Raw genomic sequence first — 144179 nt, 5'->3', positions numbered from 1 at the left:
TTCCACATGACTGATTGTTAATTTCACAGATTTCGGGTTGTGTGAAAATTTCACTGTGTACAGACTTCTTATATCCGAAAGTACATCAGGCCCATCGAAACTGCCGCATTCTCTGAAATTTCAGAGGTATGCGGGAACCGAGGACTACGTGGACAAACACCGCGAAGTAATGTTGCGCCTCTCAGTGACTGCTTCCGAAAAGGATACGGAACGGAAACCAATGTTCTTGGATGGTAGAAAGAACATGAAAAGATTCTGCCTTCTCTCGCACGTGTGGCTATGAACACAAGTTGGTTTACAGTAACGATGATCGGTTAAATATTTTGGCTTATGTTAATTGAAGTCGATGAAACTCAGAAAATGGAGTAAAATTATGATACAATATTGTTTTAATTTAGTAATCCCTTCCAGCGGTCGCCTAAAAACCCGTGGCCGACCATCGACTCTGGCGAATTTCTTAAATTTTCGATAACAAACGACAAAGAGTTGCCGCATTGCTCGTAAGCGTCGTTAAATGAAGCGTGGTTGATTTTTAACAAAAGTTGCCAGGATCAGGTATTTTAAAACAATGTCTACGATTGCGCAAGACATAGTTTTATGTACAGCACTAATAGAACAATGCTACTAATATATAGTAAGGAGTCAAGCGTATCAATTTGTGTATTCGTTTTTTCATGATAAATTACTTACATACGCAAATAGTGAGTTTTGTAGCATATCATCCATTTTTTTTAATTTTATGAGGACTGGTGTAAATTTATTTTAATATTTAACCACTATTCAGAGAATAAACTTCATCACTGTGTCCCTTTTTCTTGTGACGTTGTCACATACTCGATAAAGTACCGAATGAAAACACCTTTGGAAGAAATATGCATAAAGCAGAACGCGATTTCTAAACGTTTATATGGCAACGCCTCTACATAGCTGTATAGACGGGAATTGTTTTCGTCAACAGCTGTTGGCGCCTTACCTGTTGATAGCTATCAAAAGTGCTACCAGATGTCAGACACTTCGTGAAGTGGACTCTACTCTAGTAGCATTTTAATATTAAGAATAACTCTATTAAACATTCATGCATGATGTGGCATTTTTTCACGCTTCTCAGTGTTCATGTAGTCATAGAGCTTCATTTATGTGTCATACGAACAAACATTTATGTAGGTACATTCACCGACATATGTGGATACTGTCAATGAAAGATTTTGCGAGTAGAGTCGCTATAAAAGAAGTAAAAAACTTAAACGTTATGCATGATGCATAGCGCTTGTTACGTGACAGTACGAGACATGTGTACCAAGTTTCGTTGAAATTGATCCAGCGGTTTAGGAGATGTTGAACATACATAACTACATAGATACTTTTATACGCACATCCGTTTTTATAATATGTGTGGACATGAATAATAGATCAAGGTGTAAGTTAAATAGACTGATTAACCTAAACATTATGACCACTTGCTTAATACATCACTGAATGTGTGTGCCAGATATCCGACAGTTTGTTGGTAGGTGTGTGGAGATATGGGGCATTAGATGTCTAAGCGCAGGTTATGTATTTCCCGTAAGTAACGTGGATCTGATTAGCGTACGGGGGGTTTGCGCCCAGTAGCTACCCAGAGGGTTGGTTCAAATGGCTCTGAGCACTATGGGTCTTAACATCTGTGCACATCAGTCCCCTAGAACTTAGAACTACTTAAACCTAACCAACCTAAGGACATCACACACATCCATGCCCGAGGCAGGATTCGAACCTGCGACCGTAGCAGTCGCGCGGTTCTGGACTGAGCGCCTAGAACCGCGAGACCACCGCGGCCGGCTACCCAGAGGGGTCCCTAAGATTAACATAAGACGAATTTAGCTGCCAAGACATCAATGTGAGTTGACTATAATGCTCCTCAAACCACTGTAACACGCTTTTGGCTCTAAGATATGTACTATTACACTGCTGAAGGATGACTTCTCTAACAGGGAATACATCAAGCATTTAGGTTCAAAAATGGTTCAAATGGCTCTGAGCGCTATGGGACTTAACAGCTGAGGTCATCAGTCCCCTAGAACTTAGAAGTACTTAAACCTAACTAACCTAAGGACGACACACACATCTATGCCCGAGGCAGGAGTCGAACCTGCGACCGTAGCGGACGTGCGGTTCCAGACTGTAGCGCCTAGAACAGATCGGCCACGTCGGCCGGCAAGCATGTAGGGATGCAGGTGGTTCTCAGCTGTCAATATTTCTTCAATTAATTCTAAACAACCCATACAAGCCCAGGAAAGTGTGTTCCATAGCATAATATAGCTAACACCAGCCTGCATCCACGGTACGCTGCATGCTTCGAGCCGTTGTTCGTCATGATGGCGGTTGTAGAGACGACCATCGACCTAGGGTTATATCCATGAGTGAAACCAAGTCTGAATTGCACTAGTAACAACAAAATGGGGAATTGTTAAGACATTGTTAATAACAGAATTGATAAAATATAAAGAAGCAACAGTAATGTATTCAGGCGTGGCGAGAGGAGCCACAGGCCCGGAAGTGTGCTGGCTAGCCGGCGCCAGGATAACGGGCAGCCGTGTTGACAGCAAGCTAGCAACAGTAACTTATTAAAGGGTGACAAGAGGAGCCACAGACCTGGAAGCAGGTTGGCTAGCCGGCGCAAGGCTGAAGGGCAGCCGTGTTGACAGCATGCTAAAAGGGCTAGGAGGGCTCTGTGTACACTTCTGGTAACGGTACGTTGAGAAGGAGTGGGATCAAAGTTAATACGGAAACAACACAAATAGTTAGAGAGAGCATGGGACAACAGGGAGAAAGAGAGATTGCCTTCTGGTGGAGACAGCACTACGCCATGAGAGGCCAATACGGGGCTTCGGATGCAGTGTATGACCATATTTAGAGAAGCATCTCAACTCCTCCACCCAGCCGCTGAAGAACCACTGAAGAATTGCGCACAATAAAAGCCAATAAGGAGACAAGTAGCCCTTAACATTGCGTCTCGGCAATAGCCGGTGGGGTCGAAGGGAAAATTATATAAAAATCGGCAGCAAGACGCTCCGAGAAAAAAGCAGACAGGGTTAGAGAGACAGGGAGTTAGTCGGAGGAGGCAGTCGATGTGCGAGGCCGTCAGGGTGATAATCTGCATGCGTCAGTAGGCAGCAGCTGTGGGACTCTGATTTTAGTGTGGATCGCATTCTAAGAGTAGACAGAGCAACAGTGTCATTACGCCGTCTCTGTATCAGACTTGGCCACTGATAGGACACATCTCTGCCAGAGCTGTAGGGTTCATTCTGTACATTTTCTAATAAACTTCAGATAGCTGAACGTTCTGCAGAGTAGCTTAGTTATCTCCCAGCCTTTTGTTACCTTCACATCATTTATCGTCACTTCTTACTCAGGTCTCATTCTCCCTCTGATTAAGGTCAACCAGCTAAGTTGTGGTTACGAGCCTTGTCGCTCGATCTCAGGCAAAACCCACACTTGGGACGTGACATAAATAAAATCTGTTGGTGCCCGGTGTGGGGAACCACAAAGGCACTTACGCAACTGGGAGGTGGAATCCACTGAAGGCAGCTAGTAGCCATTGCTACAGTGACTGTAGAAACCTGTAGGTAGTTGTGGCGACTCGCAACTTTCAAAGTAAGTAGGTTACCGGCCTCACGTCAATAGAGTCCCAGAAGTCCGAGTGGGTGCGAGGCAGCGTAGGACAGCAGCAGCGCGACGCAGAGCGACGAGGCAGAGGGGTGCCTAAGCAGCCAGCGGGTCGAGAGTTCGAGACAGGGTGCAGGCCTAGTTGCGGCAGACGCGGCAGCAGCCGTAGCAGGGGCTGCCGAGGCGAGCGACGGGGTCGGCACAGCCCAGCAGGGCGGCGGCCGACGCATCGCAGCAGCGCGGCCACAAAGCAGCGCGGAGACACAGACCAGACGGTGTGTAACCTCCCCCTCACTTATCGACCTTAATGACAGTGAAAAATTAAACCGCGTGTATGTAATGGAAGTTTGGGAAAAGCAATCGTCACCGAAGTTAATCTGTCGGTAAAGAGGGAGGAAAGGGTTACATCAAGATGAAAGGAAAAATGCAAATGAAACTGGTGGAAATTAATTTTGAAATAGAGGTAAAGTTAATAAAGAAAGTAAATGTGCGGTCGTCACGTTAACAATTAATTGGCGCTAATTAGATATTTGAGATTTGGGGGAAATTGCGGTCGCCAGTCCTAAGGACAATTACTATTCTCACTGAAAAAGAAAGGTTATTACACATATAATTAGCACTAGAAGCGTGGCAACTGAAGGTTGACACGCGTAGTGTGAAAACTGAAAGTTTGTCAGAAGTAATAAATTTCGCTACACTCTGACTTAATTTAGCAAAAGAATTAATAAAACCGGAAAATCGAAAGTTAATTTAGTGACTAAAGTTAATAGTGAGCTTTCTTTCTGAAGCACATCGAGATTCAGTAAGATACGGTTGGTCTTGGGCTACCTCAACAATCATTTCAAAAGCTACTTAAATCTACGCAATTTAGAAATAAGAGATTTACTTTGAACTTGAATTAAATGATTCTGAACAATTAACAATAGTAAAATTTAGTACGTACCAAGCTGAGCTGCAGTCACAGGTAAGCTAAAATACGGTAACAAAACTCGCACTCTTAATTTGTGCTTGTGTAATCTAAATACTGTAGCCAGCTATGAATACCTTAACTGAACTTTGAAATTAAAGCAGTGAAATCGAATGATGCTGGCGTTTGGATTTCAACGACACTCGGGTTCATTCCGGAAAAGGAAGGGACCCTGCTTGGTAATGCAATTGGGACAATGAGCAACAAAAGTTCATGCTACGTTGCTGTAATTTTGTGATTTGAACAGTTTGAAAAACTGAGGTTTGCCATACAGTTCTAAAACTTTACGTGCTTCCAGTCTTCCTTGTTGGTTGATTGAAGGTTTGAAGCCGTCGATCGAGGAGGTGGCGACAGTCACTCATTGTCGGCCGTCGCTGTTGCAGAAGCTGGATGTTGGCGCGCCCTCTTCTCGACACGGTCACCAGACGAAACGGGCTCTTGATGTGCGCCAGCTAATGCTTCCCGTCCGCGACACCGTGTCAGAAACTATCATAGCAAGTCGAGCGCAATTACATGCTGCCCAACCCCAAAAGCGAGGCAACTCGCGGGAGCTTCACACAACACACCTGCTCCAATGCACCACCCCAGCCAGACTCCCTCTCTGCCCGCGCTCTGCGCGACAGAGTTAACACTACCAAAGATCCTAAACACTTTGGTTCTCCACACGACCTATCGATGTATTCGTTCGATAGCATAGTTTTCCGTAGGCCAGACCCAGCGTATAAATACAAATAATATTCACAAAACAAACCAACGTAAATGCATAAATATATATATACAAACAGTAAAACAATTACAATATATAAAGACACAGAAATGTCATATCTTCAGGTAACAAAATAAGGAAAAAAATTTATAGTGCAATAGATGGAAATAGGAAGATATGCATTTCCGGCGTTACAGGTGCACCGACAGAAGTTGTACACATAAATTTGTTTTAAGTAATTGTAGCTTTAAACTGTCAACAAGGTTAAGTTTGGTAAGATGCCCCAGATTAACGAATCTTTGTCATCCTCCAGTAATGGTAATATATGAGTGAGAGGAGCATTGTGTATTGTTTCGAAAGTGTTCGAGGGGAACAAAAGAGAGCTCAGAGAGTTTATTGAAAATGTGGACGCAACATTTGAGCTAGTAAAGCCGCAGGAACAAGAAACGTTGTTAAAATTTGTGAAAGCAAAAATAACCGGTGAGCCAGTTCGAGACTGCAAGTGCGCGAACGCACGAGCACGAGGCAAGAAGTGAAGAAGAGAATTGTGTGAGTAAGCGTACCGTAGACAATTACGAGTGTAAGATTTTTCAAGCGAGACAGGGACAGGGAGACCCAATTGCGCTGTGGGCAAGCCGAATTGACCATATGTAGAGAGAATTCAGGGAGGCTGTAAACAGGATCAGGGCTATAGACAACTTAAAGGGCGCAATAGAGTTGGGCGATTCGTTAGGAACAGCCTGTCTTATCCAGGGATTAAGCAACGATGGAATCCAAACGACAGTAAGAATCAGAGACGATGAAATTACGCTAGCTGCAACAGTGTAGTTAGCATTGCAAGAGGAGAGCGCGATACTGTCCATGAAAGAGCCGGGAAAGGCCCAGAGGGCAACCTTTAACCGTTGAAGGGAAACAGTGGCGAGCTCTAGAGGTATTAAGGAATTAAAGTGTTTCACGTGCGGTTTGAGAGGTCACATTGCGAGCAAGTGCAGGAAGAATAAGCCAGAGGGTAGAGTACGGGCAATGACGTGTAAAGAGTTCACCAACTTTTGCTATGGGTGCGACAAGCCTGAGCACACCGACGCTAATGTCGGGTGAGGCTAAGGAAAATTCATCCGATAGATGTAAGAGATTTCAAAGGGAACCACAGAGAAAGCGATGGAGGTTTACTGGAATGAAGATGTCCACAATGCAATTTACCAGGTAACTGTGGAGTCCCGTGTACAAGGATAAAAGACGTAGCCTGCTTTAAGTGTAAGACTGTCATGAAGGGCCCTGGCACGCCTGGAGTAAAGGCAGGGTGCCAGTATCTAGTAGAACCGGTAAAGTGGTGTAGGGAAACTGAGACGGCAAGGCCGCACAGACGCGCCTTGTTGCGAGAGGTAAACCCACAGTAGGGTAATAGACTGTGCAACAGAGAACGATGCATAGAGTTCAAAAGATATTTAAAGTTATTGATAGACACAGGGGCAAAGTAATGTTTACTAAAGAGAACAAGTATTCCAGTGAAAAGTGCAATAAGACTTAATGTAGCAGATAGGCTTCGGCCGAGTGTGAAGCCGCGAGTACGATAGGTGCAGTAGGGATACACCTAAGTGTGGAAGTTGCTGGAAATGTCAGGCACAAGTTCCATGTGTACGGATCGGGATTAGACATCCCGTACGACGGTTTAACAGATACAGATGTCTTAACAGAGCGTAAGGTCAAGTTAGACTATGCAGGTAAAGTAATAAGGCTGCAAGGGCGATATATACCATTGACAGTAGAAGGAGAACCGAAGGGATATGAGATCGAATCGGATTCAGGATTAGGCCAGGAATAGGGCCCTGAGACAAAAGAATAATGTTATTGAAGGTGGACGAAAACGTACCAAGGAGAAGCGAAAGAGAAATGATTATTCCAAGACAGGAAATCGCACAGGGGCTGCATGTTCCTGAATCCTTGGTGAATGTGCGAAATGGTAAATGCATATTGAGTGCATTGAACTTGTCAGAGGACAGAATTCACTTAGGAAACGCCAGGTTAATGACGGAAGAGTTAGAAAGACTCGTAAAAGTACGCCAAGTAAAAGGTAGCACGGATGTCGTAGGAAAGATGGAAAATCGTGATAGTGTTCTGTGAAAGCAATTAAGATTGGATCACTTGAATGCTGAAGAGAAAAGCGCTCTGGTGGAGGTTAACGCGGAGTACGGAGATGTTTTTCATCTACCAGGTGACAAATTGTCCTATACTTCCGCAGTAAAGCACAGTATACCAATTGCGACGGAACGTGCGGGGAAGGTAGTAAATGCCAGACCGTATCGGATCCCAGGAGCCCAGAACGAAGTGCTAAAAGAACAAATAGAGGAGATATTAAGAGATGACACAATTGTCGAAAGTAAGAGCGCCTGGAACGCACCGTTACTATTGGTCCAAAAAAGTTTGACCCCAATAGCAAGCAGAAATGGAGAATCGTACTAGACTACAGACAATTAAATGACATCACTGTAGGCGATGCATTTCCACTAGCGAACATCTCCGATATTTTGGACCAGCTACGGCATGCAAAATACTTCTAGACTTTTGAACTTGCAAGCGGATACCATCAGATACTGACGGATGAGAAGTACAGAGAAAAAACTGCATTTCGAACCATCAACATTACGAATATAAGAGAATTCCAGTGGGACTGAAGGGAGCCCCATGATGTTTCCAGAGACCAATGAAAACAGTTTTGGCAAGTCTGCCAGGTGTGAAATGTTTTGTTTATTTAGATGACATAGTATGTTATGGGAAAAACCTGCAGGAACATACCGAAAAGCTCCGGGAAATAATTGATTGGTTGCGAGAGCACAAATTGAAGCTGCAACCAGACAATTGTGAATTCCTGAGGAAGGAAGTAATCTTCCTAGGTCACTGTATTGCTGACAAAGGAATAGCACCGGATATGGCGACGGTGGAGAAAGTAAAGTTCTTTCACAGCCAAGAACAACGAAATAATTAAAAGGGTTTCTCGGATTAATAGGCTATTACCGCAGTTTCATTGCACAATTTAGCAAAATTGCAAACTCACTTCATGAGCTTTTAAAGAAAGGATTAAACTGGGGAGAAAGACAGAACAATGCGTTCGAAGAGCTGAAGGAGAAGGTGATAAATCCTCCACTACTTCAGTACCCAGATTTCACGAAACCGTTTATTGTCACAATGAGTGCGAGTAACGCCGACCTGGGAGTCGTCTTATCGCAAGGAAAGAACGTGGGCGAAGACCTGCCCATTGCATATGCGTCTAGAGCGTTGAACAAGGCAGAACTAAATTATAGCACAACAGAAAAGTAATTGTTGGCCATAGTGTATGTAGCAAAGCAGTTTAGACCATATATATATATATATATATATATATGGACGAAGGTTTACAGTGGTAACAGACCGAAAGCCACTGTCATGAATATTCAGTGTAAAAGATCCGAGTTCGAGACTCCTGAAGTGGAGACTAAAGCTACTAAAGCTAGAAGAGTATGACTATGAGGTAATATAAAAGCCAGGAAATGTAAATAGTAATGCGGATGCGAGAAGCAAAATAAGGCGTGAAGGGAAGGAAGAGATAGATGCGAAACAGAATATGGAGACAGAGAAGATCCCTGTAGCACAAGCAAATGGGGAACAAAATTCCGTTAACGTGCGGCAAGCACAAGTGTCGGCTGAAATAGAACAGGAATCAGCTAGTGTAGAGGAAATTGGTCCGGAGGAGAAGGAGAACATACTGAGAGAGATGCATGATAATCCTTTGGGAGGGCACCAGGGAATGCACAGGACATTAGAAGGAATCAAGGCGTAATTGAAAATTACATTCAGAAATGTCCGTCATGTCAGAAAAATAAAAACATGCGGATGAAAACAAGGATGCCTTTAGAAATTACCGACACTGCAGAGACAGTGTTTGATAAACGCTCAATGGATATAGTAGGTCCGCTAGATGTATCCAGCACAGGCAAAAGGTACGTGTTAACATTTCAGGATGATTTAAGTAAGCCGGCCGCGGTGGTCTAGCGGTTCTAGGCGCTCAGTCCGGAACCGCGCGACTGCTACGGTCGCAGGTTCAAATCCTGCCTCGGGCATGGATGTGTGTAATGTCCTTAGGTTACTTAGGTTTAAGTAGTTCTAAGTTCTAGGGGACTGATGACCACAGATGTTAAGTCCCATAGTGCTCAGAGCCATTTGAACCAAACATTTAAGTAATTTACAATTAGCAGCTCCAATTGGAGGGCAAGATGCCGAGACGGTAGCTAAAACATTCGTGGAAAACATTGCATTACGGTATGGAATTCTATAAGTAATATTAACGGATCAAGGTTCGAATTTTCTGAGTGACGTTTTTAAAAGAGTGTGTAAACTGTTGAAAATTATGCGTGTACGGACTACAGCTTATCACCCAGAATCAAATGGTGTACTAGAAAGGAGTCATAGGACACTTGTAGAGTATCTCAGAAGCTTTGTAACAGGCGATCAAAGTTCTTGGGATAAATGGGCACCGTATGCAATTTTTGTGTTCAGCACTGCACCACACAGCAGCACAGGTTACACACCATTCGAACTACTACATGGGAAAAGGTCAACATACCAGGAGAACTGCAGCAGGAATCACAACAGGTAAGCTACGATTAGGAATCATATGTAAATAGGCTAAGAACGAGAATGCAGGAAACCCACAGAGTGGCTAGAGACTCGATAATGAAGAGTAAGAAAACTAGTAAGGGACAGTATGACATGAAACAGAATCCAAAAGAATTGAAAGTAGGAGATAAAGTGTTACTGCACGACTAGTCGGTGAGACGTGGTAGATCTGGGAAATTAGAATCGCAATGGGAAGGTTCATTTGAAGTATTAAAAGTTGAAGGTCCCAATGTAGTAACTAAAATTAAGAGAAGTAAGGAAACAGAAGTACATGCAAATAGGTTGAATCAGTTCTTTTAATTTCAGGTATGGCACACAAGTGGAAAATTGTCCAACTCCTCACAGTGGTAGCGACATACAACATGACTGCATCAGAGTATGCAACGAACAATTTTCAGGTGACACAGTTTTCGAGTTCTTCAGGATTATATTATGATAACGTAGGACCAGTAGAAATATATATTACCACATGGAGAATTGTTACTTATATGAATCCAGATGCTATAACAGAGAGGTTTCAGAAGGCGGAAAGCTACGGTAAAACAGCGGTACAAAGGTGCCGGGACACCACACAACAACTAAACGTAGGATTAATACAGTGTAGGGTACTAGATCAGAAGGTAATACACCACGTAGAAGAAATTACAGGTCTGCAATAGCTAGTACAACAGCTGACGAAACATGAGACTAGAAGGCAGAGAAGAGTTTTTAACTTCGTTGGGCAGGTGAGTAAGATCTGTTCGGGACATTAGATGAAGCAGATGCAGTATATTACAAGGAAAAAATAAATGCGATGGAAAGAAATTCAGAAGGATTGCTAAGGTTAGCAAAGGAACAAGCGGCAGTAGTAAGTGCCACGTTGGCAGGAGTGAACAAGACAGTGTATACGTTAGAATCAAACGAACATGTTCTAAGGACGGGCATGCAAAGGTTAGAGAGGTTCGTGAAAGAGTATGTGAAAGAAACAGACATGGGTTTCAAACATGTAGCGTCCTTTGCCACAATAACCGAACAAGCATTACAAATTTCGGCAGTGTTTGGCCAAACTGAGGAAGAATATGAACAGATGATACACGCTATTGTAAATGCACAAAAGGAAATACTGCAGCCTCACATCCTAAACCCAGTTCAGATTGTGAAATACTTAAGTTTAACACGTGTCGAGCTAAAAGACGTAACGTTTCCTGTTCCTCTAGCCGAATCCTCATGATACTTACTACTAAGAATAATTGTTTTAGATGTTTTCATTGCTGGTAGTATGTTAGGCTATGTAATCAACATCCCCTTGATAGGTAATAATAATTTTAACTTGTATAGAGTATTTCCACTACCTAAAGGGATCCCGGAAATAAAAGGGAGGTATATATACACAGAGCCAGAAAAGGAATTCTTACTAATAGATGAGTCCAAAAGGCAATATGCGAAAATTTCTGCGGAGCAGCGGAAATGCAAGGAACTTAGTAAGAGTAGACGACTATGTAGACAGTCATTTGCCTTGTTGTCAACATTCGATCACAAAGTGTGTTAAGCCAAGTTGTTCAACTGGTGAGAAAAATTCCGGAAGGTTGTGTGCGACAAATGGTTAAACTGAATCAAAGCATTTGGACACATCTAAACAGTAATGAATGGTTGTACGTAGCGCCAAAAGAGGAAGGCCTAACGGTACTATGTGGGAAAGAACCACCACGGGACCTAATAATGAAAGGGGTGGGTAAAGTAAGCTCCTACAGTGAATGTAAAGGATATGGAACCATTGTGTTCATAAAGACAGACAAATACATAGTAATACCACAAAGAAAGATGTAGTGCCTCATATTAATCTAGAATTTGGTTGTTGCATTGTGAATGAAGAGAAATGTCTCAGTTTTAACATTAGAGCAGGTAGTAACGCAGTTGGACGATTTAAAAATCACAGGAGAAAGACTGGACGATGTCCTGATATTGGCTGAAAGACAGGAGGGGGAATTGATATGTTTTTGATACTTCACATACTATTCTGTACTTACATATATAATTATAGTAACAAATATCCTAATTATAGTAACATGTAGTTGTAAACACTGTAGATGCTGTTAGGAATGTTTTAAAAGCATATGGAAATACTTTGACAATAATGATTGTTGTGGTAAATTGTACATAAGATATATAATTCTGAACCAGTATCCAGAAACGAGTTTAACTAAAAGACAAAGCAATAAAGAGACTGAAGATGTGGTGATTTATGAAATGTGTGGAAACAGCCTAGATCAGGCAATCTTATTCAGAAACCAGCGTTAAATGAAAGCAAATTTTAAAAATGTATATACCAAAGTGTAACTTATGAGATGAACTGTATCAATGTGTTATTACAATTATATTCACGAATGTTTAATGAAACGGTGTTATGAATATGTAATGGGTTTAGGAAATTATGTTCTATCAAGTACTAATGAAAACGTATTATGTCAAAGTGTTAATGTAATAAACAAAAATATAACCTTTAATGTATATAATTAAAAGAAAATAAAAAGGATTCACAATCGACACTACTTTGAAGAGTAACGTCAATTCTGGTGGCAGGGGAGGTGTTATATCCATGAGTGAAACCAAGTCTGAATTGCACTAGTAACAACTAAACGGGGAATTGTAAAGGCGTTGTTAATAATAGAATTATTAAAAAATAAAGAAGCAACAGTAATGTGTTTAGGCGTGGCGAGAGGAAGCGGGTTCGCTAGCCGGCGCCAGGCTGTGTTGACTGCATCCTAAAAGCTGTAAGCCATAATGGCACGAGGAGGGCTTTGTGTACACTTCTTGTATCGGGACCTTGAGAAGGAGTGGAATTGAAGTTAATACGCAAACAGCACTGATAGATAGTTAGAGAGAGAGCGTGGGACGAGAGGGAAAAAAAAAGAGATAGCCTTCTGGTGGGGACAGCACTACGTCATGAGAAGCCAATACAGGGCTTTTGACGCAGTGTATGACCATATTAAGAGAAGCATCTCAACCCCTTCCACCCAGCCGCTGAAGAATCACTAAATAATAATGCACAATAACAGCCAACAAGGAAGCAAGTAACCCTCGACATTACGTCTCGGCAATAGCCGACGGGGTCGAATGGAAAATGATATAAAAACTGCCAGCAAGACGCTCCGAGGAAAAAGTAGACAGAGTTAGAGAGACAGGGAGTTAGTCAGAGGAGGCAGTCGATGTGCGATCGTCAGTAGGCAGCAGCTGTGGGACTCTGATTTTAGTGTGGATCGCATTCTAGGAGTAGATACCTACTCTATCAGACTTGGCCGCTCTTAGGACACATCTCCACCAGAGCTGTAGGGTTCAGTCTGTACAGTTTCTAATAAACTTCAGATTGTTGAACGTTCTGGAGAGTTGCTTAATTATCTCCCAGCCTTTTGTTGCATCCAGATCATTTATCGTCACTTCTCCCTCTAAGGCCAATCAGCTAAGTTGTAGTTACGTTTGAACCGCGCGACTGCTACGGTCGCAGGTTCGAATCTTGCCTCGGGCATGGATGTGTGTGATGTCCTTAGGTTACTTAGGTTTAAGTAGTTCTAAGTTCTAGGGTACTGATGACCTCAGCAGTTATGTCCCATAGTGCTCAGAGCCATTTGAACCATTTTGTAGTTACGAACCATGTCGCTCAATCTCAGGCAAAATTCACGCTTCGGACACGACACTACTGCAGCAAAAATGTGACTCAACCGAGTAACCGACACGTTTCAATTGATCTACAGTCGATTCTCGATGGTTCCATGCCCACTGGGATCGTAACTGATGATGTTGTTGGAACAACATATGTACACGTACGGGTGGTATCGTACGATGAACTGTGTGCTCCGAAACACTAGCGCGTGCATAAGCATTGTGCGCATTACCAAGAGATGCCACAGATCACCATCTATCCGACTTCACAGAGCAGACAAGCCTCCGAGCCCAACGTTCTGTGGAGAGCCGTGGACGTCCAACCGTTTAGTGGGCTGTTAGTAGATTCACTGTGCTTCTACCTCTTTCTGTAGACCCTGAAAACAATGTGTAACACCATAGCTCTAATGCTGTACTCATTTATTTTGATTTTGTTTCATTTAATGTTACACTGCTGTGCTTCTGTAAATGTGTGTGATTGAATCGATAGCATAAAATTGTATACTGCTTTCTTTATACAAACTCTGATGTCATGGTTTGATTCTATGCTGTGTAGCATATCTTTCATTTAAACTCTTTGTCCCATTTGAAGGGAACAAAACTTACTGTATATAATTGTAATTTTGTGTGACTAACTTTTTGTTGAAATGTCAATATGTACAAATGTTCTGTTTTATTTAAAATGTGTTTAGTTGCTGTTATGTAAACTGCTGATCCTCACTTAGGGTTCTTAGTGGGTTTGTATGTAAAAGGTGCAGTGGTTCCCCTCGGGAACGGAACCTTGTAGCGCGCACAAATTGTGGTTGGCCTACGTAGAAAAGGTGGAACTGATAGTCAGTCGGAGACGAGCTACGAGTCAGGGACGAGCTACCAAACTGTGCACTATAATGGTACTTAAAATCCGTCTTGATTGCAATAATAAAAAATAATAAATAAATAATAAAATAATAAAAAATAAAAAATAAAAAATAATAAAAAAATAATAAAAAATTTGCAATCAAGACGGATTTTAAGTACCATTATAAAATCACTGATTGCGGTTATCCCGTAAGACATTATGTCTGTTTTTGCAAAAACTGTGCACTGTCATGTAAATGTTGCATATCGTGCTGGTTCCGAGAGAGGCTTTTCCTCCCGCTTTCCAATGCCTCGGATGGATGGATAAATAGCTGGAACTATTCTGGAAAGGGTATCTGTCGTCGCCACCAAGAAATGACAGAGTCCAGCAATTCTGTCTGCGAATCCACCTACCAACATGCAGTTGCCACCACGTTGCGCAATCACTGTAACGTAATACTATAATGATGTACAGTGAAGGATCAGCTTAATGGATGTGTTATTCTGCTCAAATATAAGGTAATTTATATCTGAATTTATGTACCTACCTTGATTTTTCTCCTTATCATAACACCTCTCAGGCTCCTTTCCGTTTGAACTAAAGTAATTGCCGAGTGTCACTACTGAAAGAACATTTATGACCAATGTTATGCTAATCAATGCCTCTTGAACTTAGTAAAAAGAAAGACAAAGTTAATGTGGCAAGAGAGTGAGTTAAAGTAAATGTAGTTTGCTGAAAATAATTTTCCTATTAAAACTGCTTATTAAAGTGCTGTTGCCAACTGCAAAATTAAAAGTTCTTAAGACTGAGGCTTCTAAAGTTTTGCTTAGCAAATGATCACCTTGATATCTGTAGTAAATTCAAAAAGGTGAGTCAGTTTCTTGAAATTTTGTCAACATTGTGTTTCGCTGTAGTAAAAGTGGAAAACTGCAGTTGTGAAACATTATATACTCATTTTTGTTAAGTATATGTCTCTCTTGTGTATAGGAAGTGCATATTAATAATATAACAAGATCCACAGTTTGTCTATTGTATTAATGCTGAGTATCAAGTAATGGGAAGACCACTAATTATAAAAAAACCATAATTTCTTTAAAGCCTGAAAGTAATAGTGTGTTTTTGTATCTCTTATAATTTTGCAAATAGTTCTGCTGCTCTAACTTAGTTTCAGTCTTACCATAAACATATGTATGTGTCAGAGTTCACTGCACTCACGTGTGATAAAGTATAGGTTGTGTATATCCATTAAAGTTACTAATAACTATTTTCTTGAATGAGGATGTTAATTATACTCTTGCCTAGTTAGGCTGGCGACCGTTTTCTTTATCAGTTAAACAGTGCAGATAGGCAAAATTTTGTTTGTTACTGTTCAAATATTTACGTAATTCTGACTTTCACTTCCGATAAGCCACCTCCGTTAGGAACAACACGGTCAACATAACAAAATTCCTCTCAGAGGGTAACACTGCTCTGTTGCTTTATACCATAATTGCTATAACAAAATAATTCTGTTTTGCAAACTGCCTCCAGCTTCGAGGTTAAGGTATAGCAGTAGCGGACAGGAGTGTTATAAATGGCACGTGAACATTCATCCACCTTCGCCTTTTCTAGATGCCGCTCATATGCTATACGTAATACTAATCAACCCTCTGTCAAAGTCGCTTATCTCGGTGGAGTTCCCCATTTACAGCCTATATCTTCCCTAGGGTGATCCCCCATCCGTGTCTGCTCCAGTTACATACCTCTGTTACCGCCTCACGTGCCCGCGGCGTAACCAGGAGCCTTCCAACGTCGCAGTGGCAGTGGTCACAATGTTTTGGCTTGTCAGTGTATGTATATTAGACATACCAAAACTTCGTATGTACCGGGTTGATTATGAGTTAGCGAAAACTCACTTCGCAGGTACATAAAGGCCTGTATATACTAGCACGTAACTTCCGCCAGAATTTTCTGCAAGTACTTGCTGAGGTATTTGCATCAGAACAAAATCTTGCCCAAGTTTACTTCTACAAGTCGCTTCGTCGAGTTAATTTCGTGAACTAACTGCAAGTACATGCAGAACGGCTTCCACTAGAGTTGCTTCGTTAAATAGGCAACTGGAAGTTTACAGTGTCGTGGTTAAAACCAGAGCAGCCGCCACCGTTGTTACATTATGTTTACTATTGGAGGGAAATCTTTACGAAAAACCCCCTTACGAGAAGGGGAAACGTTTGGACAAAGAAATGGATACCTAATGGTACATATATAAGTTATCAGGGAACACCATTCAATGAAATGAAATCAGAGGCTTTCGCTCAGATTAAAAACATTACAAAATAAGAGAATTCAGGGCTCTCACAGAAAAATTTAAGTGCTCGTTTTTCCCGGGCCCCGTTCGAGAGTGGAACGGTAGAGAGGCACCCTAAAGGTGGTTCATTGAGCCCGCTGCCTTGCACGTTATTGTTAATAGCAGAGTAATAAAGTAGATTTAGATGTGCACTAGATTCGAACCCTTACGTCTATTTTACAATCAAATATCCGAAAACAGTACCCTGAAATCCAGTAGCCTGTATCACCAAGACATGTCCTTTCATTTACTCTTCGATTGTGACAAATATTAGACATTTTTTGTTACAAATGTAATGCATTTCTGCGTATGCTAAGATTAAGAAAATGTACTAAAATTTAAGGGCTTCTGTACTGCCATTATGCTTACCATTCTAGAGAAACAAAGTAATCTATAAATAAATTTCTCGCTTCCTTGGCTGTGGCGGCCATTTATATGTATTTAGGGGCTCAAATGGTACAATTGTTTAGGACCACCTCGTTTCCGACACTGACTTCGTACCGGTATTCAACAGGAAAAACTTCAGTAGGTTTGAAAAAAATGTGCAGGAACTGACTAATTCAGCCACAACTTGTAGCAAGTTGCACGAAACTGCTTCCATTAATTTGTGGAAGCTACTTCTACAAGCTGACCAAACTTGCGGAAGTTGACTTGGTGTGGTGTCTCTATGTCGAACAACTTGCTGATTTAGCTCATGCGAGCTACTTACGGTTGTTAACTTGCTACTGGACACATGTCTCAGTAATAATAATGAGCTGAGAGTGCCGGACGTGGCGGTCATGCAGTGGACCCAGTTAGAATAATTGAAGCAGGTAACATTCCAAAGGCCACTACATTTCTGCTGCAAGTATGCACATGTTCTCTTCTAAATGCAGTTTTAGTTCATAATGGAGCGAATGTAATCACCTTCAACAGTGAGCGTCGTCTTTATTGGAATCATGCACGAGGAGCTAAATTCATCGTGTTTAACTGTAATTAAGTGCCAGTGTATTAGCTACACGCCAAATACCTTCCAATTAATTATTTGCTTTATTATTCACTTCCAGCTCTGAGATTGCAGTAACTAAGATTTTGTCAGTGGTAAATAAAACAGTCTGGGAGCCGTCTGGTACACATCGCGTCATAAGACAAGCTGGAACTAGAATCCGAAGTACTGTGGTACTGTACATAGAAAGTTTTCTATCAGGTCCCATTGTCTGATACACTTCACTTCCCCAGAATTCATACGAAAAATCTTAGTCGTTCATTTTCCATACCTACACCTGATATTCTGTGATCGCCCTATTGCATCCCGATTCTTGATCTAGGTTTTAGCGGCATGTTACCAGTGCTTACTCTTCTTCTTCATCTTCTTCAATTCCATCATAATTTCAATCGTCACGGCACTAGTATTTCACTGGGCAGAAAATATTTTTATCCAAACAAATCTTTCTATCTACAAGAAACCTATGTTGTCATTCGTCATTTCAGTGTACATTTTCTGACAGCGTTAAATTTTCTGCAGTTACTCAACGTTAGTACGTCATCTTGAACCACCATTAAACTTGCTTGTACACTACGCTGAAAAACAAGAAGTGTTGTTTCAAGCTTCCGTAGGGCCCTCATTATTGTTTCTGCAGATCCAGGAAAATAAACTAAAGTCGCATCAATTTTATCAGGTAAAAGCCTTGATAATTTTCAACTTGCGACCAGCACCACGCCAGCCAGTGGAGCAAATCATTATGCTGGATTGCATGCAGCGCAAGTCGCAGTAATATCTGACGCAGCCTATTGCAGTTGACCTTTTCATATGTTCCACCTGTAATACACAATTACCAGATACTCTTGTGTAGAGTCCAATAAATGTTTAATGTTTACTTCCCAGGAAGATCTTACTAATATGACGAGACTTAGCTTTCTGTTAGGTTGGTGGGCAAGTACGTAGCGTTTTTGTTTTGCATGTTAGTATTCTCGTTGCTGTGGGTTTATTTATCGATTGATGTTTCTTGCTTGTAATTCACTGTAGCTACCTGAATTTCCATCTTGTCATTTTGTCATTAGGAGATGGAATCGGAACATTTCCGACATATTCGTCTGTTTGATTTCGATTGAGGTATTGACAGCGGAGTTGGTCGCCAGGAACATTTGCACCGTGTATAGGGATAATTCCAGTGGACAGAGCACGGAAAGAAAATCGTTACCTCGTTTTAAGGAGGAACATTTTCACATTAGTGGCATCTCAAGTTCAGGAAGACCATCGGGATTTCATGAAAATAGTTTAAACGCATTAAAACAAAAATATCCACGTCATTGTACTCGGGAACTGGCAAATGTGATAAACTGTCATCATTGCAGCATCGTGCGACATTTCCATGCAATGGGGCAGGTTCAAAAATCGGATGTGCGGGTACCGCATGCTCTAAGACAAACTCACAAAAATCAGTGGTTGGCCATATGTGCTTCAATGCGTGCTCGTCATCAGCTGCCTCTTGAACACCACCAACATTTCATATCCAATACCGTTACTGGAGACGAGAAATGTTGTGTTTATGCTAATACAAGGAAAATAAAGGAACGATTGATCCCAAACAAAGCAGCTACTCCCCATATAAAGAGCTGCACGCAACCACAAAACATTGTGCTTTGTATGTGGTAGAACAGCGACGGTGTTGTGTTCCACGAACTGCTTCCCAGACGTGTAATCATCACTGCTGCAATTTAATGTAAACAACTGAGACGTCTTGCAGATGCAGTCAAAGAACAAAGACCAGGAAGACCGTGTGAAGTAATACTACTCCACAACGCCCGCCCGCAATCTGCTAGACGGACAAAAAACATCATTCAGGAGTTGGGTAGGGAAGTCATTTCACACCCATCTTTTTCTCCTGCGTTCTCAAATTTTCACCTTTCCCGCTCTATATCGAAAAATACTGAAGGAACTTCGTCCTCGGATGAAAATGCACTCAGAACATGGCCCGACGAGTTCTTCGCCTCAAACCCTCGTGACTTCCACAGTCGCAAAATCTAAAAGCTACCCCAACGTTGGCAGACTTGTAAAAAGTGAAGGAGAATGATGACTAAACTTATGAGAAAACGCTGGGAATGTATGCACCAACCAGTAAGGAAGTTTAGTTTTATTAGCCATTCAACTATGATGTCCTTACAATCGTAGTACAAGCTCGGATTGAAACAGGATATCGGCCGTGTACTTTGAAATGCACTTCTCCAGTGAAACGTCCTCTTAGAAAAACTATGAATTACTGTACTGGTAAACTTCTACGTTATTTGATACAAAGACACACAATATTTTTAGCGCAACGCAATCTTTCGATAATCCCTACAAAAGAATGGCCCTGAATAAGAATAACCTATACCTTTCACGAATCACTTGCCTCACAAAAATCTTTATTACTCGAACTACTGCATTACAGCGAGCTCCAATACTGCCAGATAAATAAAAGATATCAACTACCGAAGGCACTAACTACTGGTAGGCATAGTTAGCAAATGAAAGATTTTGATAGACAACAAACAATATAGTTACCTTAATAGTGTTCAAGAGTCATCATATATATATAGAGTGAGTCACCTAAAATTACCGCTGGATATATTTCGAAATCACATAAAATACTGACGAATCGATTCCACAGACCGAACGTGAGGAGAGGGGCTAGTGTAATTGGTTAATACAAACCATACAAAAATGCACGGAAGTATGTGTTTTAGCACAAACCTACGTTTTTTTTAAATGGAACCCCGTCAGTTTTGTTAGCACATCTTAACATATAAACAAATACGTAATCAGTGTCTTTTGTTGCATTGTAAAATGTTAATTACATCCGGAGATATTGTAACATAAAGTTGACGCTTGAGTACCACTCCTCTGCTGTTCGATCGTGTGTATCGGAGAGCACCGAATTACGTAGGGATCCAAAGGGAAAGGTGATGGACCTTAGGTACAGAAGAGACTGGAACAGCACATTACCTCCACATGCTAACACCTTTTTATTGGTCTTTTTCACTGACGCACATGTACATTACCATGAGTGGTGAGGTACACGTACACACGTGGTTTCCGTTTTCAGTTACGGAGTGGAATAGTGTGTCCCGACATGTCAGGCCAATAGGTGTTCAATGTGGTGGCCATCATTTGCTGCACACAATTGCAATCTCTGGCGTAATGAATGACGTACACGCCGCAGTACATCTGGTGTAATGTCGCCGCAGGCTGCCACAATACGTTGTTTCATATCCTCTGAGGTTGTAGGCACATCACGGTGCACATTCTCCTTTAACGTACCCCACAGAAAGAAGTCCGGAGGTGTAAGATCAGGAGAAAGGGCTGGCCAATTTATGCGTCCTCCACGTCCCATGAAATGCCCGTCGAACATCCTGTCAAGGTCAGCCTAGTGTTAATTGCGGAATGTGCAGGTGCACTATCATGCTGATACGTCGACGCGTTTCCAGTGGTACATTTTCGAGCAACGTTGGCAGATCATTCTGTAGAAACGCGATGTATGTTGCAGCTATTTGGGCCCCTGCATTAAAGTGAGGCCCAAGGAGGTGGTCGCCAATGATTCCGCACCATACATTTACAGTTCACGGTCGCTGTCGCTCTACCTGTCTGAGCCAGCGAGGATTGTCCACGGACCAGTAATGCCTGTTCCGTAGATTCACTGCCCCGTGGTTTGTAAAACCCGCTTCATCGGTAAACAGGTAAAACTGCAACGCATTCTCTGTTAATTCCTATTGACAGAATTGCACTCGATGATTAAAGTCATCACCATGTAATTGCGGATGTAGCGACACATGAAACGGGTGAAAGCGGTGACGATGCAGTATGCGCATGACACTACTTTGACTCAGTCCAGCGGCTCTCGCAATGTCCCGTGTACTCATGTGTGGGTTCATGGCAACAGCAGCTAACACACCAACTGCACCCGCTTCTCCTGTGACGGGCCTGTTACGGACCCGTTTGCGTGCTACGACCATACCTGTTGCATACAGTTGGCGGTAGATGTTTTGCAATGTGCGGAACGTTGGATGCTCTCTGTCTGGGTACCGTTCTGCATACACCCTTCAGGCTTCAGCTGCATTTCGTCGACACTCGCAATAGATGAGTATCATCTCCGCCTTTTCAGAGTTCCAATACACCATGGTCACAGTTCCTACAACACTCCACTATCACAGACGTCTGGTAACACGGTGTACTACAGTTGGTCCGCGTGCGGAGACGAATGCAGAATAACAATAGCAGCAAACGCTACATGCGGACACTGCGACAGCTAGACCAAACCACAACGGTGCGCTACAGCCACACTCGTAAACACGGTCGTCATCGTAAACATGTCCCTGCAGATGCTGCTCGCCGACCGTGGCCCGTGTTTGTTACAACATGCAACTGAACGTCGGAGGTTTCAAGCGTAAACTTCAGGTTACAATATCTCCGGATGTAATTAACATTTTACAATGCAACAAACGGCACTGATTACGTATTTGTTTATATGTTCAGATGTGCTAACAAAACTAATGTGGTTCCATTTAAAAAAACGTAGGTTTGTGTTAAAAAATCATACTTCCGTGCATTCTTGTATGGTTTGTATTTAACAATTACACTAGCCCCTCTCCTCACTCACGTTCGGTCTGTGGAATCGGTTCGTCATTATTTGACGTGGTTTACAAAATATATCCAGCGGTAACGTTAGGTGACTCACCCTATATATATATATATATATATATATATATATATATATATATATATATATATATATCAATTCATGACATCCAGCCTTAGCTTTACAAATTTTCTTTTTCTGGCGGACACACTTTCAGATCGTCCGTTCTCAGAACTCTGGCATCTCTCTCTCCACATCCGCCACTGCTAGCGGCTCACCTCCAACTGCACAACGCTACGCGCTGTTCACATGCAACTGCCCAACACTACAATAGCGAATATTCCAACAATGCCGACCAGCCAAAAATTGCACACAGCACAGTCAGTGATTTTCATACAGAGCGCTACGCGGCGTTACCAACATAAAGACCTAAACAGCCTACTTACACCAGTGTTTGCCTCAAGTGATTTGGAAAAATTACAGGAGACGTAAATCAACTTGGACAACGTAGCTTTGAACCACCGTACTTTCGAATTCAAGTTCAGCGTCTTAGCACTTCGTCATTTCGCTCGGCTTTTAAGAATATTACGGTTTTCGTTAAGAGGCTTAAAAATTCTTATATTTTTACTTACAGGAACATGCCTACCAGCACAGAAGAAGGTGGGTTGGTTTATATCTCCCCAGCAATTCTAATGCTATTTGGAAAGAATATGAGCTCGCATGGATCTGTGCGATGTAAAATGGAACGTGAACTTCTTTAAGGAACACTTTCAGTTTCTGCATAAAGTGATTAAAGTGAAACGTCCCCTTAGAACGATTGTACACGACTGTGCTTAAACTGACACACAATATTTTTAGCGCAACGCAATCTGACTTTCAAAAATCCCTACAAAAGAATGGCCCTGACTAACATTAACCTATACGTTTCACAAATCACTTATCTCACCAAAAATCTTCCTTACTCGAACTACTGCAATTCAGCGAGCGCCACTACTGCCAGCTAAATAAAAGATTCAAACTACGGAAGGCACTAACTACTGATAGGCATAGTTAGCAAATGAAAGATTTTAATAGAGAACAAACAATGTATTTACCTTAATAGTGTTGAAAAAGCATAATATACATAGCAGTTTATAATATCCATTCTGTACTCAAAAATCCGCCATCTCATTTCCCACATCCACCACTGCTGGCGGCTCACCACCAACTGCGCGACGCTATGCGCTGTTCACATCCAGCTGCCGCTGCCCAACACTACAATGGCAGACAACAATGCAAACTAGCCACAGACTGCACACAGCACAGCCAGTGATTTTCATATAGAGCGCTACGTAACGTTGCCAATAAGAAAACATAAACAACCTACTTACATAAAGAAAACATAAACAGCCTACTTACACAGGTAGCCTAAAACTGCTAAACTAAAACCTATCTGCTTATTCAACTTCAAGCACCCACAAGGAGGTACTATCGTAGACGTGATATGTAGACAATGATGATATGTAGACAATGACCATAAGTATACAACAAAAAATAATACTTATTATCCAATCCTAATTCTGCAGACCCCACCTCCCCCTCACCACCTCTCTCAAACCACCCTCCACCGAAGCAAACAGAAAAACCGCGGTATCCAAATTATTATGCTCCGGTATGGTGCAGTGTAAATGGAAGCTAAATCAATTTCGGCACAGGCGCGGCTATTAAACGGACGCGTTACAAGCGGCGGTTAATTCCGGGCGTGCTCGGAGGCCCGTATTGTGCGCGCGAGAAACAGATGGAAGCCGCCGCCGACATTGCCGACAAATTCCAATTTGAAGTCCGTGCAAAGTGACGGCCAGCCAGGCCTAATTTCGTCTGGCCGCTAAATGCATTCCGCGGGCCGGTTTACACGCGACTGCACCCAACCTGCGGCGGTTGTGACCTGTCTGCTGATGACAAGTCCAAATAAAACCCTAAAGAGGGCGCTCTCCAGCTTCGGGCATTGTTCTCCTTTTTAAACGCAGTGAGGCTCTGTTTTCTGTGGGAACAAGCCCTCCGCCGAATATGTGTTTTTACTCTTCACGTACGTGCTCAGCATTCCAACGACGACTATTTTCTTCACGTAAGGCTACTCTCAACGGTTTGAATCGGATCGTCGGGTACACCACAGCTTACAATTATTCCTTTGGTAGCACTTTACATTGCTTTTCGTATGAAATGTTACGTACATTTTCGAACTTGTGGTAAAGATTATTTCTTGACATTACTTTCGTTTTCGGTATACATGAGTGGCTTTTCAATATTATCATTCCAGTAATTACGAAACTATTACCTCACTGACTGTCTACAATCCCTGTCGTTAAGGTTGAGGTTCCGATCTACTAGCTGTGTGTCTGCAAGTTTTAAGTTAATATTGTGTTCTGAATGCAAGTCAGAATTGCGAACAAGCGGCTGTTGCCTGAAATGGTTTCCAAATCGAAATAATTATCTTACCTACCGTGTTGGTCACCAAAACTTAGATATATGACATTTGAAAGGTGTAGACCTGAAGGGCATCCTAAATGGCTCAAATGGCTCTGAGCACTATGGGACTTAACATCTGAGGTCATAAGTCCCCTAGAACTTAGAACTACCTAAACCTAACTAACCTAAGGACATCACACACATCCATGCCCGAGGCAGGATTCGAACCTGCGACCGTAGCAGCCTAGAACCGCTTAGCCACAGCGGTCGGCTGCCATGCGTTATTTGGATAGTTTACGAGTACTGAGCGTATCTACACATCAGTGTGAAGTATTACTCAGTAGTAGTTTGTTATCACGTTTGAAGAGCCTACAGAATATATTCATATCAAACGCATTCCCATGCACAAGAACGTGCAATGTAGTAATGTCTCCAAACACACTTTCAGCGTCAGAACATTCTGTCTATAGTTGTGATTCACTTAAATTCACATTGAGACATTAATGTTGAAGCAGATAATCTTTATGGGATTCAGCAGTTCAGCGGATTCATAGAGCTGGTCACCAAACTGGATGCAGCAAGCCAATTAAAGAGTGCCACAAAAGTTGGAGACAACAACGAAAGAGATAGGAAAGTGGAGTATCAGCAAGTGAGATATCGACGTCGGTGAGTACATGTAAAGACGCAGCGCTAAATGCCAAAAATAAAACGACAGGTCGAATGATTGACTGAGGAAAACAGATTTTATAGGCTGTACAATAAGCAAAATTCCCATCAGTATTTACGCTAGACAACTGGAGACACATGTTACATGGGATTACAAATCTTGTATTGATCGAGACGAGGTCTTAAAAAAGCAAACGGTTGCCGAAAAGCGGCTGTCAGCGAGCTAACACAAGCAGGTGGCAGCGTGGAACTTGACAGCCACTAGTGCATTTCTGATTATGTCGTCACGTCTGGGACCAAAGACATGGGGAGATCCGTGACACTGCCAGCGGAAAGGTAGGGACCCTGCGCCAGTGGCGATCATTGGCGAAGCAGCTTCCTCGAAGTGTTAGCGACTTGTGGGGCTTCTTTACTCATCCCATAGAACAATACGATTTCCTAGTGTCCTTCTCCAAGACTTCAACCGAACTCTCTCCCGGAAAGCGTTCTGCTTCCTCGATCGTTTATTCCTATACTGTTTCTCGTTAGTGGCGCTAAAACTCATGGCTTGCACTAATTCTCCATGGGGCCATTTTGTGCATATGTTGTTGTTGTGGTCTTCAGTCCAGAGACTGGTTTGATGCAGCTCTCCATGCTACTCTATCCTGTGCAAGCTTCTTCATCTCCCAGTACCTACTGCAACCTACATCCTTCTGAATCTGCTTAATGTATTCATCTCTTGGTCTCCCCCTACGATTTTTACCCTCCACGCTGCCCTCCAATACTAAATTGGTGATCCCTTGATGCCTCAGAACATGTCCTACCAACCGATCCCTTCTTCTGGTCAAGTTGTGCCACAAACTTCTCTTCTCCCCAATCCTATTCAATACATCCTCATTAGTTACGTGATCTACCCATCTAATCTTCATCATTCTTCTGTAGCACCACATTTCAAAAGCTTCTATTCTCTTCTTGTCCAAACTATTTACCGTCCATGTTTCACTTCCATACATGGCTACACTCCATACAAATACTTTCAGAAATGACTTCCTGACACTTAAATCTATATTCGATGTTAACAAATTTCTCTTCTTCAGAAACGCTTTCCTTGCCATTGCCAGTCTACATTTTATATCCTCTCTACTTCGACCATCATCAGTTATTTTGCTCCCCAAATAGCAAAACTCCTTTACTACTTTAAGTGTCTCATTTTCTAATCTAATTCCCTCAGCATCACCCGACTTAATTCGACTACATTTCATTATCCTCGTTTTGCTTTTGTTGATATTCATCTTATATCCTCCCTTCAAGACACCATCCATTCCGTTCAACTGCTCTTCCAAGTCCTTTGCTGTCTCTGACAGAATTACAATGTCATCGGCGAACCTCAAAGTTTTTACTTCTTCTCCATGGATTTTAATACCTACTCCAAATTTTTCTTTTGTTTCCTTCACTGCTTGCTCAATATACAGATTGAATAACATCGGGGAGAGGCTACAACCCTGTCTTACTCCCTTCCCAACCACTGCTTCCCTTTCATGTCCCTCGACTCTTATAACTGCCATCTGGTTTCTGTACAAATTGTAAATAGCCTTTCGCTCCCTGTATTTTACCCCTGCCACCTTTAGAATTTGAAAGAGAGTATTCCAGTCAACATTGTCAAAAGCTTTCTCTAAGTCTACAAATGCTAGAAACGTAGGTTTGCCTTTCCATAATCTTTCTTCTAAGATAAGTCGTAAGGTCAGTATTGCCTCACGTGTTCCAGTATTTCTACGCAATCCAAACTGATCTCCCCCGAGGTCTGCTTCTACTAGTTTTTCCATTCGTCTGTAAAGAATTCGTGTTAGTACTTTGGAGCTGTGGCTTATTAAGCTGATTGTTCGGTAATTTTCACATCTGTCAACACCTGCTTTCTTTGGGATTGGAATTATTATATTCTTCTTGAAGTCTGAGGGTATTTCGCCTGTTTCATACATCTTGCTCACCAGATGGTAGAGTTTTGTCAGGACTGGCTCTCCCAAGGCTGTCAGTAGTTCCAATGGAATGTTGTCTACTCCGGGGCCTTGTTTCGACTCAGGTCTTTCAGTGCTCTGTCAAACTCTTCACGCAGTATCGTATCTCCCATTCCATCTTCATCTACATCCTCTTCCATTTCCATAATATTGTCCTCAAGTGCATCGCCCCTGTATAGACCCTCTGTATACTCCCTCCACCTTTCTGCTTTCCCTTCTTTGCTTAGAACTGGGTTTCCATCTCAGCTCTTGATGTTCATACAAGTGGTTCTCTTATCTCCAAAGGTCTCTTTAATTTTCCTGTAGGCAGTATCTATCTTACCCCTAGTGAGATAAGCCTCTACATCCTTACATTTGTCCTCTAGCCATCCCTGCTTAGCCATTTTGCACTTCCTGTCGATCACATTTTTGAGACGTTTGTATTCTTTTTTGCCTGCTTCATTTACTGCATTTTTATATTTTCTCCTTTCATCAATTAAAGTCAATATTTCTTCTGTTACCCAAGGATTTCTACTAGCCCTCGTCTTTTTACCTACTTGATCCTCTGCTGCATTCACTACTTCATCCCTCAAAGCTACCCATTCTTCTTCTACTGTATTTCTTTCCCCCATTCCTGTCAATTGTTCCCTTATGCTCTCCCTGAAACTCTCTACAACCTCTGGTTCTTTCAGTTTATCCAGGTCCCATCTCCTTAAATTCCCACCTTTTTGCAGTTTCTTCAGTTTTAATCTACAGGTCATAACCAATAGATTGTGGTCAGAGTCCACATCTGCCCCTGGAAATGTCTTACAATTTAAAACCTGGTTCCTAAATCTCTGTCTTACCATTATATAATCTATCTGATACCTTTTAGTATCTCCAGGGGTCTTCCATGTATACAACCTTCTATCATGATTCTTAAACCAAGTGTTAGCTATGATTAAGTTGTGCTCTGTGCAAAATTCTACCAGGCGGCTTCCTCTTTCATTTCTTAGCCCCAATCCATATTCACCTACTACGTTTCCTTCTCTCCCTTTTCCTACACTCGAATTCCAGTCACCCATGACTATTAAATTTTCGTCTCCCTTCACTATCTGAATAATTTCTTTTATTTCATCATACATTTCTTCAATTTCTTCGTCATCTGCAGAGCTAGTTGGCATATAAACTTGTACTACTGTAGTAGGTGTGGGCTTCGTATCTATCTTGGCCACAATAATGCGTTCACTATGCTGTTTGTAGTAGCTTACCCGCATTCCTATTTTCCTATTCATTATTAAAGCTACTCCTGCATTACCCCTATTTGACTTTGTGATTATAACCCTGTAGTCACCTGATCAGAAGTCTTGTTCCTCCTGCCACCGAACTTCACTAATTCCCACTATATCTAACTTTAACCTATCCATTTCCCTTTTTAAATTTTCTAACCTACCTGCCCGATTAAGGGATCTGACATTCCACGCTCCGACCCGTAGAACGCCAGTTTTCTTTCTCCTGATAACGACATCCTCTTGAGTAGTCCCCGCCCGGAGATCCGAATGGGGGACTATTTTACCTCCGGAATATTTTACCCAAGAGGACGCCATCATCATTTAATCATACAGTAAAGCTGCATGCATGTGCATATATCAGACAAATCTCCACAGAAGTACGGCGATCGTTATTTCCATCTTCGTCTGACATCTACTTCTGGGCCCGGGAAAGTTCCTTTCATAAAGGCCAAATTCCCATCGACAGGAGTCTTAGGCGTAGTCGTTGCGGCTTGCCATAATCGTTACCCACGGACCTACTTTCAAGGGCTGGGCTTAGGTATGCCAGTTCGTAAGGTTTCCCGGAGCCTCCTACGTTTCTCAGAAACTGCAGCGGTCAACTGAAACGCACACAGGGCCTCCACCTGGAGTCAAACCCCTCACAAATGGGATCCCTCGAACATTATATCGCTTAACTTCTCTGCTTGCCACCATATTTACATATTTCTGTCGCGGGAGCGCAGTGCTGTTACACTGTCCAATACACCATTACGAGGAATATTCATGAATCTTTAACCGTCGCATTGTGGGAAAGCAAGAATACGTGTAGAGCGCCAGGAGTATGATGATTTGTCCCGTGCGCTGCGAGAGTGAAGCTCCCCCCCTCCTACTTACTGAGGCCTGCGTGTGAATATAGGTCAGGTTTGGCGGTTAAGTATTGCGCAATATCAACTAATTAAATTTATTGTTTATTAACCTATATAAAAAGCTATATCATACGCTCAAACGAAAAAGGCTTTTATTTTTAGCCACCGATCGGTCGCGAGATGAAAACCACGGTGAAAATTAGTTGACGCTTTGCGATGATGTGCTGCACGATGTCTCTAGTATGCCCCTTGCTGCGTGACGTCGCATTTTTCAGTTCTGATTGCCCAGTGACGACGTAAAGATGCCTAAAAAATGATGTCTTCACGAAGTGTGACGTGCTTTCTGAGAGGTTTTGCCTGATTTCGTGTAGCCCACTTAAAGTAACAATCATGCGTTTTCTTTTTCAAGATAATCCTCAGCTGTACAGTGCCGGGGCAACAAAGATGCCCCTGCAGAGTTTTCGATGGGAAACCTTTGATCACTCACCTTATAGCGCCGACTTGTCTCCCTCTGATTTTTATCTCTTCGTACACATGAATCGCTGGCTATGAGGACAGAAGTTTGCCACAGGGAACGAGCTGTAGACCACTGTACGGAACTGGCGGAAATAACAGGCGGGCGCTTTCTTGAAATAGTACATTGGTAAGTGGTTATTAGGCTACGACAAAAGTTTGGAGCTTACGGGCTCTCAACGCCGAGGTTATAGGCGATGAAATATGTGTAAGTCGGAAAGGCAACTATATGGAGAAGAACCTGGAAGGAGTACCTTTGTGTTGCAGGCGTCGGAAACAAAACATTATTGAATTTCATTGTGCCTTAAATTTCACGACCAATCGCTAGTTGAAAAAAATGTAGCAGTCTTATATCAAAGTAACCTACCGTTTGAATCTAATACAATGGTATGTGTGAGTTTTTTCACAATCATGAGTGAAATACAAAAACTACAAACCTAAAACTGTTACGGATCATGTACTAATATCAAATAATATCACCCTGAAAACAAATGGTTCAAATGACTGAGCACTATGGGACTTAACTTCGGAGGTCATCAGTCCCCTAGAACTTAGAACTACTTAAACCTAACTAACCTAAGGACATCACACACATCTATGCCCGAGGCAGGATTCGAACCTGCGGCCGTAGCGGTCGTGCGGTTCCAGACTGTAGCGCCTAGAACCGCTCGGCCACCCCAGCCGGCTCCTAAAAACAATTTTTATCTATGCTCTGTACTATCCAACTTATTAAGTAATTTCTATATTTGTAACGCAGAATCGATAAATCGTTACGGATTAACACCCCATTTGACTCATCTGACAGGATGTTAATTCGACAAAAATGTTCGTTATAAAATTTAATAACGCTGCACCAATTTCAATGTTTATGGTGGGGTTGGGTTGTTTGGGGGAAGAGAACAAACTGCGAGCTCATAGGTCTCATCGGATGAGGGAAGGATGGGGAAGGAAGGCGGCCGTGCCCTTTCAAAGGAACCATCCCGGCGTTTACCTGGAGCGATTTAGGGAAATCACGGAAAACCTAAATCAGGATGGACAGACGCGGGATTGAACCGTCGTCCTCCCGAATGCGGGTCCAGTTTATGCTTATAGTATTTTAAGTACAGAGAGTTCTAAATCGGCACTTTCGGAAGTGAAAGTCTAAGGCAGGTCCATTTAAAAGATAGTAGCTTTTGTATCTATAGAGTTACACGACTCTGACGTCATCATATCAGTAAAACATTCTCTGGTAAGACGAAAGTGGGCCTTAACTCAAATTCCTAATTGAGATAGCTATTAAGTACGTCTACGACACGAAGATCTCTTCTTAACCTCTATTAGAGGGCTTGCAGCACTAAAGTTTAGCGTTCCCTACGACGTCCGCATCCACGAACGGTATTCTCAACGTTCTGTGGCCATCAGCGTCGCTGAAGTCTAGTGAGTCTCGGACCTTCCATAAAGTAGAAACTCGACTGTACAGTCTCTTTAAAGCAAGTTACAGCAAAATTGTCGCGTCTCCTGTAGGTCGGACAGGACAGATACTCCAGGTTAGCTGGAATTTGGGAAACTGCTAGCATAGGGGACGACGAAGTGCCTGGGCTCCATCCACGAGTGGTCAGGCAGCGTCCTTCCAAGCCAAGGTCAGAGTTCAGGGACAGGCCAGTATCGGCGAGTAGGTCTATCAACCGAAACCTAAGCCTGACTTACGAAGATACACAAGACCATTACATTGCAAGAACAGAACATTCTACAGCTGAAGGGAGGCCACCACCAGCGAGTTCTCGAACCGACGACGGAACTACAAACAAAAAGATCAAGACGATGTCCACCCACATTTCATTAGAAGAAGTACAACAACAACCGGCCACCAGAGAAAATACAATGTAGTAAAATGGGAAAAATCCCTTCACCATCGTCACTGCTAAGCACAATCCAAAATGAAAGATATCATTGAAGAAAACAGAAACAAATACTTACCGTCATTTGCTACTACAAATCAATTAGAACAGCAACGAAATACGGCAGAAATTATGAAAACCTCCGCCTCTCAGTAGCGGGAAGCACAAATGCCTCAATCATAATCGAGATATCAGAAGATGCAAAGCTGAAAATCACCGAGACTGCCGCTTATCACGATCTCTTTCAGTGAACCCTATTTAAAATAGAATTTAGAACTGAAAAAAATATAGATGGACTGGTAAAACTATTTACCGCGAAGAATCCATAAAATATCATTTCGAATCCCACTCTGATCACCGTAAAGTGCTGGAATTCTTCATAACACATGAAATACCGCTCTTCATACATCAGAGAGCTCCAGAAAAACCACTTAGAGCAAATAAGAGCTAAGGAAATCAATCAATAGTTAGCTGACCTTAGATTAAAAAAGGCCGAAGTTTAACAATATAAAAAAGTAACGAAAAAAACCAAACATGCAAAGGCACAACCTGTGTTTGTAGTCACTCTGCCAAAAGGAAACTCCAACAATGCCATTTATCACAAAAACTCATTACTCGAAAATTCTATACATTAAAGTAACTGTAGATGATTAAGAGGGCAAAGATGGGTTGTCACAATGCCAACGCTGCCAGAAATTCAGTCATACTGCTGTTTTTCTGGACACTGGAAAGGTCTCTGACAAGGTCTGGAGAGAGCCGGCTACCGTCAGACTCAGTGAGATCCCCAGGTCATGCTACATAGGACTCGTGCAGAGGTACCTAACGGTCAGTAAGCTCCTCGCTAGCATAGACGATGAAAGATATGATACCAAACAAGCTGAAGAAAGCATAGAGCAAGTCACGGTCTTTTCACCGACGCTCGTCGCAGTCTACGTGTACGACCCGCCAACTCTACAACACACCTTCGTCGCACACTTAACCGATGCGACGGCTATATTATCATCGAGCAGATGACTCGTCACAGACATAAAACGACTTCAAGATCAACTAGATATTACCGAATAATGGCATTCAAAGAATGAAATCAAGAAAAGAGCCTAAAAAACAAAAGCAATCGCGTTCACGAGGAGGAGGCCAATACTCCACTCGAAACTGACGGTGTTTAATTATGAAGTGGGTTGTGTGGACTACAAAAAATATCTAGGAGTAATACCAGATAGAAAGTAACCATGTAACAGAAAATAAAATTGCCACATACTCGCTGTATCAAGTACATAAAAATAGGGAAGTGAACGTTAGAAACAAATTCTGTCTTTGCAGAGCTATCACACAATACGGAACTGTAACATGGGGAACAGCGAGCAATGCACAAATCCTGGCCCTACCCAAGATCCCACGCAGGACAAGAACCGTAGACCTACTGCTGAACTTAACATTCTAACAGTGAAAGAACAGATCAATTGGCGCATTGAAAAACTGATAGATGAGGTTAACTACCAGAGGCACAGCTAACGTTACCTTGAGAATGTGGGGATAGTGCAGTCAGCGGAGTGGCACATATACAAAGTCCCTCAGTCCATCTCCCCAAATTAGTCAGAGGCGGAGGAGGTCCAAAGGACCAATATATGAGCACACTGTCCTTGTAACGAAACAACAAATAAATAAATAAAACAGGAAAAGCACGCAACATTCAAAGTCCAGCCAACAATGCCGGTAGCCCTTTGGTACAAACAACAGAGGAATGAAAGGGGCGGGGAGATCTTCAGTCTATACCAACTTGTCTGTGTTTTCAGTCTGTGTAAAGAAGCTAGTCTGCGCCAAGTTGTCGCTATAAAGAGAAGAATCGAGTATCTAGAATGGCTGTTTTTTCTTTTAAATTTTTGTAAATTTAGTTTGTGGAAAGAGCGATGCGAATATTAGGTAAAAGATTGGGAAACTGATTGTTTCGAGTAACATTTTGGTAACCGTAATAACGTATCTCACGTTCAATACTGTCTTTTGTGCGCTGCCTACATGACTCATCACGTGCCTAGCGGAGTACCAAATCCTTCCACTTTTCGGATGAGTAAATTTACGTTCGAAATAATAAGCCAATAAATACTCTAGTTAATGGAGAGGCTACTCTGCAATTAACACTTAAGTGCCTGGCAGAGTTTTCTTCGAACCATCATTTCTTTTCCGTTCTACTTTCTAACAGCGCTTGAGAATAATGAACGCTTCAGTCTTTGTGTACGAGCTCTGCTTTATCTTATTTTAATATGGTAATCTTTTTCCCCTGTGTAGGTTGGTGACAGTAAATTATTTTCATATTCAAAGGAGAAATTTGGTGACAGAAATTTTGTGAAATGATCTCGCCGAAGCCAACAACGCCTTTGTTTTGACGATGACTTCCAAAATCGCTTATCATATGCTTGACCCTCTGTCCCCTATTTCGCGATAATACGAAACGAATTGTCTTCTTTAAACTGTCTCGATGTCCTCCGTCAGTCCTATCTGGTACGGATCCCATGCAGCTCAGGAGCACTCCAACAGAGGACGAACAAGAGTGCTGTAGGCAGTCTCTTTAGAAGACCAGTTACATCTGCTAAGCGCTCTGGTAATAAAACGTAGTGTTTGGGTAGCCTTCCCCACATTGTTTATGTGAGGGTTCCGCATTTAAAATGTTCGTAATTGTATTTACTCGAACTGAAAGCCTTTAAAATTGTCTGATTCATCGTGTAACTGAAATTTAACAGATTGCTTTTTGTTGTGGTGCGAATGAGTTCATACTTTTTTATGCTGACAACTGCCACTTTTTGCACCATAGAGATATTGTATATACGTAATTTTGCATTTGGTTTTGATCTTCTGATTACTTTACTACACAGTAAGTGACATCATAATCTGAAAACAGTCTACGAGGGCTACTCAGATTGTCTCTTAAATCGTTTGCGGAGATTAATCACAACAGAGGGCCTGTAGCACTTCCTTGTGGAACGTCGGATATTACATCTGTTTTATTCGATAATTTTCCGTCCACTACTACGTACTGTGAGCTTGCCCTTTCTGACAGGTAATCACGAATCCAGTGGCACAGCTGAAGCGATACTGCATAGGCACGGAAACTGGTTAGCAGTGTGTTGTGAGGAATGGTGTCAAAAGCCATCTGAAAATCCACAAAGGTCGGCCGAAGTGGCCGAGTGGTTCTAGGTGCTACAGTCTGGAACCGCGCGACCGCTACAGTCGCAGGTTCGAATCCTGCCTCGGGATTGGATGTCTGTGATGTCCTTAGGTTAGTTAGGTTTAAGAAGTTGTAAGTTGTAGGGGACTGATGACCTGAGAAGTTAAGTCCGATAGTGCTCAGAGCCATTTGAACCAAAATCTTAAAAAAAAAAATCAATTTCAGAACCCCTGTCGATAGTACTCATTACTTTCTGCAAGTAAAGAGCTAGCTGTGTTTCACACGGACGATGAATTCCAAATCATCGTGGCAATAGATCATTAGCTTCTTGCTTATGTCTTAGATTCCATCTGTGTATCTAGCTCTTGGTTTGCTCGCCTTCTACACTGACTGTTTACTGTTCCTCGAGGTCCCAATATCTTCCAGACAGTTCTTCGTTCCACAAGTTCCAGTTTCTTAAGTACTCCAATTCTTACTGAGTTCAGAGTTTCTGCTGCGTATAGGGCTATTTTGGCGAATCACTCTCTGGTAATACTTCAGTTTTTCATTGATGGAAATATTCTTCTTATTGTAGATGCTGACAACTGTTTTTTCGTTTTTTGTTTATTGGAGCTCCCGTTGCTTCTTTGTTTGTCGGACCAGTTTCTACCAGTCTCTACGAATTTACATATCTTTATTTTCTCATTTTTCCATTTTTCTATTGTCATCTGTCTAGGAGCTGGCTTGCTGCGGGTCATATACTATCTCTCCTCGATAAAAATCTGTAGGCCTGCTTCAATCAATTGGCTCTATAGCTGCGTGGGCAACCACCTCTTCTGAGATTCCAGCAGAATCACAATATCGTCTGCTAATGCCAAACAATCTACCCGTATTCCTTTTTTCTTGTAGTGTAGTCATATTCCACCAACTCCTTTCATATCATGTCGCCATTTCCTGATCACCTATCTAAGGGAGGGTCTATCTCTGACTCAGCTTTTGATCTTGAAGGACTCTGAACGCTTTCCTCTAAATCTTGATCTTGAATGTTGTGCTGCTTAAAGCCTGATTAATCATGATGTTACGATGAATTCTGCCAACAGCAGGTAAAGTTGTTGTTTATTAAGTCGCAAAAGGTTACGCGACCTATAGCGCGTCATCATATGCAACTAACCTGGTAAAAAGCAAACTATAGTGTCACCACATTTTGTGGATAGCAAAATTAATAAAGGAATGTCTAAAACATGTATATCTTTAATCACGTATATCTTGAATTTTCTGTCGAAACTCATCTCCTAAATTAGGAACATTGTTCGTCTGACTACTGAATCTTAGGCTTTCTTGAAACCTACGAATGTAAGCACGAAACCTTTGCTTATTGTTTTTTGATACGCGATTACCAATTTCAGATTTAAGATTTGTTCTGCACATGATCTGCCCTTACTGAAGCCTCCTTGGTACTCAGCAGTTTCTGACTTTAGTGACTTTACCGCTCTGCTCAGCAATGCTTTTAGGAATATCATATAGGCCTCTGGTACTAATCATATTCCTCTGTAGGTCCCAGGTTCCGCCTCATTTCCTTTTTTGTGTGTAGGATGTACAAGTGCCGACGATCACTCTTCTAAAAACTGCTCTTCTTCTCAAATTTTACTTACTGTAGGTGTCAGTTCGATTATCGCATTCCTGTTAGCACACTTCAAAGAGTTATGCACTGGCCCAATCGTCCCCAAGAGCTTGATAGTTCTTACAAGTAGTTATGATGCTCCTCACCTCTACTAGATTTGTTCGTTTCGGTCTTTCTGACTATAGCTCAACGTTTCGTTTGTGAGTTGACGCAGTCTGTAATAAGGAGCAACTCATTTTGATTTTCTAGTCTCCTATTCAGTTTAAATTCTTAAATGTCTTGCTTGTTAACGTATTTATCAGGCACAGTTTCGCGTTTTAGTAACTTTCTAGTGTATATTACCGCCTTCTTTAGTGTGGACGGGGACTATGATTGCTGTGTTGATATTCGAAGTGAGTTGATGACCTTTTGCTCACAGCTCTAGGCGATGGTGGCTTTGGGCACACAGCTTGAGGCAGTTGCCGACGGGCATCTAAGTGGAGGGACAGTCATAGGCATCTAAGAGATATCCAGCTCGACCCAACGGTTACCTGATCGGTACACTATCGTGGCTGCCACGACTACTGTCCGCGCTGAGGTTCACTGCTCATCCGTGGGCGAGTGGGAGGATGACCCACGGTGCGGCAGGCAGCGAAAGCCTAAAGCTCCTGAACCAGATGCAGTCACTTACCATGTTTTGGGGAATCCTCTCGGCCTGCAGAATCTGGGCGGTCACAAAGCGTGGGACTACTGGTAGTTGGGAGCTCCAAAGCCGGCCGCTGTGGCCAAGCCGTTCTAGGCGCTTCAGTCCGGAACATCGCGGCTGCTACAGTCACAAGTTCGAATCCTGCCTCAGGAATTGATGTGTGTGATGTCCTTAGGTTAGTTAGGTTTAAGTAGTTCTAAGTCTAGGGGACTGATGACCTCAGATGTTACGTCCCATAGTGTTTAGAGCCATTTGAACCATTTGGGAGCTCCAATATTAGGCACGTGATGGGGTAATTGGGTCACTTAGGGATATAGCTGCCAATTAATGGAAGAAATGCGGGGTACAGTATGTATGCATACCAGGTGGAATAATTCCAGATTTATAACGGGTACTCATGGATGCAATGAAGAGCACAGGGTGCAGCCAATTTCAGGAGGTGGCTCATTTCGTTGCTAACGATTGTGGCGCTTTGGATCGCAAGAGATTTTCCATGGTTTCAGGCGGTAGCTGAAATGGTAAGTACTTCCAGTCTTGCTAGCGAGATGTAGACAGAGCTCACAATTGTAGCATCGTCGACAAAACTGACGGTATACCTTTGGTGAGGGTCTGAATCAGATCCTCAGGTCGTTCTGTGACAGTGTGTGCTGCAGATTCCTCGACTTGCGATGTTTCGTGGTGGCATTTCGCTTTCCACTTGATAGGTAAGAGGTCCAATGTGTACAGGAAGCAGGTACACATATAGCGGTAGCTGTGTGCAAGGGTCTGGGCAGGTTTTTAAGTTGGAGGATCTCGCGAAATTACAGAAAGGACGTCAAACTAAAAGGGTGTACGGCAAAAGCAGAACGAGGATAGTCTTTTCAACAAGCAGTATTGTAGATGTATATATTGTCGTAGCTGTTTTGGGAAATAACCAAAGCTCTAAGCGCTAATAGAAAGCATTGAATCTAAAATAGTTATAGATACAGAAATCTGGCTAGCCAAGAATTTAAGCCGAAATTTTTGCAAGGGACCTAACGGTGTTCAGAAAGAATAGATTAAATACAGTTGGTGGTGCAGGGCTAATTGCTGTTAGAAGTAGTTTACCTGGGAGTGAAATTTATATACATAGTTTCTGTTAGTGTGGGTAGAGGCTGTACTTAACAACGGGAATAAACTAATAACACGTTTCTTATAAAGACCTCCGGATCCAGGTGGAACAGTTACCCAACAGTTCAAAGAAAACTCAGTTTCTTCCTAGGCGACAGTCTCCACTTCTTCCAAACAGTCTATGTTGACGAAGACCAGGTGTGGCTTAAATTCAGAGAAATATACAAAATATTTTTTAGATTTTCATTGGTTTAACCATATCATCTCAGGTATGTGTTGGTTCCTTGTTTCAGCAATACCACGGTGGAATTTGGGTGATTTCAAGGGATGGTTCACACATTCTTCGCATATTCGAGAAAACTGAAGCGTAACTCCTTATCAGCATGATTATTTTTTTCGTTTTCACAGGTACACCCATATCATTTCAAATAACTGTGACCTAGCGATTACAATATCCTGAAGTCCATGTGGAAGGGAATTCGAATTATAGCTGATCGCTTTTTCATGCTGGTCCTCTAGAACTGTAAGCTTCTTGCTGAATTAGTGTCGTTGTGTGTATTCTGTTAAGCCACAAAACCGGACAGTATGACTTCTACAGGTGAGATTTATATGTGAGGAAATATCACCCACTATAATCTCTAATCATAATCATTATATCATTAGCAAAATATGAGCCTGCAGTGAAGACTCTCACTATCCCTTAGGCAGAGAATAATGTGAAACTGTGCCATACGAAGACCATAAGTACGGCACAGATTTTGAATACTGGATGAGTTGGAAATAAATTCCGTATTATCACACAAATACTCGTAAGTTACACGTAGAGGGTTTTATGTGAGACGATAGGTTGGACGAGTTGTAGGTGAACCATACAGTAGGCTTCGATGAATTTATACGATTTCATAATACTGCTGTGGAAGAAATTGTCTACAAAACACTTCTACAACTTCCAGTGGAATATTGCTCGGCTGTCATTGGGACTCAAATAAGTTTTGAATAAAATTCTAGTCGAGTGAAAAGAAATAAAGGAAGCGCGATTGGCTACAGGTTTAGTGGCCTCACAAAAAACCTGTTATCGAAATGCCGAAAATATCAGCTGACGGCAATTATGATGACGTCAATTCTGTTGTGCATAGGTACCCGGAAAATTAAAAGAACTTACTTTCTGAGCTAAATACATAAATATATTAGGACTTCTCATCACTGTGCTGTAACCCGACAAGAGGAGATTCCTTGAGACAAATTAAATGTACAACAAGAAAATATAGATTCTAAAGTAACTGGTGAGAGCTTGCACCTAAAACCTTAATGAATTAAATACCATTAACCAACGATAAAGTGGAAAGACTTTAGACTGATAACAACAAGATGGAAGTATAAAAGAAATATAGGAGGCTGCTCACTAAAAGCAATGAAAATTGTCCCTTCGTCGCAAGTGCTAATTCTCATAGTTAACGCAGACATCAGCTTTTTAAGTTGATTGGAAGAAGAGTAATCTACGCTACAGATGTGCCTGTCGTGTAAAATGATATCCAGCAGTTTGCACTAGTTATTGTGCTGAAGACAAAGTAGCCAACAAGCTGGTTCAGTTTCCGGCTCAGAAGGCCAGATCTGCCAAACTTTCTGGTAACCATATACACTCCTGGAAATTGAAATAAGAACACCGTGAATTCATTGTCCCAGGAAGGGGAAACTTTATTGACACATTCCTGGGGTCAGATACATCACATGATCACACTGACAGAACCACAGGCACATAGACACAGGCAACAGAGCATGCACAATGTCGGCACTAGTACAGTGTATATCCACCTTTCGCAGCAATGCAGGCTGCTATTCTCCCATGGAGACGATCGTAGAGATGCTGGATGTAGTCCTGTGGAACGGCTTGCCATGCCATTTCCACCTGGCGCCTCAGTTGGACCAGCGTTCGTGCTGGACGTGCAGACCACGTGAGACGACGCTTCATCCAGTCCCAAACATGCTCAATGGGGGACAGATCCGGAGATCTTGCTGGCCAGGGTAGTTGACTTACACCTTCTAGAGCACGTTGGGTGGCACGGGATACATGCGGACGTGCATTGTCCTGTTGGAACAGCAAGTTCCCTTGCCGTTCTAGGAATGGTAGAACGATGGGTTTGATGACGGTTTGGATGTACCGTGCACTATTCAGTGTCCCCTCGACGATCACCAGTGGTGTACGGCCAGTGTTTGAGATCGCTCCCCACACCATGATGCCGGGTGTTGGCCCTGTGTGCCTCGGTCGTATGCAGTCCTGATTGTGGCGCTCACCTGCACGGCGCCAAACACGCATACGACCATCATTGGCACCAAGGCAGAAGCGACTCTCATCGCTGAAGACGACACGTCTCCATTCGTCCCTCCATTCACGCCTGTCGCGACACCACTGGAGGCGGGCTGCACGATGTTGGGGCGTGAGCGGAAGACGGCCTAACGGTGTGCGGGACCGTAGCCCAGCTTCATGGAGACGGTTGCGAATGGTCCTCGCCGATACCCCAGGAGAAACAGTGTCCCTAATTTGCTGGGAAGTGGCGGTGCGGTCCCCTACGGCACTGCGTAGGATCCTACGGTCTTGGCGTGCATCCGTGCGTCGCTGCGGTCCGCTCCCAGGTCGACGGGCACGTGCACCTTCCGCCGACCTCTGGCGACAACATCGATGTACTGTGGAGACCTCACGCCCCACGTGTTGAGCAATTCGGCGGTACGTCCACCCGGCCTCCCGCATGCCCACTATACGCCCTCGCTCAAAGTCCGTCAACTGCACATACGGTTCACGTCCACGCTGTCGCGGCATGCTACCAGTGTTAAAGACTTTTTTTTTCACTTGCCGCCCTGATTTTACGACCCACCACCTAAGTGCTTAAGGTGGGTCTATTTTGACCACTTGGCCGCTACGACCGGTGTGCGGATACTGATGTAGTTGATGAAACTCACACCAGTTCCCGCATCCGGTCGCACCGTTGCCCGTGTCCCGCCACGTGGAGGCGGGTCTGTGCTTTTTTTTTTTTTCTTATTTCTTTCTTTACTTTGGCAGCTTTCCCAAAACCGATTTAACAAAATATTTACAAAATTAAATTTTGAATTAGAAGAAGGAAATACAAGGAATAGTTTAGACTGAAGAGGAGAAAAGACGATAGGAAAGGAAGAGATGATAGTCCCACCACCGTAGGGGACTGAGGATGAGCGCCTTGGGATTTATCTTCAAGCCTCTGATCCTCAGTCCCCTACCTTAGCCTAGGAAGTTCTATTCTATTCTATTTATGGCGTTTGATATCTCTATTTATGTTCTATCTGGTTACTTGTATACAGGTTTAGAGTGCCGTGGTAGCTGATGGCAATTGCGACGGTGCGCCGACACTGTTTATGTCTAATTTTATACATTAATCTATTGTCAGTTTTAGGTCTACTTATGTAAGTCTATTGCATGTCAGTTGTTTTATATTGAGACTTAGTTTAGTTCTTCCACACTATGGTGTCTGTCTGGGTGCTGCATATAGGTTTATTGTCTGTGTGGTCTTCTGTTCCTGTACTCTTTGTGGCATTCGTCAGAAATTTTGTCTGTTAGTGCGTTCAGTATGTCCCAAAGTTCAGGTGTTCTGATCGCATCGTATATGTGTTCCTCTGTCTGTAGGTGTTGTATCCCAGGTGTGTTCCTGTGCTGTCTGTATTTCCCGCAGAATAGGATTTTGTGTTCGGGGGTTCCCATACCTCCACATGTACACGTTGATGTGTCTCTAAGACTCACTCGATTTAAGTGCGTGGGATAAGGTCCGTGGCCAGTCAAGAAATGCACCATGCCGCGGCTAGGATCGGCATGTTTCATTCTTAACCTTTCCGTTATGTTCGGAAAAAATGTATAGACTCTCCGTCCCTTATCACTTGTGTCCCATTCCTGTTGCCATGTGTCGATTTTCCATTTTTTGAGGTCCCGCTTATTGTTCAGCAGGGAACCAGTCAATATGTTGACCTGGTCTAGTCCACCCATCTTTAACCAGTACAGAGCGGCCCGATATTTGATTGTGATATCTATCGGGAAGATTCCTAGCACGACACACAGTGCTTCAACTGATGTAGTGCCGAAGGCTCCCGATAGTCGCAGAAGGACGCTTCTCTGCCCTCGCCTAACCGCTGTTCTGTTTGTGGCGAGGTTGAGTCTGTGCGCCCATGTACTGGCCGCAAAGCTTAGCACTGATTCGAAGAGTGCGCAGTGGTAAGTTCGTGTGACTGACAGAGGAAGTCTGTATTGTCCTGAATTAATCCTTGCCAGTTTATGTAGTAATTTTTCTGCCTTGTCTGTTGTTGTTCTGATGTGTTCATGGAAGTTCAGCTTCTCATCTATGTATACGCCCAAGTAGCGGGTTACCGTCATTCTCTTTATGTTGTTGTTCTGTATTTTAATAGATGGATTGCGTCTGAGTTGCCCTTTGAGCAGTGTGTATGTTGTTTTGTTGCCCGCTATCTTGAGCTTGTTTGTGTTGCACCATTGTGTTATTGTTTGCAGTGTGCCACTCGCCTTCTCCTCTAGCTGGGCTCTTGTGTTTGCTGAGATAACCACCAGTAGGTCATCTGCATAGGCGACAGCACCGTTTGTCCTCATATCCTCCTCCAGCAGTTGCAGGAGAGGTTCAAAAATTATGTCCCAGAAGATGGGTCCACAGATCGATCCCTGCGGACATCCCTTGGTAATTTTCCTTATTACCTTCCGGTTGCCCACGCGCCATTCCACTATTCTGTGTCTGCAGTAGTCTAAAAGACTGTTGTATAGGGCTGCGGGTACTTCCATCTGGCGTAACCTCAGAAACAGTGCTGGCCACCACAGGTTGTCAAATGCTCCTGCGATGTCTATCATGATTGCCAAAGAGTATGTTTTATCTGTGTTTTGTGTAATTTCTAAAGCTCTGTTTATTGCATCATCGATGCTTTTCCCTTTCCGAAATCCAAACTGGTGGGGATTCATTCCACGTAGGGTTCTGTGAGCCTGCAAGCGGTCACACAGTAGCCTCTCTTGGATTTTTGCCATGGTGTTTATGAGGAATATTGGTCTGTAGGATTTCGGATCTGATTGGTCTCTGTCTGATGATTTTCGTATGATGACTGCATTAGAGGTTTTCCAGACTGTCGGTACACGGCCTAGCCTTAAGGCGTCGTTTAGTAGTTCTGTTAAGTATGGGGTGATCTGTGGTGCTAGCCTCTTAAGCACTTCTGCATGGATCCTGTCGGGTCCCGGTGCTTTTTTATTCTTTAGCTCTCTTATCGCTACCGCAACTTCCTCGTGCGCAAAGGGACAGGTGACGGCGTCGGTGTTATACTGTTCATGAAGTTCTTGTCTGGGTGTGATCTGTTCCTGTGTGTCTGAGTCTGTGGCATCTTCCGGGAGGAGTTGTTCAGCAGATATTGTGCTGTGTTTCTCCATCCCACTGTCATTGTGCCGTCATCCTGCCGTAGCGTGCTTAATGCCAATGGGGTCTTTATTTTTTCTGTCAGGATCTTGTATTGTTCCCCCCAAATATTCTGTTGTGTGTGTTTGGTCAGGTAGCTCTCCCAATGTTGTTTCCTGGTCAGAAATAATGTCTTTTTGAAGAGTTCTTTGGCTTCCCTATATGCAGCTAGTCTTAGTAGTTTGTCTCTTTGTATCCATGTCCTCTGGTATAGTTTTCGTTTCCTTGTCATGTCACGTTTGAGTCTGGTTAATTCGTCTGACCATGGTGTTTCCCGTTGTTTGCTGTGTGTGTGCGTAGGTATTGCTGTTTCTTGTGCTGTTTGGATGATTTGTGTCAATTTGTGTGCTCTGTAGTCCACGCTTCCCTGTATGTTGTATATATTCTCATTTTGAACAATTTGTTGTAGTCTGTCCCAATTTGCTCTTTTAAAGTTGAAGTGTGTTGTATTGTGTGTGGTGCGATAATTGTTTGTTGTGAGACTTATTTCTATTATGTTGTGATCACTTGTGGTCAAAGAGTCGTGTATGGTCCATCTTTGCAGTCGTCCTAATGTTCTGTCATTCGCCAGAGTAATATCGATTTTGGTGGCAGATCCGTCTGCACCTCCGTATGTAGGTGTAGGTCCGTCTTCATTTATAATATGTAGTTGTGTCCCCTGTATGACGTCGTTGACTTTCCGTCCTCTGTCGTCCGTTCTGTCCGAGTGCCATAGTGTGGATTTAGCGTTGATATCTGCACATATAATTAGGTTCTTATTTCTAGAATACTCAGCAATGTCTTGTATCATATGTAGGTATGGCTCTATGTTGCCACTGTACTGTGCGTATAGTGATGAGACCACCCATGTGTCTCGACCCTTAGTTATTTCTGCCGTGGCCAGATGACTGTTACATAGCTGCGTAATCTTAGCGATATTTAAAGTTTTGTTGAGGACAACTATGGCAGCCTTGTAGTTTCGTCTGTCTGAGATTGTGACAGAGTCCCAGGGTAGGTTAGTTAAGTTTCCCTGGGTTGTCACATAAGGTTCTTGCAGGCAGAGAATATCCGCCTGCAAGTCCAGAGCTACTCGCGGCAGTTCTGCACTAACGAGTGTGCTTCTATTAGCATTAAGTTGTATTATTTTCATGGGTGTTTCACATGAAGGTAGAATTTGTGTCCTGTTTGCGAGTAGTCAAAGTCAGTTCTGCCATGTGCCCTCACTTGGTCCTTGTACACTTGGTGTGGGTTATATGTTTCCCCCCTCCGACTACACGCTAGTATGACTAATTTTTCTAGCTCTGCTGGGTCTGTAGGTATGATTGCGGTCTTTAAAGTCATTCTGTCAGATTGTTCAGTGGTCGGGAAGCATACATAGCTGCCTAGTGGGTGAAGTAGTCTGGTTAGCAGTCTTTGTGCTGTGATGAAAGTATCCTTATATTCTAGCCTACTTATTCTTAAGTTTAGTTCTACATTGTTGTAGTCAGCATGCCATGGTGTTTGTCCGACTTTTCCCTTCTGCTCTTTTTCTACATATGGGATGATTCAGCTATATTTATCTCGAAGTGCAGATGTCACCGGTGTGGTGTCTTGTTCCGTCTTCAATGGTGGTGAGGCTGATGAGCTGCTACCTGCGGCTCTTCTTCTTTCACCATTACTTTTTCTTATGTTTACACTACCTATTGCACTGTCGTCACCTTTCTTTTTGCTATCACTATCTGTACACTCTTCGTCACTATCGTGATCACCCGTACGTAGGTTTGTGTCAAGGACTACTACCTTTTTCCTCGTCTCGTCTCGTTACATCCGGTCATCTGTTGTGTTTCATTATGTTGTTGAGGTGTTATGCGTTGTTGTGTATGATCTGCAGGGTTCATTATCCCTCCAGATACAAAATTCACTGGTTTTATATATCCTGTACATCTTTTTGTATTATACCTTTTTGGTGTGTTGTCGTTTATTCTTTCTTCGCTGCTAGCTTTGGCATAGTCAGGTGTTGCGTGAGATTTCTGTGTATTGTCCATTTGTTCGTTTTCTGTGTGTTTGTTTAGGTTTACAGACTTGTCTGTGTTCGTGTTTGTTTGTGTGCTATTGTTTTGTATTTGATCGATGTTGCTGTGTGCATTGTATAGCACTTCAAATTCCAGCTCGTCAATTCTCGCCTGCAGTGATTGCTGGTAGCTGACCCAGTATTGCATCTGTTTTTTAAGTTGTTTGGCTATGTTATAATGTATAGCTCCATTAAGTACCATGTCGTCGATGAAGTCCATTGTATTTATGTAACTGTCATGTAATGCGTGCATGCCTTGAAGAGATGGGATATCGTCTGTGTGTGTGGGGTGAGTGGGAAGCAGTCCCATCTGCCTGCGCCAGCTTATAGCTCTTTTGTGGTTTTTATTAATGGTCGATGGTGATTTATAGTTCGTTTTTTGCATTCTTGATTGGGGCAGTGTTGGGCTGCTTTCATTCTCCATAATCGAAGCTCTGTAGCAGTCGATCTTGGAGGAATTTATGTGTTTGACAATCAAGACCTCTTCGTCTGGCACACAATTTGCCTCGGATTCTGCAGGGGATGCAGATGTCTTGTTCTGCTAGTTTGCACTGATTTCTTATGTGGCCCTTCCCTTTGCAATTGGAGAACGTGATTTCGGTGTCTTTACACTGCTTTGTGGTGTGTCCAATATCACAGCACTTGTAGCAGGTGGGGACTTGGGCGAAATTTTTGACAGTTAGAGACTGGAAATCTATATAGACTCTATCCCGTTTTGTCAAAATTTTGTGCAGATTCGGCGTGACTTCAATAACTTGATGATTGTATCCCCGCCCTCTTGGTCCTGTTCGGAATTTGATTTTTGTCTCTTTCAGGAAATCCTCTTTCTCAACTTCCTCACTAAGGTTCAGTTCATAGAGGCTTTCAAGAAAGTCTTTGTCACTGATTGTGTCTGGCACGTGGTGTATGATCACTAGCGGTCGTCTCTTCCGTGGTGGCTCGCACCTGATTGCGTTAATGTTCTTTGCTGACTCGAGCAGTTTTTTACAGTCGTCCTGTGTTGCAGTCTCAACTATGACAGCTGTTGCTGTAGTTTTGACTGCCTTAATTTTTATCTTGTCCTTTTTTGGGTCAAGTTTCTGTGTAAGGGTTTGTCGCACAGTTTTTGGGTCCTTATTTTCTGTCGAGGTGATGAAGAGTGTTGTCGCTTGTTTTGCTTTGGCGTGTTCTATTTTTAGTGTTTCTTTGGATTTCGGTTGGGATTTGGCGATACTGGCGAAAGTTGGTATTGCTGGGAGTATTGTCTCTGGTTTAATTGTTTTTGCGTCATCCAGTTCTTTCTGTAGTTCTTGGTTGTCTCTTTTTAGAGTAAAATTTTCTAGCCTGTTAAAGACTGCGATGGAGCTCCGTATGCCACGGCAAACTGGCTGACACTGACGGCGGCGGTGCACAAATGCTGCGCAGCTAGCGCCATTCGACGGCCAACACCGCGGTTCCTGGTGTGTCCGCTGTGCCGCGCGTGTGATCATTGCTTGTACAGCCCTCTCGCAGTGTCCGGAGCAAGTATGGTGGGTCTGACACACCGGTGTCAATGTGTTCTTTTTTCCATTTCCAGGAGTGTATTTCGCCTTCTGAAACTGACGTCTATGGCGACGATGTGGAGTAGCGCTTAATATGAAACCACTAACTTTACACATCGTAACACTCAAGTCCAATGATCCAAAGCAGTTTTAAATTTCAGCGTGTATACCGCATTTTATTACCCTGTATACACATCTCTCTTACTTTGTTGCAATCAGTTTCCAGTCACCACCGAAAAAGAGGAACTCAAACCATCCCACAAATATGGAATTTCACTCCATATTCTACACAAAGGATGACTTCTCGAGATGCACAGGAACGTCGTCTGGGGACACTAGATACAGTCTGCAGACAGATATACCTATTCTTGTATCATCAACATTTCAGTAGATAATTATCGTAATTTTTTATAAGACCGACATTCTGAAGCAGTATGCAGTCGAAACAGTGAACTGTGGGAGGAGCAGCCGTGGGAGACACTTGCATGCGAATAAAGAAAAGTGTGACTTCCGCTAGCCAAGTCTGGAGGTAGTATAATGTAAGTAACGTTATGATAGGTCTTTCGTTTGGGCACTAATGAAACGTCTAGCGCATTTGGCCACTAACATGCTTTGTTTAAACGAAGCAACTCCATGAATTCAATATTATATGATCATTTTACCTGTGAATTAGTATAACATTATTCCTATTTTTCGTTTATGTGTAACACAGAAATAAACAGCTCCGTCAGTATTTACATGCAGAACGACACAGACCTTCCAGATTACTTCTACCATTTACGTCAGGCATGGGCGAGTTCGATGATCCGAGGGCCTTATTCACGTTCTTTCGTAGGTTCACGAGCCTACACGTCACGTGACGCGGCAGCAGCGCTCTTAACGAATAAAATCGAAACTATAGCCTCCGTCAAATCAACGTTTATCATGTAACGCACCAACACGGATGACATCTCTTTCTCGACATGCATCGCCTCCAAATTATGCCTAAAAGCATCCTTTGCTGAGAGTACATGCAATTTGCGCTCACCCCATCATTCAAATGCTTATACGAGGGCTATCCACAAAGTACATTACGTTTTGGAATTAAAAATAAATAAAGAATTGGATATTTTTTTATTATATACAGATGAAAGCCACACTTAAATACTACTTATCTACATAGTTGCCATTTAAATTAAGGCACTTATCGTAGCGATGGACGAGCTTGGAAATTCCTTCGTCTTAAAATTCGGCCGCCTGCGCCTTCAACCACGTGGTTAATCAGTAACCCGGTAGAAATACGATTTTTGTGGATTTCCTGGAAAGAGGCACTACAATAAACTCTCAAAGGTATTGCCAAACACTGCACAACCTCAGAAGAGCAATACAAAACAAGCGCAGGGGAAAGTTGGGCTCAAAGATCTTGCTGATTCACGACAACGCCCGGGCCCACACGGCAAATGGCACTCGTGAAGTTCTCGAATCTTTTAAGTGGGAGTTGTTTCCTCATCCGCCGTACAGTCCCGACCTGGCACCGAGCGACTTCCACTTATTCCCAGCAGTGAAGAAGTGGTTGGCTATGCAGCGTTTTGATGACGACGCACAGCTTCAAGAAGAGGTAACCACGTGGATGAAGGCGCAGGCGGCCGAATTTTACGACGAAGGAATTTCCAAGCTCGTCCATCGCTACGATAAGTGCCTTAATTTAAATGGCAACTATGTAGAAAAGTAGTATTTCAGTGTGGCTTTCATCTGTATATAACAAAAAAATTTCCAATACTCTGTTTATTTTAAATTCCAAAACGTAAACTTACTTTGTGGATAGCCCTCGTATTTGTTTACACGTCTTGAACATCGTTTCTTTGTTTCGACGTTTTACAATAGCTGTTAACAACTTCAGTCCCAAATGTTGCATCGCCATTCGTAAAAAAATTATATTTAAGGCACTTAAATACGTGTAAATATCTGAATGTGGGATGCCCGGTACTTTCAAATATCATGGAAAAAATCGCCTGTAAAGCAACTGTTTGCAGCTAATTCATTATAAATGACCTTAGTTACAGTTACAGTACAAGAGTTATTTCTTAACTATCTGAGAAACCTGGCCTTGCCTGGGTATTTATTTATTCCAGTCTTCTATTAGTCATTGTGCTCCTCTCCCCCTTCTCTGTCCATTTCGTCTTTGCCCCTCTCTCTATCCACCTCTTCCTCTCCCCTCTATCAATGCACCCCCTCTCTCCTTACTCACCTCTCCTCCATTTTCTCTCTACCCATCCCCTGCGGTCCTCGTCCATCACCTCCATCCCTCCCTCTCTGTGTCCATCTACCTCTGTTCACCTCCTCAACCACCCCCTCCCCCCGCAAACCCACTGTCTATCTCCACCTGCCCCTCTCTCTGTCCATCTCCTCCTCTACCTCTCTCTGTGAGTTTTCTTTGCACCCCTCACCCCATATGCCCCTTCCCCCTCTGTCCATCTCCTCCTCTACCTTATAATTCCATTTCCTCCTCCCTCTCTCTTAGCCGGCCTCCTCCTTCCCCTCTCACCGTCTCCTCCCCCTCCCTGTCTCTATCAATCCCCTCCTCCCTCTCTCCCTGTTTGTCTACTCCCCCTTTCCTTTATGCATCCATCTCTTCCTGTCCCCTCCCTGTACACCTTGTTATCTTCCCTTTCTCTGTACATTACCTTCTCCCACTCTGTCTGTTCATCTCCTCCTTCCCATCCATCTATCCATCAAATTCCCCATCCCTGTCTCTGTCCAGCTCCTCCTCCTCCTGCGCTCATCTCGTTGTCCTCACTCGTTATCTGTCCATCTCCTGATCCTCCCTTGTCTCTCCGCATTATCACACTCACCTAAATAGAACGCTGGTGGTTCTTACGCTACAGTGTTTCTTTCCAGATTGCAACTAATATGTGTACCAGAGGTACAGGATGAGCTTTCACCCAAAAACTTGCTCGCATACGGAAATGTCAAATATATTTCACATATATGAAACATTCTTCACGTATATTTGTACACATATTTCACTAGTATATCTACCGAATTTTATCCTGCAGTTTCATTTTCAGGCTGCTTAATGCTTACGAGTTGTATCTCCGGAACTATGTGATGCACAATGATATAATTTTGCAGGTACATCCAGTGGTATGAGTCCCTACTGTATGAGAAATGTGTTATGAACAGAGTTAGTAAAAAAGTAGTAATAAAATACGACTTCATGCATGATGCGACAGTTCCTCAAGCATCTCAGCGTTTAGACGTCAGATCTCCTGAACTAAGTTTTCTGCAATTACACATTTTTATAGGCACGCTCAGCAGCATATGTGGATAATGTCTGCCAGATATGTTGCGAATGGAGTCAGTAGCAAAGAATTAACAAATTAAAACGCAGTGCATCATGTGGCAGCCTTTTCTCGCATCTCAGTATTTTATGTCATATCTCCTAAACTATGTATCGTAGAATGATATATTGTTGTACGTACATTCAGAGGCAAATGTGGTTACTGTCTGCGAAAAATGTTCCGAACAGAGTTACTAACAACGCAGCAATAAATTTATACGTCTTGCATAGTGAGGTAGTTTCTCAGGAAATCGGTGTTTATGACGTCGTAGCTCCGGAACTAAGTGTCATACAATGATTTAACTCTTGTGGCACATTTTGTGGTGTTTTTGAATACTATTTGTAAAATGTGTCACGAATACAGCAAGTAGTGAAAACTAATTAATTAAAACGTCATGCTTCATGTGGCCGGTTTACTGCATTAACAGCGAAAATATACACTGAACGCATCCGGCCATCCTGATTTAGGTTTTCCGTGATCTCCCTAAATCGCTCCAGGCAAATGCCGGGATGGTTCCTTTGAAAGGGCACGGCCGACTTACTTCCCCGTCCTTCCCTATTCCGATGAGACCGATGATCTCGCTGTTTGGTCTCTTTCCCCAAACAATCCAATCCTATACACTGAAGCGCCAAAGAAACTGGCATAGACATACGTATTCAGATACAGAGGTGTCTAAACTAACAGAATACGGTGCTTCGGTCGGCGACGCCTGTATAAGACAAAAAGTGAATGGCGCAGGTATTAGATCGGTTACTGCTGCTACAATGGCAGGTTATCAGGATTGAAGTGTGTTTGAACATGGTGTTACAGTCGGCTCCCGGACGATGGGACACAGCATCTCTGAGGTAGCGATGAAGTGGGAAATTTCGCGTGCGACCATTTCACGAGTGTAACATGAATATCAGGAATCCGGTAACACATCGAATCTCCGCCATCACAGCGCCCGGAAAAAGATCCTGCAAGAACGGGATCAACGACGATTGAAGACAATCGTTCAGCGTGACAGAAGTGCAACCCTTTTGCAAATTGTTGCATATTTCAACGCTGGGCCATCAGCAAGTGTCAGTGTGCAAACCATTCAACGAAACATCATCGATATGGACTTTAGGAGCCAAAGGTCCACTCGTGTATCCTTGATTACTGCAGGGAACAGAGCCTTACGCCTCGCCTAAGCCCGTCAACACCGACATTGGACTGTTGATTACTGGAAACATGCTGCCTTGCCAGACGAGCCTCGTTTCAAACTGTATCGAGTAGATGGACGTATGGAGACAACCTCATGAATCCATGGATCCTGCATGTCAGCAGGGGACTGTTCAAAATGGTGGAGGCTCTATAATGGTGTGGGGCGTCTGCCGTTGAAATGATATGCAACCATTGATACGTCTAGATACGACTCTGACAGTGAAACGTACGTGAGGATCCTATCTCGTCACCTGCATCCATTCATGTCCATTGTGCATTCAGACGGACTTGGGTATTTTCAGCAGGACAATGCAACACCCCAAAGTTCCAGAATTCCTACACAGTTGTTCCAGGAGCACCCTTATGAGTTTAAACACTTCCGCTAGCCACTAGACTCCCCAGACATGAACATTATTGAACATACCTGGGATGCCTTGCAATGTGGTGTTCAGAAGAGATCTCGACCCCCTCGTACTGTTACGGATTTATGGATAGCCCTGCAAGATTCATGGTGTCATTTGCCCCCAACACTACTTGAGACATTAGTCGAATGCATGCCACGTCGTGTTGCGGCACTTCTGCGTGGTCTCGATGGCCCTAAACGATATTAGGCAGTTTTAACACTTTCTTTGGCTCTTCAGTGTAGTAAGCGACAAACTTTCCGCACACATCATTTCATAAGGGTTTGAAACTATGTGCTAAGTCTGTTACAAGTATCCAAGTGCTCCCATTGGCAAATGCTGCATAACTAAACTATGGGTATCCTCACGTCATGGGCTACAGTGTATTTTCATCCCCACCCCAATCCTTTGATGTGTAGGTGGTTGTTACCTCCACAGTGATTCTATCCAGACAGTAAATGATATGTACCAAGTATGGCAGAAATCGATCCAGTGGCTTCTGAGGGGATGTTGAGCATAGATACATACACACATTTTTTATAATTTCTATTGTTGTTAGAATGAGAAAGGACACAAAACCAAATATGTCAGTGAAATAGGCATTTCCAGTCGAAAATCAAGGAGTACCTTTGCGATTTTGGCTACATGCTGCTCGTTTAAATGTTTGAAACTTCGTGTGTTAATATGCTTAAACAGAATTAGCATGCATTTTTTATATATGTGTCCAAAAGTATGTACTATGAGTGACCGCATAGGTACGTGTTGTTCCTGTAACACTAAGAAAAACAATACGAGCGCTCGCTCTCTCTCCCACGTGTTTCTTCTGCAGACTTGCATGAAACCAATCGCCGGTCGGACCCGACCCACAGGCCGCCAGTTGCCCACCCGTGATATACCTCGTGTGATATTCGGTGTAGATCAGTATTTGTTTGTCCCATGGCATCTGTAAGCGGCAGGCTGCCATACAATAATGAAACACTGTGCCTGTAGTATTCTCAGGGACACACTTCCTATTGATTTGCAAACTGTGGGTATAGGAAAAACTACTTACCGACGGTGGGAGCGAAGTGTAGGTCCGAAACCCCTGTGTGCTGGAGAGCCGTGCTCGAATCGGTGGGGCGTATCGTGGCCGATAAGGAGGCTCAGCCTTTGTCAGTAAACGCGGCAGTGGAGGGCGTGGGAGCGGCGGAGGGGCGGGCGGTGCCGGAGCGGGTAGCCGTCTTGCGGCAGTAAACCGAGCCGGCCGGCCGACTGGCCGCTAACGACGTCTGCAGTTTGGCTTCTCGGGCTGCGGCCGCTCTCCAGATAGCCGGCGTCAGCCCAGAGTCCACAGCCCGCGCCCAGCAGTGGCTGCCCGCCAAGGCGCTCCGCTCAGGATTAAGCCTGCTCTCGGACTTCCACTTCCTGTCTAACGCTACCATTTCGGTGTTCTCCGGCTGTACCACCCACTCGTTGTACAAGACGGTGGTCAATACAATGAACTCCTAGTTGAGAAGAGCGCGATTCAGATCCCCTCCGACCTATCAGCAGGTAAGCTTTCAATGCCGGAATTATCAGCCTAATGAAAAAAAAATAAAATAAAATAAAATACGGGAGTAGTACTGGGGCCGAATTAACTTGTAGGAGAAACCAAACGATTCGTCCCCTTCTGCGGAGAAAATCTTCAGTGGTTGTTACCTCAATGATGTTTTGAGTCATACTCGCTACTAGCTGAAGCAAAATTTCGTTTCTAGGTGATCCCATGCACAGTGATCGCGACATATCTTGACATATATCTGATATTTCTGTTGCCCATGTTGGAAGACTAGTACATATCCTCAGTATCGGACCATAGATACATATGACTTTCATACACTCCTCCATCGGAAGGAACTGTATCAGCATTCCGGTGGTGAAGAAGATACGTATCAGCCTTCCATCGTTGGGCGATATTAATAGTGGACGACAGCAACCGACAAAGGCCTGCTGTCCTCGACTCTTGTAAACACGCGACTTCAGGCTTCGCGCCAAAACGTCATTTTTCTGCAGACTGTGGGCAGCCACATTGTACATCGGACCTTCTACCTTCACAGATACTACAAATCCACTTGCATACGTCCTCTGCGGAAGTGGATAAATGTTGCATTTGTCCAACGTATTCATTCGGCCACTGCACAACACCCGCCATCATCATATCTAAACTTATACTATGTGATCAAAAGTATCCGGACACCTAGCTCAAAATGACTTACATTTTCGTGGCGCCCTCCACCGGTGATGCTGGAATTCAATATGTTGTTTGCCCACCCTTAGCCTTGATGATAGCTTGCAGCATACGTTCAAACAGGTACTCGAAAGGTTTCTTGGGGAATGGCAGCCCATTCTTCACGGAGTGCTGCAATGAGGAGAGGTATCGATGTCGGTCGCTGTGGCCTGGCACGAAGTCGGCGTTCCTATACATCCCAAAGTGTTCTATAGGATTCAGGTCAGGACTCTGTGCAGGCCAGTCAATTACAGGGATGTTATTATCGTGTAACCATTCCGACACAGACCGTGCTTTATGAACGGGTGCTCGATCGTGTTGAAAGATGCAGTTCTCATCCCCGAATTGCTCTTCAACAGTGGGAAGCAAGAAGGTGTTTAAAACATCAATGTAGGCCGGTGCTGTGATAGTGCCACGCAAATCAACAAGGGGTGCAAGCCCCCTTCATGGAAAACACGACCACATCATAACACTACCGCCTCCGAATTTTTATGTTGGCACTACACACGCTGGCAGACGTTGTTCGCCGGGCATTCGCCATATCCACACACATCCATTGGATCGCCACATTGTGTACCATGATGTGTCACTCCACACAACATTTTTCCACTGTTCAATCGTCCAATGTTTTCGCTCCTTACGCCAAGCGAGGCGTCGGTAGGCATTTACCGGCGTGATGTGTGGCTTATGAGCAGCCGCTCGACCAGGAAATCCCAGTTTTCTCACCTCCTGTCTAACTGACATAGTACTTGCAGTGGATTCTGATGCATTGTGGAATTATTTTGTGATGGTCTGGATGGACGTCTGCCTATTACACATTACGACCCACGAGGTCGGCTTATACGCTTGTTCTGTACGTCTCCCTTCACGTTTCCACTTCTCTAGCTCATCAGAAACAGTGGACCTTGGGATATTTAGGAGTGTGGAAATCTCACGTAAAGATGTATGACACAAGTGACACCCAATCACCTGACCACGTTGGATTTCCGTGATTCCTGCGGAGCGCCCCATTCTGCTGTCTCACGATGTCTAATGATTACTGAGGTCGCTGATATAAAGTACCTGGCAGTAGGTGGCAGGACAATGCATCTAATATGAAAAACGTATATTTTTGAGGTGTCCGGGTACTTTCGATCCCGTAGTGTATATCTGTAGTAGTAATAAAACCGTAAAACCATTGTGTTTACCGGTTTGTTTGAACACGCGAATCCCCAAAACTGCTATATTAGTTTTCATGGTGTTTGCACAGGTATCCTGAGTGTAGCTTGGAGCCACGTATAGGCTTTATTCTGTCAAAATCGGCTCTAAAAGAAACATATCGTCATGTAAAATGTTATCTACAACCGTGGTGTCCGAACACGAGACCCTTCAAAACTGGAAGACGAATTTTTATTGAGTTTTTATAGGTAACTTCAGCGTAGCTTGGGGCAACATATGGACTTAACTGCATCAGTGTCGGAACACGGTATAAAATAGCGAAATTTCAAGTTTGAACTAAAATCGTCAGCTCAATTTATTACTTTGAATTACATTGTGATTAGGGAACTGTTGTGTACCGAGGAACCGGGATTTTCTCTACAGATTTCGATTTTCATCTAGAGCTGAATCTGGTGGTCGATAAATGAATCGATTTACAATGTTTTGCGCTCGCCTGATGCTGAGTTTTGCTTAAGCAATCTCGTGTAGCACCCCAATTTCTACCTCGGTCGACCTGAATGTCTTGTCTACTGCTACAAATACATCATCTCCACTCCCCATTAGCCTGTCTTGTATGTATGCTCCCCAATTACCACAAAATTCTCACAGTTCTCAACTTCAGGTTTTAACCTGCTCTATGTACCTAGTATTATATGAGCTTCATCCCCTTCTAGGAGCGCTTCAAACTGCAGCACTCTGTTGAAAATGCTTCTCAGTTAGCTACCAAGACTATGATACTCTCTCTTTTGGGGTATCCTTCGTATCTAACACTAATATTTCCGTGTCTCCGACAACTGTTTTGATCAGGATTGGATAGTGAGAAACCTGATCTATAATTGATTTTAGAGATATAATCTATTAAAAGACCTAACCAGGTGAAAGCTTAGACCATCTTAGACTGGGTGGAAGTAAAATTAATTCGTATGTGTGTATACACAGGAATTGTGTACACTTTTTGAATTTTCTGTATGATATGGTTGGATCGGCACAAGCTATTTTCAAGGGAGGTTAATTTAGCTTTGAGTATTTAAGTTGATTACTTATCTTGAGTTATCAAAGAGGCTATAGAATAAGCAATAGATATAACTGATTAAATAGCTTTCTTTGTAGTTTTGTTCACATATATCGATGATCTCAGGCAATGTGTAAATATCTTCACGATAAAAAATATGTTTCCATACTGAAAGAATTGGAGAAAAGCTTATATGAGTGACTGCTTTAGAGTAACACTGAAGTGACTTCCTTAATCTATTGTAGGACTGAATGATTAAGCGGAGCCGTGTCTTCAAGAAAGATAATGACCATATTCCATGTGGCACTGCCCGAAAGATCAGTCTGCTGTACAGGATGAGTCAGGAGGAAAAATATTTACAGGAGGGGTGACAGTATTAATGGTTCTGACCAAAAAGTCGTATGAACGTATGTCCCATTCTTAATAGTTCCTAGGAAATTAATGAAAACTGCGAAGAAGAGGAAAATTCAGGTTATAGTAAATGAAACATTGTGGTTTAATATTTCGTTTCACTGTGTACTTTTCCTAAGGAAAGATGTTCAAAAGGTCCACCGTCAATTGCAGTGTATTTTGGAGCTCTTTTAGACATATGATCTGATGCTGATCTTAGCACTTTCGCACGGCCCTTTACTTGAGCACACACTTGTAAAATACTAGCCCCACGATGCGTAACTGAAGCGCACATTAGATTGGTCGTTAAAAACAACACTAAATAACCTAATGTCGCTTTGACTGTAGTCGAATGTGAGTGCTGGTGAAAAAGGACACGAGACTGACACTTTTGAATTTCAAAGTGCTATACGTCGGATATGGTTAAGAAAATTATGCATTTGAGGTTTCTTGTTCAGAATCATCAATCCTATCATCCCTCAAAGTAGGTACCTTTACTCCTGTCTCGCACTGCATAGTTATAGTTCATAAAAGACTGCAGTAATATAAATGTGACACCTACCACAAAGGGGTGCAAAGCTACAATGGTATTCCTTAATATTTACATACGAAAAAAGTACTAAATGAATGAGTATGTGTATTGTATTACTACAAATGATTCCAATTTCAATATATGGAAATATTGTTACATGAATCAGATTAATTCATCAGGATTTAGCTCTCCCTCTGGAAACTCCGTTCAAACATTAGGTGCAGAGTAACCCTGACCGAGAGTGTCATGCATTTTCTCGTTCCTCGGAAACGTTCACTTATCGAGGCTTAAAGTTACTTTTCTACAACTTCGTGTCATAGCTGTGGTAATTTTGACGGTTAGTGGCGCAGGCGACAGAATTTTCATACACTGAATCCTCCTTATTGGTAAAAATTTACCATTTCCCTTTAAATCTGTACAATTCACGGTGAGCTTATGTTATGTCATTACCATAAACAAAGCACAAGGCCACACGTTCCTTGTGTGCTTGGACCATAGTGTCAGCTGCTTTTTGCACGTGCAGCTCTATGTGGCTCTGTCCAATGTTACTGAAGCGACCAAGTTTTTCGATTGTGTTCCAAAGTTCTTTGACCTATCAATCTGCCTATATTTTGCCTGATCCTACAAATAATGCCTAGCCAGTAGTTCCAGTCAGCGAACTAGGTGGTGCAGTGGTAAGACACTGACCTGGTGAATATGGCAAAGGCAGTTCAAATTTCCATCCACCCAAGTAGATATAGTCTTACAGTGATTTCTGTAAATCAACTTTGGGGGAGGGGGGAGGGGGTACAGTACGGCCGGCAGAGTATAGTTGTATATGTAATGTCCTTGTCTGTAATGAACCTTGGCCAAAATTACTCGGCAGATAGTTGGTCACTCGTCAACTAAGAAACCTTAACCCAATGGCAAATGACCTTTTTTTGTGGCGTCTACCAGAGCTCTTATCATCACCATACAACGTCGTATAGTACTCGTACGATGGTCCTAAAATGATAAACGTGCGGAAGAAGACATAGAACAAGTTATCTACTCGTTACATGAGTATTTGAAAGTACTGAGGAAACTATGAGACTTGCGGTCTATTTAAATGTACAATGGCTGAAATAAAAAGTCAAACACCAAGAAGGAGATGAGGAAATAAAATGAAACTTCACGGATTGAAGGGATATGTGATGTTATTTCAGTGATTACAAATTAGACGCAAATTTACATATTATGGCACTATGCCCCCACTTATCGTTACAATGTTCCACCATTTCTGGCCTGTATGTACGCACTTATTCTGTTCGGTACGGTACCATAAAACAATTGCATCCTTCCTTGGCAACCTGGCCCAGAAATGGTGTAACTGGTACTTAATGTCCTGGTTATTGACGCTGAGAAGGAGTTGCGTCCGAGCTGATTCCAAACACGTTGTATCGGGGACATTCCGGGGATCTTGATGCCCATGGCACAACCTCTGCATCACTCTGATAGTTCACTGAGACGAGCATTGTCCTATTGAAAAGACACCACGGCACTGTCGCATGAGAAGTAACACATGACGACATAGGATGTTCTATGCAGGCCACTATTACATCCGAACACCCCACAGATCCGTCTACTGCATGATTCAGTCAGGCAGCCGAATGGTGACCCACTATGGCGCCCCTTTAACACTTTGTCAGAAACTGATAAAGCTGTCCCATACGAGTATGCGGCATTTCCGTGTCGTTCACAGTCATCACTCAACACATGACCGTGTTCACGCTTCTTATATATCTTACCAGCCCTGGTAACAACACTAAACACGAACAACATTAATGCACTCTGGTGGTCGTTCCACCTTTCACAGAGAGCTGTAACTCTAATCATTTATGCAACTGCGGATAGTGTGTAAGTTTGCGAAGTAACCTTGATATCCAGCTATGTATTTTGGTTGCTACACTATTTTATCATACTATGTACCAAGTCTTTCTGTTCCTTTTCTGCTGCATATTATTTTTCCTATGACTGGGATCTGTGGAAGATGTAGTAAAATGAGTAGTTAGATTCTTTGTGAGAGCTGTAGCGAATGCTTTCAGTGGAGATAATGTAGTAGGGAGATCATTTCAGCAGTGACAGAGGCCCTGACTTGAAGCTGCAAGATAATCAGTAATGTTAGCTTGAAGATGTGGCAGGAAAGGAACATATGAACAGCTGGCAGAATCAAAGAAGGATCTAGTGAGAATGACGGCAGTTTGTTTATCGGGGAGGGGAGGGGAGAGGAGGGTGAGAATACATAGCAGCTGGTGCAGTGGCTGTGAGGAAGATGAGGTGAAAGTCTGAAAAATTTTTGTAGTAACCAGAAATAGGCTCGAGCTGCCAGACGAGGGTCAGTTCCTAGCAGAAGTAACGAATATTCTGCAGAATTTGGGTGTGAACAGCTCTGAACGTTTGTATTGTCAGGAATAAGAAAGTGCTAATGCAAGGTAGTACCAATTGCAGAGGTGTAACTCCTCATTTATAGTAGGAATTAAGAACAGGAAACCAGTTTTTCAACTGAATGCAGGGATAAAGCAAGTGATACTTGATTCAGGGCTTTTATGTAAGGATTCAACCTATAACGATCAAGCAGTAAAAGCAGACAAGGCGAGGACAGAATATTATATATGTGTTGTCCTGAATCTGATTAGGCGCTGCAGTCCGGAACCGCGCGACTGCTACCGTCGCAGGTTCGAATGCTGCCTCGGGCATGGATGTGTGTGATGTCCTTAGGTTAGTTAGGTTTAACTAGTTCTAAGTTCTAGGGGACTGATGACCTCAGATGTTAAGTCCCATAGTGCTCAGAGCCATTTGAACCATTTGAACCTGAATCTGATGGCCTCCTTAACTGTTGGAACAAAAGTGCATATGATACTGATGTTCTGTCGCTGTTACTGGCTTCGTGTTGGCGTACTGTAAGACGCTCAAATGCGTAGTTAGAAATAGCGCTGATAGGTGCCCATCGGGCATACATTACACTGGTCTGGTGCACAGTGGGAGGAGTATCAGAAGGCAACGTTTCACTAGGCATGGCGTTCAGCTCAGCTGGGCCGGGATGGAACGGTTGATAGTGGGTAGTGTAACACTATTATCGATATTATCTATAGCAGTTGCCGAAATGTGTACACAAATATCGCCACAGAACGGCATTTTGCTTCACAGATAAAACATGAGTCAAAGTGCGGATTGAATGTGGAAGTTTACGGGGAAGATAATTGTGGTGTCACCGCCAGACACCACACTTGCTAGGTGGTAGCTTAAATCGGCCGCGGTCCATTAGTACATGTCGGACCCGCGTGTCGCCGCCATCAGTACTTGCAGACCTAGCGCCACCATATGGCAGGTCTAGAAAGACGGACTAGCACTCGCCCCAGTTGTACGGACGACATTGCTAGCGACTAGACGTACGAGGCCTTCCTCTCATTTGCCGAGAGACAGTTAGAATAGCCTTCAGCTAAGCACATGACTACGACCTAGCAAGGCGCCATTAGCCTTACCTACTTTGAGAGTTATAGTATAAATGTCTCAAGAAGAACGCTGTATTCATCAGAGAATAAAAGTTAAGTATAAAGCAACTACGTACTTTTCTTGCTACCATTCATTGAGCATCCTGTTTCAGACTTCACGATATTCTGGGTGAGATTATAGCGTGCCTATTCGGCCCGTCTAAATAACACTGTGTCGGCACTTCTGTCGACACATAACAATAATGATTACTTAACTGAATAGAGACTCAGTCCAGTACTTCGCAAAGACAGAAAGAATCGGTAGAATCACATGATGCAGAATCAGCGCATGAGGATATAGAAGAGCAGGACAACGAAAAACCATTAAGCATGAGCGACCTATTCAAAGTTTTGTCTACACAGATTAAAGATCAGACTAAAGCACGAATCAGAAGCATTAACAGTTAAACTAAAACACTAGTTTGTGGTCTTGATAACCAACTCAAAATACAAATTAATAATCTTGATAACAAACTCAGAGTACAAGTTATTAGTCTTGAGAACCAACTGAAAACAAGCAAGTCGAATTAGTAGCCTTAATAATGAGCTGAAAACGCATGTATTAAAATCATCAAACAGATCGAAAAAGTAGACGAAAAAGTAGGCGTTTTGGCTACTGTACTCACAGCAGTGAACCTTGAAATAAATACCATAAATACCAATGAGGCCACTATGCAGGGACAGATCAATGACGTCCACGAAGGATTCGATTTAGAAATCGCAAAGATCCAAGAAATAGGTAGAACCCTTAGCAGTAACCAAAGTAGACGAAAAAGTTTTGAGTCTAAAAACAGAAACTGTTGACGAACGTATAAATGAAATCTCACATTTGAGTGAGACAGTGGCTGATTCTGAGAAAGAAATAAGGAAACAGGTAAACATTTGCTAGCAGAAGTGTAACCAAAACACTTCACAAACTCGAGGCAAGATCTGCGACCTTGGATAGAAAATAAGATACAAGTCGAGCTGCGTCAGTGACAGGACACTTCATAACAAACTATTGGAGGGTGAAGAACGCTTTGATACTACCAAAAGACGTACTGGCTGACACCCACTGGATTTTCTGATATATTGCAAAAGAATTTTTTCTGAATATTTGACTGATCACAAAGAGATTAACATAGTTGTCAGTGCATTACCAGGGGATGCTAAACGATTGGGACGAAATTTGAACACTGATCAGATGACGTTTAGCGAATTCAAACAAACGTTTACAGAGGAATACTGATCAGAACAAAAACATGATTGTTTACGTCCAGAATTCATAATGACTGGATTATGTGACAACAGGAGCAGAATCTCTGTCAAAGATATCTGTGAATGCTGGTACCGAAATTTGATGCACTTAAGAAATTAACGATCCGATTCTGAGATTATTTGGGAACCATGGACAATGTGGCCATTGGATTCGAAGAGGTATATAGGAAGCAATCATTAAACGTTTTATCCGTTTCTCGAAAGAGTTAAGGACCAAGACCATTGGAAATTAATCGTGATTATCGGCTTAATAATAACAATAGGGTTAACCACAATGACAAATAACAGAATGACGGTGATAGGCATCACGTTGATTTTGCTCAACGAGGTACGGGCAGAGGTCGAAGTAATTCAATCGTTCGCGGAAGAGGATTTTCACCGCGACATAATCACGGCAGCACCAAGGCAGAAAACTGAAGACCGCGTATTTTGCGGGCCAAACTAACGCAGACAGATTTTCACGACGCAAATGTGGGGAACAATACCGGCGTAGACGTAATAAACCTCTTGCTCGAGACAGCGACTGCGAAGCACCGCAGGTCGCCCGAGCAAAACGACAGATGTGCGCGCATGAGTGAGTCACGGGAGGCAAGCGATGCAGCTGACACGAACTGTTGGACATAGAGATGGGTCGAACTCGTTCATTCCAGTGAACTACTTCATTCATTTCACTCTTTGTCGTGAAGCGTTCAAATGAAGTAGTTCATTCGTGAAGTACGGAATCCTGTCGAAGTTGCCCAGTTCGCCGCTCAGCCGCTGCTACGCTCGCTTCGCCTCGCTCGTACAATGAAGCTTCGTAATACTTCATAATTTTACCAACAGATGGCCGAACTATGCAGTAACGTGCACGCAACGTTTTACGCTCTTACAGCGTCTGAGTTAACTTAGAGCATGGTCGAAGGGGACAAAGGAAACATAAACAGAGAAGCCTGTCACATATAAAGAAGGTATTACATTTAATCTTGCTCGATATTTTCTCATGAAGCGTCCTAAAAGTCTTTATCTGCCAAGTGAAATATTATTTGTTTATTCATGAACTGAAAAATAGGGCTACCAACGAAATGTAGTCCAATTTTATGGTCCTTGTAAAATTTAATCCAAAATAGAATGAGTATGTTTACCACTGTCACAGTCTATATACCTACGTTAAGTAATTATTCAGAAGTTTTCCTGTAGATTTTATTTTTGTTGAGAATAATAACCCTCCAGATTCAAAACGTAAACTGTCACCTGTAGTCATTGGTACGATTTCAGGTAAAATCCCTCTTTCAGTGTTATTAACCAACTTTTTATTTTCATGTTGGCTGTGCGTGCTCACACAGCCAGCCCCTTCGTTTATATCTTTAATATTCATTTGTCTGCAAGCGCTGCCAACGGTAGGCTACCCGTAGACGCGAAGTATAACTGCACAAATAGTCACGAGTAATGTCAGCACTGCACGTAGCAGCTGACGCTGCCTTCCCCTCGCCCCACACCACCCCAAACCCTAATAATCCTATCGTTCCCCACATACACCGCGCGATTCGTCGACAGGCAGCAGAAGGAGGACTGAAGTGAAGGGAGGATGAGTGACGTAGCGCCGATGTAGTGGGAGAGGGAGAGGGGAAGAGTGAGTGAACTAGAAAAAAGTGTGCAGTGTGCTATCTGTGAAGAGTTTGAAGTACCAGTTCATTGAAATTGAGTGGTTAGTTCACACTTCACTGAAGTGAAGCGTTCATTTGAACGACTCATTCACGAGCTCCCCATTACTAGTTGGACAGAGCACCGGCTAGCGAAGTATCATCAGACTGATTAGCTGTTCGTATGGAAGATGTAGTAAAGGCAATAGAACAAAATGAGGGTGTCGCAGTAGAATTCCCCGAAACGTTACCATTACATACCGTCACGGTCACAAAACAAAGATATAAATCCTGTCATAGGAGTAACGCTATTGGTATATCACTAATATAATAACAGTAGCCGGTATTGATATAGTATTGATGAGGCCACGCTTGGTCAAGTCCCTTGGCCAGGTGATCGTTGGCACTGAACTTAAGGCGTTTGTCTGTTGCAGATGTAGCAGCGTTCGTGTGCTGTCTGCCATTGTCATGCTGAAGGAGAAGGAGCTTCATGTGTGGAGAAACTCATCGAATCTGAAACTTGATTACAGCATGCTGTTTCTCACTTACCGACATATATATGTTACGCAACTCCATTCTACACGCTACAATTCTACACGCTACAATTTTAGCAGGCGGCTAAAAATATGTAGACATTATGAATAAAGATGTATAATGTTAGTAATGTTTCTTTCATTTAAAAAGCTTTAACAGTTTTACAAAAGAATTCAGAGGCATTACATTCTAGCACGCCCTTTAACTTATAGAAATTAACAGGGGAAAATGTCGTATATGTATAAACGTCTTTACCTCTCAGATAATTACTGCCAGATAACAAAGCTGAAGGCATGCACAGAAAAGCCTAGTAAACTGCAGGCTATATGAATACTGCATGTGTATTATTTGTCTTTACAGGAAACGCCAAGTGCAAGTTTACTACAGCCTTTTAATAAATTCTACTCACTTGGGATTTGTTCAAATGTGTGTGAAATCTTATGGGACTTAACTGCTAAGGTCATCAGTCCCTAAGTTTACACACTACTTAACCTAAATTATCCTAAGGACAAACACACACACCCATGCCCGAGGGAGGACTCGAACCTCCGCCGGGACCAGACGCACAGTCTATGACTGCAGCGCCTAGACCGCTCGGCTAATCCCACGCGGCAAGGGATTTGTTAAAGACGTTCTTCTTGCTCTGAGGAATAATTAATTCCGAAGAGCTGTCGAGAATTATGCTTAAGCAGTAACGCTAGTTGCCATACAATAACGGATTTTGACACTTTCCTTCGAGTAATGAGAGGAAGAAAGTACTTTACATAAATTTTATCTCTCTTGTAGCCGCCTAGAGTGTGGATTCTTGGGGAAAAATTATAAACATCATCAAAATCCAAATATTTTATTGCGCAACGATTATGACTGTCATACGGTTCGACCGCACGGAGACGTAGCACTCATCACACATGCACCCGTAAAACGCAGAATCTTTTTTAATGTTACTGTGAATCAGACAGCACTGGATACCTTTATCCTTAGAGGGAACAAGTTTAGGGTGCATGAGTGTATGGCGAGGGCCGTTATTTGAAAACCAACTCCGATTAAAATTAGTGATTTATTACAATAACAAACAACCCACATGAAAGGAACATAAAGTGATATCGTACCAAAGGTAACATTGTACAGTCCCTTACTTGCATAACAATCTGCTGAACACTTCTATCACCAAGGCAATTTCACACCTTCCGATTATCAAGTGGTGTAAAGAAATTACCTCAGGTAAAAATAAAAAAAAATAATAATTCATACAGTCACAGTGTGCTTCCTGCCGCCGTTGGATAAGCAGCTGCAGCAGCAAGTCGTATACTCTTAGCTCACTTATTTGTACATAGTTTAATTCTTAATTTCTTTGCGTGTTTTGGGTATTTGCAATGTTTAATTCATAAATTTCGGGCTTATTATAGTGTTTGAGAGTTGTAGCATCGCGTTTTAGTACCTGAATAGTGTAAAATCGCGTAGTCTCCTTCCGCCGCCGAGCAGTGTGTCAGCAGTGCGCAAGTAGCAGCATTACTGCATTTACTAGGCAATTTTGTATTTTAATAATCGTTTAAATTTTGTGTCGAATTGTTTGTGCTCTCTGTAGATTAGTTCAGACGTTCTTTGCACAACAGTTTTTAGCATGGATAGGGACTGCAACTGCTGTGTTCGGATGCAGGCTGAGTTGGCATCCCTTCGCTCCCAGCTTCAGGCAGTGTTGGCTTCGGTCACACAGCTTGAGGCTGTTGCCGATGGGCGTCACTGTGGGGGTCCGGATCGGGGTTTGTCGGAGACGGCCAGCTCGTCCCACGCATCCCACGATCTGACTACGAGTGTGGCTGCCCGGGATACTGCCCGCATTGAGGCTGATCCCTCACCTGTGGTAGAGTGGGAGGTCGTCTCTAGGTGTGGCAGGGGGCGAAAGACCTTCCGGAGGGCTGAACGGAAGGCCTCTCCAGTTTGTCTGACGAACCGGTTTTAGGCTCTGTCTCAGGCTGATACTGATCTTCGGCCAGACATGGCTGTTTGTACTGTTCCAGAGGTTGCCTCTCGGTCTGCAACATCTGGGCGGCCGCAGAGGGTGGGCTTATTGGTAGTTGGGAGCTCCAACGTCAGGCGCGTAATGGGGCCCCTTAGGGACATGCCAGCAAGAGAGGGGAAGAAAACCAATGTGAACTCCGTGTGCATACCGGGGGAAGTCATTCCAGATGTGGAAAGGGTCCTTCCGGATGCCATGAAGGGTACAGGGTGCACCCATCTGCAGGTGGTAGCTCATGTCAGCACCAATGATGTGTGTCGCTATGGATCGGAGGATATCCTCTCTGGCTTCCGGCGGCTATCTGATTTGGTGAAGACTGCCAGTCTCGCTAGCGGGATGAAAGCAGAGCTCAACATCTGCAGCATCGTCGACAGGACTGACTGCGGACCTTTGGTACAGAGCCGTGTGGAGGGTCGGAATCAGAGGCTGAGACGGTTCTGCGACCGTGCGGGCTGCAGATTCCTCGACTTGCGCCATAGGGTGATGGGGTTTCGGGTTAGGCTGGATAGGTCAGGAGTCCACTACACGCAGCAAGCGGCTACACGGGTAGCAGGGGTTGTGTGGCGTGGACTGGGCGGTTTTTTAGGTTACATGGCCTCGGGCAAGTACAGAAAGGGCAGCAGCTCAAAGGGTGCGGGGCAAAGTCAGGACATGCGGGGGCCAAGCAGTAATCGGTATTGCAATTGTAATCTGTCGAAGCTGCATTGGTAAAGCACCGAAACTTCAAGCGCTGATAGAAAGCACCGAAGCTGAAATCGTAATAGGTACAGAAAGCTGGCTGAAGCCAGAGATAAATTGTGCCGAATTTTTCACAAAGGCACAGACGACGTTTAGAAAGGATAGATTGCATGCAACCGGTGGTTGCGTGTTTGTCGCTGTTAGTAGTAGTTTATCCTGTAGTGAAGTAGAAGTGGATAGTTCCTGTGAATTATTATGGGTGGAGGCTACACTCAACAACCGAGCTAGGTTAATAATTGGCTCCTTTTACCGACCTCCCGACTCAGCAGCATTAGTGGCAGAACAACTGAGCGAAAATTTGGAATACATTTCACATAAATTTTTTTTCAGCATGTTATAGTCTTAGGTGGAGATTTCAGTTTACCAGATACAGACTGGGACACTCAGATGTTTAGGACGGGTGATAGGGACAGAGCATCGAGTGACATTATACTGAGTGCACTATCCGAAAATTACTTGGAGCAATTAAACAGAGAACCGACTCGTGGAGATAACATCTGGGACCTAATGATAACAAACAGACCCGAACTTTTCGACTCTGTAAGTGCAGAACAGGGAATCAGTGATCATAAGACCGTTGCAGCATCCCTGAATATAGAAGTTAATAGGAATATCAAAAAGGGAGGAAGGTTTATCTGTTTAGCAAGATAAATAGAAAGCAGATTTCAGACTACCCTACGGATCAAAACGAAAATTTCTGTTCCGGCACTGACAATGTTGAGTGTTTATGGAAAAAGTTCAAGGCAATCGTAAAATGCGTTTTAGACAGGTACGTGCCGAGTAAAACTGTGAGGGACGGGAAAAACCCACCGTGGTTCAACAACAAAGTTAGGAAACTACTGCGAAAGCAAAGAGAGCTTCACTCCAAGTGTAAACGCAGCCAAAACCTCTCAGACGAACAGAAGCTAAACGATGTGAAAGTTAGCGTAAGGAGGGCTATGCGTGAAGCGTTCAGTGAATTCGAAAGTAAAATTCTATGTACCGACTTGACAGAAAATCCTAGGAAGTTCTGGTCTTACGTTAAATCAGTAAGTGGCTCGAAACAGCATATCCAGACACTCCGGGATGATGATGGCATTGGAACAGAGGATGACACGCGTAAAGCTGAAATACTAAACACCTTTTTCCAAAGCTGTTTCACACAGGAAGACCGCACTGCAGTTCCTTCTCTAAATCCTCGCACAAACGAAAAAATGGCTGACATCGAAATAAGTGTCCAAGGAATAGAAAACGAACTGGAATCACTCAACAGAGGAAAGTCCACTGGACCTGACGGGATACCAATTCGATTGCACACAGAGTACGCGAAAGAACTTGCCCTCCTTCTAACAGCCGTGTACCGTAAGTCTATAGAGGAACGGAAGGTTCCAAATGATTGGAAAAGAGCACAGGTAGTCCCAGTCTTCAGGAAGGGTCGTCGAGCAGATGCGCAAAACTATAGACCTATATCTCTGACGTCGATCTGTTGTAGAATCTTAGAACATGTTTTTTGGTTTCGAATCATGTCATTTTTGGAAACCCAGAATCTAATATGTAGGAATCAACATGGATTCCGGAAACAGCGATCGTGTGAGACCCAACTCGCTTTATTTGTTCATGAGACCCAGAAAATATTAGATATAGGCTCCCAAGTAGATGCTATTTTCCTTGACTTCCGGAAGGCGTTCGATACAGTTCCGCACTGTCGCCTGATAAACAAAGTCAGAGGCTATGGAATATCAGACCAGCTGTGTGGCTGGATTAAAGAGTTTTTAGCAAACAGAACGCAGCATGTTGTTATCAATGGAAAGACGTCTACAGACGTTAAAGTTACCTCTGGCGTGCCACAGGGGAGTGTTATGGGACCATTGCTTTTCACAATATATATAAATGACCTAGTGGATAGTGTCGGAAGTTCCTTGCGGCTTTTCGCGGATGATGCTGTAGTATACAGAGAAGTTGCAGCATTAGAAAATTGTAGCGAAATGCAGAAAGATCTGCAGCTAATAGGCACTTGGTGCAGGGAGTGGAAACTGAACCTTAACATAGACTAATGTAATGTATTGCGAATATATAGAAAGAAGGATCCTTTATTCCATGATTATATGATAGCGGAACAAACACTGGTAGCAGTTACTTCGTTATATTATCTGGGAGTATGCGTGCGGAACGATTTGAAGTGGAATGATCATATAAAATTAATTGTTGCTAAGGCGGGTACCAGGTTGAGAATCATTGGGAGAGTCCTTAGAAAATGTAGTCCATCAACAAAGGAGGTGGCTTACAAAACACTCGTTCGACCTATACTTGAGTATTGCTCATCAGTGTGAGATCCGTACCAGATCGGGTTGACGGAGGAGATAGAGAAGATCCAAAGAAGAGCGGCGCGTTTCGTCACAGGGTTATTTGGTAACCGTGATAGCGTTACGGAGATGTTTAACAAACTCAAGTGGCAGACTCTGCAAGAGAGGCGCTCAGCATCGCGGTGTAGCTTGCTCGCCAGGTCTCGAGAGGGTGCGTTTCTGGATGAGGTATCGAATATATTGCTTCCCCCTACTTATACCTCCCGAGGAGATCACGAATGTAAAATTAGAGAGATTCGAGCGCGCACTGAGGCTTTCAGGCAGTCGTTCTTCCCGCGAACCATACGCGACTGGAACAGAAAAGGGAGGTAATGACAGTGGCACGTAAAGTGCCCTCCGCCACACACCGTTGGGTGGCTTGCGGAGTATAAATGTAGATGTAGACGTAGAATAATTCATAATGGCATTTATTAATGTAAAATGATGGTTCATTAAAGATTTGAATCTATCATATATTAATCTTTTCAGATAAATTCCGTTAACATTCAGACCAATTTACTACAGTTGTGTCACTTCTGTGGTTCCAACTTCAATTTATGCATAATGAAATTGTTTTTATGTCTTCATTTCTCGGTCACAATGCACATCTTTTCCTTTTGGAAATTTGAAAAACACTTTTCGCTGCCTTCCGTACCGTATCTCATCCTTGCTTAAATTCCAATAGCTTCAAAGGCTCTTACAACTTCTGTATGTAGTTCAGTTGCAGTCTTACTCGTTCTTCACGCGCGGTTTCGATAAAATGCTTCCTCCTTCATATGGAATCTTCCTGCCAGTAAGGATATATTGTGACCACAGAACATATGAATTACGAGCAGGGATATCCATTTCTATGACTATTTGGTACGGCCAATGATTTTTTGTACGTACACAGCTGTATTCTCTTATCATCAGGTCACCCTTGTCTGCTTCCCCTTTAGTGAGCAATTATGATAGGTGTCTTTTTTTTCTTTTTCATGTTCAACAGAGTCATCTTGGAATTGGGTTGAAAAACAGAACAACACAGTTCCTTATCTATGGAATGTATGAGACAGGAGAGATCTGTTTTGTGAATTCAAATGATGCAAAAGTTTTCCTCCTTCATCGCATTAGACAAAAACTCCTGTCGAATTTCTCTTTTGTTTGCTCTTAGGGTTTTCACTAATATTAAGTTGTGAGCCAACTACTTTTCAGCTAGCGCTATGTAAGTAAAAAGTTATCTATTGTGATTCCCCTTCCAGATTGAAAATATGGTTCAAGCATATCCAACAAACCACGTTGCCCTTAATTTACTTCTGTATAGTTGTGGTGGCCACGCGGTTTAGGCGCTGCAGTCCGGAACCGCGCGACTGCTACGGTCGCAGGTTCGAATCCTGCCTCGGGCATGGATGTGTGTGATGTCCTTAGGTTAGTTAGGTTTAAGTAGTTCTAAGTTCTAGGGGACTGATGACCTCAGATGTTAAGTCCCATAGTGCTCAGAGCCATTTGAACCACTTTAGACTACATACAGATACATTTCAGCATATTCACATATCATTAATTTTATAACATACTTCCCGGGTTTCGATTTTATGTACTCTCAAAATGGACGGATGGGGGCAGAAAATAGCCAGTCTTTCTTCAATAGTTGTTACTCATTAGGGGTGTAATTATTTAGGCAACTGTTGGGACTAGTACACTTATTTAATCGCAGACCTCTTTTGCAAAGGTGCCGGACGTGCCTTGGTATCAAAATTTAAGGAAAACATAGACAAAGTAATTCAAATATACAGATACTTACAGGTTTTGAATGACAAGAATGGGACAGGTCTGCATTGACAAAGACGTCAAAAATCTTTCTTACTGCCTGAAGATCGTTGTCTAATTCTGATGCTGCCAGTTCTTACGTCATCAAACCTCAAACCAGCTGATAATTGTTGAAATCTGGTTATTGCCGTAAGAGCCATGAATAATGGATTTCGACACTCTGGGTGGCTACTCCATAACTTGGAGAGAGTAGTACGATATCTGTAAGCTTTTTCTGTAGGCAGTAGAATAGAAATTGGTGCCAAAACCTCGTGGATTATAATGTTGTGTCATTCTTTAGGTTGTTGGCGAAATTAACTGTATTTATCCAAATATTCTTGACGTTTTTCTTCAATATACCTAAATCAGCACGTTTTCAAGGAAAAGGAGAGAAAACATATTTGCAGTTAAATGTACAGCCTTACTGCTACTTCTTAAAAAAGGCTTTTCTCAAAAACTGTTTTGAACTACCTTTCTCCGTTGACGGAACTTTGTAAAATATCGTAGCAGATCAATTGTAGATATGAACATTAAAAGGGTCCTGTAGCCACCATTCATTAGTCCGGTAGCCCATTTTCGCTAGTATTTCTCTTTCCTTCCTTGTTTCTCTTTTCTCATAGTTATCGTAGTGGTGTGATTGAATGAATGTGGTTGTGTGTCACGTTGCTAGACGTTGGCGTAGTATCTGCAGAACGTCTGCAATAGTCGTACAGATTCAGCAGCAGTTGTACAGAATAGCCAACTCTCGTAGTGGTCAAGTAGGCAAAGAGGTTTGCGCTACTGGTGAGAAATCCACCTGCGTTAGGTTGGTGGCGGAAATGGCATCTTTGGGTTTTCCGGGCCACGCGGAGCATGGAAGAGGCTGTAGAAGAAGCGGGTGGCAGTCTGCCGCCGGTACGGGAAGCGTCCACAGCTGTGCTCCTGTCGAAGAAGGGCGAGTTAGACTGACCGCGTGGCGCGTTGTTACTTGGCGAGGGGAGAGCTGTTAGCTTTTAGTCTCGCTTTTCAGCTCTGAAAGATTGCTTTGCCTTGTCGCAGCAAGGAATCCAAAACTTTGGCAGATTTCCTTTTAGTAAATTTCTATAGCAGACTTGCATCCACCGGAAGAGCGCCACACAAAGGTGTCGATAAGAAGTGAGCACTCGCTTCTGTATGAATGTCTGTTTGCCTTCAGCTATGCCTGTATAAGCTTTCACCTTTCTAAATATTTATAGCTTTGCCTTCTCGTTAATTTTCCTTGCTTTATGTGTCTTTCGTCAGTGGAGAGCCAACCACGTGGTAGAACATTATAGCTGTTGGGCTACCGGCATCACTAACTGTCCGATCTCATGTTCGTCTTAAATAATGTTAACTGTTCATGACTGTGTGATGTGATAGTTGCAATTTGGGCACTAAACCCAGAAATTGTGTCTCCACAAACCACGTGGGCACGCGGGTGTACTGCAAAACGTGTACCGTTTCACGAGTTATTGCGATCAGTTATCAGGCAACAGCAGTTGTATAACTGATTCACACCAATGATTTTAGGTGTAGATTATAGCGGTGAACGTATCGACGCTTTTCTTCAATGTTATCAGGAATTTTGTACATGCCTCACATCCATGTCTTACAAATAAATGATGCTATCCACAATTTTCTCTTGTATCCCGAGGTTACGTTTTTGCACCTAAGCCACTCACCTCGTAGCTTTTCTGTTAGCACATCCAACGCGTTTTCTTACGCACAGGTCCAGTGATTAGTTTCCCTTTATTTTAAAACAAATACCTTAGATTAAGTCTTATTTTCAGGTGTGTTGCTGGGAGCTGATTTTATGCACAGTGTTCTTGCATGTGCTATTTTATTTTAAATGGTTGATTCTCGTGAACAGTGCACGGTAAATACTATTAATTACGTCGCATCCTCTGTGAGCGATATCACGACGTGCGTATTTTTATGAGTTTTTGGTCTGTGATCAAATTGATATATTTTCCGACTCGGCCAAACTTTTGATTAGTTGTATGGTTAGAGTCTGTGGCGACCCTAATCTTCACGCGTTAATTCCACAAGCAATAAGTATTTACATTCACAATAATAACGTAATAACCCGTAGAAACAGGTTAGTTACAACATAGCCAAAGAATTGGTCTTGGTTTTCAGCGACATTTTCAGTCTTCTGTAGTAACTTCAACATTAAGGTTTTCATCTTCGTCACACCACAATTTATACATATCATCGCTTTCATCGCACAGATGACCTGGATTATCAATATTTATCATCTATTGAAACTTATGCAGGCTGTAATTGTTGCCGATGTTTCCGCCCAGAAGTGCAAGCTAAGAATGCCACAGTTCAAAATAGCAACAAGGAACCGTTATAAATTCGTTGTTGTAGTGGTTTTCCTTGATCAACAATGAAATAAAAGAACAATATCACAACAATATATACTGAAGTGTCAAATAAAATGGTACGCCTGCCTAATATCGTGCAAGGCCCCGCGAGCACGCAGAGGTGCCGCATTAATGTCTGAGATAGTGCTGGAGGGAATGGGGGGAATTGACACCATGGATCCGGCAGGGCTGTCCATAAATCTGTAAGAACACGAGGGGGGCGGGGGAGATCTCTTCTGAACAGCACGTTGCACGGCGGCGTCCCAGATACGCACAATTATGTTCATGTGTGGGGAGTCTGGTGGCCAGCGGAAGTGTTTAAACTCAGAAGAGTATTCCAGGAAGCACTCTGTGGCTATTCTGGAGGTTTGGGGTGTCGCATTGTCCTCCTGGAACAGCGTATGTACGTTGGAATGCACAATGGATGTGAATGGATGCAGGTGATCATACAGGATGCTTACGAACGTGTCATCGGTCACAGTCGTATCTAGAATAATCTCGGGTCCCATATCACTCCACCGCACACGCCCCATACAATTACAGAGTCTCCAACAGCCTGAACAGTCCCCTGCTGACATACCCGTACACATCCATCCGCTCGATACAATTTGAAACGAGACTCGTACGATCAGGCAACCTGTTCCCAGTTATCAGCAGTCCAATGTCGGTGTTGACGGGCCCAGATGAGGTGTAAAACTTTGTGTTGTGCAGTCATCAAGTGTACACGTGTGGACATTCGGCTCCGAAAGCCCATATCGATGATGTTTCGTTGAATGGTCCACACACTATACTTATTAACGGCGCACCACTGAAATCTGCAGCAGTCTGCGTAAGGGTTTCACTCCTGTCACGTTGAACGATTATCTTCAGTCGACATTGGTCCCGTTCCAGTGGGATTTTTTATCCGACCGCAGCGATGTCGGAGAGTTGATATTTTACCGGATTCCTGATATTCACGGTACACTCGTGAAATGGTCGTCCGGGAAAGTCCCCACTTTATCGCTACCTCGAAGATGCTGTGTCCCATCGCTCGTTCACCGACTATAACACCACGTTAAAATATACTTAAATCCTGATAACCTGCCATTGTAACAGCAGTCACCGATTTAACAGCTTCGCCAGACACCTGTTGCCTTATATACGCGTTTCCGACCGCAGTGCCGTATTCTGCCTGTTTACATATATCTGTATCTGAATACGCATGCCTATGCCAGTTTCCTCGGCGCTTCGGCGTAGGTGACGTTGTAACTTCTATTGCTTCTGCGTCGAGTAACATAGCCGCTGATTCAGTTCCATTTGCCTCAAATTTCATAACAAATACTAGGAAGTGTGATAACAAGAACACCTTTCAAGAATCATGGAAAATAAATAAAAGTGCGATAATAGTATTTGGATATATAAAGTGAAAAGCGCTGGTTGATTTATACTGACAGATAAACAGACTTTTTAATTGTAGGCACAAGTGAAAGTAGAAATATACGTAAAAATGGTTATTATCGTAATTTTATTAACCCCGATGTTAGCAGAATGGTTAAACAAAATTACGGAGAAAATCAGCGTGAGTGACTTTAGAGACATGGAGGTAAAAATTAGGAGCCCATTCAGAAGACGGATAATCCTGCACTGCCATCAGAACAATCGCACATAACGTAGTAACCAAAAGAGACGCTTCCTTCCCCACCATCACTGAACCACACCGGTAAAGGAGACAGAACTACGATATAACTGAAACCAGTGTAAGAGTCTTACGATTTAAGTTTTTAAATTCTGTAACTACCATCATATTTGAAAAAAGAATCAAGCAAATTGGGGTTCGTTCTTCATTGAATCACTTACTCCAGTCAATATGGAAGATTATGGCCACAATATCTTTCCTTTGTTCACACATGGCGGAAGGATCACAGAAAGGTTCCTGCATCAGAGACTGAAGTACTACTTTAAATCTGTCAACTAAACTCAAGTAAATACATATAGTGGCCACGAGTTGATCGCTCAAAGGGTTAACATTGATCATTCAGATGTAAAGTGTCCTTCTGCACGAGGCTCCTCACTAAAATCATCAATTGGCTTATATCGCAAGAAATTAAATCATATCGATACACAGAATTGAAGGCAACATTGATACCAAATAAATGCAGAAAGATTCTCAGTTAATTAAACACCAGTGTTGGTGGCACATGGTGGGTACTGATACCAAGATATGAAGAAGTCGATTCAGACATCACTTACGAAAGTGAATAAATAAAATGGAGACCCTACCATTCAAAATACTAAACACTCCCATGCATTTAATGAAATTAATGAAACCATTTTCTAACAAAAGGCTAGTATCTGCCCTCACTAACCGAAACAGAAATAATACCAAAGCATATTCCAGTGACTATTCATGCAGACCAGCTCGGTGGCAGAACCCATTTTGTCGTTCATGAATGCTGTCCAATGGCCGTTGCCGCGAGAACCCATTTTCAAGAATATGAAGATTGTATCTGTTCTTTCGGACATGCCTGAAAGAACAGATACCATCGGTGACCGTGTAGGTCTCTTAGAATGAAATGATAATTAAATCAAGACCCTACGCTGTCGACAGGTGTTGATATACATCAACGGGGACAGTTGAAAATATATGCCCCGACCGGCACTCGAACCTGCGATCTTCTACTTACATAGAAGACGCTCTATCCATCTGAGCCACCGAGGGCACAAAGAATAGTGCGACTGCATGTATTCATCCCTAGCACGCTCCCCGTGAGGCCCACATTCTCAACATAAAGTCCACACACACTATATTCGTAGTGCCCCTGCTCATTACACTCATTACTCGCGGCAGACAATCTTACCCAGTCCCGTAAGAGTTCGGGCAATGCGTGTGCATCCAGCACAGAAGAAGAAGGTCAATGACTGGTTAGCCTTAACTATATGAAGATGGTATCTGTTCTATCGGACGATATGGGAATAAATCGGCTCTTTTCTACTCTCTCTCATAGGGATGCCACACCACACAGAAATACCGTAGACGAGGATAGTCACTATTCTAATGTTTTGCAGGTTTTGGTTTGCTGCTCCGCACTACTTATACAGTGTTTTATTGGAAGTGGTAGCACATCTTGCAGTATATAGCTGATCATACACACATACACACACACACACACACACACACACACACAAATGTGTTCTCCATGCATTTTGTGGGAATAACAAGGTTAATCCTTCCCACTGAAGAACATTACAGAGACATGTAACTTATTGTTGATACTGATTTTTAATGTGCATGTACGTGATATAAGTGTCACATTAACCCACGAACATGCAATGAAGGAAGCTCAGTAAAAAGAGCACATACTTCTCGCAAAGCGCTACTGAGAGATAATGCATTTAACGAGGACTACGATTGCATTCTATCACCACCACTGAATATCCAGCGTAGGGATCATGAGAGGGATTAACACACACAGAATATCATTCCTTTCCTTGATCAGAATGTCAGAGTGAAATGAGAAATAATATCAATAATACTGCTGTAATCCACTCTCCCTTGGGGGAATTGCTAGTTTCCTACCGTGCGCCCCCCCTCCTTCATCCCCTTCTGGTGGTGGATAGGGGGATGCTCACCAGATATAAGGTGGACCAAAACTAGTACTAAGGACACGACGGTTCCATGTGTCATTGGTGGTACCCAAACAGCGTCGACACCGAAAAGTATGCTGTAACAATGTGAGATTAGAAAGGTGGGTTGTCAGACTCCCGATGAGTGACTACTGGTTTATGGCATAGAGTAGTATCGACAGTGGGCAGCCTTGCGTTATGGAGCGCCGGATGGTCACTGGTCTCACCACACGGCCATTGACCTGAATCAGCGATTCGACGCTGCCGTACAGGCATCGGATGATGTTGATAAAGGCCGGTGGAAAAGCTACACTCCTGGAAATTGAAATAAGAACACCGTGAATTCATTGTCCCAGGAAGGGGAAACTTTATTGACACATTCCTGGGGTCAGATACATCACATGATCACACTGACAGAACCACAGGCACATAGACACAGGCAACAGAGCATGCACAATGTCGGCACTAGTACAGTGTATATCCACCTTTCGCAGCAATGCAGGCTGCTATTCTCCCATGGAGACGATCGTAGAGATGCTGGATGTAGTCCTGTGGAACGGCTTGCCATGCCATTTCCACCTGGCGCCTCAGTTGGACCAGCGTTCGTGCTGGACGTGCAGACCGCGTGGGACGACGCTTCATCCAGTCCCAAACATGCTCAATGGGGAACAGAATCGGAGATCTTGCTGGCCAGGGTAGTTGACTTACACCTTCTAGAGCACGTTGGGTGGCACGGGATACATGCAAACGTGCATTGTCCTGTTGGAACAGCAAGTTCCCTTGCCGGTCTAGGAATGGTAGAACGATGGGTTCGATGACGGTTTGGATGTACCGTGCACTATTCAGTGTCCCCTCGACGATCACCAGTGGTGTACGGCCAGTGTAGGAGATCGCTCCCCTCACCATGATGCCGGGTGTTGGCCCTGTGTGCCTCGGTCGTATGCAGTCCTGATTGTGGCGCTCACCTGCACGGCGCCAAACACGCATACGACCATCATTGGCACCAAGGCAGAAGCGACTCTCATCGCTGAAGACGACACGTCTCCATTCGTCCCTCCATTCACGCCTGTCGCGACACCACTGGAGGCGGGCTGCACGATGTTGGGGCGTGAGCGGAAGACGGCCTAACGGTGTGCGGGACCGTAGCCCAGCTTCATGGAGACGGTTGCGAATAGTCCTCGCCGATACCCCAGGAGCAACAGTGTCCCTAATTTGCTGGGAAGTGGCGGTGCGGTCCCCTACGGCACTGCGTAGGATCCTACGGTCTTGGCGTGCATCCGTGCGTCGCTGCGGTCCGGTCCCAGGTCGACGGGCACGTGCACCTTCCGCCGACCACTGGCGACAACAGCGATGTACTGTGGAGACCTCACGCCCCACGTGTTGAGCAATTCGGCGGTACGTCCACCAGGCCTCCCGCATGCCCACTATACGCCCTCGCTCAAAGTCCGTCAACTGCACATACGGTTCACGTCCACGCTGTCGCGGCATGCTACCAGTGTTAAAGACTGCGATGGAGCTCCGTATGCCATGGCAAACTGGCTGACACTGACGGCGGCGGTGCACAAATGCTGCGCAGCTAGCGCCATTCGACGGCCAACACCGCGGTTCCTGGTGTGTCCGCTGTGCCGTGCATGTGATCATTGCTTGTACAGCCCTCTCGCAGTGTCCGGAGCAAGTATGGTGGGTCTGACACACCTTTGTCAATGTGTTCTTTTTTCCATTTCCAGGAGTGTATTTGGCTCAGTTTGAGAACAGAATACGATCCCGCACCTTGTCAACTGTGCTGTCAAAATCAATGGCCACCACCGCCACTGACAGTGCAATTCAATCACGACGTTCTCCTGTGGTCGTTTGTATATTAACTGAGGCACCAGAAGTTGTCTGTTCTGGGGATAGAATGCTAGGCATGACCTTGCGGCATCTCGTTGTCTGGAGTCGTGCAAAACTTTTGTAGTCTGCGTTAAGCAGAGTTAGGGGGCGGTAATGTGCTGTCGTCACTCCCGGTGTCGGTTTGCAGGTGGGTGTAATAAGTCCGGTGACAAAGGACGGCGTTACGGCGTTCCTCATCGTCAACGCTTCATGAAACATTGTCATTCACCTTGACGCCATTAGCGCAAGGAAAGCACGATTAAATTCTATCGGCAATCCGTCGACGCCAGGTGACTTATTCAGACCACCTTTTTTCATTGCATCGTGGACTTCGTCACACGTAACCGGCTCCATCAGCTCGTCCGCCTCGTCCCTGGCGATGGTGCGAGTTTCTTGTGGCAACACAAACTCTTCAGCACGGTTGTTGGTGGTCTCCTCCTCGTACTATAAAGGCACTGAAGATATCGGCCTGGCAAGTGACGTGCTGGACGCAACAGGTGTAGATCTCGGAGATGAGTCATTGTCGTCGGTGTTCCTTATCGGAGGTGATATGATGCATGGTGGGATGTTCCTGTTCCGCCGAACCTTGATGTCGGGTCCGCACCATTTTCCCCTGCAGTCTATGGCGTCTCAACGTTTTGTGCCCTAATTCTGTTGTGTTCCTCCTGGGTTTCAGGGGTGGGCGGCCGGGCGTCCAAGCTGCGGAGAACGGCGTAGAAATAGTCGGCATTGTGTCGGCAACAAGCAGCTACTTCATTGCCATACTGAATCAAGTTACTTCGAATGGCAGGTTTGGCACATTTCAGCCACCAAGTCACTCCTGCGCCGGCCGTTGTGGCCGAGTGGTTCTAGACACTTCTGCATGGAACCGCACGACCGCAATGATCGCAGGTTCGAATCCTGCCCCGGGCATGGATGAGTGTGATGTCCTTAGGTTAGTTAGGTTTAAGTAGTTCTAAGTTCTAGTGGACTGCTGACCTCAGATGTTAAGTCCCATAGTGCTCAGAGCCATTTGAACCATCAGACTCTTGCAGTACGTATGTAAGCGACGTTCACAGGTGGCCCGTGTCTCGGTAATGCGTTGAAGACATTCTAGAGCATGAAGATGAGAGGGTGAGAGGTGTTTAGCTTCCACGGTGCACGATTGCGCCAGACCACCTGTTTCAGGAGGAGAATGTTGCAGATGTAGGCGGCGTGGTCCGAAAAGGCCAAGGGCCAGAGTTCTGCACTTTGGACTGCATGTGTAAGTTCCAGAGAGACGTAAATCCTATGAAGGCGTCTTGCGGAATGATTCGTCTGGTAAATACACAGCTCAAAAAATGTTTTCCATCATCCCAGTTCCCAGAACCCATTAAGATGGACTTTGAGATTGGATATTGTATCACAGACACAGTCCCTTTAACTGTTCAGAGATGCCACTAAGCCCGCCCAAAGATGTAAACAACCATGCTGAAGCAGCGCCTATTAAACGGAGGGGTTCTCACAGCCGATCAGTTCAAGTCATTCCATTGCTCGTGCTGTCTGTAGTTCAACCATGCCTAGACGGTTAATACCACAGCTCGATCGCGTTCGCGTTGTTAGTTTGTGCCAGGAAGGGCTCTCAACAAGGGAAGTGCCCAAGCGTCTCGGAGTGAACCAAAGCGATGTTGTTCGGACTTGGAGGAGATGCAGAGAGACACGAACTGTCGATCACATGCCTCGCTCTGGCCGCCCAAGGGTTACTACTGCAGTGGATGGCAGCTACCTACGGGTTATGGCTCGGGGGAACCCTGACAGCAACGGCACCATGTTGAATAATGCTTTTGGTGCAGCCACAGGGCATCGTGTTACGACTGAAACTGTGCGCAATAGGCTGCATGATGCGCTACTTCACTTCCGACGTCCATGGCGAAATTCATCTTTGCAATAACGACACCATGCAGCGTGGTATACATGGGCCCAACAACGTGCCGATCTGACCGCTCAGGATTGTCATCACGTTCTCTTCACCGATGAGTGTCGCATATGCCTCAACTATACAATCGTCGGAGACGTGTTTCGAGGCAACCCGGTCAGGCTGAACGCTTTAGACACACTGTCTAGCGAGTGCAGTAAGGTGGAGGTTCCCTGCTGGCTTTGGGTGGCGTTATGTGTGGCCGACGTACGCCACTGGTGGTCATGGAAGGCGCCATAACGACTGTGCTATACGTGAATGCCATCCACCGACCGATAATGCAACCATATAGGCATCATATTGGCGAAGCATTCGTCTTCATGGACGGCAATTCACGCTCCATTGTGCACATCTTGTGAATGGCTTCCTTCAGGATAACGACATCCCCCGACAAGAGTGGCCAGCATGTTCTCCACATATGAACCCTATCGAACATGCCTGGGATAGATTGAAAAGGGCTGTTTATGCACGACGTGACCCACCAACCACTCTGAGGGAGCTACGCCAAATCGCCATTCAGGAATGGGACAATATGGACCAACAGTGCTTTGATGAATTTGTGGATAGTATGTCACGACGAATACATGCGTGCATCAATGCAAAAGGACGTGGCACTGGGTATTAGAGATACTAGTGTGTACAGCCATCTGGACCACCAACTCTGAAGGTCTCGCTCTACGGTGGTACAACATGCAGTGTGTGGTTTTCATAAGCAGTGATGTTTATTTTGATCTTTATTCCTATTTTTTGTACAGGTTGTGATCTCTCGGAACCGAGGGGATTCAAACCTTTTTTTGATGTGTGTATATCCAGGTGCGTCACGTGCCGAACTTCCTAAGTGTGGCGGAGCATCAGATCACGGACGACAAGGTGCAGTTCTTCACAGGTATTGTAGAGGAATATTTGATCTTTAGGGTGTAAGACACAATTAAAATCACCCCCATGCAAGTAATGGTCACAGCGCCCAAAAAAACAAAGGGGCGATATCTTCTGAATAGAAGTGTGCCCTGTCGTGTCTGCGGATGCAACCTGGCGGAGTGTAAACGTTGCCAATACGCGTCCCCCTGATGGTGATGGCCATGTCTCTGGCGGACGGAAGGTATATGATATCAGCCGCCGGGATGCCACCTCGGGAGTAGATGGCTACACCACGTCCCAGGTGGAGACCAAGACAAGTGTCATATCCCGCGACGATTGGAAGTGTGGCCAAGTGTACTTCCTGTAGCAGTGCGATGTCGGTGTCCTGTGCCCATGTCCTTTCTCAGGAGCTGAATTTTCAAGCGGGAGCTAATGGTGTTAGTGTTGGTCGTTGCTACTCGGTAGGTTTGGAGTCGTGCCCCGCCGAGGAGGGGAACTCCATCAGCGGAGGCTGAAGAGTGGCGACGCAACGGCGAGTCATGCCCTACGCCACCTGATCGAGTTATCGGCAGCATAAGTAGGTCTCCGTCTGTTGTAACTCCGTCCCCAGCGTGTGGTTCGGGCCATCGTCGACGTCGTCACTCCTTGCCATCGAAGGCGCTGTCGTTCTAGTGTTCTTATGTTCTACTTCGTCCGTGGGAGCGCAGGACGTCTCGGCGGCAGTCGCAACGTTGGTGTCCGTTGGGTCAGGTGCATCTGGACAAGCCAGCATAATAGGTGCCGGCACAGCCTGAGCCGGCGTCATGTTGTCATATTTGTGGTCGTACAAGTTCTCCGAGGCCTCGTCGGGCTAGACGGCCTCTCGAGGTGAACTGTCTCGTTCCGAGACCGTACGGCGCCTCATCTTGCTGCTTTTAGGTGAACGTTGTTTGCGTGTTCGTCCCTCTGTGTCGGAAGACGGAAGAGAGTCGCTGCGGTCTGGAAGGAAGGCCGACGCGGGGACGATAAGTGAACGGGCGTCGATATAATCGGCCGGGAGAGGATCGGAAGTCGTAACTGTTGGTAGAGGCGCCGGAGTAGCGTCAGGCTGTGAGATTGACGCGTCTAGCCAGGTGGTATCCTTAGCAGCAGGAAGGGTCACCGGTACATAGTCCGACGGACGGCGGCCGGCTGGAGGACAAGAGAGCGCCGACGCGTAGGTGATGGGTAAAATCGTCGGCGGAGTCGGAGGCGCCACGGTAGCGGCTGGCAGTTGGGTGATTCGTCACTGAAGACACTCAGTCCTGAGGTGGCCTTCTTTGCCGCACCCGGAACAGATCTTGTGTTGGCCGTCGTATATGACGACCGCGCGGCACCCGCTGATTTGCAGGTAAGATGAGTACACCGATACGAACGGGGTACGTTTGGAATTTCGCCCAGCGTTCGGCAGTGCTACCGTGTACAATGCCATAGGGGTGGAAAGCCGCCATAACGTCTTCCGTCGGCAGCTCGAATGGGAGTTCTAAAACTCTTGTGGTGCGCATTCCCATGCCTGCGTGGTCGACAGTGACCGCACCGAGATTTCCATCGGCATAGCAAAAGCGTAGTCCATGCTTGGTGTCACGAAGTATTTTTTCGCATACCGAGTCATTGACGACTTTAACGTATAACGTACTACTTAGTATGGACAAATGGATGCCGCAGTCGCCGGAAGCTAGGATCTTAGCAAAATCGCGTAGGAAGCGTTCCACTTCTGAGGCCTTTGGTCGGGAGTAGTCATTGCAGAAGGTGACTCGTAATGTTGATTTTCGAAGCAGGTTGGCCACGGTTCTAGTACACGTAAGCAACACGTAAGTGGCGGCCACAAAGCTAGTAAGCATGCGCTCCGCAGACGGAAACATCAGCACGTCCGCGCTGCACGACTGCGAAAGCCGGACTGCTCTCCACCACCATGAACTCTAACCACCAGCACCTTCGCAGTGATACATAAGGTACATAACAAAGCTGGGATTTCAGACCGGTTAAAACGTCCTGGATGATTAAGACTGTGTGCAGAACCGAGAATCTAACACGAGGCCTTCGCATTTCGCGGACAAGTACTCTATCGACTCCGCTACCTTAGCACAACTCGTGACTCATCCATATAGCTCTACTTCCGCCAGTACCTCGTCTCCTATCTTCCAATTGCTCGACTGAGAATACTATTTGTACCGTCACTCATCAAATAGTATAAGTCTTAAATAATGAAAAGTCTCTAGTTGATATTTTTTTGATCTTTCAGAGGCATTTGATTGAGTAGATTACCTTACCCCTTTAGAAAACTTAAGTTTTGTAGATCTGATAGCTTTAGGCACAGCTGGTTTGAATCATACTTGACAAACAGAAAGCAAAAGGTCAAACATTGTCAGAAGGGTAGAAAATTTTAGAGACTGGACAGAAATCACAAAGGGAGTAGTACAGGGTTCAATTTTGGGTCCACCCCTATTTATTATATGTATCAATGACATTTCACTTAACATTCAACGAGCGTAATTAGTACTTTTTGCCAATGATACTAGTGTGATAACAAATTACATTAGTGAGAATGCAACAGAAGAACTGGTAATGATATTTTGAAATAATTATTGAGTGGTTCTTAGATAAATAACTCTCCTTAAAGTAAAAATGAAACACACAATATCTTCAAGACTGTACAACAATTAGAGTCATACCAATATTTGATGCATTTGAGAAGGCGTCAGGAAATAGGGTAGAATGCTGCAAAATGTTAGGTGCACGTACGGATGAAAACTTGTACTGGAAGAAGCACATGCTGAGCTTCTTGAATAGCCAAGTTCAGCTACTTCTTATAATTACTACGTTATCGAACATGGAACTGTTAACTCAGGTAACTCATTACTTAGAAAGAAAGTGTACATTGCACAAAAGTGGGTTGTAAAAGTAACATTTGGTATTCACCAACTGTCGACATGAAGGTAAATCTTCAATGTATTAGGCATTTTAACTGCACCTTGACAATACATATATTTACTGATGAAATTCATCATAAATAATCCTCCCCCCACGAACCAAGGACCTTCCCGATGGTGGGGAGGCTTGCGTTCCTCAGCGATACACATAGCCGTACCGTAGGAGCAACCGCAACAGAGGGGTATCTGTTGAGAGGCCAGACAAACGTATGGTTATTGAAGAGGGGCAGCAGCATTCCCAGGAGTTGAAGAGTAACAGTCTGGATGATTGACTGGGAGGCTTGCGTTCCTCAGCGATACACATAGCCGTACCGTAGGAGCAACCGCAACAGATGGGTATCTGTTGAGAGGCCAGACAAACGTATGGTTATTGAAGAGGGGCAGCAGCATTCCCAGGAGTTGAAGAGCAACAGTCTGGATGATTGACTGGGAGGCTTGCGTTTCTCAGCGATACCCATAGCCGTACCGTAGGAGCAACCGCAACAGAGGGGTATCTGTTGAGAGGCCAGACAAACGTATGGTTATTAAAGAGGGGCAGCAGCATTCCCAGGAGTTGAAGAGCAACAGTCTGGATGATTGACTGGGAGGCTTAGGTTCCTTAGCGATACACATAGCCGTACCCAAGGAGCAACCGCTACAGAGGGGTATCGGTTGAGAGACCAGACAAACGTATGGTTATTGAAGAGGAGCAGCAGCCTTCCCAGTAGTTGAAGAGCAACAGTCAGGATGATTGACTGATCTGGCCGTGTAACATTAAGCAAAAAGTCCTTGCTGTGCAGATACTTCAAACGGCTGAAAGCAAGGGGAACTACAGCCGCATTTTTTTCCCAAGGACATACAGCTTTACTGTATGGTTAAATGATGGTGGCGTTCTCTTGGGTAATATATTCCGGAGGTAAAATAGTCCCCCATTCGGATCTCCGGGCGGGGACAACTCAGGAGGACGTCGCTATCGGGACAAACAAAACTGACTTTCTGCGAATCGGAGAGTGGAATGTCAGATCTCTTAATATGGCAGGAAGGTTAGAAAATTTAAAAAGGGAAATGGATAGATTAAAGTTGGATATAGTAGGAATTAGTGAAGTTCTCTGGCAGGAGGAACAAGACTTCTGAATACAGCGTTATGAATACAAAATCAAATAGCGGTAATGCAAGAGTAGGTTTAATTGTGAATAAAAAGAATAGGAATGCGTGGAAGCTACTACGGACAGCATCGTGAGCCCATCAATGAAGCCAACATAGACTCGAGGCGCATGCCTACCACAGTAGTACAACTTTATATTCCAACTATCTCCGCAGATGACGAAGAGATTGCAGAAATGTATGATGAGATAAAAGAAATAATTCAAATAGTGAAGGAAGACGAAAATTTAATAGTCATGGGAGACTGGAATTCGACTGTAGGAAAAGGAAGAGAAGGAAAAGTAGTAGTTTAATATGGAGTGGGGATAAGGAATGAAAGAGAGAGCCACCTGGTAGAATTTAGCACAGAGCATAATTTAACCGTAGTAACACTTGGTTTAAGAATCGTGAAAGAAGGCTGTATACGAGGAAGGGGCCCGGAGACACTGGAAGGTTTCAGATAGATTATATAATGGTAAGACAGAGATTTAGGAACTAGGTTTTAAAATGTAAGACATTTCCAGGGGCAGATGTGGACTCTGACCACAATCTATTGGTTATGAACTGTACATTAAAACTGAAGAAAATGCAAAAAGGCGGGAATTCAAGAAGATGGGACCTGTATAAACTGAGAGAACCTGAGGTTGTAGAGAGTTTAAGAGAGAGCGTTAGTGAACGATTGACAAGAACGGGCGAAAGAAATACGGTAGAAGAATAATGGGCAGCCCTGAGAGATGAAATAGTGAAGGCACCAGAGGATCAAGTAGGTAAAAAGACGAGGGCTAGTATAAATCCTTGGGTAATAGAAGAGATATTGAAACTGATTTGTGAGAGGAGAAAATATAAAAATTCAGTAAATGAAGAAGACAAAGAAGGAATACAAACGTCTCAAAAATGAGACCGACAGGAATTGCAAAGTGGCTAAGCAGGGATGGCTAGAGGATAAATTTAAGGATTTAGGGGCATATAATGCTGGTGGTAAGATAGATACTGCCTACGGGAAAATGAAAGAGACCTTTGGAGAAAAGAGGACTACTTGCTAGAATATAAAGAGCTCAGATGGAAAACCAGTGCTAAAGAAAGAAGGGGTTTCAGGAAGGTGGAAGGAGTATATAGAGGGTCTAGTCAAGGCAATGTTCTTGAGGGCAATATTGTGGAGATGAAAGAGGACGTAGATGAAGGTGAAACGGCAGATATTATACTGCGTGAAGAGTTTGACAGAGCATTGAAAGACCTCAGTCGAAACACGGCCCCGGAAGTAGGCAACATTCCATTAGAACTACTGATAGCATTGGGGGAGCCAACCATGACAAAACTCTATCATCTGATGAGCCAGATGTACGAGACAGGCGAAATACCTACCCTCAGAATTCGATAAGATTGTAATAGTTCCAACCCAAGAAAGCTGGTGTTGTCAGGTGTGAAAATTACCGAACTATCAGTTTAATAAGCCACGGCTGAAAAATACTAACACGAATTCTATACAAACGAATGGAAAAACTGGTAGAAGCCAACCTTGTGGAAGACCAGTTTGGAGTCCGGAGAAATGTAGGAACACGTGAGGCAATACTGATCCTACAACTTAACTTAGAAGATAGATTAAGGAAAGGCAAACCTACGTTTCTGACATTTGTAGACTTAGAGAAAACTTTTGACAATGTTGACTGTAATACCCTCTTTCAAATTCTGAAGCTGGCAGAGGTAAAATACAGGGAGCGAAAGGCTATTTATAATTTGCACAGAAACTAGATGGCAGTTATATGAGTCGAGGGGCATGAAAGGGAAGCTGTGGTTGCGAATGGAGTGAGACAGTGTTGTAGCCTATCTTCGATGTTATTCAATCTTTATATCGGGCAAGCATTAAAGGAACCAAAAGAAAAATTTGAAGTAGGAATTTAAATCCAAGGAGAAGAAATTAAAACTTTGAGGTGTTTTGACGACATTGTAATTCTTTTAGAGACAGCAAAAAACCTGGAAGAGTTGTTAAATGGAATGGACAGTGTCTTAAAAGGAGGATATGAGATAAACAACAACAAAAGCAAAACAAGGATAATGGAATGTAGTCGAATTAAATCAGGTGATGCTGAGGAAATTACATTAGGAAAAGGTACACTTAAAGTAGTAAATGAGTTTTGCTATTTGGGGAGCAAAATAAGTGATGATGGTAGAAGTTGTTGTTGTTGTTGTTGTTGTGGTCTTCAGTCCTGAGACTGGTTTGATGCAGCTCTCCATGCTACTCTATCCTGTGCGAGCTTCTTCATCTCCCAGTACCTACTGCAACCTACATCTTTCTGAATCTGCTTAGTGTATTCATCTCTTGGTCTCCCCCTACGATTTTTACCCTCCACGCTGCCCTCCAGTACTAAATTTATGATTCCTTGATGCCTCAGAACATGTCCTATCAACCGATCCCTTCTTCTGGTTATGTTGTGCCACAAACTTCTCTTCTCCCCAATCCTATTCAATACTTCCTCATTAGTTATGTGATCTACCCATCTGATCTTCAGCATTCTTCTGTAGCACCACATTTCGAAAGCTTCTAATCTCTTCTTGTCCAAACTATTTACCGTCCACGTTTCACTTCCATACATGGCTACACTCCATACAAATACTTTCAGAAATGACTTCCTGACACTTAAATCTATACTCGATGTTAACAAATTTCTCTTCTTCAGAAACGCTTTCCTTGCCATTGCCAGTCTACATTTTATATCCTCTCTACTTCGACCATCATCAGTTATTTTGCTCCCCAAATAGCAAAACTCCTTTACTACTTTAAGTGTCTCATTTCCTAATCTAATACCCTCAACATCACCCGACTTAATTTGACTACATTCCATTAGCCTCGTTTTGCTTTTGTTGATGTTCATCTTATATCCTCCCTTCAAGACACTATCCATTCCGTTCAACTGCTCTTCCAAGTCCTTTGCTGTCTCTGACAGAATTACAATGTCATCGGCGAACCTCAACGTTTTTATTTCTTCTCCATGGATTTTAATACCTACTCCAAATTTTTCTTTTGTTTCCTTTACTGCTTGCTCAATATACAAATTGAATAGCATCGGGGAGAGGCTACAACCCTGTCTTACTCCCTTCCCAATCACTGCTTCTCTTTCATGCCCCTCGACTCTTATAACTGCCATCTGGTTTCTATACAAATTGTAAATAGCCTTTCGCTCTCTGTATTTTACCCCTGCCACCTTTAGAATTTGAAAGAGAGTATTCCAGTCAACATTGTCAAAAGCTTTCTCTAAGTCTACAAATGCTAGGAACGTAGGTTTGCCTTTTCTTAATCTTCCTTCTAAGATAAGTCGTAAGGTCAGTATTGCCTCAGGTGTTCCAGTATTTCTACGGAATCCAAACTGATCTTCCCCGAGGTCGGCTTCTACTAGTTTTTCCATTCGTCTGTAAAGAATTCGTGTTAGTATTTTGCAGCTGTGGCTTATTAAACTGATTGTTCGGTAATTTTCACATCTGTCCACACCTGCTTTCTTTGGGATTGGAATTATTATATTCTTCTTGAAGTCTGAGGGTATTACGCCTGTTTCATACATCATGCTCACCAGATGGTAGAGTTTTGTCAGGACTGGCTCTCCCAAGGTCGTCAGTAGTTCCAATGGAATGTTGTCTACTCCGGGGGCCTTGTTTCGACTCAGGTCTTTCAGTGCTCTGTCAAACTCTTCACGCAGTATCGTATCTCCCATTTCATCTTCATCTACATCCTCTTCCATTTCCATAATATTGTCCTCAAGTGCATCGCCCTTGTATAGACCCTCTATATACTCCTTCCACCTTTCTGCTTTCCCTTCTTTGCTTAGAACTGGGTTTCCATCTGAGCTCTTGATGTTCATACAAGTGGTTCTCTTATCTCCAAAGGTCTCTTTAATTTTCCTGTAGGCAGTATCTATCTTACCCCTAGTGATATAAGCCTCCACAACCTTACATTTGTCCTCTAGCCATGCCTGCTTAGCCATTTTGCACTTCCTGTCGATCTCATTTTTGAGACGTTTGTTTTCCTTTTTGCCGGCTTCATTTACTGCATTTTTATATTTCCTCCTTTCATCAATTAAATTCAATATTTCTTCTGTTACCCAAGGATTTCTACTAGCCCTCTTCTTTTTACCTACTTGATCCTCTGCTGCCTTCACTACTTCATCCCTCAAAGCTACCCATTCTTCTTCTACTGTATTTCTTTCCCCCATTCCTGTCAATTGTTCCCTTATGCTCTCTCTGAAACTCTCTACAACCTCTGGTTCTTTCAGTTTATCCAGGTCCCATCTCCTTAAATTCCCACCTTTTTGCAGTTTCTTCAGTTTTAATCTACAGGTCATAACCAATAAATTGTGGTCAGAGTCCACATCTGCCCCTGGAAATGTCTTACAATTTAAAACCTGGTTCCTAAATCTCTGTCTTACCATTATATAATCTATCTGATACCTTTTAGTATCTCCAGCGTTCTTCCATGTATACAACCTTCTATCATGATTCTTAAACCAAGTGTTAGCAATGATTAAGTTGTGCTCTGTGCAAAATTCTACCAGGCGGCTTCCTCTTTCATTTCTTAGCCCCAATCCATATTCACCTACTACGTTTCCTTCTCTCCCTTTTCCTACACTCGAATTCCAGTCACCCATGACTATTAAATTTTCGTCTCCCTTCACTATCTGAATAATTTCTTTTATTTCATCATACATTTCTTCAATTTCTTCGTCATCTGCAGAGCTAGTTGGCATATAAACTTGTACTACTGTAGTAGGTGTGGGCTTCGTATCTATCTTGGCCACAATAATGCGTTCACTATGCTGTTTGTAGTAGCTTACCCGCATTCCTATTTTCCTATTCATTATTAAACCTACTCCTGCATTACCCCTATTTGACTTTGTGTTTATAACCCTGTAGTCACCTGACCAGAAGTCTTGTTCCTCCTGCCACCGAACTTCACTAATTCCCACTATATCTAACTTTAACCTATCCATTTCCCTTTTTAAATTTTCTAACCTACCTGCCCGATTAAGGGATCTGACATTCCACGCTCCGATTCGTAGAACGCCAGTTTTCTTTCTCCTGATAACGGCATCCTCTTAGTAGTCCCCGCCCGGAGATCCGAATGGGGGACTATTTTACCTCCGGAATATTTTACCCAAGAGGACGCCATCATCATTTAATCATACAGTAAAGCTGCATGCCCTCGGGAAAAATTACGGCCGTAGTTTCCCCTTGCTTTCAGCCGTTCGCAGTACCAGCACAGCAATGCCGTTTTGGTTATTGTTACAAGGCCAGATCAGTCAATCATCCAGACTGTTGCCCTTGCAACTACTGAAAAGGCTGCTGCCCCTCTTCAGGAACCACACGTTTGTCTGGCCTCTCAACAGATACCCCTCCGTTGTGGTTGTACCTACGGTACGGCTATCTGTATCGCTGAGGCACACAAGCCTCCCCACCAACGGCAAGGTCCATGGTTCATGGGGGGGGATGGTAGAAGTAGAGAGGATATTAAGAGGATATTAAGAGAGGATATTAAGAAGTAGAGAGGATATTAATGTAGACTGGCAATGGCAAGGAAAGCGTTTCTGAAGGAGAGAACTTAGTTAACATCGAGTATAGATTTATTAGTGAGGAAGTCTTTTCTGAAAGTATTTGTACGGAGTGTAACCATGTATGGGAGTGAAACGTGGACGATAAATAGTTTATACAGAAAGAGAATAGAAGCTTTCAAAATGTGGTGCTGCAGAAGAATGCTGCAGATTAGATGTGTAGACAAGTAATTAATGAGGAGGTACTGAACAGAATTTTGGAGAAGAGGAATTTGTGGCACAACATGACTAGCAGAAGGTATCGGTTGGTAGGACATGTTCTGAGGCATCAAGGTGTAACAACAACGACTCTGTAATATTGTACATATAAGTAATTTTACCATCTGATTTTTCGATAAACTTGTGTTATTGATGTTCTGATTTCAATTTTTTTTGTTTCGTGCCATTGTGTTATGAAAACTGTAAACAAGTTTCAATGTGAATATTAATGTTTATGTCAAATGTCAAGTAATTTTGTAATAGAATTGAAATGTAACAAATGTTGAAACTGTTGCCACATGTTTAAAATTGTAACTGTGCGTCTGGTCCATACATAGGCAATGTGTTGGGATATGTAGAATGCAAAACCTCGGGTGAATACCCGGTCTGTCAGAGAGCGGTAAAAGGTGGATGGCAGGCGAGCTCGGGAAAATTCGCACGGGCACTGCACGGCACAACGGGCTCAGTAGTAGTAGTTGGAGTTTGGCAGTGGTTTGAGCAACACCTTCTGGAGCGAGGAGGCTCTCGTGGAAGCTTCGCTGAGTCTCGGGTATGTCGTTCCAACGCCCACACAGCATGGAAAAATTCCATAGGCTCTAAATGGAAAAGTATTGCGACGCTAAGAAGAATTAAAGTGCCGATACGTCAAGAGCCATAGCTGTGGTTGTATGTGTGCTCTGTGCCTCGCCATCCTGCCGCCCGCCAACCGCCACATCGATACTAGTAGGTTGAAACTTTTAGTACTGTATTCGTATGGATCAGAGAGTGAACTGTGTTTGTTTTGTGCAATAATAACCTAAATATTACCCGAACTTTTCCATCATTTAATTATCCTCACAACTAACCTAGACAGGGTCCTTTCCAAACGTTGTGCAATCCGAGTGTCCCGAAATGAAAATTAAAAATTGTGTTAATAGTAATTATTTGCAGAACTAGCTATATTACAATAGTTTTTAAAGAAAGGTTTTGCTAATGAATCAGTAAATGAATAACGAAGGTCTAACGGAGTTGAAAGATAACTTTAGTATTGATATAGTAATGAAGTTTATTATTTCGAGACAGATTTAAAGGAATTTAAATGAGCAGTAAATACGATGAAAGAGTAGTAACATATACTGGAAATCTTGAACGCGTAATAAATTCAGTAATCATTTTTTTTTTTTTAAATATAGCGATCATAACAGTTTCGGGATCCCCCCTCATTCATTTGAATTCTGAAGTTTTCTAAATTAGTTTGACCAGCAAAAGTTAAAGTCAATATAAAAGTCAAAATTTATCAGTGTTTTATCTTCATCAAAATTGACATTTTGTGTGTGTGTTATGAAAGTGCAATTTCTAGGGTAACCTGTGCCCGATTTTAACCAGATTAATAGACAGTATAATGTTTTGTAGTATACATTATAGTGTAGTGTTATGTATTCATCCGTATCAGTACAGAACGTGAAACTATCAGTTCAATAGATTTTCTGGTTCTAAAATTCGACTATATTATGCAGTGTTACAACTTGTTGTTTTTCATGAATATATACCAACTTGCATAGGGAAGAAACTCAGTCCGCAGCTCGTGCTCGTGCGGTAGCGTTCTCGCTTCCCACGCCCGGGTTCCAGGGTTCGATTCCCGGCGGGGCCAGGGATTTTCTCTGCCTCGTGTTGACTGGGTGTTGTGTGCCGTCCTTAGGTTAGTTAGGTTTAAGTAGTTCTAGGGGACTGATGACCATAGATATTAAGTCCCATAATGCTCAGAGCCATTTGAACCATTTTTTTTTAAAGAAACTCAGTTAATGCCTAATTAGGCTGGCGGCCGTATTATTATCAAATTGGTAGCATCTTCTAGGTTGCTTTTGATCCATCCTGACGTGTAATTGCATTTCGAACTTACTTGACGGATCATTGTTATTACAGAGTGGATGTAAGTCTGATTTTCCACCATTCAGGTACACGCGGTCGATATCTATACGAAAATCCTTTCTCATAAGGTGAATCCCGCTCACGTACCATAGCACAGGCTCTAACGAATGCTGTGTCAGGGATTACAAAGGGATCACCAATTTAGAACTTATGGGCAGGGCGGAGGGTAAAAATCGTAGAGGGACACTAAGAGATGAATTCACTAAGCAGATTCAGAAGGATATCAATTGCAGTAGGTACTTGGAGGTGAAGAAGCTTCCACAGAATAAAGTAGCATAGAGTGCTGCATCAAACTAGTCTCTCGACTGAAGACCACAACAACAACAACGAAGAGAACAATTGTCTTTATTGCTCATTATTACAGCTATCAGTGGCTCAGAAAGGATTTCAATATGCAGCAGAAAAACAATCAAAAATTTCGATGATCTGCCCAGAAACTTAAAATGTCTATACTGAAAAACTGGTAACCCGTACTAATAAAATAAAAGTGTCTATTTATGTTTACACTAATCATCTACACATATCTTTTATACACTGTAAACTGACTAGTTCCACATTAATTCGATAAAAGAATCGATAAAATGATCTATGGAAGAAGTTAAATGACTAACAAACAAACGTGTTCTTCCAGTTACTGCTACTATATCCCTCTTCGCATTCTAATAACACTGCTACCTTCCACACGAAAAGTGCTCATATACGGTATATTTATTGTCAGTGTAGCACATATCTCACACCCATTCAACGTTTTGAATTAGGAAGTAAAGATCATATAATTATCACAGTACCACCAAGAGTTTCGCCTCCACAAACAATTATTACCTTAATGACCTTGTTCAGTCCATTAGGAAACCCCTGATACCGGGAAATGCTGCCTCGCAACGTACTGTCGCAGCAGTTTTATCCTACCGTGAACATGGCTCTCCTAAGAAGTTCGTGTCACACGTTTCGAAAGCGTCGAACTCGCCCAGCACAATTACGCGTAGACAAAATAGATGCCTTGGTGAGTATCTACGCTATATCCTAATTCCAACACAACTCTGTTATGTCTAGTGTTGCTTTATTACAGAAAACAAATTACTGTTGGCGTTGTTTATCCCTTAACGTATTGACTAGGTAAGACAACGTTATATCTTGCTTTCTGTCTGGTCGAGATGTTGGCATCGAGTGACAGCAGGTCATACATTTTGAGACACAGGGGAATGTCAAACAGTACAACGACTTCGTACTACCACATCAACAATATTGGCGTGGTTAATGTTAGGCTGGCTGTACCATCCACCGGCATATGTCGATCTGACGTTAGAAGGCTGTTTTACTTTGAGGCATCGCTTAACAGCTGAAGATGGTATGATATTACTCGTCAGAGAAATAAAGTCCACATGTTGGTTATTCCACTCTCCATCAACACTACGGTACTTATATTGCAAAATGTGGGACATCGGGGCACTATCTGCGAGACTGAACACTTGGACCACTCATGTACTGATTTTACCACTCAAAAAGTTTCTCCTACAAGGATTTTGTCTCCATGGTCCTTGAAACGGCTTCACGTTGATTTTGTGGCCTTTTTTCGAAAACAATGTGGTTTCAGTGATAGAGTCCTTTTCAAAATTTCTATAGATGAGGCAGATGTATTCTGCAACGACTTGGACCAAAATGAAGGTATTAACAGAAATTCTTTGCAGTCGAAATGCTAAAGACAGGAGTCACAGTCGATTGTCCACATTTCATTTCTGTCATCGCCACAGTTACATGGAGAAGTTTTATCTGCCTTATCTGCCTAGATGTCAGTAATTTCACGTACGGACTACTAGTTTTGGTACATTTTAATTATCATCTCCGGATCATCTACATACAGCTAAAAGTTTGCCACATGTAGTGCAGTAACGTGTAGCCATGAACATACAGAGTACAACTCGCTGGATCAGACGCACCATTCTAGCGACATATGTCAAGTAATAAAAACAGTTCTCGTAACCACTCCCTAAAGTTACTGATAAAATACTGATCCTGCGAGTTGAGTACCTATATGATAGTGACTATGTCCGCAGCTCGTGGTCGTGCGGTAGCGTTCTCGCTTCCCGCGCCCGGGTTCCCGGGTTCGACTCCCGGCGGGATCAAGGATTTTCTCTGCCTCGTGATGACTGGGTGTTGTGTGATGTCCTTAGGTAAGTTAGGTTTAAGTAGTTCTAAGTTCTAGGGGACTGATGACCATAGATGTTAAGTCCCATAGTGCTCAGAGCCATTTGAACCATTTGATCGTGGCTATATGTCAGTATTCTACATAGAGCGGCAGAATATTAAATTTATGTAGATATTTCGAAGGTGGCAATTAAACTTTACCGAAACTAGTAGTCAATGTGTATAATATCTGCGATGTGGACATATAAAATTTCTCTAACAAGAACATTGTATTTTTCATAATAAGAGATCACTCTCCTTGCTGACAATGACGGTAACTATAAGGTTTCCAATATGTGTATGTGACAGCCTCAGGTTACAGGAATGATGTATCGAGTCACAATGTTAAAATTAGATATGCGTATGTATACGAGAGAAAAGTACAAATTCCGTTAGTACACGTAGCCGAGATAGATAAACCGGCTGTTGACAACAGTTACAGGTTAGCTTCCCACCAGTGGAACTGGATTTTTACCTGTACGATATCCTGTGTTGTTTCCCGGTGGCAACGATGTGCAATGTTGACCATACTACAACAGAGCTCTGCCGTTAACACTGAAGATTCTAATGCTAAAGTATTTGGAAGGATACGGAGACTGATTAAGAAACGTTTCAACTTAAGCTACATGGAGCACTAACACTCATCCAGTACGACTCGTTAGCGATTTATATGTTGTATTTGATACTGGAAGTAAGTGTTGTTCTAAGCAGGTATCAGATTTACATGGAGTAAAAATCTGTTTTAGATGCAGTAGCATACAGAAGTTCCGTTTGGAAAATCTAAAGACATCAGGAAATCCTGACGTATTGAGAAACAAAAGGAACAGAAACGTAAAACGTACGTTCACTCAAGTTGTATACAAGTGGGATCTGTGATTTATTTTAATTTTGAAGAGCTGCACACTGCTGGTTGCTTCTGACACCCACAGAAACACTTGAAGGATAGCGACTGTGACATTCGATAAGTGCTGCTCGCGTGTGACAGTTTGAAAAGCGGTGGCAGAACTCATTGTTGCTGCCGAATTCCAACGTTTATCCATTACGCCAGAACGGCTTGTGGTCTGGGACACGGGCCATTCATCAGCTAGATTTACGCAGTGCTCTTGTGGCTACGGAGACTTGATGACAGTAATGGCGCTGTAACGATCAACTTAGGACGCTGTTTAGTTAATGCAGATCAAGGGTAAACAGTGCTATGTACGCGCCCCGTGCGGAGGGCTCTCACCCTCCCCACCAACACAGCTTCTGATATCAGGAATCCACTGCTGAACAGGGATCACTAGCGACGCGGTAATCGTCTAACACAGAAAGAAAATTTCTTTTGAATGATTCCATCGCACCTACAGTTGTCAGTTTTCTTTATTTTCTGTACTAACCCAATATTTCGGTCTTCGGCCATTTTCACTTACCTAAACACATTTATTAACTGTAGGGTCTTCAAACTTCTTCAATCGCATTTATTGCCATAGTGGTCTGTAGAACGTTTTGTATGAATCGGAATCAGTAGACATGTACTTGTGAGTGCAGATACCATTTGTCTGTTTAAACTCTTCCAAATAGCACCACTGGTAAATCTGCACGTCATAAAAGCATTATTAATCGTCATCAACATTCAACAGCCCCAGTTTTTCGAGTGCTGTGTCGGAACCTCGTATCTTGTCTATCGTAAAAAACCTTTCATTGTTCCTCCTCATGCACACAACGTCCACCTTCGTTAATGTTAATTTAGCGTGTACTTGCTCTTCCCATGCGTCGAATCCCAATAACTTCTCTATCTAGAATTATTCAAGCTTTCCTCGTCTGTCCCATTCACTTGAGTCCAGATATTTTCACTTACTCGAGTAGTGCTGTCTTAAGCTCAGTCATCTCCGTCAGTTCAGGTTTGTTTACTGTATCGTGGACCACAAGAAATTCATCTCCGACGCCCGTCATCGCGATGAAGCACTCTTTGTGAGGGTGAATTTTTATTTTTATAAGATGTGTTAGGATTGGTATGAAGCAGCTGTTGTACATAAAATGAGTTTTCTTTTGTTGAAACCTTTGGATCCCACGTAAACTATCTAACACGCTGTTAGAGCGTGGGCTCATCTAAACGATATTTACAAACTTTTTCAAGCCGAGACTGATTCAAGACATTACATTTCTAAGACAGGTTAAATGTTCCACATTTTAGAACTTCAGATTTGGCGGTCGGCCTTCGGTATTTACTGTCATTACTATTGTCTAGGAGTCACTTATTCTGATATTGTTTTTCTGTTATCCACCCATACATTTATCCCACCTCAGCGAGACATCCAGCTCTGTTTGTCTCCTGATGACATTATCATCAAAAGCTAAGGCATTAACCTGTGCATAGGAGTTCCCACATTGTTCCTTACATTCTCTGCAACAGCGATATACAGTGGTCTTCTTAGAGAATTACATATTTTAATAAATAACATAATCTCACGCACAGAAATAGTATCTCCATCCAGAAGTACATGGCTAAATGCATGTGATGTGTACGTGATACCTGTAAGAAACGGCTATAGCAAACACAAGCTGCGAAATAATCGTGAATTGAACAATGACCCGAATACAGATTAAATTTCCTTTAATTTACGTATATGGTCACAAATATTTTCTTATCAGACTACCAGTTTCGGTCTACAATGACCATCTTTAGATCTATTTTATAAAAACATGTCCTAATATACTGGAGCCATCGTGGACATATTTTTATAAAACTGATCTGAAGATTGTCATTAAAGACCCAAACTAGTAGTCTGATGAAAAACAATTGTGACCACTGACGTAAACTGAAGGTAATTTAGACTATGTCAATATTAGCTACGGCATATTTTTGAGGATATTAGTCAATATAAGTATCTGGGAGTAGTGGGTCTCTGGGCATTCTTACTAAAACTGCTGACTCAGCATCCATCAGCACTTTCTTATGGACATGAGCACTTCCTTGTCTTCAAGATCATGATAACATAGCACCTGGTTCTCATGCAGCTGTGTTTTCTATATTTCCCTGACATCATCATCAGCACATATTTAATATCAAGGCCACCACCAACACAAACCTCTGCCCCTTACCCCCCTCCCACTGCCCTATGTGTGCCCATCCCCAGCCCAGAGTGCACTTTGCCCCTCTCCCATTGCCAGCTTCATCCTGCTGTCAGCCAATTTCATGCAGTGCAGTTATCCTACACTATACGGTAGAGAATCTGTGATATGGTGAGCCCTGTCACTGTGATGTCATGAACCTTAAAATGTAAATCATGTAATGCCAACACAAGCGTCATCATTTCCTCACTGTCTGTAAGTAAATCTAGGTGTGATGTGTTCAAGTGCTTCCAATAAGCGAAGAACAGTTTGAGAAGTTTATTTGCTGTAAACTTATTTCAGTGAAATGTACACACAGTTTCGTGCATCAAGTACGGAAAGCCACAATAGTGGAAAAGCATAAGGCTGTAGTCAGTAGTAATATTGTTCAAAGAATAATGAAAGTGCAACAGAAAGCAAGAAACTACATAACCTGATTGAGTCCAACTACACACCAGTCTGCATATGTTGGAATTGTATACCATTTTTAAAAATGTCTATCCTATCTCCCACCATGCAAGAAGCGCCAATAATTGTAGTAAGTATGCATTTATCTGTCACTGTTATTAATATGTTTGTATCAGGTTATACATAGGGCCTTTTGCTATTATTACAATGCTAACTGGACAAAGAAATTGAGGTGTTCACAGCATCAGCAGCAACCTGCAATCAGAAGAAATATTGTAAAAAATTGTAAATTAAAAATTCCTACTAAAAAACATTTAATTTATTTTCGGCCTAATCAGTCACACACACGTGGAGTTTATGAACAGGGTATGTTCACTGATAGACCATTCCTGTGGTGGTGTAACAGTGAATTTAAATGAGCACGGTGGGCTGTGCAAATGTGCTCCCTTGATGCTGAGACACTTATCAGCCACGTAGCATGATATTCAGCACGTTGTGTGCGTCATCACACCAGCTAAAGCTGCTACTACAGCACACAGATCTGCCCAGAATACCTCTGTAAATTTTTCAACCACTCATTTATATATTAGTTTCGCTTTAAATTTAGAGTCAAAGATTATAATAACCTTTCTGAACAGGCAGCAGAGATCACAAATACTGCGTGTGTACCTGTACAACAATGGACAAAAAATTCCCCAGCTTGTGAGAGAACCATCAATGATGAAAACTGTCGAGACATATACCAACACTCACTGTTGTGAGGCAGTGTAAGTAATAATGATGATGGTGGTGAGCAGGTCTGTAGGTGAGAAAAATCAAAAATGTTTAGTTCACAATTCCTTTTCCTTGCATGTGAGGTGATGTCACTCAAGCAACAGCGACATGATGGGAAAATACTGTTGTTCAGTCAAACCCACTGTTTGAACATCAGCGTGTTGTCGGCATGATATCACATCGGGAGTATTACCTGGTGTTAACATTTGAAAACCATCGATTTAGAGACATCAGATTAATAGTATCCATGGAAGATTACTGTTGACAACGAAATATGTCAGTGCCAATTTCAACCTTGTTTCATGGAAATGTATGCTTTCTTTCAGTGATACTGGGTGATAATATCATTTCTGAATAAGACTTCCCTAGAAAAGTTAAAATATTTGACAACAACGTGGGCAGACATCTACAGGACCTGATTTTTAAAACCTTAATGTGTACCAGCTATGGAGTACAACATGAGCTACAGTGTCGACTAAGAAGGCAGCCACATGTCCGCAGTTTCTATGACATGTTGTGTTTAATGTGCTGAAGTTAGCTTGGCAAACCCTTGGACCATCAAAAGAAACAATAGCCTAACCATACGATGAACGTTGTGCATCGATGGACGTTAAAATGCGTGATTCTACTTTGCCATATGTTGGCAAGGACCTACAGTCTTACTTATGAGTTTGTTTGTACACCAAGCTATATGTGAGTGTTTATAAATGAAAATACAAGCTTAAGAGTCATGTATGTGTTATCTGGTTCCCTATAAAACCCCTGGCACCCTAATATAAACTAAAAGATACCACCATTACTGAATGGATGAAAAAACGTCAACATAAGGGTCTTGTGTTAAGCGAATAGTCCTACAATGATGATGCTGGAAACTGGAAGAAGACGAATAGATCATTACGTCTTGATAACATACATGTTTAAATTATGTGACATTCAGAGTGTGTCTTTTTCTAACACTGTTAACATATCCTGATTGCATCCCTGTCGAGAGTGTGTATATTTTTTCCAAAATCTTGTCTAAACCAACATATCAGCTATAGCAGGAGATTTTACACGGCACTGAGGGAGAAATATGCCAGACATGCAGACAAGCAGAGATATTCCCCCACCTGAAAAAGTAAGGTCAAACAGAGTACCCATAATTTATGACATTGCAGGGGAAGATGAGATCTGTAGATATTTCTGCTTCGCCCAACACGCGCAATTCATCATATTTTATTTAAGCAGACACCTTCAAGGATCCTAAAACCTTATTACTGTTTTCACACAGGGCAATCAGAATTTAAAACATATTTACGAAGCACATGTAGGAACCAACATATCATACAATGAATTCATTACCATATGTGGAGATTGCTGGAATAATTCTCAGTGTGGATATCTGTTTGAAGTTGAAACTAGGAAACTGAATGAGGGACCATATAAATGAAACTTTGATGAGATTCTGCATGGAAAGAATGTAGCAAAAAGGTTACTGTACCTGTATACTGTATAATATGGAAAAATTTTCACATGTGTTTTACAGTTGTTCAGAGGGTGTGAAGCATGTTTGTCTGCATATTGACAGAAAACGGAAGCACTCAATAAAAAATTAATGAAACTGGTTAGTCTTACTTAGCCAGTGTTTGGAAATGGTGAAGTGTTGAATACTAGAATACAGCTACGTGAACCATATGCGTATAAGAAAATTTAATGTCAACTCAAAACTAACGGGTATGTGAGGATATGTCAAGGCACCTGACTCCCTTTATTGTCAGTCGTCTCAGAGTAAGTGAGATTTATGCTATCTTAAAAACGGTTTAGTACAGAACAATATGTCGTCAACAGAGTACAAAGTTATTGAAGCATGGAAGATTATTCCATGGACATTACGATTATTAAAATTAGAACAGTTGCCAAGAAATCAGTCGTTCTTGGAACCATTTGAACCAGTAACTGTATGTCGGAAAAGGCTGCCACACACTGTGGAGTGAGACAAAAACCAGAGGAATACAAAGGGGAAAGGGAATAAAAGAAAGTATACGCTATTTCATGTTTTCATTAACTATCACAGTACCGGTAATTAGACAGAATATATGTGTTCAGAAGCTACATATGTTACATAATCACCCAATACATTTCACTTAGAATGAAGTACATTTTGTTGATAAGCAGTCTGAATTAACGTCTGTTTACTAGAGCCAATGTTCATGGAAACTCTGAGCATCAAAAATAATGTACCGGAAAAAGCAAAACCATTGAGTGATATACAATGAGGTGTTAAACGTAATGGGATAACCCATAATACCAGATCAGATCACCTTCTGCCCACTTTAGCGCAAAACCTCGACGTGGCATTGACTCAAAAACTCGTTGGAAGTTCCCTGCAGAACTACTGATCCATCATGCCTCTATAGGCATCCATAATTACGAAAGTTGTAGCGTTGCACGATTTTGTGCATGAACTGACTTCTAGATTATGAACCATGAACGTTCGATGTGACTCATATCTGGCGATCTGGGTGGCCAAACCATTAATTCGAAATGTCCAGAATGTTCTTCAAACCAATCGGAAAATTTATGGCCAGATGACATCTCACACTGTCGGCCATAAAAATTTCATAAAAATTTGGGAACAAGTAGTCCACGAACGGCTGCAAATGGTCTCCAGGTAGCCTAACATAACCATTTCCAGTCGGTGATCGGTTCAGTTGGACCAGAGGACAATTATGGAGCCACCAACAGCTAGCATAGTGCCTTGTTGACAACTCGGGTCCACGGCTCCTTGGCGTCTTCGCCACACTTGAACCTTCCATCAGCTCTTACCAACCGAAATCGTTACTCGTTTGGGCAGGCCATGGCTTTCCACTCGTCTAAGGTCCGACCGATATGGTCACCAGAATAGGAGAGATTTTGCGATTGTCAAAGTCGCCCGTGTTGATCATTTGTTGCCATAGCCGATTAATGCGCAGTTTTGCAGCACCGCACTAACTGATGCCTTTGTCCTACATCGCACATTGTTTTTGGCAGTTAGTCCACGGAGGACTGCTTATCTGTTAACATTGACCACTCTATACAAACACCGCTGCTATCTGTCGATGGCCGTCAGCTACTGTATTGTTCGTGGTGAGAGGTACTGCCTGGAATTTTGGTATTCTCGATACACTCTTGATGGACCATTCATTGATCGTCATTGATGCGGCTGTATCACCTAAATCGGCCCAACTGTCTACTGCCGCCGACTTTGCAGTAGCAGTGTGCGACTGTCGAAGTCTAGGTCACCTGGTCTCATCCTATCTGGCTGCTGTCCCTGAGCTAGCAGCGGCAGAGTGGTACCACTGACGTCTACATCACCTCATCCAGGCCCATATGGCTATCATCTCTGACCCGGCAGTAGCAGGGCAGACCTCTTATCGATTCGGCCGTCGATGTCACCGTCTTCATCATAATGTCGCCTATGGTCTAGCGGTATCTGGAGGAGGATATTAGTAGTCCATTAAATTTCGGGCACACAGCCGCGCAAATAATATTTCCTCCACTGGTATTTCGGCCGCGTATCGTCCGGCCATCCTCAGAGTGAGTCAAAAGACTGACGATAAGATGCCAAGCGCGGCCTTATAAGCTCCACCGCAGCGGTACTGCGCATTCGGGTCACAGATGCTGGTCGGCGCCGCCTGTGGCGAAGGCCTACAGACATTAGATTAACTTACTGATGTATGATCGGCGGAGGTGACACCATAACGACTTCTCTACAGTTTAGTTACCCCAAGAACCGGATTCCATGCTTTGTCCAAATTAAAACCAATATCTCTATTTATTAAATTGTTAGCTAATCTAACCTCTATAGCCTCCTTGAAGACAGATTCCCAAAAGGAAGAGGTGGATGTTAAAATCTTCACATCACTGTAGTTCATGAAATTCCCTGTATCAATACACTGTTCGGCCACAGCTGACTTGTCTGGCAGTGATAAGCGTGTGTATCTTCGAAGCTCCACACATCTCTTATTGAACGGTGCCTGTTGTTTGACCTAAGTACGATTTCTCACATTTTCTGCAGGGAATTGGATACACACCCGCTTTACTAAACTGTAAATCGTTCTCGACAGAGCCGAGTAAAGGTGCAATCTTCGTGGGGGACCGGAGGATCTCCTTAACACAGTGTTTCTCAAGAATACGGCTATGTTCGAGGAAAGAGCACCCACATAGGGCAAAAACGCACTAGATCTGAAGGAATTGCTATCTTCTTTCTCATCACATACCTGCTTTTTAGGTTTTGCGTTGGATGCTCTACGAATTTGTTGTGGAGAAAATCCATTCGATTTAAAAATGCTCTTGAGGGATGTTTGCTCTTCTTGTAAATTTTCTTTATCGGATATAGAGTGTGCCCTATGCACTAAGGTCTTAAGGACACCTATGGTCTGTGAAGGGTGATGGCAGCCACTACCATGAAGATATAGATTTGTGTGTGTTGGTTTCCGATATACGGAATGTACTAATGTGCCATTTGCAAGAAGAGCTCACATACCTACAGAGCATTTTCTCCAAACCAAATTCGTAGAGCATTCAATGCAAAAACTAGAATGCAGGTATGTGATGGGGAAGATTCCTTCGCATCTACTTCGTTTTTGCCTTATGTCGGTGCTCTTTCCTCGAACATAGGCCGTATTCTTGAGGAACACTGCCTTAAGGTGATCTTACACCCCCCCCCCCCCCCCCACGAACTCGGGTCTGGGAAGGACGATTTACAGCTTCGTAAAGCGGGTGTATATCAGATTCCTTGCGGAAATTGTGAGAAGTCGTACTTAAGTAAAACAACACGCATCGTTCATGAGATATGTCTGGCGCATCGAAGATACACACGCTTATTACAGACAGGCAAGTCAGCTGTGATCGAACATTGTATTGATACAGGACATTCCATGGATTACAGTGATGTGAACATTTTAACATCCACCTTTTTTCTTTTGGGAATCTGTCTTCAAGGAAGCTATAGAGATTAAATAAGCTAATAATTTAATAAATAGAGATAATAATTTTAATTTGGAGAAGACATGGAATCCGGTTCTCGGGGTAATTAAAATGCAGAGAAGTCGTCATGGTGTCACCGCCGCCGATTATACATCGATAAGCGAATCCAATGTCTGTAGGCCTTCGCCACAGGCGGCGCAAGTGTAAACGTATTCCTTTGCCGCCGACCAGCATCTGTGACCCGCATGCGCATTACCACCGCGCTTGGCATCTTGTCGACAGTCTTGTGACTGACTCTGAAGATGGCCGGACGATACGCGGCCGAAATATCAGTGGAGGAAATTTTATTTGCGTGGCTGCATGCCTGAAATTTAATGGACTATTCATTACGCAGCGAAATGTTGAAAATGCACAACGAGGATCTTAGTTTTTAACGTCCTGTCGATAATGAGGTCATTAGAGACGGAGCACGAGCTTCGATTAGGGAAGGACTGAGAAGGAAAGCGGCCATGCCCTTTCGAAGAACCCTAGCAGCATTTGACTACCCGATTTATGGAAATTACGGAAAACATAAACCGGGATGGCTGCAAGCTTGTTTGAACAGTCGTCCTCCTGAACTCCCGAAAGAGAAAAATTGGTTCAAATGGCTCTGAGCACTATGGGATTTAACATCGATGGTCATCAGTCCCCTAGAACTTAGAACTACTTAAACCTAACTAACCTAAGGACATCACACAACACCCAGCCATCAGGAGGCAGATAAAATCCCTGACCCCGCCGGGAATCGAACCCGGGAACCCGAAAGAGAGTCCAGTATGATAACCACAGCGCTACCTCGCTTGGTAACAGTAGCTACCCCAAAACCCATGTTGATCACCAATATTACTAAAAGAGGCATCTGCATTAGACTACTCTGTTGTTGCTGGTTCTTTCAGGGATACGATCTTGTAATCCCACCTTGTTAATACCAATGCGGGGTATCAGTATTCCGCTACCTTCGTTCATGCATGCCAAATAATGTTGGAGAGTGAGCTCCCTGAAGTCATCTAAACACAGCATTATCTTCCGATCAGGTGCAAAGATTTCCCTATTGCGAGCCGTCGCAAAACCCCTCCCCCTCCCCCAAAGAAGGCAATGATGATGCTGCAGAGGAACACGTCGTCCAATTTTGGGGGAAGGATGACATGATATCACAAGGCATATAAATTGCAGACTGATATGAAACTTTTTACCTAGAAAATCATACTGAAACGATTTCCTGATATGATGTTAAGGGGGTCTGGTTAGATGCTAAGGTGTGTTCTCCGTTTGGATGTGTACTCGCATGTTTTTGATCAAGTTATGGGGATCCAGTTATGGTCACATCTGGCTTGCGATAGAAGTTGCCTGAAACACGCATATCTTATGCATGCATATGAACTCTACACCATCTGTGGGTATTATGAGTTCGAAGGCTCCTCATTTCCTATCGCAATCTCAGATCTGTATTATGTAGTTAATGTGTACAGTCTGGACGTATGGGAGAACAAGGAATCCAGAAGATGGGAAGCATAAAGCAACAGGAACCCTAAACGTTTCTAGCGTAGGTGGTCAACATTCCTAAACACGCAGATTTACTGCTGTTCTCCAAAAGTGAGAAGCCTCGCTGCCTCAGAATCAATAGCATGTCTCACCCATGTTTCTACCAATTGCTGAAACATCATGGCATGAGGAAGATTCGCCGTAGGTGTAGAAAGACATCAGATTAGACTGCTTTGGTCAGGAACTGGTGCTTGTAGAAATGTCCAGTAAGGACGAGAAGTTCTTAACGTTTAAGAACGCCCGCCACCAGGAACGATGTACCTTTGTTTTATACAATGTCTTTGAGTGCTTCCAAGTGCATGTGGCGCATTTTAAAAGTGATCCCACAGCGTTTAACACACGTTTCAGAGCGCGAGACAAACCGAATGTGGCAGCATAGTGAACTATATGTTCAAATGATTCCAGCCATAATAAATTCGAATCTTATTTCAGGAATAATTTTGCGAGGTGATTGCTCTCTGAGGTAGGAAAACGTGAGTGTGATGTTGATGTTCTTTACAGCGGAAACATTCCAATAACCACCTCGCACGAGAATGATGCTTTGTACATGTAGGCATTTAAATGTCATATTTCTGAGCTGCCACTGAATCGTAAAGTGGAAATTCCATGTAGAGACTACAGTCATCTAATGGGAAAGTTCTGCAGGGCAGCTTACAACGCGTGCAACTTGAAGTACAAATTGTCACGACATATACACGTCTTCTTTCATTATTTGAGCAGGTATGATGCTCACTTTCTGGCTAAGGTCAGGGGTGATGTAATGTTGGAGATTTTTCAGGTCAGTAACATATCATTCTCCAGGCGAATCATGCCAAGAAATGTTCTCGGCTTCCTGAATTCCTTACGAAGCTCTCAGAAACTTCTTGGCACAGTGCATCGGGAGGACATGCATATCACTCCTGCTGCATTTCCCTACGATGCAAAGTCCCATCTTATATCGCAGAAGGAGGTTTTCCCATACGAGTACCTGTATCCGATGGAGAGACACCTAAAAACCACACTGCCACAATATAACCATGTGGACCACCAACCTGAGAAGCACTGTCATAATAATTGCGAAATTTAAGCACACAGTGAATATTTGAGAAAAGTTCAGCTTCTCTGATTTGAAGGAGTTTTGCTAATTTTTACATGGAGAGAGATGTTCACTAGCTCGTGGACGTTTTTGGTATTTTCCCAGTGTTTGCCTGGGCATATACACTCTGGATCCTGCCTTCCATTAGACTGCAGCAGGTCTTTAAGTCGATGAAATGTTAAAAAAGAGATGTATTTACTTCACAATTAAAACAAAACAGCCCTCGGTCACTAATCTTTTACGAATTAACCGGGTTTCAGCACTGCTAGGAGTGTCTTCCTCAGAATTTAAACTAATGAATGGTCTATAACATGGTCAAAGAGTTATGAGTAAAAACGTATGATACAAATTATAAGTACGGAATTATCGTGAAAGACTAGCAGTACTTATATGCTGAGGAAGACACTCCTAGCAGTGTTGAAACCCGGTTAATTCGTTAAAAATTAGTGGCCCAGGGCTGTATTTTATATTTGCATCAGACTGTTGACTGATGTTGATATGTAAATTTTTTTCGAGCACAGGATTTGCTGGGGCTTTGCCAGGGCGTTCACAGATACGCGAAGGGGAATAACTGGCGACTAAGTGAGCATGAGTGCAGACCACCTGAGTTACATCATTTACTTGAATGCAAACTATCTCTACAGGCATGGCACGTAACAGTTTCCTCTGTATGGAGGTTTCCGATGGATGTCCAAAGATGAAATTGTGGTGTCACCGCCAGACACCACACTTGCTAGGTGGTAGCTTTAAATCGGCCGCGGTCCATTAGTACATGTCGGACCCGAGTGTCGCCACAGTCAGTATTTGCAGACCGAGCGCCACCACACGGCAGGTCTAGAAAGACGGACTAGCACTCGCCCCAGTTGTACGACGACTTTCCTAGCGACTACACTGACGAAGCCTTTCTCTCATTTGCCGAGAGACAGTTCGAATAGCCTTCAGCTAAGTCCATGGCTACGGCCTAGCAAGGCGCCATTAACCATATTTAAAGTGTCTCATTTGTATCGTCAGGAGCGATGTACCACAAGGATGAATTAAAGTTAAGTATTAACGCAGCTACGTACTTTTCTTTATAACATTCAATACGTATCCTGTTCCAGAACTCACGCCAGCCGGTGTGTGTGTACGCGTGCATTTCGGTTACCCGTCACTGTGGACTGGCTGTCTTGTCAGTCCACAACAGAAATAATCGCATTGAAGGATGGGATCCAATACGTTGCTGGTAATGCAGGTAGGGGACACGTCCCGGAGGCAAACCTGGAGTGTCCACCGATTTGCATGACGAGCACAGCGACTTGCCACTGTGGGTGGAGCGGCTAGTCCTGCTAAATTGTTCCATACTCAAGGTGATGACAACGGTGAGGAATAAGCACAGATGCATTCTACACTACTTAAACATCCATCTGTGTCTCTGGTTGGGGATGCGACTTCTTAAAATCACCCATTGCATGTCCTTCATTTAGGATCGTTGGTTGAGGGAATGCATTGATGTTAATACCCAACAGAGGGCTCTTGCGACTTGTGATTATGAAAAAGATTTTTATAAATGGAAGAATAATCCAGTTTTTATCAAAACCATGTGGTATGTTAGACGCTGATGCTAAATTACTTTAGTTTACCGTTGGAACAGGCGTTATGGCGCAGAGATTACGTCGCCGGTCCAAATTTTAAGCTGGCCACAATCTTCAATGAACGACTAGTTCCTGTGTAGATGGATAAGGTTTCCGTGGCGTCCATGAAGCCTCTTTACATCAGTATATGTGTTCTGGACCTCTACAGACTTTACAAGTATCGATTTCACAATGAGTTTGCAAAGCCAAATTTCCCTGACGTCAAGTTACTTTATATTGATACAGACAGTTTCATCTACTGAGTGAAAATCTCCTGTATTTATGAAGTAATGAGGTGCAGTGTCCAGAAAGTCAACATCTCTGTATATGCAGCCGATAATCCTTGCAACGTAATGCCTCAGAACAAGACGGTTCTCGGAGTGGGGAAAGAAGAGTAGAATAGTTCACACACTACGGAGTTTGTAAGGCTCAGGTCGGAGATTTACGCACGCCATGTAGATGCAGGTGCCACACAGACATGAGCTAAGGCTGTGTGTGCATTATGGGGCCTCGGAGACTCGCGAAATCGAAGGCAAAAAAGAGTGTCTTTTCAGTGATGATGAATTTCGCCATCCGATGCTACAAGGAATCTTTTGGTCGCCGCTCTATGAAGTGCGTATTGCACTACGACTTATAGTCGGCCTCTCTTGCCATGACGACAAACGCTTCATCAGTGTGGATGGGAATTTTGGCACTATTAAGTTGAGTGGTATTAAGTGAGTGTGCATGCGTGCATGTATGTGTATGTGTGTGAAACGCCCTGCTTAACCCTCACGACAGACAGATAGAATAAATTGTGGAAAGGGACCAAAATAAGGGGCTGTCAGTTACACTCGAACAGCTTTATTATTTGATGAAACACTACAAAAGCTCAAAAAAATTTTCAAACACACACCTTTCATCTTTGGGACTTAAATACCAGTTCAAAGACACTTTAATTTAAAAGCGGCTGAAGGCCAATAATTTCAAACGCAAGCATAAAAGAAATCGTGGGAAGACTTTGGAAACAGGTTGGAGACTATGGGTCAAGCTGCTGGAAAACCATTCTGGAGTGTAATTAGCAGTCTTCGAAAGGGAGGTAAGAGGGAAATGACAAGTATTTTGGACAGGTCAGGAAAACTGCTGGTGAATCCTGTGGATGCCTTGGGCAGATGGAGGGAGTATTTTGAAGAGTTGCTCAATGTAGGTGAAAATGCGATCAGTAATGTTTCAGATTTCGAGGTAGAATGGGATAGGAATGATGATGGAAATAGGATCACATTTGAGGAAGTGGAAAAATGGTCAATAGATTGCAGTGCAATAAAGCGGCTGGGGTGGATGAAATTAAGTCGGAACTCATCAAATACAGTGGAATGACAGGTCTTAAATGACTACACAGGATAATTGAAATGGCCTGGGAGTCGGGACAGGTTCCATCAGACTGGACAAAAGCAGTAATCACACCAATCTTTAAACATGGAAACAGAAAAGATTGTAACAGCTACAGAGGTATCTCTTTATTCAGCGTTGTGGGTAAAATCTTCTCAGGTATTGTTGAAAGGAAAGTGCGAGTATTAGTTGAGGACCAATTGGATGAAAATCAGTGTGGGTTTAGGCCTCTTAGAGGTTGTCAGGACCAGATCTTTAGCTTACGGCAAATAATGGAGAAGTGTTATGAGTGGAACAAGGAATCGTATCTATGCTTTATAGATCTAGAAAAGGCATATGACCGGGTTCCTAGGAGGAAGTTATTGTCTGTTCTACAAGATTATGGAATAGGAGGCAAACTTTTGCAAGCAATTAAAGGTCTTTACATGGATAGTCAGGCAGCAGTTAGAGTTGACGGATTGAGTTCAAGGTTCACAGTAGTTTCAGGGGTAAGACAAGGCTGCAACCTGTCTCCACTATTGTTCATATTATTTATGGATCATATGTTGAAAACAATAGACTGGATGGGTGAGATTAAGATATGTGAACACAAAATAAGCAGTCTTGCATATGCGGATGACTTAGTTGTGATGGCAGATTCGATTGAAAGTTTGCAAAGTAATATTTCAGAGCTGGATCAGAAATGTAAAGACTATGGTATGAAGATTAGCATCTCCAAAACGAAAGTAATGTCAGTGGGAAAGAAATATAAACGGATTGAGTGCCAAATAGGAGGAACAAAGTAAGAACAGGTGGACGGTTTCAAGTACTTAGGATGCATATTCTCACAGGATGGCAGCAGAGTGAAAGAACTGGAAGAGAGGTGTAGCAAAGCTAATGCAGTGAGCGCTCAGCTACTATCTACTCTCTTCTGCAAGAAGGAAATCAGTACCAAGACTAAGTTATCTGTGCACCGTTCAATCTTCCGACCAACTTTATTGTATGGGAGCGAAAGCTGGGTGGATTCAGGTTGCCTTATCAACAAGGTTGAGGTTACGGATATGAAAGTAGCTAGGATGATTGCAGGTACTAGTAGATGGGAACAATGGCAGGAGGGTGTCCACAATGAGGAAATCAAAGAAAACTGGAAATGAACTCTATAGGTGTAGCAGTCAGGGCGAACAGGCTTAGATGGTGGGGTCATGTTACACGCATGGGAGAAGCAAGGTTTCCTAAGAGACTCATGGATTCAGCAGTAGAGGGTAGGAGGAGTCGGGGCAGACCGAGGAGAAGGTACCTGGATTCGGTTAAGAATGATTTTGAAGTAATAGGTTTAACATCAGAAAAGGCACCAATGTTAGCACTGAATAGGGGATCATGGAGGAACTGTATAAGGGGGGCTACGCTCCAGACTGAACGCTGAAAGGCATAATCAGTCTTAAATGATGATGATGATGATGATGATGATGATGATGATGCATAATCAGAAATTTAAAAGGCAAGTCTATCTTAAAACAGTTCTTTAGTTAGGCTAAAGGAAACAAATTAAATTCAAATCGGCTGAAGGCCGAAGACTTCAAAATTCAAATTTTTTTAAATGCCAAAGGGCTTACGTGAAACAGTACTTTAAACTAGGCCAAAGGCCTTAAGAGTAAAACAAATATGATTTAAAACACAAAACCGGCTAGAAGTCATACGAGTACCAACAACAAGAACATATTAAAAAAAGGAGAAGGCAGTCCACACAAGGGTGCCTAGATGTTCGAGGATCGACCTGCAATTCAAACAGAAATGCTCGCTTAGGTGAGACAGGCAGTCGGGCCAACCATTCACGATCCGACGACAACCCAACCTACCGACAGTCAGCGGACCCACCGACAACATAACTTCCACTTCACGCGACCAGTGCACAACAGGAAGTTGCACGGAACAACGTAGAAGATATTGGCGCTCACAACCAATCATACACGGAGCTGTCAAACTACACACCGTGCTAGACAACAACAACACGAAGAGGAAACCAAACTGCCTAAAAATTACTTCAACGGCCAGGGCAGGTAACCGGAACGTTAACGGCCATGAGGCAGAAGATTCCGCTGGTGCACTTCAATTCAAATAACTGAATACAGTGAAACTCCACCGGAGGGTGGCTAGAATTTTGCAACGTGAAAACAATGTTGCTGCTCACGGGATTATCCCAACAGCCGAGAGCGAACTCCAAACGACATAATGTGAACAGTCTTGACCTGCTGGTAGGTGAAATCAAAACTCAACTTTCGTGTTCAGAGTCGGTGAGCCACGAACCTCGTAGCAGTGGCAACAGCGCCACACTCTCCAACACCGCGTAGAGACCGCCAGTGGGCCACAGCCAAACTACGCCCCGCCGATAAATCCTCACTGTTCCACGCCAACCGACCGACTCCTCAGAGGCAGTACGCCGACAACATTCAAAATAACTTGTCAGTCAAATTACACAAACCACACGCAGTTTCACGAACACTTATGTGCTAACGGCAGTGACTACAATAACAGTGACGAATCACGAGTCGGCACACACAGCCAACGCATGAGCGATCGCCGGACAAATACACGTCGTCCGGCAAGACGACCGACCGACGACCAACCAAAGACGTCCCTACTCCTATCATGTGTGTCGGTAACCGTCGGGTGAGTGATGGATGTCCGCACCTTACTGCTGCCGCGCCCCGACTGAACTTGTGCCGCGTGCCAACTCAAACACTGCCAGGTCCGAACTAACTCCTGGCACGTTCCAACTCCTTGCAGACACACGACGACCAGGAAGTAACAAGAGTCCCAAAGATAATACGGAAGTCCTATATCGATAACTGCTGCTGCTGCCGCTCACGGGTAGGCAAGGCAGCAACTCAGTGACACCAGTAACTGAAAATTAACGTAACGAGGCGGCAGTACCGTAAAAACAGGGTGTGAAAAAAGAACGACACGAACATGAGCCACGCACGGCTCGGTGTGTGTGTGTGTGTGTGTGTGTGTGTGTGTGTGTGTGTGTGTGTGTGTCTGTGTCTGTGTGGAATAGATGGATGAAGCGTTTGTCATAGTAGTGTGTATGCGTATGTATGCATTTGTATGACTGAACACTATATTTGCTTGAGAATTATATTTTATTATGTGCATCATGCACACGTTTTTCTCTGCAAACTGCTCGTTCTTGTATACAAAGTGTCCAGAAATGTTGCGAAAATCTTTAAATAGTTGTACAGGGAGTCTTGAGGAACAAATCAAGGATAGTAAACCTTGTCCAGAAAAGTCATCCAACATGGCGGCAGAGCGATGAGGCTATAGGCGCCACGGTTACCGCTAGACCACCCCTTCGGCAGCAAAACTGACGAACCACACAGGCGAAGATGCCATGATGTTAAAGATAAGGAGACGTTGATGTCGATAAGAAAGTGCTGTTACATGTCGAGGAGGCGTTTTAGGACATGATGCCCAGTGGCCCTCTACTCTGAGGCATCTGAAATTACCATAAGTCCTAGAACGTACGATAATACAGAAACTAAACACAAAATTGACATTTCGAGGCGAAATGGCACATTCCAGTATTTCGTAGAAGCAGTGGACACAGATTCAAAGAAAATCGCAGACGATTTCTCTTAAGTTGATTCACATTTTACACTGAGCAAACTTTTTTTTTTTTTTTTTTTGAGATCTGCAGTTAACACTGCAGACTCTAAAAGGTACTTCAGACTGGAAATTAAATAGCCGTGATTTTTATTAGCGGTTTAGAAAAATATTTGTTGGACGATAGCAATGAAATGACTCGTAATCAGTTATTATGAAACATACTGAGGTAATATCTTAATCCTATTTAAAGGCGGAAAACTACATTTCGACAAAATGGATGAGAAAGTTTGTCGCTTTGATTCAAATATTTTGCTCTTCATTTATGAGGCCATGGAAGCTGTTGTTACCGTGTAATTTTATAAGATAATTTTAACCGTTTTTGCAAGTACTGAATATGGTAATTTGATTTAGCGGACGCAGCTCATTTTATTTAGTTGAAATATTGGCAGTTTCATAAAATATTATATTGTAAACTTTACGAACTGAATTTTCTTCTTATCTCTTCCTACATCTAGCAGTGTTGTCTACACTCACATTTTGCAGCTATGCTTGCGTTTGCAACTGATGCTTGGCCTAGTTTCACTTTATTTACAAAACCTCACGTTTCGTGATGTAAAATGCTACTAAAATTGGTACATGTCACACTTTTCATATATTACGTCAGCAAATGTTTAGTGCTGTAAGTCAATGGCAATCTAGGATAGAAACGTGAGTGCCTAACGCTAGAAGAGCTGGAAAATGTGAATGCAGACAACACTTCTGTACGTAGGCCAACATGGTGACCAAAGTAGACTAAAAAAGAAAAATTACACGCAGCTGAGAAGTTTAGATGGGGAACTGTAGGTCTATATTTGAAGGAGAAAAGAGCGAGACCAGCTTTTGACATATATCCATCATGTCTGTAAGTACTCCCACGTCCAAGGCATCTCCCAATCCATCCGATCCACTAACTTACACTGCCGTCATCAGTGGACTTGAATTCATCATCACCGTTTAAGTAGAACTAAAAATACGTCGTCATTCTGACCAAAATGTTGGTAAAACCATCATCATCGGAAATAATTCCGACGCAATATATTTCGGCCGTTTATTTTCAGACTTGTTATGCGCAATTGATGTCCTGATCAATGGTGCTGTAATATACTACACCAAATATGAAATTTCAGCTTCGACAGGAGCCTCTGGTGCCCGCCATTGCCATAAGTGTCCCTAACATAATTATCAAAACTCACGAAGCATCTTAATCTGACTGTAAGGAGACTCACAACATAAACATTCTCCTATTCTTTATCATCGCACTTATTGCACCCATGCAAACCTCTTAAACCTGAACTCACAGTCCTAGCACATCCAAACCATAATCCTGACCATCCAAGCTATTCCATTGTCAACTAACCACAATAGGAGATCAAATCCACTTCCTAACCATAACCCTCCATAACACATCTCTCTCCCACCGTTTCCATATTCAAGCCTTATGTGTCCCGCTGACAGCTCCATTCTTGTCCTTACTTAGACGCATATGCCTGCAATAACAGCCATTTATTTTACAACCGCGTAGGGAATTGTGTTTGTGATTCCTTGTAAACAGAAGTTTCAAAGCTGCAGATCGTTTATACTTCGTATTTATATACGTAAATCTATGTTGGTAGCTAGATCCTGGTTCGTATTCTCATTGTTGAGAAAGAAGTGTAGCTGCAGAAATTTTGTTTCCAAAAAAAAAAAAAAACAAAAAAAAAAAACGTGGCTGCCTCATTGTCATCAGACCTACAATTTCTCTAGCCGCCTCCTTCATACGTTTATCCCTCTCTTAATGCACCATTTGATATCCTATCATTCGTGCCTTCAGGAGCTGCTACAATACTTGCAGCCACCGGATATTACTTCCACATCATCTGCGTACCTCCATCACCTCCAACCACACCAGCAACGGAACAATGATTACCACCTTGGAAACAACATGAAACCTCTAGATGAACAGCTATAGATCATGAAATCTAAATTGATTAACAAATCGCATATCATGATATAACGTTATGTAATACAAACTACTTTTGTTATTTCTGTTATACTGTTTTGATTTCACAATAAATTGATAATCAAAGACAGAAGAGACGAAACAGTAGATTCTATATAGACGCTAAAAAGGAATGAAACTAGAAAAAGAAGAAAAGAAAGTAGAAGGAAACCAAGACTAGCAATAGAAAACAAAAACGAAGAGTAGCATCCTCATACTGCAGAATAATCAATACAGGTACTACAACAGAATGAATACTGCGTCTGCAGTTGTTCTTGCTACTCATTAATGACTTGCCATCATACAGGGTGAGTCACCTAACATTACCGCTGGATATATTTCGTAAACCACATCAAATACTGACGAATCGATTCCACAGACCGAACGTGAGGAGAGGGGCTAGTGTAATTGGTTAATACAAACCATACAAAAATGCACGGAAGTATGATTTTTTACACAAACCTACGTTTTTTAAATGGAACCACGTTAGTTTTGTTAGCACATCTGAACATAAAAACAAATACGTAATCAGTGCCGTTTGTTGCATTGTAAAATGTTAATTACATCCGGGGATATTGTAACCTAAAGTTCACGCTTGAGTACCACTCCTCCGGTGTTCGATCGTGTGTATCGGAGAGCACCGAATTACGTAGGGATCCAAAGGGAAAGGTGATGGACCTTAGGTACAGAAGAGACTGGAACAGCACATTACCTCCACATGCTAACACCTTTTTATTGGTCTATTTCACTGACGCACATGTACATAACCATGAGGGGTGAGGTACACGTACACACGTGGTTTCCGTTTTCAATTACGGAGTGGAATAGTGTGTCCCGACATGTCAGGCCAATAGATGTTCAATGTGGTGGCCATCATTTGCTGCACACAATTGCAATCTCTGGCGTAATGAATGTCATACACGCCGCAGTACATCTGGTGTAATGTCGCCGCAGGCTGCCACAATACGTTGTTTCATATCCTCTGGGGTTGTAGGCACATCACGGTACACATTCTCCTTTAACGTACCCCACTGAAAGAAGTCCAGAGGTGTAAGATCAGGAGAACGGGCTGGCCAATTTATGCGTCCTCCACGTCCCATGAAACGCCCGTCGAACATCCTGTCAAGGGTTAGCCTAGTGTTAATTGCGGAATGTGCAGGTGCACTATCATGCTGATACCACATACGGCGACGCGTTTCCAGTGGGACATTTTCGAGCAACGTTGGCAGATCATTCTGTAGAAACGCGATGTACGTTGCAGCTGTTTGGGCCCCTGCAATGAAGTGAGGACAAATGAGGTGGTCGGTAATGATTGCGCACCATACATCTACAGTCCACGGTCGCTGTCACTCTACCTGTCTGAGCCAGCGAGGATTGTCCACGGACCAGTAATGCATGTTCCGTAGATTCACTGCCCCGTGGTTTGTGAAACCCGCTTCATCGGTAAACAGGTAGAACTGCAACGCATTCTCTGTTGATGCCTATTGACAGAATTGCACTCGATGATTAAAGTCATCACCATGTAATTGCTGATGTAGCGACACATGGAACGGGTGAAAGCGGTAACGATGCAGTATGCGCATGACACTACTTTGACTCAGTCCACCGGCTCTCGCAATGTTCCGTGTATTCATGTGTGGGTTCATGGTAACAGCATCTAACACACCAACTGCACCCGCTTCTCCTGTGGCGGGCCTGTTACGGACCGGTTTGCGTGCTACGACCATACCTGTTGCATACAGTTGGCGGTAGATGTTTTGCAATGTGCGGCACGTTGGATGATTTCTGTCCGGGTACCGTTCAGCATACACCCTGCAGGCTTCAGCTGCATTTCGTCGACACTCGCCATAGATGAGTACCATCTCCGCCTTTTCAGAGTTCCAATACACCGTGGTCACAGCTCCTACAGCACTACACTATCACAGACGTCTGGTAACACGGTGTACTATAGTTGGTCAGCGTGCGGAGACGAATGCAGAATAACAATAGCAGCAAGCGCTACATGCGGACACTGCGACAGCTAGACCAAACCACAACAGTGGACTACAGCCACACTCGTAAACACGGTCGTCATCGTAAACATGTCCCTACAGATGCTGCTCGCCGACCGTGGCTCGTGTTTGTTACAACACGCAACTGAACGTCGGAGGTTTCAAGCGTCAACTTTAGGTTACAATATCTCCGGATGTAATTAACATTTTACAATGCAACAAACGGCACTGATTACGTATTTGTTTATATGTTCAGATGTGCTAACAAAACTAACGTGGTTCCATTAAAAAAAACGTAGGTTTGTGTTAAAAATCATACTTCCGTGCATTTTTGTATGGTTTGTATTAAACAATTACACTAGCCCCTCTCCTCACGTTCGGTCTGTGGAATCGGTTCGTCAGAATTTGATGTGGTTTACGAAATACATCCAGCGGTAACGTTAGGTGACTCACCCTGTATATTAAAGAAACTGAACCAATATCATTGCAGATGATGGAAGTAAAAGGTACAGGCAAACAATAACGAGAGAAATAAAAGAAAACTAAGTAAACTGTTTATTGTTTCAAAGGGAAATGACACAACTGTCAGTACATTTACCCCCACTAAAAAGAAGGTGCTAAATGCGTTCATGGAAAGATATCTGCGTTTGTCTATTGAACTACGATTGTACCCACGCATGCACTTTCGCGTCCGAAATAAATCGATGGCTACGCATTTCATTGTACAGGAATCCCAAATAATGGAAGTCGCGTCGGAGGAGGGATCAGTACTGTATGGAGGATGTGTAAGGGCTAGCCAGCGGAAGTCTGGTAGCGTAGTTGAAACAACCTTGTCAATATGTGGGCCTACTTGTTAAGCAATTGTGTATGATGGGTTTTATGAAATGTTTGTCAACATGCACGAGTCAGCAAGAATTTTATAAACTGTGTGTTGATAATGACTAGAGCGGAATGTGACAGCTACCGAGATATTGAGAAGACGACGGGCAGGTGATCGACCTGACGTTAATGGCCTCTTGGGAGATAGCGGCCAGCTGTCAAGGCCGTCTCAAAGTCGTATGTCGTGATGATGTAAGTCAGGTCATGTCACTGTAAGAGGTGTTTGTAAACAGAGCTTGTAAATACAGGGCGTAACGATTATTAGTGCAGATATTTCTAATGGTGAAGGTGTACTGAACAAAACTGCATCAGTACTTACATATTTTGCAGACAAATAATTGTAGCTACGACAAGTCATGTTTTGGGGTAGCTTACTACCTCCAAGAACATGTTGCGAAAGCAAGCCTGAATGTTTGTTTTCCCCTGGGCAGCAAGTCAGATGTTGAAGTGTGGACACATGAAAGCAGCCGGCCGCGGTGGTCTAGTGGTTCTAGGCGCGCAGTCCGGAACCGCGGGACTGCTACGGTCGCAGGTTCGAATCCTGCCTCGGGCATGGATGTGTGTGATGTCCTTAGGTTAGTTAGGTTTAAGCAGTTCTAAGTTCTAGGGGACTGATGACCACAGAAGTTAAGTCCCATAGTGCTAAGAGCCATTTGAACATAAACGCAAAACGGGTCGTCTATCCTGACAGGCGTAGTCCATGTAGTGGTGCAGTCTATACAGGGTTATTACAAATGATTGAAGCGATTTCACAGCTCTACAATAACTTTATTATTTGAGTTATTTTCACAATGCTTTGCACACACATACAAAAACTCAATAAGTTTTTTTAGGCATTCACAAATGTTCGATATGTGCGCCTTTAGTGATTCGGCAGACATCAAGCCGATAATCAAGTTGCTCCCACACTCCGCGCAGCATGTCCCCATCAATGAGTTCGAAAGCATCGTTGATGCGAGCTCGCAGTTCTGGCACGTTTCTTCGTAGAGGAGGTTTAAACACTGAATCTTTCACATCACCCCACAGAAAGAAATCGCATGGGGTTAAGTCGGGAGAGCGTGGACGCCATGACATGAATTGCTGATCATAATCTCCACCACGACCGATCCATCGGTTTTCCAATCTCCTGTTTAAGAAATGCCGAACATCATGATGGAAGTGCGGTGGAGCACCATCCTGTTGAAAGATGAAGTCGGCGCTGTCGGTCTCCAGTCGACTTCCGCGGGCTACGCGTGAAACTTGCCCGCACGTGTTCAACAGTTTCTTCGCTCACTGCAGGCCGACCCGTTGATTTCCCCTTACAGAGGCATCCAGAAGCTTTAAACTGCGCATACCATCGCCGAATGGAGTTAGCAGTTGGTGGATCTTTGTTGAACTTCGTCCTGAAGTGTCGTTGCACTGATATGACAGACTGGTGTGAATGCATTTCAAGCACGACATACGCTTTCTCGGCTCGTGTCGTCATTTTGTCTCACTGCGCTCTCGAGCGCTCTGGCGGCAGAAACCTGAAGTGCGGCTTCAGCCGAACAAAACTTTATGAGTTTTTCTACGTATCTGTAGTGTATCGTGACCATATGTCAATAAATGGAGCTACAGTGAATTTATGAAATCGCTTCAATCATTTGTAATAGCCCTGTATTGACAGGCATAAACCATACAGTGGTGCAGTTACGACCATGCATGAAAGTTCAGGTCGTAAGATTTGTGATGGGTTTGTAGAAAGAGTGCTTGAAGCAAAGAAAAACAACCAGCACTCTGATGAGAGTACATTTAAAGTTACCACATACAAAACTGTCTACAATTATACCGGCAACATCCTGTATTAATGTTGCTTTGGGATGTTTGTAAACACATCTTATAAATACCTATGGTAATCTTTATTAGGTTGATGCACAACTCGAAGTTATTTTCGTTCTGTTTAATGAACACAATGGATACATATCATAGAGACTTTAGTCATCAACAATACATTGTCCTTCGCTATTTACTACAGTGTACCAGCGCTAGGGTTACTTTTCGATTCCGCGACTGTAGAAATCAAAAAGTACTGAGGCAAAGAATTCGGCGAACCATATTCTGAGAGCATTTTAATCCGAAAAGGAAGTTCCTTGGCCGGCCGGAGTGGCCGAGCGCTTCTAGGCGCTACAGTCTGGAACCGCGCGACCCCTACGATCGCAGGTTCGAATCCTGCCTCGGGCATGGATGTGTGTGATGTCCTTAGGTAAGTTACGTTTAAGTAGTGCTAAGTTCTAGGGGACTGATGACCTCAGATGTAAAGTAATATAGTGCTCAGAGCCATTTGAACCATTTTTGAAGTTCCTTGACGCTGGTGAATTGTGAGTGGTGTCAGGTAACGGGCGAGTTGTGGTGCCCTGAAAATATTCTAAGTTCTGAGTTGGCGTGACCGCACTGGCCGCTCGGCTAGCCAGCGCTCGTCAGTAACCGCGTGGTGCTGAACGTTAGCCGGAGCAAGTGGGGTAGCCCCAGAGCGTGGTCCACGCCGACCGCGTGGCTGGGAATTCCATGTTGACGCTGTGTCGAGGACTGTGTTTTATGTCGATGTTGGAGATTTGTATGCAGGGAGTGCCAAAGATGGCGGACTTTGTGAAACCATAATTGCAGACATTTCACAGTTCATGTAGAAATTAATAGTAGCCAGAGGAATCATGAAACCTCAAAAAGAAACATGTACATTACCATTATTTACATGATGATTCTGATGGTGTAATCAGATTTTCAATACATTTATTAGTTTAACGTTTAGTATCTGACAATTATACAAGTAACACCCAGCAACGAATTTCCAAAATCTAAACAGTTCATTCGATTTTGTCGATCGACGTGTCTTTAGAAAGTTACTTGTGTAAACCCAAATTGGTATTAATTACAGGCAAGTAACTTGAATAGTGCATGCGTTATTGGAGGTTATAGTGGCCGATTACTACAATTCGCGTCAGGCCATAAGTACTCCACAGTTACACGAAAACAATGGTAGCAGCATGCTTGTAAATATATTTATTCGTCTGTGTCTTTGTTTATATCCGATATATACTTTTCATGAAAAATTGGTCAATATTTACTGTGTTTTAGAAAGCACAGAGACATTAGGTCACTGGCCTACTTTGCTTCTATTCCTTTGATATATGATTATTTAATTTATTTATGTATTTAATAATGTGTGTTAGAGCGCGTTTATGGTCCATCTGTAGGAATATTTATTCAATTTCAAGTTATTTAAATGTAAATCCAGTATTTCGTACGTGTTTCAATATGTTTGTGAGTGTGTGTTGCCTTGGAAACATGGCGGGAGCGTTCTAGAGAATCACAGCGCCCGTTACTATGGTAGAATGGAGAGACTGTATGGATGTGTGGGAGAGGCATCGTTTACACAAAGGACACGGCGAGTACTGAAGAGGACGGCTTGGCGGAAGGTCGCACAGGACAGAGAGTGCAGGACGGGAATGCGCGCCGGCCGCGGTGGCCTTGCGGTTGTGGCGCTGCAGTCCGGAACCGCGGGACTGCTACGGTCGCAGGTTCGAATCCTGCCTCGGGCATGGATGTGTGTGATGTCCTTAGGTTAGTTAGGATTAAGTAGTTCTAAGTTCTAGGGGACTTATGACCTAAGATGTTGAGTCCCATAGTGCTCAGAGCCATTTGAACCATTTTTTGGGAAGGCGTGACGAACGGTCGCAGGAAATACTTGGATAATGTTGAGCAGTTTGTGCGTGGTTGCGCGAGATGGAAATATTTCGTAGTGCTGACTGTACACTTGTGAGATTTCTATGACTTCTGTAGTGAATATCTCGCGAGCTATGTTGTTGTTCGTAACTAATTACGTGAAGTGGGAATCTGTTGTTTACCTGTTACTCAATTTATATTTCATTTTGTTTTTGGACAATGGGCACCAATAAGTGTTTTGAAGTAATAAACGACATTCTTAAAGGTACTTCTGCTATCATACTCATCAATTTAAAGTTGTTAAAAATGGTACCTGCAGATTTTAATTAACTACAATCTTTCGTTTATAACATTCTATGTTACATCCAAAATTCGCAATTTCCGAGTGATAGGAACATTTGACCATTCGATTCATGAGTGTAACTCAAATTGTATACTGTAGACTCAGCAGTACTTGACTTGTAATGCGGCAACTACGTATCCCAGCCCCTAGACAAAGAAACCAGCCATACCTTTAATATATCAACTCTGAGTCTGAGGGTACGTAGTTGAGGGCCACCTCATTTCTTTCTTTGAAAGCCCACAGTGGGAAAGGTGAAGATATTAGGGCGCAAGATAAAATGAATAAGATGTGTACAGAATGACTTCACAACCCAAGTCCTACATAATATGGGTGGACGTTATCGTTTAGTAGTATCACATCACATAGTCTTCCTGATCGTTGTTCTTTGGCTGCGTCTGCAAGACGTCTCACATGTTGACAATAGAAGTCAGCAGTGATCGTTACTCATCAACGAAGCAGTTCGTAGTACTCCACACCGTCGCTGCTCCAAAAGATGGATAACATTATATTCTATGGATGTGAACATTTCAATGTACAGGGACTTGCTTCTTTGTTTGGGCCCAGCAATTTTTTTTTTTTTTTTGAGTCATCGGTCTTCTGACTGGGCTGATGCTCCCCACCACGAACTGCTCTCCTGTGCCAACCTCTTCGTTTCAGAGAAGCACTTACAACCTGCGCCCTTAATCATTTGCTGGATGTATGCCGTTTTCTGTTTTCCTATGCAGAGTTTGCCCTCTACAGCTCCCTCTAGTGCTACGGAAATCATTACCTGATGTCTTAGCAGAAAAAAGTGGCTCTGAGCGCTATGGGACTTAACATATGAGGTCATAAGTCCCCTAGAACTTAGAACTACTTAAACCTAACTAACCTAAGGACATCGAACACATCCATGCCCGAGACAGGATTCGAACCTGCGACCGTAGCGGTCGCGCGGTTCCAGACTGAAGCGCCTAGAACCGCTGGGCCACAGCGACCGGCTGTCTTAACAGATGTCCCGTCATCCTGCCACTTCTGCTTGTCACGGTTTTCCACATATTTTTTCCTATCCGATTGTGCACAGAACCTGCTCTCTCCTTACCATGTCAGTCCACCTAATTTTCAACATTCGTCTGTAGCACCACAGTTCAGATTCTTCGATTCTCTTCTGTTCCGGTTATCCCACAGTCCATGTAACACTACCATACAAATCTGTGATCTAAACGTACATTCTCAGAAATTTCTTCCTCAAATTAGGGACTATGTTTGACGGCAGTAGACTTGTCTAGGGTGGAATGTCCTTTTTGTAAGTACTACTCTGCTTTTTATGTTTACCATTCTTCGTTCGTCGTTGGTTATTTTGCAGTCTAGGTAAAAAATTCCTTAACTTCATCTACTTTATGACTGTTAGTCTCGTTAAGTTTCTGAGTTTCTGGCTGTTCTCATTTCCGTTACTTCTCATTACTTTCGCCTTTCTGTGATTTACTCTCAATCCAAATTCTGTACTTATTAGACTGTTCATTCCATTCAGCAGATCATGTTATTCTTCTTCACTCTCAGTCACGACACCAATCTCATCAACTAATAGTATCACTGATATTTTTTAAACTTGAATTTTAATTCCACTCCTGAAACCTTCTTTTCTTTCCACAATTGCTTCTCCGATGTAAAACCTGAAACGTAGTGGCAAAAGACTAGATCCATGTTTCACACCCTTTCTAATCCGAGCACTTCGTTCTTGGTCCTCCACTCTTATTAATTCCTCTTAGCTCTTGTAAATACTGTCTATTAACCTTCTCTCCCTATAGCTTCCCCTATTTTTCTCAGAATTTCCAAAATCTTGCACCATTTTGCATTGTCGAACGTTCTTTCCAGGTCGACAAATCCTGTGCAAGTGTTTTGATTTTTCTTTAGTTTTGCTTCCATTATCAACCGCAACATCAGAATTGCCTCTGTGGTGCTTTTGTCTTTCCTAAAGCCAAACGTATCGTCATCTAACGCATCCTTAACTTTCTTTTCCATTCTTCTGTATGTTATTCTTGTCGGCAACTTGGATGGATTAGCTGTTAAGCTGATTGTGCGATAATTCTCGCATTTGTTAAATCTTGAAGTCTTCGGAATTGTGTGGATTATACTTTTCTGAAAGTCAAATGATTTGTCGCCAGACTCATAGATTCTAAGCACCAACTTCAATAGTCGTTTCGTTGCCTTTTCCCCCAATGGATTTTAGAGATTCTGATGGAATGTTATTTATTCCTTCTGTCTTATTTGGTCCTAAGTCCTTCAAAGCTCTCTCAAATTCTGATTCTACACACATCAAGAAAACTTTTGCATCACCTCGGTTCTGAGAGTTCCGGAGCCTATACAGAAAATTGTGTTGTGGACTGACAAGGCAGCCAGTCCACAGTGACGGGTAACCGAAATGCACGCTTTACTCACGCCGGCTTGCGTGAGGTCTGAAACAGGATACTTTATGAATGCTATAAAGAAAAGTACGTAGCTGCGTTAATACTTAACTTTAATTCATCCTTGTGGTACATCGCTATTGTTCATACAAGTGAGACTCTCTCCAGATATGGTTAATGGCGCCTTGCTAGGTCGTAGTCATGGACTTAGCTGAAGGCTATTCTAACTGTCTCTCGGCAAATGAGAGAAAGGCTTCGTCAGTGTAGTCGCTAGCAAAGTCGTCGTACAACTGGGGCGAGTGCTAGTACGTCTTTCTAGACCTGCCATGTGGTGGCGCTAGGTCTGCAATTACTGACAGTGGCGACACGCGGGTCCGACATGTACTAATGGACCGCGGCCGATTTAAAGCTACCACCTAGCAAGTGTGGTGTCTGGCGGTGACACCACAAATTGCAATAGAGGTCAACATAAACATCATTTCCGTCCTTTCTATTGCTCATGAAGAGCACACATTGTATGTTGTACCACCACACAACGAGACCTTTTTAGGTGGTGGTCCAGATGGCTGTTCACACCAGTACCTCTAATATCCAGTAGCACGTCCTCTTGAATTGATGCATGCCTGTATGCGTCGTGGCATACTATCCACAAGTTCATCAAGGCTCTGTTGATCCAGATTGTCTCACTCGTCAACAGCGATTTGATGTGTATCCCTCAGAGTGGTTGGTAGGTCACGTCGTCCATAAACAGCTCTTTCCAATCTATCCCAGTCATGTTCTAACATTCTGCGTGGTGTCTGTTGTTCTATGTCTTGTCTCCCTACCACTTTCGCGCAACGATGCTCTGATCGTGTTTTTTAGGGAATTGACTAGTTTTAACCTGGGACCTGTTGCTGGTAAGGAGACGCCAGACCACACAAGACATGTAGAGTTCAGAAGAGATTAGTGAGACTAGCGATGATATAACCAAATACTTAATGATTTCAGTGTCAGCTCCACTGCACTCCCTGTAAAAGAATCTTAATACTAACTAAATTTAGTGGAATTGGTTCAAGGCGTTCGTATTTTTAGTTAGCTGGTAAAATAACGTCGAAAAAGCAGTTAAGTTTACCATTGGAAATTTTATTCTACTCACAAAACATTGTTAATAAATTGCACTATTGATAAAAGGAAATGTTTTAATACAGGATGACAAAAACCAACTGCGTTCAACAAAAATGTGAACGAATATTCCCTGAATGGGTTTCCAAGTTCTACAATGGATTGAAGGATGACTTATGCCATATCACATCTATAATCTAGGTTTAAATTAAGTTTCACAAAAGAGAAAACTATCAAAATGGTCTACAGTGATCCTCAAATATCTTTAATTACTTATCTAACTTGTCGTAAATTACAGTGGCTAATGTGGCTTCCCAATAATTATATAACAGAAAAATCATCGCGTTTCAGATTTTAACTTACGTAGCAAATGTGAATACCATGAGTTTCAATTGACGATCGACACTAGTATTACGTAAAAAGGGGGTGTAACAGATGAGACTTCTGCAGTTCTGAGTGAAGCCTTATGCGCTCAAAAATGCGGCATCGCATGTGTTTATTACCTTGTTGGTGTTCGTCAGGGGGCGGCGGCCGGCGCAGCTCCATGCATCTCGCCGTCTCGGAAGCAATTCTTTCCTAACTTCTCCTTACTAAAATTTACCGAAGTTGGTTTAAGAAAAACTATCTGGCTGTGTTTTCATCTCACCAATCAGGGTCTCAAAGTTAACCTTAAGCTCCGCCTATTAAAATTGTGTCTATCCAATGAGAAACGTTGTATTTTTCGTGGTAGGGCAATGTTTTCAAAGTTTGCAACGTAACAGAGACGCGAAAAAGTTTCACGCTAAAACATGCAGCTGGTGTGGCCCTTTTAGTGTTATGGTAAGATCTATACTGTTCTTCTGGAGGGCTCTATGTTTTAACATGGGCTGGGGGGTAGTCCTGGCGGTTACTTTTCGAGGTGGGGCAATGTTTTTAACGTTAGCAACGTAACAGAGACGCGAAAAAGTCTCACACTAAAACTTGCGACTGGTGTGGCCCTTTTAGTGTTATCGTAAGATCTATACTGTTCTTCTGGAGGGCTCTAGCTTTTAACATGGGATGGGGGGTGGTCCCGGTGGTTAGCTGGCAACGTGGGTGTCCGTCCCTTATCGTAGGGCCTTCTAGCTTAACACGGTTCTGCTCTTGGCTTCTGTTCTCGTTTCTCCCCTCGGAACTGCGTCTGTCTCACGGTGGGAAGGTATGACATGCACTTAGGCATTCTTGTGTTAGTCTGTGGTATTCCATTTGCTCACTCGTTACTCGTATTACTTTGGTTAATTTAATGTCACGATTTATTCTAAGCTATGTGAGATACTACTGGATTTGCTTATCATGTCAGGGTTTTCATGGAAGGTGTTGAATTTGCCTGACACCTTACAATATTTGATAGGGTTCATGTCTGTAGAACATGCCGGTCACTCTAGTCGAGTGATGTCGTTATCCTGAAGGAAGTAATTCACAATATGTCAGGTTGGGGGCGCTAAGTGTCGCCCATCAAGACGAATATCACGCCAATATGCTGCCGATATGGTTGCATTATCGGTCGAGGAGGGCATTCACGTATCGTACAGCTTTATGGCGCCCTCCATGACCACCAGCAGCGTACGTCGGCCATACATAATGCCATCCCAAACCAGCAGGGAACCTCCTCCTTGCTGTACTCGCTGGACATTGTGTCTAAGGCGTTCATCTTGACCGGGTTGCCTCAAATCACGTCTCCGACGATTGTCTGGTTGATGGCATATGCGACACTCTTCGGTGAAGAGAACATGATGCCAATCCTGAGCGTTCAATTTGGCATGTTGTTAGGCCCATCTGTACCGCGCTGCGTGGTCTCGTGGTTGCAAAGATGGACCTCGCCATCAACGTCGGGAGTGAAGTTGCGCATAATGAAGTCTATTGCCCACAGTTTCAGACGTAACACGACGATCTGTGGCTGCACGAAAAGCATTATTCGACATGGTGGCGTTGCTGTCAGTGTTCCTCCGAGTCATAATCCGTACTTAGCGGTCATCCACTGCAGTAGTAGCATTTGGGCGGCCTCGTCGACAGTTCCTGTCTCTCTGTATCTCCCTCGTGTCCGAACAACATCGCTTTGGTTCAGCCCGAGACGCCTGGACACTTCCCTTGTTGAGAGCCCTTCCTAGCTCAAACTAACAATGCGGACGCGAATGAACCGAGGTACTGACCGTCTACGCATTGTTCAATTACAGACAACACGAGTCCTGCACCTCCTTCCTGGTGGAATGACTGGAACTGATCGGCTATCGGACCCCCTCCGTCTAATACGCGTTGCTCATGCATGGTTGTTTACATCTTTGGGCGGGTTTAGTGACATCTCGGAACAGTCAAAGGGTCTGTGTCTTTGAAACAATATTCACAGACAACGTTTATCTTTAGGAGCTCTGGGAACCGGGGTGATGCCAGACTTTTTTTGATGTGTAATACTGGACTCCCTATCTCTTCTAAATCGACTCCAGTTACTTCTTCTCTCACATCAGACAAATTTTCCCCCTCACAGAGCCTTCAATTTACGCTTTCCACCTATCTGCTCTCTCCTCTGCATTTAACAATGGAATTCCCATAGCACTCTTGATATTAGAATTTTTGCCTTTACTTTCACCGAAGGTTCTTTGGCTTTCCTTTATGCTGAGGCAGTCCTTATAACAATCATTTCTCTTTCGATTTCGCAACATTTTTCGTAAGCCCATATCGTCTTAGCTTCCTTGCACTTCCTGTTTGTTTAATTTTTCAGCGACTTGTATTTCTCTATTCCTGAATTTCCCTGAACATCTCTGTCTTCCCGTTTCGTCGATCAACTGAAGTATTCCTTCTGTCCATGGTTTCTTCTTTGTACCTATATTTTTCTTTCTAACTTCTATGATTGTTCCTTTTTGAGATGTTCATTCCTCTTCAACTATACTGCCTACTCATCTATTCCTTACTGCTGTATCTATAGCCTTGGAGAACCTCAAGCCTATCTCGTCATTCCTTAGTACTTCCATATCCCACTTCTTTGTATATTGATTCTTCCTGACTAATCTCTTAAACTTCACACTACTCTTCATCACTACTAAATAGCGATCTGAGTCTATATTTGCTCCTGAGTACTCCTTACAATCCAGTATCTGGTTTCGGAGTCTCTCTCTGACCACGATGAAATCCAACTGAAATCCTTCCATGTCACCCAGTATTTTCCAAATATACCTCATCGTATTTGCTATTACGAGATGAAATTTATTGTAGAAATTAATCAGTCTTTCTCCTCTCTCTTTCCTTGCCCTAAACTCATATTCTCCTATAGCCTTTTCTTCTATTCCTTCCCATACAACTGCATTCCTGTCCCCGATGACTATCAGATATTTATCTCCCTTTAAGTACTGGGTTACCCTTTCAGAATCCTCATTCACTTTCTCTATCTCTTCACCTTCAACTTGCGACGTCGGCATGAATACCTGAACTATCGTTGTCAGTGCTGGTTTGATGTCGATTCTGACGGGAACAGCCCTATCACTGAACTGCTCACAGTAACACACTCTCTGCTCTATCTTCCTATTCATAACGAATCCTACTTCCGTTATACAATTTTCTGCTGCTGCTATTATCCTATACTCATCTAACCAGAAATCCTTGTCTTCTCTCCTTTGCACTTCACTGACACCTACTGTATCTAGACGTAGCCTTTGCATTTCCGTTTTCTAGCTTCAATACGACGTTGAAGCTTCTGACATTCCACGCTCCAACTCGTAGAAAATTATCCATTCGTTGGTTATTCAACTTTTTTTCATGGTCACCACCCCTTTGGCAGTCCGCTCACTGAGGTCCGAACGTAATCTTTTGCCAATGGACAGGTCATCACGACACTTTTTCAATTACAGGCCACATGTCCTCTGGATACACGTTATGTGCCTTTAATGTAGTGATTTCCATTGCCTTCTGCATCCTTATGCCGTTGGTTATTGTTGATTCTTCAGCCTTTAGAGGCAGTTTCCCAACCCAAAGATAAGAGAGTACCCTGGAACTCTGTCCAAACCTCCGCCCTCTTTGACAATGCCGGTAGCCAAATGAGAGTGATTTATTATGTACTAAGCTTTCGGCCCCCAATGCTGATCATTAATCAATATTTAAGTGGAGGCAGGTTTAGAACCCGTCACTGTGGACGTTTTGATTACTAATCAAAGACGCAACCCCTACACCACGGCTGATGTGGTCCTCATGTTAGCATAAGGACACCATTTCTCGTCGCTAGTAAATATACAGGGGTTGCTCAAGAGCCTATTGATAATGAGCAAGCAGAGATGCAAATATGACCAACCTCTGACATTTTGGCTTAGAGCATTTAGTATCCTTACGCCCGATTTTGGAACATTTCCCACTTCATGTGTCGCACGATGGCCAGATGATCATAGTTCATATTACTGGCCACTTCTCGAGTGCACTAACGTTGATCATTACGGATTAGCGTGTTTAAACGATCTTCATGAAACTCCAGAGATCTTCCTTAATGTGATGAGTCAGTTATTTCGGAATGTTCCTCCTTAAAACTGGGAAACAATTTTGTGGCTGTTCTCTGTCCAATAGCATTATCCCCACAAACGACAAAATCAAATGACTCTGAGCACTATGGGACTCAACTTCTAAGGTCATCAGTCCCCTAGAACTTAGAACGACTTAAACCTAACTAACCTAAGGATATCACACATCCATGCCCGAGTCAGGATTCGAACCTGCGACCGTAGCGGTAGCGCGGTTCCAGACTGTAGCGCCTAGAACCGCATGGTTACCCCGGCCGGCCCACAAACGACACAAATGTGTCTGGCTCCATCCGCTGCTGTCACCCCTCTATTGAACTCAGATAGAAGAATATATCGGAGATGTTCTGATTTCTCCACTTAGCATTTCATTTCCCAGCGTTCAGCACTCCACACACTATTTCGAAATGACAAAATGACAAAATGTAAACTCATACAGCAACAGTGACTACAAATAAAATAGACAGTCGATACACAAATCCAATGTAAGCTGTAAAAAAAAAAAAACCATGCAAAACAAAAACGCTAAGAAGTTACGCATCAACCCATTACCTAATATGATATATATAGATATTGCAATGCCTGTGTTATTGTATTACGATGCAAAATCCTGCATGCATGCGTGTGCAAAAGAATTTCGCATCGTAATCAGAAGAAAACAGCTTTGCTGATGTTTCGTGGTTATATTTAGGAAGTTCTTCACACACCAACAGGAAGCGTCTGCTCGATTTAGCTTCAAACAGTCGTAAAATTACTACATTGCCAATGCACCGACGTTGTGTGTTCGTAGTCTCGTCTATTGCGACCTATATAGGTGAGAGTTAACGAGCATTACTCTCTCCTTCAAATATATGGCCGTAAGAGTTAGCGTACAGGAATTGTCAAACGAACCCTGTCGTCCAGGACCGCGTGCCACAAAGGGCGCAGGTTCACCACGAGAAGGGAAAACTCATAGGTGTCTATTGCCTATTGAGGCCTAAGTGCTGTAGTGTGCGAATGAGACAGACAGGAACCTAGGTTATAGGGAAACCCAGTAGAAGGCTCTTGTGGCTGAGGAGACGTAGCAGTGTTAAATATGGCGGACCTAAGATCGGCCATAAAGGGAAAAATTTATGAAAATTATTTAATTCTGTAGTAGTGCAGGGAATCTCGCAACAGTAATTTTAATCAGCCATCTTCCATAAATTTTCATGGTGATCCCAATAAAACGTGAATGTTGATGGTATCTACAGTAGGTTAGTATGTACTGTTAAAGTGAAATTCACAAGTTTTGTATCAATGTCCTGAATGCTAAAATCTGAACGCTTTGGTCGATCTTAACGATCTATATTTAGTACATTAGCGCATCATTAAAATGACAAACGTTGTGTATATCAACTCTCTAACTTTATTTGTTTAAAAGATGTAGTAAATTTAAATCATCAGTATTTACCGCTAAACATCAGATCATCATTTCCTCCATACAAAACACATAGAACGGTGACAGCAAGACACCTTATTGAATCATTAGGTAATAAAATATTTGTTGTACAGTTTAGTGCATTGTAGTTACTTTTGTTCTTCATTTATTTATCAGAAAGCACATTGGGGCAAGGCTACTGGCCGTGACATTCAAAGTTAAGAAGGAAATTGTATATGTTTTATGTAATAGAATTTAACGTTTATTATGTAATGGATACTATTGTTACTTTATTTAGAACGTGAAAGTGATCAAGCTTTGATTATTTAAGTATGTTATATTGTAAAATAGTGAAGAATAAGCTGTAGCCAATCAGATGGACGGCCTCAGGAAAGGGAACTGCGTTAATCAGTTGAGCGAAGATGTTCGGCGCGCGGGAAAACGCGGCCGGGTACGGGCAGAGGCAGTGCTGGTAGAGACGCGAAAGCGGACGCTCGGTCTTTAGGTAGCTAAGCAGTGAAACAGCTCAGAAAATTTCGCGTTGTGTGGTATCGCGGGACTTAGTCTCTGAGCGGTGATCAGCCGCGCGCCTGGTGTGAAATCTTAACTTTTGGTGTAAATATAGAGGTGGAGTATTGAACTTGTTTCGCGATGAGATTGTGAATGATCGAATTGTATCAAATGGATATGCGCTCGAGTGTAACAGTAATTCTAAATACGGTGAATTTCGCTATTAGTTTTCTTTATGAATAAACATTATTCTAACCAAATTAGAACTGTGTGGCCTACATCATTTATGGGTCGATAATTTAGTTCCCGATATCATTACTGCGGCTATTATATGTTACATTAACTGTCTATTTTCCAAACATGCCATCAGCCAGACAGTTTAACCAAACGGTCACAAGTGTCTAATTTAGGGAGTGTAATGCGATATATGTGGTTCAACCCATAGACAAGTTTGAGCCATACATTTCGACGAAGAGGAACCGCATGCGATTCCGAACATCTATGGGATGCTAGCTCGCAATTGGGGGCTCGTCTGGGGTAGGAATTTGGAGAGCGTTAGCTGAGGGATAAGAATCTAGCAAAGTATTGGAATAGGTCTGGATTTTGGAAAGTGTTAGCTGCGGAATATGAACTCTGGAAAGTTTTAGAATTGGATTTGAGGTCCGCAAAGTGTTTCCAAAAGGATTATCAGATCTTCGGTAGGCAGGACCTCTCGAAAAAGTTGAATGTGAGATCGGTTCAGGACTGAATTTCCGGTTTCTTTAATAGTTGTGAAACTACAACTGTAATTCTCACAGTTAACGACAATCTGTGATCCAAGTCGCAAGTCTGTGGCAGTTTAGGCAGTTTGTGGGGGGGATCTGAGCTACGAATTTTGCAGTAGTGTTATGCACCGAGTTTTAGTAGTGGTTAGGAGTGATAAAAAGGTAACGCGAAAGAAGAGGCAACATCGAAAGCACGTGGTCCCAGCCAGCAGCGGCATCTTCAACGGCGATTCGTCGCGCAGTGACGGTTGCAGTACCACAGCAGAGGCTACGAGATCTTCAGCGTCGGCTTCAACTGCATCACCGGCAGCAATACCTCGGCAGAAGGATCCAGCACGACAGATTTAAGTACATGTGCTGATAGCGAAGATTATGTATGGGTCTGTAGTTCATTTGCCAATAATAGACGTCGCTAATGTTAAGCACTCGGCCAGTTTGCGTCGATCCGAAAATACATGGGAGCCGCTTAGCCCGAAGTCGGAGCGGGAGGCCGGCCGCGGTGGCCGTGCGGTTCTGGCGCTGCAGTCCGGAACCGCGAGGCTGCTACGGTCGCAGGTTCGAATCCTGCCTCGGGCATGGGTGTGTGTGATGTCCTTAGGTTAGTTAGGTGTAAGTAGTTCTAAGTTCTAGGGGACATATGACCTAAGATGTTGAGTCCCGTAGTGCTCAGAGCCATTTGAACCATTTTTCGGAGCGGGAGAGCGTGATCGGCGGTGAATTTAATAGGGCAAATAGTCTGAAGTCAGGCAAGGGAGATGAATTTGGGGAGACATGATGTCGCAATTAATGCAAATGATGAGAGGACTGGGATCCAAAATTGATTCTGTTAGAACAGATGTGAGTGTTGTAAATTTAATAATTGATACTGTTAAAACCGATATCGTTTACGTGAGTGAAAAACTGATTCAGTTCAATCCCAAATAGCTTCGGTTGGGAAAGACGAAGTAGGTAAAATGGCTAGTGGAATCGAAGAACTGATAGATGGTAAATTCAAAACCATTCGGGATGAAATGGGCAAAATTTCTGACGAAGTTGATACTTGACTGTAAGGTAGATCAAGCCGAGAAAAATTTTAGTGATAATGTGGAGAAGTTGCAGGCAGATCTGGGAGGCAACGTAAGAAATTGTATGAGTAGGCAAGATGCTCTAATGGTTGAGACGACAGAGGCCATAAGCAACTTATCCGTTCGAAAAGGTAAAGTGGAGAAAGAAGTAAATAAAATAAAGGCAAAGGAGAATCTGGTATTAAAACTATAATCAGTGAAGTTAAAAAACAAATCAATGAAATAAAAAGCGAATTGAATTCTTTATCTGCACATCAAACCTTAACAGTGATCAGTGTTCCGTTCATGAACTCGGCATCAGTCAAACGTTTTGCAGACGAAGGGAAATATCACCCAGTAAATTTTCTAGCAACATGTAGGTATGGTTGTAGAAGGGGAATGTCCGACAAGGCGAAGATAAAATTCCGGAAAAGACATTTGGAAGGTGAGCCGCAATCGGGGGCCAATATACACAGTGATACGTTCACTACCCACAAAATTTTGAAAGCAATTTCCTGAACAAGCTCTGGAGTGAAGTGAAGCAAACGCGACTCCAAAATGAGCTTCTGAATGGGAAAACATTTAAATATGGGGATGGGACAATGAGAGAATTTTGTAAACGTGAACTGGCGAAATTAATGCATGTGAAACGTCCGTTGGGAGTGCTTACTGAAATTACGACGTTGAAAAGGCGGTTACCAGAAAATTTGCAGTGGGATCTAGTGCACAGTCCTAGCAACTCAATAGACGCATTTTAGGACTTGGTAGGAAAAATAGAACTGGCGTTGAAATTTAAACAACAAAGTAAGCAGACAAATAGTTTTCAGAGTGGAAATCATAGCTACAGTCCCAGTAATTACCATGAAAGACATCCGGGAAGTTATCAACGGATTGCAAACAGAAGTTTTGATAACGGAAACGGTAACAGGAACACATCCAATGATAAATTTCAAAGAGGTCATGGGAACGGATACTTTCGTGACAAGGGCCGACACCAAGAAATTAGATTTGACAGACAGTCACCTGGCGAAATGAACCACCGTAATGGGAGATCAGAAAACTAAGTTTCGCCGCATCTCAGGTCCGGAGATGGCAAGACAAACCGGTGATGAATACGTCGCGAGTAAAGCGAAATGTGATATGTGTTAATAAATCGGCAAAAATGCGTCAGAATATTGAAATGAAATTAGTAAAAGATGAGAATCAAATAGGTAAATTTTCAGGTCAGATCCTACATAAAACGCATAATACGAAGATAATGAAAGATGACGATAAAGGCGATGAAGACGATTTAGGGCTAAATGATTTTTTATGAATGTGAGACGAATGAGTGTGTGCATCTTAATACAATGAAAGATTCTGTGTGCCAAAAGGAGGCTGAGATGGAGCTGAATTTGGTGGAGTTAGATGGTATAGAAAAATCTAACGAGGTACTAACCAGCGGTAACGACTATAGTGATGAATGCGATGATGTTCCCGGTGGTATTGTGACGGCTAAAGTTGTTAAGGAGATTAATAAGGGCGGCAAGCATTAGTCTCGTGAGCTGTTTATGAATTTGTGTGTAGCGGCGGATATTGGTGAATTATTTTAGAAGGAAGTTGGTAATGATGTTTTATTTGCTGATGTTACGTAAGCTGAAGCTGCTGGCACTGATATTTCAGACGAAGGAATATGCGTATCTTTTTACTAATGGAGGTGAAACAGAAATTCTGGATGGACCCGTGGATCTTGAATGTTTCTGTGAGAATAAGTGTGGATCTGAATTTGATGCCCGATCTGAAATTCATGTGGTGCAGAAGTGTATAGGAGAAGAATAGATATTATGCTCCGGTTTCAATCAAAACGCAGCAGAATTTAATGGTGCTGTTGATTCTGAAACTGCACGACGCTGTAGCTAAAATTTATGTGACGTAATGGCAGAGGATGGTGAAATTATGAACGGTTCTTATACTTGTGGTTTGTCAACGGAGATAAATCAGGTTTAATGTAGCGAGTTGTATGATGTATCAGCAGCTGTTGAATGTGTTGTTTGTGAAGGTATTTGTAATGGCATGGAAGTAGAAAGGAATGCTTTATTTCTTGATAATGATATTGTAGATACTAATGTCAATAATTTTAAGGGAGAATACAGTGAGATTGTAATGTAGAAAGTGATATTTGGACAGAATGGTATCTTAGGAAGACATGTGATTTTACTATAACTTATTGATAATGGTAAAGTAGAACATAACGATCGTAATTGTCCCATTTCTGGACTCTAGGGAAGTGGGTCGAACAGGATATGTGTACTCTAGAGATGAAAGAGAAGAGGAAAATAGGTTAAGAAATAAGTATATCTGCATCTAGATTATAAGATTATTTGGAGGGTAATTTGCAATTTTTGATTTCAGAATTTATTGTGGCTTGTTTGTTGTTTCGTCGTATAAGTGTTTTTCCTTTTTTTTATTTTGGCATAAGGTCTGTGCAATTATAAAGAGATTTTAGATGCACATTTGGGTGCGGCAAGGTCTGAGAACTCAATTATTTGGTGAATGGTACAAAGTCAAAAATGAGTGCCTAGTATGCATATAAATTAGGTTTTTGGGTGTATAAAAGGAATTTCTTTATGTGTATGTATGTGTTAGGCTTAAATTTTTGAATGGTGTTATGTTTGTTGTAACTTCCTAATTATGAGTTATTGTCACGCCAATTTGGGCGCATAGTCGCCGGAGAAATGTCGAAAAATGAAAATTAATAATGCTTACCTAGGACGATAGAAGTGTGTTTATCTACTTCTCTCAGAACATTTGGGGGAATAAATTATTGTTGTATGGAGTAATGTTTTGTGTACCCAGCTTCACTGCACGGAATTAAACGAGGGGTGAGAGCTGTTTTTGTTACTTTTTAGTCTAAAGGAGTTATTTAAACTAAAAGAAAATATTAATTTGCCAATGAAGTCGATTTGAAATATGTCAAGAGATGCAGGTCTCTAGTGGGACTTGAATAATGTGTCAGAATCATTGAAGAATTTACGAGCATCTTGCAATTAGTGCAAATCAATTGTTTACTGTGTAGTTTAGAGCTGTTTGTATCGATTCCACTGGGGGAAGCATTCATTGGAAATTCAGGTGGTTTCCGAAAGTGTTTGTTTTCTGGTATCTACACCCGATTCGAATTTCAACAGATTTGTTCGCACAAAACGATGGCGATGGAAGGCAGAGCCATACAGAATTTCGAAGTGGTACTCGGCTCCGAATGTGCGGAGCGCCGCTAGAGGCATCGTTGTGACAAAAAGGTTCTGTGAAAGTGAACGCAGTGGCGCTGGTACTTCTGTGGCATTTCAAGAGACAGTCCATTCTGGTAAATGCATGTTTTATTAGGCATTTAATAAATATGTCCCAATTCATAATTTATGTTAGATGTAAGTTTCTTTAAATTTAAAGCATGCTGCATCAACACCTCTACAACTGATTACACTATTCATCTGACCCTTCGGATATTTATGTAATTGTATTATGAATTTGTGTCCTATAAATTAGGGTGCTACTCCATAACATATGCGGTACGCCTACATGTTATGGAGTGGAGGTGTGTGAGTTAACGAGCGTTTCGCTCTCATTTTAGTATGTTGCGAAAGAGTCAGCCTTCAGGAATTGTGGATCGAACACTGCCGTCCTGGATCGGATGTCACAAAGGGCGTAGATTCACCACGAGATGTGGAAACTCACAGGCGTCTATTATCTGTTGAGGCCTAAGCGCCGTTGTGTGCGAGTGAGACAGACGAGAACCTACGTCATACTGAAACACAGCAGAAGGCTTTCGAGGACAGGGAGACGTAGCAGTGTTAAATATGTCGGACATAAGATCGGCCGTAAAGGGAAGCATTTATGAAAACTATTTAATTCCGTAGTAATGTAAGGATTTAAGCCACTGTAATTTTAATCTGCCATCCTCCATAAATTTTCATGGTGATGTCAATAAAACTTGAATATTGATGATATCTGTAACAGTTTAGGATTTACTGTTAAAGTGAAATTCACAAGTTTTGTAACAAAGACCTGAATACTGTAATCTTAACGCTTTCGTCGCTCTTAACGATCGACATTTCATATAGAAGATCCACATTAAAATGACAATCGTTGTAAACATCAACTCAGTAACTTTATTTGTCTAAATGAAATAATGAATTTAAATTAGCAGTATTTTCAGTTAAGCATCAGATCATCATTTCCTCCACACAAAACACATTGGACGATGACCGCATGACACCTTATTGAATCATTAGGTAATTGAAAATTTGTTGTAATGTTTAGTGCATAATATTTACATATGTTCTTTATTTATTTATCAGAAAGCACATTGGTGCAAGGATACTGGCAGTGACTTTGAAACGTAAGAGAGAAGTTGTGCTGGTTTTACGTAAAAGAATTTAAGATTTATTACAAAACGGATATTACTGTTACTTTATTTAAAACCTGAAAGTGGTCAAGCTTTGATTATTTAAATATGTAAAAATGTAAAGTAATGTAGAATATGCTGTAGCCAATCAGATGGATGGCTTCAGGAAAGGGAACTGCGCTAGTCAGTTGAGCGAAGATGTTTCGCACGCGGGAAACGCGGTCGGAGAAGTGCAGAGGGCATTTCTGGTTGAGACACCAAAGGGGACATTTCGGATGGAGACGCGAAAACGGACAGCTCGGCTGGAGACACCAAAGCGGGAAGTGCTGGTGGAGACGCGCAACAGGACAGTCGGTCATTAGGTAGCTAGGAAGTGAAACGACTTAGAAAATTTCTCGTTGTTTGATATAGCTGGACTTAGTCTCTGAGCGGTGAGCAGCCTCACGCCTGTGTAAACTCTCACTTTTCTCGACGGTAGGGAGGTGGAATATTAGACTTGTATTTCGCGATGAGATTGTGAATGATGGAACTGTGTCAAATAGATATGCGCTCTAGAGTAACAATAACTCTAAATATGACCACTTCCGCTGTTATTTTGCTTTCTGAATAGACATTATTGTAACCAAATCGGAACTGTACGGCCTACATCATTTACAGGTAGTTAATATAGTTCCCGACGGTGACAGCAAGAGAACTTATTGAATCATTACGTAACACAATTTTTGTTCTAAGGATCAGTGAATAATAGTTACTTTTCTTGAAAAATGGTCATGTGTGCGTTTATTACACATAATAAAAATAAAATGTACCGTTCAAAGTTATAATGAGATGTTTGTAACATGGAACACACATTACTTTTTTATTACTCTTCAAAGTTAAGGCCTGTGAGAGTAACTTTGTGGAAAAATATGGCTTTTAAATGGAATTAATGATTTAACCATGCTTTATTAAGATGAAATATAACGAAAATGTAACTGAATTTACTTAAAATTTGAAAATAAAATTTAATACCTTTTTGCCATTCATTTTCTTAATTCCACAAAACAGAACACAGTAAAATGAAATCATTCGTTCGTCACTGTTTATAGAAATGTAGTTTGATACACATTAAGTTTTTTCTTGCCGAAAAGTAAAAATTCGCCTCCTCTAACGTTCTCCTTACTTGCAATTCCTTCATCGGGTACACTACGCCAGTAAAATTTAAACTGAACTTTATGAGTGTGGCAAAGGAAAGCTAAATCATAAGTTATTTCACTATTATCTTCAGTGATGTTTACCATTCTACCAATGTTGTGCTTCATAATTTTTTGGAATGAAATGAATTAAACAAAAATCTGTAGTTTCTCGAATGTTGTTGGTACCCGAAGAGCCTTTACCAGACTTTGTGTCGGATTCACCGCTGATTCACTGTCCATACTCATTGTCACTGTGCTCCAGGAGTTCTCTGTCGTGTTCATTAGCACTCATAGTAGTAGCGTCGTGTCCTTGCACACTACTGTTTTTATTGGATAGTTTTGCTAGGTAAGACATCTTAAGCACTGATATTTCTCCCAGCTATAACATTAATTCTTCTCTTTCTCTTCATCTTCATTGGTTCATTAGCACCTCTCAGTTCCCTCAGCATGTCAACTACTATTTGCGACACAGTACGCGATTGTGAATTTATTTCACTATCTTTAGAATTGGTGGATGACTGAAAGTGAGTTCCATCTGGCTGGCACATCAGCATTTTATTGGCACTGATAGTATGTATTCCACATATGTCAAAATCAGAAACTAGATTTTCACTTATTTCGTGTTGTGTTTGATACAACCTCTTCTGAAGTTGATTGAGCCGTCGTGGTAATTGATTCTATCTGAGTGTCTGAGATATCTTTCGTTCAGACAATTTCCGAGTATCTAGTACATTTCACCAGTGACGTTTTAATGGTCCGTAAAAGACATCGTCCAGTGGCTGAAGCAAGTGACTTCCGTTTGCAGGCAGACACATAAACATACTATTATTTTCTTTCCCCTGTTTCAGAACATCTTTATTGAAATGACTACTGAGATTGTCACTTATTAGTACTTTTCCTTCTGTAATTTTTGTGACATGAGTAACAAAACCTTTTTCGAAGCAGTCACTGAACGTAACTATGTCGAATCACTCACTGTTACTCCGATTATACCATGTATTTGGTGGACCACTTTCTGTCCATGTCGACTAGATGAGCTCTGCTTTATTTACGACGTAAGCTGGTAGCATAACACCAGAGGATGAAACACATAACATGATTGAAATGAAGCTTTTGGCACTGCTCTGGTCTCTGTTTGGGTAATTTATTCGAAAAAAATGTTCAAATGTGTGTGAAATATTATGGGACTTAACTGCTAAGGTCATCAGTCCCTAAGATTACACACTACTTAACCTAAATTATCCTAAGGACATACACACACACCCATGACCGAGGGAGGACTCGAACCTCCGCCGGGACCAGCCGTGGGTATTTGACTCCTTTCTTAAATATCCAACGTCTCTGGCCAGTGTCATCCGACAAATTGATCTCGTCGTGATTAAATACATTAGAATTGAGTGAAACTCAACTTATTAAAGTAATCTTTAACAGTTCATGGAGGGCAGGAAGTTCGATTTGTTTAACGTCACGACTCGTGCGACAAGAGATGATCAACAAAGCTGCTTTCCCCCTCATCAGAAAATGCCAGTGTTCGCCCAGTTTGTTGGTGTGTTTTCTTCTCAATTTATTGCTGAGAGTTCCTATGGGAGTGGAAAAATGTCTGTTGGCTGTTCTGATAGTCATTCTACCACTCGTTACTGCATTACGGGTCTCTCCAAGACAGAGTACCTCTTGTATGGACTTGAATCAGCTTTACGGATGTATATCAAATGGTTCAAATGGCTCTGAGCACTATGGGACTCAACATCTCAGGTCATCAGGCCCCTAGAACTTACAACTACTTAAACGTAACTAACCTAAGGACATCACACACATCCATGCCCGAGGCAGGATTCGAACCTGCTACCGTAGCGGTCGCGCGGTTCCAGACTGAAGCGCCTAGAACCGCTCGGCCACCAGAGGCCGGCTTACCGATGTATATCCTTGGCACTTTAAAACTTAAATATGAAAAATCTACCATGAAACATCTGCAAACAATAATTTTATTATAAACTAACAGTTAACTTCATACAAAATGGGGGAATTATGAGTGGCAGATAATTTAAACTGTGGGGTAACTTTGAACAGCGTTCAGTGTTATCCCGTTTTAGATTAGAAATTTCCCCAATAATTTTTTTCTGACACAAATTCACTGCAAAACTCAGGCATGCTACATTTAAAAAACTTATTAAAGACTATTATGGATATATTTTCGGAAGGTTAAATTTAACACTAACCTGTATGTATATAAAAGTGTTTGCATGTGAAAGAATATAGCAAATGTGCGCGCCATTTGAAATTTCAACCAAAGAATATACAAATGCTAACAAACACTGACATTGGTACCAACATTTTCGACATAAAAATCCTAAGTATCCCAATCAGCAATTTACATTTCAATATCGTTTCAACAGTATTTATAATTGTACGAGTATATATAATTTTCTGTAAAGGTGTTCAATGTTGCACAGTTGTTCCAAGTAACCCCATTTTACGACACGCAACTTTGATACTCGAAAGAACGTAGATACGTAAATAACACAATGACGCCTAGCGGCAAACCTCGTTGTTATCAACAGTGAATGACAAGTGTGTGAAATTATACGTACGGCGAACATTCCACTTGTTGAGGTGCACGTCAGACGTTGAGCGTTGAACGAATCACTCGACTGTTTCAGTGAGGAAACGTTTAATACGGCAGCCTTATTGTTCGCATCGCTGGCATGAACTAGCCCGCTTGACTATAAGGCCTAATTGTTTTGCGTTCTTCGCAAAAGATAGTCGAATCACGAAACAGAAATCAGACGAACAAAAGTCATTTAACGTATCTATGACGAAGAGTTTTGTTGGGTTGCTTGGGGAAGGGACCAAAGAGCGTAGTCATCAGTCTCATCGGATTAGGGAAGGACGGGGAAGGAAATCGGCCGTACCCTTTCAAAGAAACCATCCCGGCATTTGCTTGGAGCGATTTACGGAAATCACGGAAAACCACCTCCCTCGGTATATGACGCAGACGTCATATAAAGTACCTCGTGTAAAGTCTTTAGTGAGCCCTGGAAAGAATTCGCTGCAAGAATGCAGGTTAAATAAATAGTGCCGTCGAACGCACCGTAACATGGAGAATGCTGTTGCATAAATGCAGTTGTGAAATACAACATGCTGAACGCTCATAATTTGTTTACCAGGGAAGACTACAATATCAATACTGGTACCTGGTACAGTATTTTACATGAGGTATCAGTATAAAGGTATAAGTAAATTACAAAGATCTATAATGCAGCACTTTGCCATTAATTTACTTTGGAATATTTGTTTGGTGAAAACTCATCCCTATTAATGGTGCAAGTCCACTTATGCCGAATACTTTCGCCTTTCGGAAAGATAAACATATGAACCATAGGTCCATTTGGATAATTTCCTTTCCAGTGAGTAACAAAACACTTATACACCACGCTCACTAAAATT

This window comes from Schistocerca cancellata, chromosome 4 (genome assembly GCF_023864275.1).
Source record: "Schistocerca cancellata isolate TAMUIC-IGC-003103 chromosome 4, iqSchCanc2.1, whole genome shotgun sequence".
Taxonomy (NCBI): domain Eukaryota; kingdom Metazoa; phylum Arthropoda; class Insecta; order Orthoptera; family Acrididae; genus Schistocerca; species Schistocerca cancellata.
This window is presented reverse-complemented; position numbering follows the sequence as displayed.